The 136931-nt window shown below is 40.4% G+C and overlaps 3 protein-coding genes and 2 long non-coding RNA genes across 7 annotated transcripts; 2 read left to right on the forward strand and 3 right to left on the reverse strand.

The window, feature by feature from the left end:
* Positions 1 to 1036: 1036 nt before the first annotated feature.
* Positions 1037 to 49040, reverse strand: cpne4b (copine IVb). The gene is made up of 16 exons (XM_047382958.1): positions 48633 to 49040; positions 41047 to 41237; positions 33042 to 33221; positions 29314 to 29385; positions 28993 to 29067; positions 28338 to 28421; positions 27483 to 27572; positions 22444 to 22545; positions 22173 to 22259; positions 18250 to 18309; positions 18007 to 18140; positions 16101 to 16155; positions 15811 to 15862; positions 15091 to 15224; positions 14473 to 14709; positions 1037 to 2604 (listed from the first exon to the last, which is right to left on the reverse strand). The coding sequence occupies exons 2-16, from the start codon at positions 41215 to 41217 to the stop codon at positions 2473 to 2475; spliced, it is 1665 nt and encodes a 554-aa protein (XP_047238914.1). The 5' UTR covers positions 41218 to 41237; positions 48633 to 49040; the 3' UTR covers positions 1037 to 2472.
* Positions 49041 to 56295: 7255 nt separating this feature from the next.
* dync1li1 (dynein, cytoplasmic 1, light intermediate chain 1) lies at positions 56296 to 69821 on the forward strand. The gene is made up of 13 exons (XM_047384483.1): positions 56296 to 56451; positions 56694 to 56767; positions 58359 to 58475; positions 58595 to 58825; positions 58982 to 59136; positions 60277 to 60370; positions 62437 to 62572; positions 62652 to 62763; positions 64434 to 64493; positions 64623 to 64667; positions 64785 to 64872; positions 64962 to 65081; positions 68511 to 69821. Exons 1-13 carry the CDS (start codon positions 56348 to 56350, stop codon positions 68621 to 68623), a joined length of 1449 nt encoding a protein of 482 aa, XP_047240439.1. The 5' UTR covers positions 56296 to 56347; the 3' UTR covers positions 68624 to 69821.
* On the reverse strand, positions 69791 to 72091 carry LOC124879758. Its single transcript, XR_007041113.1, has 3 exons — positions 71553 to 72091; positions 71370 to 71450; positions 69791 to 70257 (listed from the first exon to the last, which is right to left on the reverse strand). It is a non-coding gene; the product is annotated as an uncharacterized LOC124879758 (long non-coding RNA).
* Positions 72092 to 72940: 849 nt separating this feature from the next.
* Positions 72941 to 87633, forward strand: LOC124879475 (catenin beta-1-like). 3 transcript variants are annotated; one of them, XM_047384073.1, is made up of 17 exons: positions 72941 to 73098; positions 74061 to 74110; positions 75837 to 76061; positions 76208 to 76458; positions 76574 to 76812; positions 78541 to 78742; positions 78869 to 79013; positions 79143 to 79246; positions 81991 to 82125; positions 82228 to 82431; positions 82511 to 82669; positions 84341 to 84460; positions 84578 to 84728; positions 84810 to 84931; positions 86008 to 86068; positions 86390 to 86585; positions 86687 to 87633. In XM_047384073.1, the coding sequence occupies exons 2-16, from the start codon at positions 74098 to 74100 to the stop codon at positions 86578 to 86580; spliced, it is 2322 nt and encodes a 773-aa protein (XP_047240029.1). In that variant the 5' UTR covers positions 72941 to 73098; positions 74061 to 74097; the 3' UTR covers positions 86581 to 86585; positions 86687 to 87633. The 3 variants fall into 3 exon arrangements, with proteins under 3 accessions (XP_047240029.1, XP_047240032.1, XP_047240031.1); XM_047384076.1 differs by having other exon boundaries at positions 75837 to 76046; XM_047384075.1 differs by lacking the exon at positions 72941 to 73098 and adding an exon at positions 73729 to 73980.
* Positions 87634 to 132809: 45176 nt separating this feature from the next.
* On the reverse strand, positions 132810 to 136112 carry LOC124879708. The gene is made up of 2 exons (XR_007041095.1): positions 136024 to 136112; positions 132810 to 133311 (listed from the first exon to the last, which is right to left on the reverse strand). It is a non-coding gene; the product is annotated as an uncharacterized LOC124879708 (long non-coding RNA).
* Positions 136113 to 136931: the final 819 nt, after the last annotated feature.

Genomic DNA, 136931 nt, shown 5'->3' on the forward strand with positions numbered 1-136931 from the left:
GGAAGCACGTCTCTGACTCCCTGACCATCAGCACTGGTTCCCCCCAAGGCTGTGTTCTCTCTCCTCTGCTCTTCTCCCTGTACACCAACAGCTGCACCTCCAGTCACCAGTCTGTCAAGCTTCTGAAGTTTGTGGACGACACCACCCTGATCGGACTCATCTCTGATGGTGACGAGTCCGCGTACAGATGGGAGGTGGACCATCTGTTGGACTGGTGCAGCCAGAACAACCTTGAGCTCAACGCTCTAAAGACAGTAGAGATGGTTGTGGACTTCAGGCAGAACCCAGCCCCACCTGCCCCCATCACCCTCTGTGACTCCATAATTGACACTGTGGAATCTTTCCGCTTCCTGGGAACCATCATCTCCAGGATCTCAAGTGGGAGCCAAACATCAGCTCCCTCATCAAGAAAGCCCAGCTGAGGATGTTCTTCCTGCGGCAGCTGAAGAAATTCAACCTGCCAAAGACTATGATGGTGCACTTCTACACAGCCATCATTGAGTCCATCCTCACCTCCTCCATCACCATCTGGTACGCCGCTGCTACAGCCAAGGATAAAGGCAGGCTGCAGCGTGTCATTCGGTCTGCTGAGAAGGTGATTGGCTGCAGTCTACTGTCGCTCCAGGAACTGTACACCTCCAGGACCCTGAAGCGGGCAGGGAAGATTCTGGCTGATCCCTCCCACCCCGGTCACAGACTCTTTGAAACTCTCCCCTCTGGCAGGAGGCTGCGGTCCATCCGGACCAAAACCTCACGCCACAAGAACAATTTTTTCCCATCTGCCACCAGCCTGGTTAACAAAGCCCGGAAACCACCTTGACATTCTCCCTTTCCCCCACACCCCCCTTTTTTGCTGACAGGACACTTGTAACTTGTAACTCTATGCGTTACATTAACGCTCAGCTTGGACTCCTGCTTTACTTGCACTGCCATACTTGCACAATGATCACCTGCACTGTTGTATTGCTCTTGCATCTTATACTGCTCTATATTTACTCTCACTCACTTAAAACTGTGCACATATATTTATATTATATTGTAGATATGTTTATACTGTTTAATTTGTACTGTATTGCACCGACTACGCCAAAACAAATTCCTTGTATGTCCAAAAACGTACTTGGCAATAAAGCATTTCTGATTCTGATTCTGAATTACAAAATCTACTAATATAAATACTCCGTGGTTTAGTTTCTCCAAGTCAAGCCAGGGTTGCAAAGTGCTGTCTAGTTGGTGTCAGTATGGGACATTTATCTGGTCGAGTAAATATAAGCCATTATCATGAGCCCTGTATATGGCCCAGAGTGCTTAAAAGTTTAAGCAAGAAAGGAGGTAGTTTTTGATTTGAACTAATATGTTGACGAATAATAAAAATTGCCTGTCATGCTTGCCAGTGGCATTTTGTTACAAAAGCAGTGAAGGAGATTCTAATGCTTTTATATTACAGTGAGTACACTGCATTTGACTAAAGCTGGGGTCTGCTTCACAGGTTTCTACTGAAGTTAAATTTAATACCCCAGTCACACTATTGCTATTGCCTAGTGTTTCAATGGCACAGGAAGATGTCCAAGGTATACTCCAGCATTGTCTTCTTACACATGTAACTCTGTAGAATACATAATTTGATTACCAGCTAAGACAGGCTGCCACAAATCTTTTGGAGATATCAAAGATTCCACAGCATGAGTACCAAAGCTCTCACACGCTATGTATAGTGCACATGTGTGCCAGGTCTATAGCACTTACAAAGCTGGTACTTAAATATCGCAGCAAAAACTCAAGGTTAAATCTCATACAACACTACTTTTTGATTAATGTAGCTCATATTTATCTGGCCACCTGCGAGCAATTATAGAGCATTGAAATTTCATTCTACAGAGGGTCAGTTGATCTTTCACTATAAAAACACTCCGCAGATACACAGTCATGTAACGTCAAAAGCAGTGGACCACCTCCTATTGCAGATGACACTGTGAACACTCTTGATCCCAATACTTACACTCTATTCAAATCAGAAGTGCATCAAAAAGCAACACGCATACTTCAAAGGTGTAACAAGATTTTGTGTTCCATGAAATCTGCTTAATTTCCTCACCTTTAGACCTGCATATTTAATACCCCAACATACACAGCAAGATAGGAAACTGTGTTACAGCAGTTTAAGGACTATTTCAACATTTTTAAGGAAAACAGACTGGAGTTCAGCATCTCTAGTTAAAAATCTAAAATATTTGAGTATTCAAACCTAAATTGGATATTTCTACATTGAATGGAGATTCTTTAAAACATAAATTGGATTAATTAAACCTTTATTTAATTGTAAACGCACAAAGAGAAAGAATTTGAATTCTTTTTGTGTTTTTTTAACAACCATAATATTAGACAAGCCTATTAACCCCAGAATATGGACCGGTCAAATGTAAATGAGAGTGTTTGTTTAGAAATGCAGGCATGTGTGCATGTTGTACATTGTCAGGGGCTGAAGGTCCTCGGGGACTCGTAGTCCGATATACACTTAGGTTTGATTCCTTTTGCATTGTAGTAATCCACCACTTGGTTAGGGACTTCTGCCAGTACGCTCTTAGCCAAAGCAGCTGGAGAAGCCTAAAAAAACAGAGACAGAGAGGAGGTCAGAAACATCCACACACAGGCACACAAACACATACACGCACACACACACACACACACACACACACACACACACACACACACACACACACACACACACACATACACTTGCATCACTATTTATTCCTTAATCTTGGAGGGAAGAATGTAAGCATCCCTGTGTTTAGACTGCTGAGACTGATGTGATCTGACAAGATCGTCTGACAACCTCTAAAATATTCTTGCTTTCACTTTTTAGGTTTTTGGTGTCATCACTTGATTTTTGTGCACAACATGTGTGCAGCAAAATGACCCAGCAGAAAAAAAATATAATTGCATCATATTCTTTCAACTCCTGTCACGATTCTGCATAAAAGCACTGTCTTCACACAATATGAAAGTAAGGGATTGCACACTTTAAAACCAGGCTTCAGACTCTGCTGCAATATAAAGCATGTGGTTAATAATGCACAGTACTGAGATTATGTTTGTTCTTGTTTGCTCAGTGGAGATTATTGTTTGATCTGTAGTTTGAGTAGGCTGACACAGGTCAGTTCTCCAAGAAGATCATTTGGAAACTGCGTGTTCTTTACAAAAAACAAGTTGGTACTATGACCTTAATAATGTCAGTTTTTCCCTGGGATGAACAATGTGGAATGAAACAAATTATCTCAGCAATGCTACTTTATTATTTCATATGTTATGATTCATTAAGATATGTGAACTACTTAACTCAAAGTTTTTGTGTTTAGGGGAAGCAATAGACTTGTAACCAAAAAACAACCTCTCACTGAGTGACATGTTGGCCTGCTGAATTCATGAAAAGGCAGGCATATAGAATATTAACAAACTACGTTCTTAACTTTATTTGATGTAGAGTGGTTTGTTTATTAAAACTTAGTGAGTAATTCAAAATAAAATTTCTTTGTTTGCTGTACCTGTCATGCTTATAATTCAGTCAATTCAATGTCATGATACTCTAATTGGAGTTTTCAATGTTATTTTGTATTTTATAATTTATACTGTGTTAGCATTGCTTCTCTTTGTCTATCTACATACTTCTGTGAACGCAAGCTGCTTAGCTCTTACTGGCAACCACCGGCCTACATTCACACTACTTTTGATTCAGAGAGTTTTCATTTATTTTCAAATGAAATAACAGTTATGTGGTGGATGACAGTGGATCAGGAACATGTATGGTGACTTCAAATGCTGTGTTTTATTTATGTTTGAACTCTAAACCCAGATCTGGGAATGACATCAAACAAAATTTAAACATATTCTATTTCTAAGTTCAAAAACCAGTTGGATTAGATATGCTCCATGACCATGCTAAGAGTGGTGACTTGTTAATAGGGGGTACCAGGGCACCGCCACCATCAAAACTGCAGAAACAAAAAGTAATTATCACATGTATTCACTCATAAAATGTGTCCCATTCCATTTTGGGTTTATTTGCGGTTATTTTTGTGTAAGTGTTAAATGGCAAAGGGCGCAGGCCAAATAAGTGTGTATGTATGTTCTTAAACGTTTTAGCTTTCGTGTGACTTCATGCTGGTCTCTAATTGGTTACTTAAAGATTTTACCCCTGTGGCAAATCACTGTAATTTTTTTGTTTCATTTTTCGACCAATCTGATTAATTCAAGATACCTGTCAATCACAGTCACATCTCTGGCAGTTTAAACGCGCAGGTGAGAATGTTTCTCACACATATGGATGCCAACAGAAAAGTCAGACAAGAACAATGACCAGACAGGAGACAATGGCAGCAGCGAAAGGAAATTCTGTGATTTGTTTACAAAGTAACAATTTCACAAGGCTTGCCGCTGAAGGAAAAGAAACGGACAAGGAATGTATACCGGACTGACCAGACTTAAAAATACCGCAGCAGGAGCATGACAGTGGACTGATTTATGTTCATGTTAAGTTTATTGTTTTGTTGTTATCCCCAAAATTGGTATTCTTATTGGTTTATTTGTCATGTTCAGGTTAACACAGTCAACAATGCAATGAAATGCTTGGGATAAGAAGAACCGTTCAACTCACTATAAAAAACTCACTATAAAAAGTACTAATGGCAGAGGAATGTGAAGCTGCTCATCTGCTCCACCTCAGCATTATTAATATAGATGGGGTAATACCGGCCTTCAAGCTGTCTCCTAAAGTCCACTATCCTCTTCGTAGCTGATGTTCAAGGAGAGGTTATTTTCTTGACACCAACTGGTCAGTGATTTCACCTCATTCCTGTAGGCACTCTTGTTGTTGTCTGTAATGAGGCCCAAAATGGTGACATCGTCAGCAAACTTGAGGATAACGTTTGAGCTATGCCTGGCAGTACAGTCATATGTGATGAGTGAGAAGAGGACTGGACTGAGATCAGCCCTGAGGTGCACCGTGCGCTGAGGAGTAGTGTGGAGGAGAGGTTTCTGCCGATTCTCGCTGTTTGTGGTCTGTTGGTTATGAAAGTCCAATAGCCAGCAGCAGATGGACTTTTCTAGTCCCTGGGCAGTGAGCTTGGTGACCAGCTGGGAGAGGATTATGGTATGGAATGCTGAGCTGTGGTCAATAAAGAGCATTCTAACATAGGTGTTCCCCCTCTCCAGGTGGTTGAGGGAAGTGTGGACTGCTAGAGCATTGGTGTTGTCTGTGGACCTGTATGCTCTATATGCGAACTGTAGAGGTCCAGGGTGTCAGGAAGGGAGGCACGGATGTGGTTCTTGATGATTCGCTCAAAGAACTTTATGATGACAAATGTAAGTGCTATAGGTCGAACGTCATCAGGACGGGTAGCTACAGTGGAGGACTTGAGGGTGATGGGCACTATAGACTGGCTCAGACAAAGGGTAAAGAGGTTAGTAAACACCTCAGTGAGTTGGTCAGTGCACACTCTCAGCACCCATCCTGGGATGCCATCAGGCCCTGGTGACTTACAAGGGTTAACTTTCTTGAACGCCCATCTAACTGTAGCCATGTCTATGTTGAGTGTAGCGTCCTCACTATCCACAAGTGGTCTGGTGATGGGTGTGGTGTTGTCCGCATCAAACAGAGCGTAGAAGATCTTAAGCTCATTGGGAAAAGACGCACTGCACAGTTCCACAGACCTGTTCCTCCCACTGTAATCTGTGATGCATTGCAGTCCATGCCACATGCGCCTTGGGTTGTTGCTCTGTTGGGCAGACTCGACACTCTCCTTCTACTCCCTCTGCAAAGTCTTAACAGTATTTCTGAGGTTGTACTTGGCTGCTATGTAGGCGTCAGGATCTCTAGATTTAAATGAAGCCGTGTGTGCTTTAAGTTTAGCACGTACTTCAGGCCTGACCAATGGATTCTGGTTGGGGTAAGTGCAGATGGAGACTTTTGGCACAACATCCTCAGTGCACTTTCCCATATAGCCTAAGACAGAATCTGTGTACTCATTAATGTTGCCATCCGCTGAGTCTGCAAACATTTGCCAATCTATTGTTCCAAAGCAGTCCTGCAGAATATTATCAGCTGCATTGTCCCACTTGAAAATGTCCCTTGGAACCGTTTTTTTCTGTTTGAGCCTTTGTTTGAGCCCTCATCAAGATGTTCACTAAAGGAGGTTACACTATAATGTGTGTGAAAGAGCTAAAATACACAGTTTGTCAGAAGATAATATAAACTGTTTTTAGCAAAGCTATCAGTTTTAAAAGCAAGGCAGCCATGTTGGATGTTGAGGTTAGGGTTGTGCTTGTTATTTATAAAACATTTAAGAACCACTGTTCTAGGTCAACTTGTGGCTTCAAAGCCACGGCCCTTAGGTTTCATTAAACATTGTAAAGAAATGAGCAACATTTTTAAATGTAAAGACTGCACACTTTTGCGGTTCTTCCAGCTGATTTTTTAGCAATACCTGCATAGAATTTCTACAGCAGAACTGAACTTTATTTCTTAATGTGGGGTATCTATTTTTCCAAATTTTTATTGTATGTTTATAAAAGGACTTTACCTTGGTCTAGTCAAGAAAGACAACTTCCCTCAATGATAAAACAAATTCCATCTGGTTTATGATAAATCGAAATGTTACCTATTTCCAAAGGGTCAAGTAGGTTTTCAGGTTCTAGACAAATTTTCTTTGGAAGGGATGAGGGCAGAAATGGCTCTTTGAACTGAAGAGATTGCCAACCTTTGCTCTAGATAATACACAAAGAAACTGCTAATTATATTTAGTAATGTAATCTAATAGAATTCAATTGAATTCAATTAAAAAATACTTTATTAATCCCAAAAGGGAAATTAAATGTTGTTATAGCTCATATTATGAAGGTCTCCTCAAAGAGCCGTTGTAGATGCTGATGGCTGTGGGCAGGAAGGATCTCCTGTAGCGCTCCGTCTTACAGCAGATCTGAAGAAGCCTCTGACTGAAGACACTCTGTTGTTGTAGGACAGTCTCATGAAGAGGATGCTCAGGGTTCTCCATAATGTTCTTCATTTTATGAAGAATCCTTCTTTCCACAATGATCTCCAGAGGTTCCAGAGAAGTCCCCAGAACAGAGCCAGCCTTATTTATCAGCTTGTTGAGCTTTTTTAAGTCCCTGGCTCTGATGCTGCTTCCCCAGCAGATGATGGTAGAAGAGATCACACTTTCCACAACAGACTTATAGAAGATATGCAGCATCTTGCTGCAAACACCAAAGGACCTAAGCTTCCTCAAGAAGTACAGTCTGCTCTGTCCCTTCTTGTAGATGTCTTCACAGTTGCATCTCCACTCTAGTCTGTTGTCCAGATGAACACCGAGGTATTTATACTCCTCCACCACCTCCACTTCTTCTCCCATGATAGAAATAGTTTTTGACTTATTCCTGTTTCTCTTAAAATCTACAATCATCTCCTTTGTTTTAGTCACGTTCAAAATGAGATGATTGTTTCCACACCATGTCACAAAGCGGTCCACCACGTTCCTGTACTCAACTTCTTGTCCATCTCTGATCCACCCCATGACTGCAGAATCATCCGAGTATTTCTGCAGATGACAAGAGTCTGTCTTGTACTGGAAGTCTGAGGTGTACAGAGTGAAAAGGAATGGTGAGAGTACAGTCCCCTGTGGTGCTCCTGTGCTGCTGACTACCTGGTTAGACTCACAACCCTTCAGTCTCACAAACTGTGGTCTGTTTGTCAGGTAGTCTTTGATCCAGGAGATTGTTGAGGCCTCCACCTGAGTCTTCTGGAGTTTCTGACAAAGCAAATCAGGTTGGATTGTATTAAATGCACTGGAGAAATCAAAGAACATGATCCTCACAGTGCTGCTGGCTTTGTCCAGATGACAATGGGTTTGTTGAAGCAGGTGTATGATGGCATCTTCAACTCCAACTCCACAGCGATAAGCAAACTGAAGGGGGTCCTGATGGTTTACTGTTTGCTTACTCAGCTGGGCCAACAAGAGTCTCTCTAGGACCTTCATGATGTGAGATGTCAGGGCAACAGGTCTATAGTCATTGAGGACTGATGGGTGAGTTTTCTTTGGTACCGGAACAAGACAGGAGGTCTTCCACAACACCGGAACCTTCTTCTGGGCCAGGCGTAGGTTGAAGAGGTGCTGCAGAATCCCACAGAGCTGCTCTGCACAGGCCTTCAGGACTCTAGGGCTGACATGATCTGGACCTGCAGCCTTATTCCTATTCAGTCTCTCCAGTTGTCTCTTCACCTGACTTCTTGAGAGACACAGGTGGAGGGGGGAAGCAAAGGAAGCATCAGCATCTTCTGATATGGTTGAAGGCAAACATGTAGAAGCAGAAAGGTCTAGGGCTGAGGTGGAAGATAAAAAATGTGAGGTGTTACTGGACAGCTGTGTGTCCTGTGGGTCAAAGGAAGATGGAATGTCTGTTTGGCTGTGAGCAGGAGAGGAGGATGCAAAGCTGGTTTCTGAACTGAACCTATTGAAGAATGTGTTCAGTTCATTGGCTCTGTCCAGACCTCCATCGGTCTGATCATCCTTCTGCTTGAAGCCTGTGATCTTCTTCATCCCTGTCCACACATCTCTGATATTGTTTTGCTGGAGCTTGCTCTCCAGCTTCTTCTTGTACACCTCCTTGCTGTCTCTTATCTTGACTTTAAGTTGCTTCTGTATAATCCTCAATAATTCTCTGTCTCCCTCTCTGAAGGCTCTTTTTTTTCTTGTTAAGCAGGTCCTTCAGGTCACTGGTGATCCAAGGTTTGTTATTGGGGAAGCATCTCACGGTTCTGGTGGGGATGATGTTATCCACACAGAAGTTTATATAGTCGGTTACACACTCAGTAACGGCATTGATGTCCTCTCCATGTGGCTGGCACAGTGCGTCCCAGTCTGTAGCCTCAAAGCAACCTTGCAGAGCTTCTTCAGCTTCCTGTGACCATTTTCTCACAGTCCTCTTTATTACAGGTTGTCTCTGAACAAGGGGCTTATATTTCGAGCAGAGAAAAACAAGATTGTGATCTGATTTGCCTAGAGGAGGTCTTGCTGTAGAGATGTATGAGTCCTTGACATTTGCATAAAACAAATCCAATGTTTTGTTTTCTCTGGTAGAGCAGCTGACAAATTGTTGAAACGTTGGAAGTGTAGCAGAGAGTGAAGCATGGTTAAAATCACCAGAAATTGCCACAAAAGCATTGGGGTTTTGTGTCTGTAGCTTAGCAACAACTGAGCTTATGGCATCACATGCAGTGTCAGCAACAGCGGAAGGTGGAACGTAAACTGTTGCCAAAATAACACTGGTGAACTCTCTGGGTAAATAATATGGACGAAAACTTACTGCCAACAGTTCAATATCTGGACTGCAGAGATGACACTTCACAGTAACATGTCCTGGATTACACCATCTGTTGTTCACAAGTACTGCCAGTCCACCTCCTTTACATTTGCCACTCCTCTTTAAATCTCTGTCTGCTCGTATGGTTAAAAAGCCCGGCAGAGAGACGCTGGAGTCGGGGATATGATCCTGCAGCCATGTCTCAGTAAAACACATGATACTGCATGCCCTGTACTCTGGCTGGGTCCTTTGTAGGGCTTGGAGTTCATCCAACTTGTTTCCCAACGATCTCACATTGCCCATCAAAATTGACGGAAGAGATAGTTTGAACTTCCTCCTTCTCTCTCTTCTCTTAGCTCCTGCTCTCCTTTTCAACTCATCAGGGATTTGGGGTTGTAGCTGAAGTATTATTTGAGCTTTTGAGATATTAATCAACTGCTCCCGGTTGTAAGAAACAACCCCGTTGCCATGGCAATGCATCATAACAAATGTCCAAAAATAGAAAGTATTAAGAATAATCCTCCAAGCTGCACAGCATCCGACACTGGAGTGGACAGTCATCCAAAAAAAAATCAACTGTATCCACCACAAGAGGAATAGTTCCCAAAAAAGAATAAATCTGAATCAAAAGTAACAGAGCTACTCCAACCTGCTGCCACCTTGAGCGGCGCAATTCTAGAAAGATGCTAAAGACATGCTAAAATGTCAGATTCAAATCACAGAGAAGTAAAAGACATCTAGCCAAAAGGCCTAAGAAGTCAAACCGCCAAAAGCTGTGTTAAAGACTAATAGTCCAGTTTTGTCTTTGTCTTAAAAAAGCAAAACCATATTTTACATGGCATTGATTCTATTGTATTAATTGATTTCTTATGCTTTCTGAAGACCTTTTAAAGATTTCTTTGGACCTTTGCTACCTATTTTTCTCTGACCTATAAATTCACGTTTAAATGTCTATGAAAAATGGGACAGATAACACAAGGTAGTAGAACTTGGCAGAAAATTTGTTAAAAGTTGCAAAAGGCTAACAAAAAACTAATCAAAGACTTTCAGAAAGTATGAATAATAATAATCAAATCCATGTTAAAACATTACAAGAAAGACTGGTTCCTTACAGGTACTGTATAAAGAAATTAGGCATGCTTTAAAACCTGTCCAAATAACTGTAAATTTAAAATACAAGCAAATGTAATTAATTAAAGTTGAAGTCATAAACCTTTAAAGATATGACAAAAAACACTGGAAATAGCTGTTACATTGAGAATTCAAGTCATTGCCCCTTTATTCAGTTCTTTCAAAAACACACACACCAGCCACAGCACTTAAACAGACAGACACATGACTTCTGAAACCTCAAAGTCAGAGACTGTCGTACTGTCTCATATAATTCCATGAGACAATGCATCATCAAAGTGCCTCCACCCCAGCCTCTTCACCCTCCTCCTCCTCCTCCTTTCTTCTCGTGCCTACCTGTTATCCCCCACTCTGCCTGTCACCCAGAAGCTCCGTCCTCCTAATCTCTTCTGAAAAGAGACGACAGAGCAGAAAATCACCTCTCCACCTCTGTCACACACTTTCTCGCTCTCTTTTGTCTTTAGCTCTGGTCTCCCGCTGACCCCCTCCAATGCCATCTCCAGTGAGCTGTCTCTCCTCCTCAGCTCCCTTCCTAATATTCATCACCTCTCCTCTCTGACCAATTCTCCATCCTCAAACACTCGGTAGATGTTCCCTCTCCTTAACTTAGATATTCGATGGGATATAATTGCTTAATTTCCAAGCTTGTCACAGGCCAAACTCACCATAACGGATCCTGCCAAATCCATCTGGTCAGAGCCAAGTAAAATTAATGCCAGCGGAGAGGAAAAGACATAAACACAAATGAACATGAACACGCAAACCCTTTTAGGAGCAGAGACCTGATGTGTTTTGATGAGCACAGCAAGGATATTATTCCCACTTGGGGAAAATTTCTCAGTGTAAGCACAACAAAAATCCTCACTTCAAAATCTGAGTCTCACAAATATCACTAGTTAAAATAATGTGTATAGTTTTGAATAAATATACTCAAGACCACTTTTGAGTGGACCGTCATTCAAATTAAGAAGATAAATGGATTTGCTTTCTAAATCTAACTATGGACAGATTCCTTAAGGTTTCAGTCGCTCTGGCTCCTACAGTGCCTAAAAATTCACTTTGTAAGAATATCCAATAACTTTTTTGCACTGTAAAATCTAGCCTATTGTTTCAACCTATATAATTACGACATCTGTCATAATTTTCAAAACATGATGTTACACTATAGTGCATCTGCCTTATGTAAAAGAACTATAGGTGTGAAAACACCCACAATTGCCAAACCCAGACTACTCCTTTGCATTGCCAGATGGAGAGGCATGATTTATCACTCCAGTGTACATTTGGCAATACATTGTATGTTTGTAGAAGTAGTCTGCATTCGTAGATTCTGGATTCTGGCCATGAAGTCATCAGAACACCTGAGGTCAGTGATTTGTGATTCTGTGAACAAATTCTTTTGGATCTTCAGTGTATGCGATTTGATCTATGTTTAAGCACAGCAGCCACAAATTATTTTGACAAAAGAAATATATGGAATGAACGTTGAAACTCACAGATGCCATATACAGTATATCACACATATGCACCACTACTAATAAACTTACGCAAGTACTTCCCAAATATCACAGCAATGATCTGATATTAACATTACTTAATCTCATGCTGCGTTATGCAGCCGCTCTGTCCGCACTGATGAAGATTCACACACCTCAGCAATCCCAATAACTGAAGTTGCTTCCGCTCACGACAGCACAACCTGCTGTTTAATTCAGCTAATAATTCCTCGACCACAGGGGGTGCTTATTGTCTGTGAATATAACATTTAACTTTCACCCCTAAATGGTCAGACACCTCCTCCAGCTCCGCCGGGGGGAGCCCAAGGCGTTCCCAGGCCACCCGAGTGACATAGTCCCTCCAGTATGTCATGGGCCATCCCCTTGGGGGAGACTTCCAGGAGTCCTCCGAAACAGATGCCCGAGCACCTTAACTAACTCCCCTCAATGTGGAGGAGCTGCTTCCTAATATATACATGCAAATACAAAATGGGAGTGCAATAATGACACACTTATGTGACAGGACTTGATATTTTACAAAATTACCATCATCTGTTTATGTTTATAAAACATGTTTTTAGATATGGCAATATTGGTGGCAAAATAAGAGACATTCTGGCACCAGTTTTAGTTAAGCAAAATCTGACATACCACCACTGAATTATGCTATGATGACTAAAAATAACAAGTAATCTGAGTGAGTGTGATTGTTTTGGATACAATAACTGGACTCTGTTTGGTTTAAACACTGTAAATCTATTTTAGATTGGCTATTATTGAAATCTGCCTCGTTACAGATAAAGAAAAAAACTGTGTGGTTATTAAGGTGAATACGTTATTTTAGTATATTTGCATATTTCTCAACAGCCATAGAAAGTCAAATATAGGTTAGATTCAATCATTTTCCTTTTATTGTGTGATAAAAACCTTATTATATCAGATAAAATCCAGCAAAGACAAGTTAATGAAAAACAAAGACAGATAAATCTTTTTAGGACTTGCTAGAGTAGCCGAAGTTCTCTGATTACAGAAGTTGCAAAAGGACATTTCTTTCACATGCGTCCACTTGTTTTCTGCCAGCAAAGATGCCAAGGAGGACTAAATAACCTGCCCAACCTCCCTCACCTGATCTTTATCCTTCTGACTAATTCTCTTTTCAAACAAGAGACACACAGAGGAGAAAGACGATTTATCTCTTAACCATTTTTGGAAATTTCTTTCAGTTTGATAAATAAAGGTGGATTGTGATCAGATCACTAAACTCTGGATTCCATTAAAGAGGAGGATGGCTCATTTAATTAGCTCAACAACAAGATTAATTCAGTGGAAATAGTTTAATAGAACAACTGTGCCTGTTTCTGTATTAGATAAATTACACAAAAAGTCATTATTGTTCAAGTAACCATTTACCTGATTTTCTTTTAACAGCCTAAAGCATTCAGAACTAATTTTAACTCTTTAGCACAATGTCTATGTTTGGTCCATTTTTTACTGCATTTTGTGAATTGTTGTGTTTTATCCCGTGTTGCTGTTGTTTATTTCCTAGCCAGCACCAATCTTGTAGCATGTAGCTCGACTTGTACCATTAATACAATAAACACACAGCACCTGCCAAAGTAGTATACCCCATGAACGTTCTTATGTTTTGTCACATTACAACTACAACGTTCAATGCATTTTATTGGGATTTTATGAGATAGAAACCAAGTTATGCAAAATTGTGAAGTGGAAAGGAGTGATAGATGTTTTTCAAAATTATATATACAAAAATATAAAACTCACAAATCAAGCACAGAGATTATCTATCTAAGAAGGAAGGAAGCCATAAAAAGTCCCATTTGCAGCTGTTATGATATGTTAAAAGATGGGTTTCATCCAATCTCACTAAGCTAGAACTACTGTCCAAAGAAGAATTGACAAAAAAGTTTTGTAAATGAGCAAAGCCGGTACAGACATACGCAAAAAAGACTGGCAAGGAAAGATGGCTTTACAAAGAACTAACTCTGAGGGGACTGAATACAAATATCCGCAATATTTTTCAGATTTTTACTTGTCAAAACGTTTGAAAACTATATATTATTTTCATTCCATGTAACACAACTTAGTTTTGACCTATCACATAAAATTGCCAATAGAAGAGATTCGAGTTTGTAGTTGTAACAAAACAAAATGTGAAAAAGTTCAAAGGGTATGGATACTATTTTTATGACATTTCTGGGACTGAATCTGTACGGAGAAGTTTCCAGGATATAAGATAAATGATAATGAATTTTTCTTGCCTCTATAAAAAATAGAATACTACTACTTCACCAACATGCTAGTAAAGATTTTCTTTAAAATCATCCAGTGAATTACTGCAGCTTTCACTCGTTGAGTAACATATATCACATAACAATGGCACTTTTATGTGTCACACCAGAGCTGTTTGATAAAAAAACAGTATTTGATGTGCTTGGCAGGAATGCATCATGTTTTTGCAATGTACACCTACGTGTTTGAAGTCCTTGAAGGGGACAAACTGGACAATGTCCCGGAGAACTGGCTCCCCTTTGGGGGAACGCAGGATCCCATCGTCGCCGTCGAGGATCTGCATGTCGGTGAAGTCAGCGTTACCCACGCCAACGATGATAACGGACATGGGCAGGTGGGAGGCGTGGACGATGGCCTCCCGCGTGTCCGCCATGTCAGTGATGACTCCGTCTGTCAGGATTAGCAGGATGAAGTATTCCTGGTGTGACAGGTTAAAAAGTGAGGAATAGATGTTGAATGAAACTGATGTTTTATGTGTGGCTTCCTGAGAGGAACTGATTTAAATAAAACTGATTCTAATCCACTGGAGAGGCAGCGAGAAGTAGAGATGCAGAGAAAAGTCATGCTCTAAAACCTATGACTGGAATTAAATTAATATCAAAAATCTTCAAATGCACACACATCTCCCTTTTCATTTTATTACATTTAACTCATCTTATCCCCCTCTGATTTTTCACGTTTTGTCTTTTTCCTTATTTTTTCCTTCCATCTCTCCTTGTCTCTCAGCAGTAAACAGTCACAGCAATAAGAAGAAACAATTTTTTTTATATATTTCATCTTTTTTCATTCTCTCTCTCACCATGGCCTCTTTGGTGTGCATCTCCTCGGAGGCAGAGGAGGCCACTTTCTGGATAATTGGGGCAATGTTGGTAGGCCCGTACAGCTGGATTTTAGGAAGGCAATTTTGGTAGGCCTCTACCACGCCTTGAATCCCTGCAACACAAACAAACGTGGGTTCTCACTACTTGTTTATTTGTTCTCAACCTTCAACCAGAGTATGCGCTGTACATAGCTGGCCTCTTGGAGTCGAAGTTCACGTACTTGCAAACGTATTTGCTAGAATAAATCAGGCTCTCTGTGTGCGATTGTGCTGCAAGGTGACTGAGCATTTTTCAAAAAGTGTTCCCTTATGGTCCGCACAAACACACGGGGATACAAACATGCACACCTTCGGGGCAGGGACTGCAACTACATGGGGAGAGGAGCACAGAAGCCTATTTCACACATACAGATTAGTGTTGTTTCTCTCTGTGTCGTGGAGCCTGAAATACATCCTGCAGCATTGTGACAAATTTCCCAGCTGCATTTGTCTGTGTGTGTGTGTGTGTGTGTGTGTGTGTGTGTGTGTGTGTGTGTGTGTGTGCTAATGCGTCCACGTGTAGCCATATGTATGTGTGTGTGAGGGAGAAAGATGGGAATGACAATGAGAGGATAGGCTTGTAGTGCTCTCTCTGTAGGTCTGTTTTAGTGCATCTAAAAGTAAGCTAGAGTTATGGGCATTTGAGGTGTGTTAGCTCACCGGCACATTCTGGATTTTCCTCATCGAAGTTCACAGCAAAGTCATGTGAAACCTGCAGGCAGGACAGACAGAAGAGAGAAGAGAGGGGGGAAGAGGGGGTATTTAACATCTGAGACAAACTGATCGCTCAGCACGTGTCAAGTCCAGTTTACAGTTATGATGCCACTTTTCTGCTTTCATGCTGGTCAAAAGCAAGCGGCACCTCCAAAAGAAGCTTAAATTTTAATCTGAACCATCCAGAGCTCCCCTTGCTTCACCGAGCACACATGGGCCCAACTCAGGTTTCTTACCTTGAAGTCTGGTGGTATCAGAGCACCAAAACCAAACGCAGGGAACATTTTATCACTGTAGAAAAGAAGAGAGACATGAGTCACTGAAAAATACAGACTAGAGAAATGCATGCATAATGTAAAATCTTTTATATACAGCACCTTCTGAAAGAATTCATTCTTTTTGAACGCTTTCACATTAGCATTAACATGCTACAGACACAAACTCTAGTGTATGTCATTAGGTTTTATGTGGTAGACCAACACAAAGTAGCATATTTGGTTTTAAAAATTGATTACTAATAAAAGTTTAAAAAGGAAGAGTGCATTTTTATTCCTCCGCCTGCAATCGGATATCCCAAAATAAAACCACTTGCCTTCAGAGGTCAAGTAATTAGTAAATACAGAGGTTTTAAGAAAACATTAGTGAACAAAGTTCATCAAGAAGAACAAGGAACACAACATACAGGTCAGAGGTAATATAGTTGTGAAGAAGTTAAAAGTATGGATAGGTATTATAACAACATTCCAAGCTATGAAAATCACCCAGAGCACAGTTCAATCCATCATCCAAAAAAGTATGACACACCTGCAGACCTACCACAAAATGGCCATCCACTTAAACTGACAAGCTGGGTAAGGAGAACCTCAATCAGAGAAGCTGCCAAAAGGTCCTTAGTAACTTTGTCAGAGCTTCAAAGATTCACAGCACACATGGGAGAATGTGCTAACAGGACCAATAATAGTTAGGCAGTCCACAAATCTGGCTTCTATGGGAAAGTGGAAAGTACAAAGTAGAACAAATCCAATTTGCAGTTTGCTACAAGCCATATAAGGGACACTTCATAGGAAGAGATCAATAGTGAGGCTTTTTTTTTTGCCTACATTTAAACTGCTATATGCAGTGAAATTAAAAATGGACATCACCCAAAACACAAGCTCTACCAGAGGTGGTTATGGTGACAATAGTACCCTGGGTGAGCTCCTACCTATGTCACCCCCCAACTATTTGAAATGCAAGAAATTATAACATTCTGGGGAGCGAAAAAATTTAGTTGAATCCATCTCAAAGCATGTAAGCAAGTCTCCCTATTTATAGCAGCAAGCAGGGGACGCCTACTCAACATATGGCGGCACCTACTCCCCATTGACTAAACGAAGCAAAGAAAACTGGTATATCACACAACTGACAGATAGATTATAGATGGGGTTTTGAGTGCCCTCCTTTCTAATGCCACCCTGGATAAGAGCCCATATAGCCTCTATCAAAAACTACAACCTACAGTGAAACATTGTCATTGCAGCATCATGGTGACTTGAACATGTATGGGGATACTTTTCTTTAGAAAGGACAGAGAAGATGTTCAGAGGTTATTGAATTGAAATGTAGGTGCAACTAAATACAGGGCAATCGTGAAAGAAAATCTGTTGGAGGATAAAGAGCGGGGCACAAGTTTACCTTCCAGCAAAACCATCAACTCTAAACATACAGCCACTGCGGTAATGAGTTGTTTTATATCAAAGCATATGCATGCGTTAGAAAGGCTTAGTCAAGGTGTAGAACCAAATCCAACTGAAAATCTGTGGCAGTCCTTTAAAATTGATGTTTAAATTTGACCGAGCTAGAGCTAATTTACAGAAAAGAGTGGACAGTCTCTAGTTGTTATAGGTTGTTGGAACCCTCCTCAAAAGACTGGCTGCTATCACTGCAGTAAAAGGTGGTCCTATAAATTATTGATACAATATGCCACACCTTTTTAATTTTTATTTGTAAAGGAAAAATTAAAAAGCATCATTATTCTACTTCTTCATAGTTTTACTTCATAGGTTGTGTTGGTGTATCACAGGTACTGTATAGCACAAGATACAAACTCCGTGTGAGAAGTTTTAGGGATAAAGCAAACAACTACCTATGGAGTTACTCTACCTGTCATAGTCCTGGCAGATCTCCCCTACTGCCACCAGTGCTTTGAGGTACTCATTGGGTTGGTAGGGATGGATGTAATGGAGAGAGCAACTATTTCTTGGATCCCCGTTGGATGCTGTGAAGTCTATGGCCACCTGAAACAAAAACCCACGCCCCGTCACATAGCACTAGTGGACACAAACCAGTGACGACACACATGTGCAAATATCAATGACTTTGTTCTGTCTGTGGCAGCGATCTTACCGTGAACTGAATCTGGCAGCCTCCCATGATGTAATCCAGGAAGGAGTACATTTTGATGATCTGTCAGGAGAGATCACTTTAATTAAGGCAGGGGTCATGAATTGTTCATTCGTTATGAAAAGATGGATAGATAGTAGTCGCTGTCTCGGCCGGTGCTTCCATAACTGACTCAAACTGGCTTTCTGCTTGAATCGTGATAATGAAATATGCACAGTACAATGAACACATGGTCACTTACAAAAGTGTACATCAGTGCCATTATATTCATTATTAGGAGCAGCAGGTTCAAACAACAAAATTGTGTTTTATCAAAATTGACAATTAAACAGACGTAGTATCTGCTCACTGGAAGAAGATGGAGCTATGTCTGGAAGAGGGGAATCAGTTCCTGTCACAGTGCCAGCCACGATTATTGGCAAAGATGTGTAAACAGCCTTTAAACAAATTCATCTTGTATTGCAGTAACACAACTGCCCTGCAAAATCTTTAAAAATCTAAACTTTACAGTTATTCAACTGGGAAAAATACCATGTTAAGAAATTGCTTTTGACAAAATCTCCAGGGCAAAATTTATTGGAGCCCTAACTTTTAATATTTTTTGCCAATAGGACAACACTTTGTCTTAAATAACATTTCGCATAGAAAGAGAGGGATCTCTAGGAATTCCTCTGTGCACAATATCTCTAGATATTCTCTAAAGCTTTCTTCTTTTCAGCTTACCCCACAGGCTTTCTAAGCATTTAGATCTGGGGACTGACATGGAGGAAGGTTAAATTTGTTTCTGATAAACCACTTGTGTGTTGATATGATTATAGGTTCTGGACACAGGTCCTACTGAATTACCCAATGTTGACCCTATTTGAAATTCCTGGCTGAGGCCTTCTGGCAATAATTCACTTCAAAAAGGTTCCCAGGAAGATTGAAAGAGAAACAGGCCCACAGCATCACAGATCTTCCAACATACATAACAGTAGGCCTGAGATGCTTTGCTATATGTTTGTGTTATGTTTGATGCCAAACCTACCCATAGCTAATTATTTACATTTGCAATGGTAGGACAGAAAAATATCTTTCTGAAGGATCAATCCCAAATAACCAATTGACATATCATGGTTGTTGATAATAGCAAGAAGCACCTTTTAGCTGCTGCTCTCTAACTGTCTACTTTGGAGATTTGTTATAATCTCCTATTCTCCTCACCATGAGTGTGCACAGGATAAAGAAATCTCCATGCCTCAGAGCCTGTGTCTTTCTGCATTGCTTGGTGCCAGTTTTTACTACTCAGGTTTTGGATTTGCATTTTTGCCTTGGACTCGGTTTTAAATAAGTATGGACTTTGTTGTATTGAACCGTAGCTTTAATTGAACATGCCTTCCTCCACTTCTGCAATTTGCATTATACTTAATATCTAAAAAAAAGTGCCAGGGTCAGATTATGCTTCAGCAATAAAAGAAAAAAAAACCTTTTGCACATCTTTATCAAGGGTTCTAAAATTGTTGTGAGCACTGTATGTATGTGATGGCTTTCTCATACAGGCAAGGTCTAGTATGTACGACATAAATAAGGCCTTAAGTCCCCCAAAGGTCCTGTACAGACCTCTGTTTGAAGTGAACATGTACATACTATTTGTTTTTATTGATTCCAAACCATTGCACATGAAGAGAATGCACCTAGCTAGCACACTTAAAGTTGATGTTTTGAATAGATACATCTTGGTTTTCCATGCATAAATCTCTGCACATGTCAACAGCTAAATAGAATCAGGCCCTAAAGTAACCGTTGTAGCGGTTCTACGAGAAGGGCCCTAGCAGGCCGCTCCTGCAGAACATTTGTAGATTTGCTGACATGCCCTCAGGCCCCAAAGAGCCACTTTTGCTCCTGCTTCTACAAAATAAAAATTTAAAAAAGATTAATTTTATTTTGAAAACTGAGGAAATAAAATTTTACTAATTGCTATTATCAGATCTTAGATCAAAATTAATTACTTAATTTTTCCAAAGACAAATAAATATTTATTTTGTAGAATGAGGCCAGCTGGATAAGCCCTTTCAATAAAGATGGACAATTAAGAACGATATGTAGCCCACTTAAAATCTAAATTGCATAGTCTGAAGCTAAAGAAACATTAAATTACTTTTAAAAGCCTTGTACTATTGGTGCCCTTACTCTGTAGATATTATATGCAGATATTGCATAAAAACATGCAAAAGAACTACTAAAACCACTCTTTCGTATTGCCTTTATATTTAAAACATTTGTTATTTGGTTATTTAAGAGCCACATTGGATGAGCACCCTGGACTAAGGAGTCCAGATCGGACCTGAAGCAGGATGGCTGCTTTCAAGAACACAGGTAGAACAGTCAAGGGTTTCAAAGGTACATGCTGGGTTTATGGCTGTGGCATGAAATGTGCTGGGGTGTTTTTCTATTTAGCCTCCTTACGTTATATTACATAACACTGTCACATAAATTGTTATCTCTAACAAAATTTAATCTAAATGTACAGAATAACAAATATGTTCTACACACAATGTTAGAAATTGACTGGAAATTCAGAAGAAAAGAAGAAACATCCAAACTCAAAATATAAAACCAACTGAGACCCCTTTGAGTGTCATGTAGATTATCTCAACATCCCAGAGCACGTTTGGCTCTGGTCACTCTCTTTAAATGAGCCAAAAATGCAGGAAAATCTGCTTGTTTGCCTAATCTGGACTGCTCTCTACTGACACTGGTGTATTAATATGCATCAGTGCCCATGAAATTCTTTTTAACATAAGTTGCAAAAAGGACATGATCCTCCCAAAGCAGCATAAGATTAGCCAGTATAATGTGCCAAAAGTAAGGATGTTTGAAGTAAATACTGTATATTGGGCCTTGGACAAGTATTCACACCCGTTGAACTTTCTCACATTTTACCACATTACAAACACACATTTCAGTATGTTTTATCAGGGTTTTGTATGTAAGACCAACACAACGTAGCTCAGAATTGTAGAGTGGAAGAAAAAGCATAAATGGCTTTCAAAATTCTTTACAAATAAAAACCTAAAAATGTGTGCTGTTTGGATTCAGCCTCCCTCTGTCCCCTGAAGTACCACCTGTCAATTCAAGTCTTTTGGTGTATACCTCCACCGGCCTTAGACATGTATTCACTTTTTGCTCATGCAGAATGAATAAAGAGCACCTGTAAACGGCTGTTCTAGAGGATTGCCAGACGATTCAGTGCTGAATTGCAATTACATCTGGACTTCCTAAAAACTCTGACCAGCTTCCATGTCCCTGTTAACGATCAGTGTCTCCATAGCCTGATGCTGCCACCACATTTCCCAGTGCACAGGGTGATTGTTAGTGTAACTTTTCTATCATACAAAGCATTGTGCATGTAAGCCTAAATTAATTCTGTCTGCTGTGTTCCTGGTCTTCATGTTGCTGTTTATTTTCTAATGTTCTCTAAAAAACCTCAGAGGCCAGAACAGCTGTGTTCATACTGAGATTAAATTATACATATGTGGGCTCTCTTTACTAATTATATATAAGGCAGTTGTACTGGGATTTATGTAAGGGTTTATGTAGAGTAAAAGGGCCTACACTGAAATGAAAGGCCACACTTTTCAGATTTTTTAGTGTTAAAAATTTTTTTAAACCACACAATAGTTTTCCTTCCACTTAGTTTTATTTTGTGTTGGTCTATTACAAAAATTCCAATAACATATATTAAAGTTTGTAGTTGTAATGAGAGACAATGCAAAAAATATATTTGGTAAATGTTGGTATACCTAAAGCTCTGAGTTATAACAAATAATCAGCAAAACAAAAGAAAATCTGTTAAGATTTGTTGTCATCGTTTGTTTAAATTATGATCGAAGGGAACACACAAACATCAAAACACTGCAAATCAGGATGATGCTGTGTAACATTACCTTGCAGTGGTTGAGTATGACAGTTCCAGAGTTTCTGTAATTCTTCTTCTTCATCTGATATTTGGGGTTGATGCATTCCCACTGGATCTGAGAAAAGACAAGAAGTGGGTGGGTGCTGGCACTCGAGGGTGTTTTAAGCCACTTTCTGAATATTGTTACACAAGAAATTATTTAAATGTGGTGTACAGGGAGCACAGAGGAAGCTGCGTGCCTAATTACATGCAGAGCACATACAAGCCAAGGCTTTGATTTTGAGTGTGCATTTTATTACCTGCTTGCCCTCCTGTTCTGCCCTCATCGTCTCCTTAAACGTGGTCTGAAACTCTCCAATAAAGTCGTGTTTGCCATTGGAGTCCCAGTCCCAAACAGTACACTAGGGCAAAAATAGAAACACACATAGAGACACATGGAAAGGTAAGATGAAGGCACACACATGCACCCACAGGCCCGCAAAGAAATGCCATGCTGAATGATTGATAGAGTGGTGTTGGTGGGGGGGCCACTGAGCAGTAAAATATTAATCTGAGGATGCTGAGAGGCTTAAGAGACAGCTTTATGAGTGTCAGAGTTTAGACATAATAGTTTTTCTCTCTCAGAGGAGCTATTTCACAATAAAATGACTACAATCAAAAAGGGGTCAAAGTACAAAGCTTAAATGCCTTACAAAGAAGCAATCTGGTCATTTCAAAATATGACAAAGGCGTTTATACAAGCATACACGCACAGGCCACTGTATTAGGGACAGATTTTTTACAGTTGCAGCGAACTGTGGCGCGGTGCTAAGAGTTGTTGTCATGCAATTCAAAAGCAGTGGGTCCCATTGCAGCTTCCAGCTACCATACGCCTATATGTTCCCCTTCGCAAGGCACTTAACCCCAAGTTGTCTAGCAGTGTGCATATGTGAATGTTCGGCATTAGTGAGTGCAACTGGGTGAATTAGGCTCTATTGTAAAGGGCTTTGAGTGGTCTGTATGACCAGAAAAGCGCTATAGAAATCCAGTCTGTTTACCATTTTCATGTTGAATTGCTTGTTACCAGAAATAGTGAATCACCTAATCACATGGCAGACACTTAGTGCATTTAGTCATCTAAATGTGGGGAAGAGAACTTGCTAAAGGTTAAATTTAGCATCAAAATGTAAAACAAAGGGGATATATGTAACTCTAAATGTGGCATGGTTGTTGGTCAGTGATGGACTGGTGACCTGTCCAGTATGTTCTCTGCCTCATGCCAAAAACTTGCAGGAGATAGGCACGAGCCCCCACCAGCCCCCTCTGAAAGCTATGTGGGTAAGCAGCAATAAATAGATAATTATTCATCTGAGTATGTCAGATACTGACGATCTGATCAGATTTTCACTCAAAACTATCTCTAGATTGTACATAAAAGAAACGGACTACTGAGCCACATTTGTCTGGACAAAAATATCTTATTAATGTTAAGAGCCGGGGTAAAATGAGCAAACTAGTTTGAGATAATAGAAAGCTGACTCTGGTATCCACCTACTACAACTAAGGTTTTCAGAATACCTTTTCTCTAAACGCAAAGGTTTAACCTTGAAGCAGAAAGGCTACAGCAACTGAAAACCATGTTGGGCACCACTCCTATCAGATAAAAACTGGAAACTAAGACTACAGTTTCCACAGACTCACCAAAATTCGACAACAGGTTGGAAAAATGCTACTTGGTGCGACGAGCCTCGATTTAAGCTGCGACATTTATATTGTAGGGTCAGACTTTGGTGTAAACAAAATGAAAGCACAGATGGATCCTCCCTTTATCAACAGTTTAGACTGCTGGTGGTGGAGTAATGGTGTGGAGAATATTTTCTTGGCACACTTTCGGTTTCTCAACTGAATTTTGTTTAAACACTACAGCCAAACACAATATTGTTGCTAACCATGTCCATACCTCTATGAGCACAAGAATGGACCAGTTTCTTCTGATGGCTACTTCAATTGGAATAATGCATCATGGTGTAAAGCTCAAATCTTCTCAAACTGGTTTCTTCAACATGACAATGAGTTCACTGTACTCCAGTGGCCTCCACAGTCAAGAGATCTCAATCCAATAGTGCACCTTCAGGATGTGGCAAAACTGGAGCTCTAATTTGCAGCAACCATATGATCACCAAACTATCCCACAAATAAGCAGGCCAGTGTAAATATGGGCTTTTCCGCTGCGATACTGTGTTCAATAACATCCTAGAGAGTAGGTTTATGAGGTAATACTTATATCCAGATGAATCATATGTCTGTTCCGCTGTAGAGGGCTAATTTACTGTAAATCCTGTGACCCTCTTCCCTTTAGGTCATACCAGCAACCAGCAATTTGAACCAGTCCAACAATGGTGATTAAAACCAAAGACCAGCAATAATCCTCTTATTTCCTGTCTCCCACTTAAGCTGCTGAGAGCCCACACCTGAAGTGTGTGTGCCCTTTTTTTGTCTTTGAGTGTGTCTCATAATTTGTGCTTTTTTTTGTAATTTCTGTGTAGAAGGGAAGGGAGTGCTTGCTTTTGCAGCCCCACTCCCACTTCAAGAGGCTGAGAGGCTGTGCAAAGGACTAATGAAAAAAATGAAGAAGCTCTGTTCCATTCACTGAATACTAACTGGTGGTGAAAGCGAGAGACCAATGAAAGAGGGAGAGAGAAGGAAGAGTAGGGAGGTGAAGAAACGAGTAAGGGGAAGTACAATAGAAAAGGCAGCCAGACTCTGCTGAGGAGGGTTATGCATTTATGCATCGGTCAGTTAAAGACCCCAGTGAAAGGAAAGTCCTGTACTGAATAGAAATCTCTGCCCTGCCATTTCTAACTATCGCTCTGATGCTTCAAACAGGTAGCCCTGGAAACCATGGCCGATGGCATCCATGTGCGTTTCTGAGTGCACAAGCCCTTTCTCCTGCTGTCAAGAGCCACGTAGAGTTAAGAAGCCTTTGAATAATTAATGAACAAGTTCATGTTTATTCATGAGGAGAATAAATGTTCACAGCTGATGTACAGCTTTGCATACACACTGAAGCGCAGGCAGGGAAAGGTGAGAGTTTAAGATGACCACTGAGCCCTTTAAATAACACAGTCGCCTCATGAGGCACTTGACCCAAACTAAATCTCTGGATAGAAAGTGGAAAGAGCTGATTTATGACCTACTAACATCATAATATTCAGTTTCATTCTTGGAAAGACTTCTATGGCAAGTATGAGCGCTTGTAAACACCTTATAAAGTCACATAAGCTTCTTTTGGTTTTTGCTTGGATGAGTTTCTTCCTGTAAACGGCTTCTAGTTCTTCCAGAATAAAATTCTTCTTTTAAGATAAGTCTACAAATTAGTAGTAAATATAGTTGAGGGAGAGGGTGGACTGTGCCCTTGAGGGCTAGTCTTTGCCTCAAGGGAAGGAGATTGGGTATCTTAGTGTCTTGTATCTTAAGGATGGTAAGATAGAACAGGAGATGGTTAAGGCTGGAGCAATATGAGTTTTGGTCCTGTCAGAGTGAAGGAAAAGCTGAACTGAAAAGCTCTCGATTTTCTGATCCATCAACGTCCAACCCTCAGATACTCTCATGAGATATGGATCATGGCAGGAAGAATAAGATTCACACTGCAGAATGGCTGGGCTCACCCTTAGACATAGAGTGAAGAGCTACATCTTCCAGGGAGGCTTGGAGTATAACCTCTGCTCCTTTGTATTGAAAGGAGCCAGATGAGAGGGTTTCGGCATCTGATCAGGATGCCTTCCCTTTTTGAGGTTTTCATGCTATGTCCCACTGTTAAGAGACCTCGGGAGAGACCCAGAACTCACTGGAGGGACTGTTTATCAGGCCAGATCAAAACATTTTGACTGCATATTGAGCAAGTATAAACCTGTGTTAATGGTCCTGACCCTTTTCTGGAAGGTTCTTTTATTTTATTTTTAGATGTTTTCTGATGTATTCTATGACTGAATGCATTTTTCATGTAATTTTTACTGTACCTCAGGCTGCCAAACACAGCCCAAACCATGATCAATCCAGCCTAGTGCTTAACACTTTTATTTGCCCTTTTTGGAAGATCAAAAACATTGGTTTATTTTAGCAAGAATATTTTGGTTACTGCCTCCCGGGGACATTTTTCGAAATCATACCATGTTTCTTTAGATACAGCCTTACTTAGAGTGTCACAGTTTTCGGCTCTTGAAGCAGATATTGTGCTGACAGTGCAAAAAAGGTTTTCGTCTGCCTACTCTGTGAATGTCATATTTGTGGTGCAGTGGTTGTAAAACAGTGGATACATACTTTAAGAGTATAGTGAATCTTCTTGAAAAATGTTTTGCAATGAAAACTAGGACTCAAATTGCCAATCAATACAATCAACTATTTGTTATTTCCAAAACAGCCCTGTATAGACACATGGTGCAAAGAAAGTGTCATGATATTCGTGATGGCTTGCCATTGATGACACGACAAACAAGTTTATCACCTTTGAAACACAGATATTTTAGTTTTAATTACTTAGTAACATTTTTGATACTGTTGTGATGAAACTCCATGAAGTCTGAATTTGAGAAGGACCAGAAGCTATCCAATAATAAATGTTTTGAGTAAACTTTAGCTACTTTATGCAGAAAACTGTTACAAAATTTTCCCTTCAAAGGCAACAGGTTACTTCTGCGTATATGCTTGCTGGCATGGTTCATGCTCTTACAAAGAAACTCGCATGTCTCTCTCTTTAGTGTTAAAAGTTATCTTGTTCTACATTTTGTGAATTTGAACTCTATTTTTGTTAACTGGACTTTCTTGATTATATTACGTAATCAAAAAAACAACAGCCTAAAATAGTCTTTCTCACATTTATTTGCAATCAACTTGCATAGTTTCCTGATTTCAGAGAGAATAAATAACTTAGGCACTGCTGATTGTCGGCAAAGGCTATTAGGAATTAGTGTATTTATTAAGCTTCGAGTTTTGCCTTACTTGAACAAGCCATGGCTAAAAATATCTCATTACAGTCTGAACTCTTTATATGTGAGGCTCTTTTGTATGCACAGGCCTGTGCATGTCACTTTATGTGATAGTTTTCTTAACCATTACAAAAAATCCTTTTTATCTAGTAAGGAAAGAGAATCATTATGAAAAGAAACTTCAGTAGGCATTCAGATACTGTTTGGATTTGCTCCTCTAAACACATTTTGTTTCTCACTAAGGCACTTTACATTATGAAAGAAGCTGTGCCCAAGGTTTTCCACACAGAGCTTGGCAGATTGTAGATAAGATTAAATAAAAGTTTGCTCCTATTATTTTCCGTTTGCTCAAGCAGTGGGACTTTGAAACTCACCTTTAGTTCCCTATCATGGTCTCCACTGCAGAGAGTGTTCAAGGAAACTTTAAATGATTTCCAAACTGGGCTCAGGTTGTTCATCACTGTCTGTAAAAGGAAATAAAAATATATTTTAAAAACAGATCTACAACAGTTGACCACAAAATTGCAAAAACTAGACTTTTTCACATTCTGCCATGTTTTGATCTAACCCCTTCCATTGTAGCTCTGGCTCTATGTTGAGGGCCAATGTCCTGCTGAAAGGTTAATCACCACTCCAGTCTCAAGTATTTTGAAGATTTTAAAATGTGTTTTCGCTGCATTCCCCTGCATTTAGCCCATAGTGAAGAAAAGCATCCCTGCCTGATACTGTCACCACTATGTTTCACTGTAGAGATGGTGTTTTTAAGGGTCGTCTGTGGTGTCAGTTTTCCACCACTCATAGCATTTTGCAGGTAGGCCAAACAGCTCAGTTTTAGGCTTCTACATGTTTTCTGTGTTCCCTGCATGGCTTGCAGTGGTTTTCTTGAGCGCAGTGGGCTCTTGTGGTTTTCTTTTAACAAAAGCTTTCTTCTTACCACTCTCTTGTGAAGGCCAAATTTCAACAGCTTATCTCACCTGAGCTGTGGATCTCAGCAGCTCCTGCAGAGTTAACATGCACCTCTTGACTGCATATCTGATTAATGCTCCCCTTGAATGGCTTAACAGTTTAGGTGGACAGCCATGTTTTGGTAGATTTCTCTAAAGAAGCATTGATGCCTTCACAGAACAGCTGGATTTATACTGAGATCATATTACAAAAAACTCTGTTTACTAATTGAGGGACTTCTGTGTGTGTGTGTGTGTGTGTGTGAGTGAATATGCTCCAATCACCTCAGTTCGGTGTACAAGCGACTCAGACCCATCGTCATTTACTCTGAAAATCTCCAGAAAAGGGTCTGACTTACTGAAGAAATCCTTTACAGAGAAAAAGGAAGAAAACATTCACTTTGATCATAAGCATAAATCATTCATATACTATCATAGCCATCTTTTCACCTCCTATCGCTCACTTTCTTTTTGTTCCAACCAGCCATCCTCTCCTGTCCTCTCCAATTTATCCACCCCTCCCTCGCTTGTACTCTATCAATCCTCTTGGGCACAACTTGTTTGGATTAGTCATCTGTGGCTGTGGGTGAGGGCATGTGTGTGTGTGTGTGTGTGTGTGTGTGTGTGTGTGTGTGTGTGTGTGTGTGTGTGTGTATGTGTGTGTGTGTGTGTGTGTGTGTGTGTGTGTGTGTGTGAAGGGAAGCCAAAAATTAATCTAGTTCTGTGTGTGTGCGTGGTTGGGTTCTTGAGATAAAGGAGGGTTATTGTAGCAGGGAGGTGCCACCAATCTCACCAGGTCTTCTTTTATGAGCCCAGATTGTACCTCTCTGTATTGAATAGGTTGCTTCTTAATGAGATCTCACTGGTCTCCGTATACAAACTCACGTCATGCACATAAAACTCACATTCCCAAACATCAAAAACAAATAACTGCACAAACCTTGTCATCCAGCTTCCGAGCGCTGAAACCGAGTTCAACGTAATCGTCATTCCCCGACAACTCCTCTGCTGTCACCTATACAGATGAAGTGGGGTGGCGGGGTGGTATTAGGGTGGTGGAGTGGGAGACGGACACAGAGGCGTGTAAGAATGAGGTTAGGGGAAAATGAGATGGAAATAAGGAACAGTGCAGTGCAAGGGGGGAAACATCATCAAATTAATTATCTTCAGAGCCTCTGGGTGTGCGACGTGGTGCATGTGATTTGTGCGCGTGTAGGTGCATTGAACTGAGGTGGGGCTTGCTTTAGAAGTGATGTTGTACCATTATGGAAGACTTTCCAGCAGTGTTTCCCTGTTTGAGCAGAGCCTTGGTCAGTTTCCTCTGTGAGACAATCTGAAACGAACAATAACAGGAACTCAAGTTGCAGCACCAGCCCATATGAACCACCGTGATCTCAAACAGATAAAATGAAAGGATCAACAAAAGCACATCAATGCAATGATAAAATTGTTTATTTTTAAAAGAATCTGTAGCATATATACTCCATCTCTTGTCTTATGATTCTAGAATCTAGATTCAAAAAGCAAAAACTCAGCCATCTTTTTATATTTGTACATCTGATTGTTGAATTTATTTTAGACATCTTACAATCATTCTCATTCATATTTAACACAAAAAATTATATAACTGCAAAACAAAAAGTAAAAATTTTTTTTATTAGTTATTAACTTGGCTCTGTAGTGTCATATTTTGCAATGCCTTCTAAAAATTTTCAAAATCTTTTTACTTTTATTTTTGCATTGTTACAACAACAAACTTTAATGTATTTTTTCTGTGTGATAGAAAAGCTCAAAGCATTGCATAATGGTATAAAGATTAGATTTAAATAAAGATTAGATTTGTGGGGTGCACAACTAGTATCAACAAACACTCCCACCTGACCTGTGGATCTCAGTAGCTCCTCCAGAGTTACCCGTGGACCTCTTAGCTGTTTCTCTGATTAACCATTCTCTGATTACTCTGTTTACTTCTAAAGGCAGTTGGTTCCACAGGATTTTATTTAGGGGTAGCAGAGTAAACGGTGACCGAATTCAAATTCGTTCAACTACATAATTAAGTACTACTTTGTGTCGGCCTGTCACATATTATCCAAATAAAATGTACAGAGGTTTTTGCTTTTAACGGGACAAAAAGATTTAAGGGATATGGACACTTTTGCAGGACAGTGATGAAAAAGTGTTGCTGGCATACCACTGAATGGTTTTCTACTTCAACTACTTCCACATCCAACACATTTTTATTAGCAACCACAAACTGTGCTCACTGATAATGGTTTTTAGAGCTGAGTTTATTCAGCAATTTCCACTACAAAACTGCGTCTCTCTTTAATGCAGCACCAAATGCTGCCCTGATAATTGCAGCTTTTATGTATTCAACATGATAAATTACAGCATTAAACCCTTACATAGTCTTAGCAAAAACTTTCTGGTGTCTCTCTTATTTTATGAACAGATCAGCTACTTCCTACTTACTAATATGCCACTGCACACGTATTTACTGATTCACATGAAACAGAAACAATGCTGTCATATTCCTAACAAAACCCTGGATAAACAGCGGGATATTCCACATAAAATATTGGTATGGTGTTATCCCATCAAGCTGCACCTCTTTGGCATTATAAAACCTCCTCCTGCTCCCCTGAGGTTTTCATCTTATGTCTACCAATGATTGCAAATCCACCAGCTTTATGTTTCTGATAACATCTCTGACCGTAAAAGGAAAAGCAAATACATTCCTCTCCTCTGCACTGCCAACTGGATCTGTGAGATGCTGTTCTTGCTCTTTCCTTATATTCAATGTGACACCAGGGGCCTATTCCCTGAAAAAAATCAACTACCTCACCGTCTTAATGAGCATCGAAGCAATAAACGTTTTCTCTTTAAATGGCCACGGATGCTGAGTGATTGGAGTAAATGAAGAGAATCTTTAAATATTGATTGCAGCTATCAGCGGGTGAGGCTGCACAGATTAGCATATGCACATATAAATGCGCAGAAAACAGTCTGGAAGATCTTTTTAAAGCTTTATGTTAATAGAAAACCAAGGACACTGAACGTGCGTAAAGGCCAGCTAAATATAGTGCATGTTATCTTTTGCAATGTTCTAACCTGCAGAGACATTTACAATTAATTCTTCAACAGAGTGTGTAATTTTAACTTAAAACATTTTGTTTAAAAGCATCTCGGGTACAAATTGTCTACACTCCCAACAAATGTACCGTTTCTACCCAAATTTACCAGCTTACAAACACATTTAAAAAAAATCAGTTTATCAGGTTAGCTCACTTAAAAATGCGTTCACATGTGTTCACATTTTAAAACGCCCCAATTCTCTTATGGGGCAACCTACCTAACACTGTATTCTACATTCAAGTTGCACAATGTGATGGAGATAGATCGTAAATAGCATGGCCATGCTTATAAATCATGTATAAGATGGAGTAACTGTGGACGGAGCTCAGCAGATCCCATCAAGTTTACAAGAGTGAATTTGGCCCAAACAGGAATCTTAATCAGAAACAGGGATCCTAAGAAATGATATACAACTCAATTAAATTATACAGCGCAGCAGAAAGTATTCAGACCCTTTAATTTTTTTTACCATTTTGCTACGTTACAGACATAGTCTAAAACCAAATAACTATAGTATTCTTTTTTATTTTTTTAAGAAATATACACTAAACAAACTATTGACAAAAAATGCAGGCCTATTTTCATGCATTTTTTTGTAAAAAAAAGTTAAACATTTAAACAAAATAGCTGCAGAAGTTATTACACTTATGACTCAATATCAGAGTCTCCGGTCTTCTTTTTTATTTCTCCATAAGCCTAGGGCACTTTATTTTAGGCATTTTCTACCATTGTTCTGGGTAGATCATCTCAAGCTTATTAATATTGGATGGGCAGCATAGATAGAAAGTCATTTTCAGGTCTTTCAGAGATGTTTAGATACATTCAGATTGGCGTTCCAGCTGGGCAACTTGAGGACATCCAAAACTGTTCCTGAAGCTATCCCCTTGTTATCCTGGCTATACGAAAAAATGCATCCATGCTTTAGTCTGAGGTGAAGAGCACGGGAAGCAGCATTTCTAGAAGATTTTTTTCTAAATTTGGCTGCCACCATCTCACCTGCTAACGACTAGATGATCAGTTCCTATTCTAGAAAAACACCCCTAGATCATGATGTTGCTACCGTCATGCTTGACAGTAGGGATGGTTTTAGCCACGTAATGACAAGATGTTTAGAGTACAGGCCGAAATTTTAATTTTAATTTCATCAGATCAGAGAACTTTGCCTTGGCTGTTCTAAAGATCTCTAAACATCTGGCTTTTCAGATGAGTTGGATCTGTCATTTTAATGGATTCCATTAGGAATGTCTGATCTTGTGGATGGTTTTTCTAACTCCACATAAAAACACTATAGCTCCCCCTTATTAAGAAATTGGTTCTTGGTCAGCTCTCTGACCATGACCCTTCTTCCTATGATTACTCCACTTGGTCGAGCAGCCATATCTGAGGAGGGTCCAGATGTTCCAAATTTCAATAACCAAATAATGGAGACCGCAGTGCATTTGGGGGCGTTAATGCTGCCAGTATTTTTTCTTAATTGCTTGGTTTTTCTTATGATATGCACTGTCAACTGCCCAACCTTAAACTGATGAGTGTGTTCAATGCTATGTCTGAAAACATGTTTGTACTTTGTCATTACAGGTTGTTTCGTGTATTTTATTTTATTTTTTTGGTTATTTGTTTTAAAGAGAACTGTATTCAAATTGGTTTTAGAATGGGAAGAAAAACTGAAGGTGTGTAAATACCTTCTGGTGTCCCGTTAAGTGAGATCTAAGCATTTTCTGATTATTTATTGCCGTAATATTACAAATTCTTTAATTACAAATAAAAATAAAATGATAGGCAGAAATTAAGCACATTTATTTTAGTTGTTTTTACAAGCTTCCCATTTACTGTCCCATCAGAGGGCAGGCTGACCTGTCCCAAGGTACACTCCATGGCTCCCAGGAAGTCTGCGTCACGGAGGCCATTGTTGCCAGAGCTGATGTCGTGCAGCTCGAAACGAAGCCTCTGGACCTCCTCAAAGTAGTAATCTACCAGGAAGATCTTAGAGAAGACAGGACCGCTGCTGCTGCGGATCACTTCTGTACGGTCCACCTGCAAACATACATGTATATACACATGACACTCTGCAATAAATCTGGGTTAATTTACACCTCTGCAGTGCTTAAAAGACAAAACAGATGACAGATGGACTGTAAACAAAACTGTTATTTTATGTGGATTGCTTGGGAAATCAAGTGAAATATTTTCCTATGAGCATAAAAACTTAAAAAAAATTACTAAGGTATATATGTTGGGTGAGATTTTTAATTAGACATACAGGGGTTGGACAATGAAACTGAAACACCTGGTTTTAGACCACAATAATTTATTAGTATGGTGTAGGGCCTCCATTTGCGGCCAATACAGCATCAATTCGTCTTGGGAATGACATATACAAGTCCTGCACAGTGGTCAGAGGGATTTTAAGCCATTCTTCTTGCAGGATAGTGGCCAGGTCACTACGTAATACTGGTGGAGGTAAAAGTTTCCTGACTCGCTCCTCCAAAACACCCCAAAGTGGCTCAATAATATTTAGATCTGGTGACTGTGCAGGCCATGGGAGATGTTCAACTTCACTTTCATGTTTATCAAACCAATCTTTCACCAGTCTTGCTGTGTGTATTGGTGCGTTGTCATCCTGATACACGCCACCGCCTTCAGGATACAATGTTTGAACCATTGGATGCACATGGTCCTCAAGAATGGTTCGGTAGTCCTTGGCAGTGACGTGCCCATCTAGCACAAGTATTGGGCCAAGGGAATGCCATGATATTGCAGCCCAAACCATCACTGATCCACCCCCATGCTTCACTCTGGGCATGCAACAGTCTGGGTGGTACGCTTCTTTGGGGCTTCTCCACACCGTAACTCTCCCGGATGTGGGGAAAACAGTAAAGGTGGACTCATCAGAGAACAATACATGTTTCACATTGTCCACAGACCAAGATTTGCGCTCCTTGCACCATTGAAACCAACATTTGGCATTGGCATGAGTGACCAAAGGTTTGGCTATAGCAGCCCGGCCGTGTATATTGACCCTGTGGAGCTCCGGACGGACAGTTCTGGTGGAAACAGGAGAGTTGAGGTGCACATTTAATTCTGCCGTGATTTGGACAGCCGTGGTTTTATGTTTTTTGGATACAATCCAGTTTAGCACCTGAACATCCCTTTCAGATAGCTTCCTCTTGCGTCCACAGTTAATCCTGTTGGATGTGGTTCATCCTTCTTGGTGGTATGCTGACATTACCCTGGATACCGTGGCTCTTGATACATCACAAAGACTTCCTGTCTTGGTCACAGATGCACCAGCAAGACGTGCACCAACAATTTGTCCTCTTTTGAACTCTGGTATGTCATCCATAATGTTGTGTGCATTTCAATATTTTGAAATTGTGATAAAGTTAATTATTTTCCATAATGTCATGATGAAAATTTAACATTCATATATTTTAGATTCATTGCACACTAACTGAAATATTTCAGGTCTTTTATTGTCTTAATACGGATGATTTTGGCATACAGCTCATGAAAACCCAAAATTCCTATCTCACAAAATTAGCATATTTCATCCGACCAATAAAAGAAAAGTGTTTTTAATACAAAAAACGTCAACCTTCAAATAATCATGTACAGTTATGCACTCAATACTTGGTCGGGAATCCTTTTGCAGAAATGACTGCTTCAATGCGGCGTGGCATGGAGGCAATCAGCCTGTGGCACTGCTGAGGTCTTATGGAGGCCCAGGATGCTTCGATAGCGGCCTTTAGCTCATCCAGAGTGTTGGGTCTTGAGTCTCTCAACGTTCTCTTCACAATATCCCACAGACTCTCTTTGGGGTTCAGGTCAGGAGGGTTGGCAGGCCAATTGAGCACAGTGATACCATGGTCAGTAAACCATTTACCATTGGTTTTGGCACTGTGAGCAGGTGCCAGGTCGTGCTGAAAAATGAAATCTTCATCTCCATAAAGCTTTTCAGCAGATGGAAGCATGAAGTGCTCCAAAATCTCCTGATAGCTAGCTGCATTGACCCTGCCCTTGATAAAATACAGTGGACCAACACCAGCAGCTGACACGGCGCCCCAGACCATCACTGACTGTGGGTACTTGACACTGGACTTCTGGCATTTTGGCATTTCCTTCTCCCCAGTCTTCCTCCAGACTCTGGCACCTTGATTTCCGAATGACATGCAGAATTTGCTTTCATCCAAAAAAAGTACTTTGGACCAGTGAGCAACAGTCCAGTGCTGCTTCTCTGTAGCCCAGGTCAGGCGCTTCTGCCGCTGTTTCTGGTTCAAAAGTGGCTTGACCTGGGGAATGCGGCACCTGTAGCCCATTTCCTGCACACGCCTGTGCACGGTGGCTCTGGTTGTTTCTACTCCAGACTCAGTCCACTGCTTCCGCAGGTCCCCCAAGGTCTGGAATCGGCCCTTCTCCACAATCTTCCTCAGGGTCCGGTCACCTCTTCTCGTTGTGCAGCGTTTTCTGCCACACTTTTTCCTTCCCACAGACTTCCCACTGAAGTGCCTTGATACAGCACTCTGGGAACAGCCTATTCGTTCAGAAATTTCTTTCTGTGTCTTACCCTCTTGCTTGAGGGTGTCAATAGTGGTCTTCTGGACAGCAGTCAGGTCGGCAGTCTTACCCATGATTGGGGTTTTGAGTGATGAACCAGGCTGGGAGTTTTAAAGGCCTCAGGAATCTTTTGCAGGTGTTTAAAGTTAACTCGTTGATTCAGATGATTAGGTTCATAGCTCGTTTAGAGACCCTTTTAATGATATGCTAATTTTGTGAGACAGGAATTTTGGGTTTTCATGAGCTGTATGCCAAAATCATCCGTATTAAGACAATAAAAGATCTGAAATATTTCAGTTAGTGTGCAATGAATCTAAAATATATGAATGTTAAATTTTCATCATGACATTATGGAAAATAATGAACTTTATCACAATATGCTAATATTTTGAGAAGGACCTGTACAGCCAGATTTGGAATGGAATAATTTAGATCAAAGCATGTTCATCAATTTGACTGGCCCAGTCAAAATCCAGATCTAAATCCAACTGAGATGTTTAAGTAAATTATAAATTATCATTTCTCCTTCAAAATTATGTAAATAGTAAGGTAGTAAACGTTATTTATATAGCACCTTTCACAGGTCAAAAACAAGTGCTATACAATAAATACAAGGTTAAAAATATGTTTATGTTTCATTAATAAAAACAAAGTTATGTTACTTGTGCCTTCAGTGTTGTGTATTATTGGCAGTCGCTTAAAATAGAGTTCTTTATATTCATGTCAAAGTGTGTTGAAGTATGAAACTCTCACTAAACATCTAGCACACTGCATCGATTGTGAACTTTGCAAGACTTTTCACCACTGCAGCAATTACCACAAATAGCCTTTACCACATTGTTTACACTTATCAACTTGAGGACTGCAAACATTGATTTCTCTTGATGCCTTAAAAAAATCCCACTAGCTGTTTGACTACACAGAAATCTGACTGGAGCTGTAGCATTGATCTCAGATTTTCTTCTCTCTGACTGCCTGACACAGAAAGGATCAGAGTGCCAAATTAAAGTCTGTCACAGTGTTGACAGAAAAAGCTTGTCAACACTGGCAGAAATGAACGCCTGCTTCTTTTTTTTTTATTGTTGATAACCCCGTGGCTCATACACAACCACAACAAGAAAAAGTGGAATACAACAGAACATACACCAGATGTTTGCCGTTTTTTTTACTCTCACCTCAATGGGCTGGCAACTCATTAAAGCAAAAAGACTCGTTAACACATTAAACACGCACAAACACACCCAGCTGCTTCCCAACAATGATCCAATTAAGGAAGGAGGTCTGATCGGCAGTGATTGTCCATTCTCACATGTACTCACAGTTTCTTTCCATATAAATAAACACATCCAGACACTACTATGCTGCATGAGGTAGCTTTTTGTAGACGCTACTGAGGTACAGTTGCCTAACACTGCACTACTTTCTGAGCACTTGATCTTGAGCCCCTGTGGAAAAATAACTGCTTTTTGTGAGTCTGTGTGAGTAGGAGGGAGGAAGTCTCTGACTTTTTGTATCACGCTTGCGTTTGTGTGTTTGCAAGCCTGGTAGATCGGCCAGAACAAAATTTGGACAAGTAAATGCAATAGATATTTGCAAGATGCAGATTGCAAATACATCTCCACAATTAGAGCATCCCTGGAAAATTACGTTCATCTCACAAGAGGACTGTGTAACACTGAGCAACAGCCCAGTCCTTTAGCTCTGGTAAAACGCATATTATGTTGCGTCTCGTTTAGAAGTGGCTTAAACACAAGTAATGCAACAGCTGTAGTTCAAGTCCCTGAGACGTCTGAGTGTGGTTGCTCCTTAAGCACTGACTTCAGCTGTATTGAACACCTTGTGAATCTTCCTCAGTCGACCCCAATTCTTGTTGCCTGTGCACCTTTTTCTACCAGTTCATCCTTCCACTCAACCTTCCATTAATATGCTTGGATACAGCATTCAATGGCTTTTGAAGTGTGTGTGGTGTTTGGCAAGGCAGCAGTTTTCCCCAGGATTGTGTAGGCCATAACATATAATTTCTATAATAGATATCTTGATATGTAATAATAAAGAATATGCAGAAAGAAATCCTTGAAAGTGTCACTCTGTCTGTAATGAACCTATAAAGTATCACTTGTTCAACTGAATCATTGAAAGTCAGTCAGTCATTTTCTACTGCTTATTCCATAGTGGGTCACGGGGGAGCTGGTGCCTATCTCCAGCAGTCTATGGGCGAGAGGCAGGGTACACCCTGGACAGGTCGCCAATCATTGAAAGTTATACATTTTATTTTAATATACTTGCATGTATACTCCATATTGTTAGCCTCATAGCATAATTGCCTAAGTCATATTTTATGACCTAGGCAATTATGCTATGAGGCTAACGATACATTGAAAATAAAAATAATGTGTCTCATTCTATAGTTTTAATCAGAAAGAAAAAAGCATGAAAATTTGCTTATTCTAAAAATTCATTAGGGTTTATCTTTCTCCTAATGTTGGACTTTAATTATGCTCAGATAGTCTTTTGTCTAGTCCATTACAAAGGCCTGGGAAACCATGTGTGCCTCACTGATAATTGCAGCTGAAGTGGAACACTTTAATGCAACACCAGTTATCCATTTCCACTGCCAAAACCAACCTACACAGTGGAGATGTTTTCTCCATTTATTTGGTACCTCTTTAGCTTAGAATGAGTCCAATAAAACAGAAAATGTGGGATGAGGGTCTGATTGTTTTCATTACCGAAAAAAGCACACTTTGCATTTGATAAAAGCCATTTGATAGATAAACACAATTAAGACCATGTTTGCAGCTTAGGTTTGGTTTTCAGTTGAGATGCATGATAATTAGGATCTATAACTCATATAAGCCAAATGTAAAAACAACATTCACAGCGTCGCATGATAGCTTGAATTTGATTAAGTGCCATCATTTAGTCAAACATGAATTCAGCTTGGATAATCTTAGACTGTTTAAGTACCCTTTTGTGGTACACTAAGGAAATTTTGGTATCAATTATTTAAGAGATAAATATGAAAAAAGTAGCCGGGTCCATAAAAATATGCTTAAGAACACTTATATGTGTTTAATCAAAACTTCTCTGCAGTGGAGGAAACTTCAGAAACTCCCAGTATGAACTGAAGCGGGGATCAGTGAACCAGGAACAAACCTTGGTGGTTAAGAATGCTGCGCTTTCTTTACCTCTTAAGTCAGAACCTTGCTCTGGGAATGGCATCAAACCCAACTTAACTGTGTTACAGTTCCCTGCTTGAAAACCACTGGGATTTGCTTACAAACAGGCTCAGATCATGCTAACTCCTATTAGCCAAACAAGCTTAGCCACACGACAATGAAAATACTTGACAGTGACATGTTTACAAACACGGGTCGCATAGTATCATGTTTGTGAAAGATTTGATGAGACTCGATTTGTGTATGGATGGGTGGATGACTGAATGAAGTGTGAAGCGCTTTGGGGTCTCTGGCAGACTTGATAAAGTGCTATCCAGTCAGTCAGTCATTTTCTACCGCTTATTCCATAGTGGGTCGCGGGGGAGCTGGTGCCTATCTCCAGCAATCTATGGACAGGAAAGTGCTATCCAAGTACAGGCAATTTACCATTTACCAATTAAAAGCAAAACAACAGTTTTCACTGCAGCTAACACTATGTCTTATACAGGGGTTGGACAATGAAACTGAAACACCTGTCATTTTAGTGTGGGAGGTTTCATGGCTAAATTGGACCAGCCTGGTAGCCAGTCTTCATTGATTGCACATTGCACCAGTAAGAGCAGAGTGTGAAGGTTCAATTAACAGGGTAAGAGCACAGTTTTGCTCAAAATACTGAAATGCACACAACATTATGGATGACATACCAGAGTTCAAAAGAGGATAAATTGTTGGTGCATGTCTTGCTGGTGCATCTGTGACCAAGACAGCAAGTCTTTGTGATGTATCAAGAGCCATGTATCCAGGGTAATGTCAGCATACCACCAAGAAGGACGAACCACATCCAGCAGGATTAATTGTGGACACAAGAGGAAGCTGTCTGAAAGGGATGTTCAGGTGCTAACCCGGATTGTACCCAAATCACGGCAGAATTAAATGTGCACCTCAACTCTCCTGTTTCCACCAGAACTGTCCGTCAGGAGCTCCACAGGGTCAATATACATGGCCGGGCTGCTATAGCCAAACCTTTGGTCACTCATGCCAATGCCAAACGTCGGTTTCAATGGTGCAAGGAGCGCAAATCTTGGGCTGTGGACAATGTGAAACATGTATTGTTCTCTGATAAGTCCACCTTTACTGTTTTCCCCACATCTGGGAGAGTTACGATGTGGAGAAGCCCCAAAGAAGCGTACCACCCAGACTGTTGCATGCCCAGAGTGAAGCATGGGGGTGGATCAGTGATGGTTTGGGCTGCCATATCATGGCATTCCCTTGGCCCAATACTTGTGCTAGATGGGCGCGTCACTGCCAAGGACTACCGAACCATTCTTGAGGACCATGTGCATCCAATGGTTCAGTCACCAGATCTATATATTTTTGAGCCACTTTGGGGTGTTTTGGAGGAGCGAGTCAGGAAACGTTTTCCTCCACCAGTATCATGTAGTGACCTGGCCACTATCCTGCAAGAAGAATGGCTTAAAATCCCTCTGACCACTGTTCAGAACTTGTATATGTCATTCCCAAGACGAATTGACGTTGTATTGGCCGCAAAAGGAGGCCCTACACCATACTAATAAATTATTGTGGTCTAAAACCAGGTGTTTCAGTTTTATTGTCCAACCCCTGTATGTGACGTGGCCATATTAATTTCAGATCCCCTTTAAAAGAGTTATTGGAAATACTGCCTCAAAGTGACAGAGTTTGAACTGTTTCTCAAGTGTGAGCTAAATATTACTAGCTCTCTAATAATTTAGGACCACAATTCCTTTTATCCACAACTGCTATTTTTTACTTAAATGAGCTAAAACCTTATAGTATTATTAAAAGCCAATATTGTCACAAAAAGGTGCCAAAATAAACATTAAATTCAACTTCCTCCATAGCAGAGCAACATTAGAAACCACTTTGACAAGCCAGATTGCACCTTTAAACTTTCAGAGTCACGCCACTTTAGTTAATATTCAGAATGCTTCATAACGGCTGAATAAGTGGCATATAAAAGGACACTTAAGAATGACAAACTCCTGATTCACTGGCCTGGTCTGACCATTAAACCTTCATTTTCTGAATATGAAATGGCCTTTCACAACTGGAGACTCATTTTCAAGGAGCAGCATCTCTTTTATTACCTCTCCCCATTTTCACCGTACCTCGAACCACTGGCCATGCGACTGCATCTTCAGCACCACGCATGGGTCGGGTTTGGAGAGGGCGTCGCGGTCTGAGATCCCCCGGCAGGCCACTCTCAACTCCACTTTTGTCAGGCACGGGGAGCTGATGAAGCCCAGCGTGGCCTCTGCAGACTCATAGATGTTACTCATGCTGAACGCGCAATCACACACTGAAAGGAAAGAGAGGAAAAAGTGGAGCTCATTTATACAACATGACACAGACAGACAGACAGACAGACAGACAGACAGACAGACAGACAGATGTTTCCATTTATTGGAATTTAATGTGACTGACCAACACAAATTAGTGCATTGCTGTAAATAAAAGGAAAGGAAGAGTACATCTTGCACATCTTGAGACTGAAATTTTTGCCCATTTCTCTTTAGGCAAACGAAGCTCCACCACAATATTATGTTGTCACCTGTGTTGGACATTTACAAAGTGGGACAATACCGGTAGAAAATGTTGGTGAAAAATGGTAGCCATAAATGTTTTGCCAGTTTGAACTGATTTTGTTATTATCCATTTGAGACCCAACTTAGACCTACATAGGAGGCCCAACTGGTTTTGCCGATAAAATGTATGTATTTATTCTCCCCAACTGGGTCACATTCAAGTCTGGGATGACTGGAATGTTTTACTGTCAGGAAGGTGAATTCAGGGCTGTATGCATCAGTAGTTTTTAAACAGATATAGCATTTTTATAATGACGGATGGATGAACGGACGGACGGACGAAGGGCTGGATGGATGAAGGGCTGGATGGATGGATGGATGGATGGATGGATGGATGGATGGATGGATGGATGGATGGATGGATGCTGCAGCACATCCGAACTGTTGTCTGTCTGGAAAAGAACAGTTGCAGAGTACCTGACTAAGCAAATAGTGCTGAAACTGTCAGGACAAGGTCAGGGGTGTGAAGCTACTCAATTTCAGGCACAGTGCTCAAATGCACACAAAAACACATGTAACATAGGCGATAAACCCACATGCACTTCCACATCTTAAATGCACACTCACTTTTAAGTCTATTAGAATGCTGATGATTGCAAATACGCACTAACACACACACATAAGCATAAAATGAGCTGTGCTGAGGCTCCGGGACAAATCTCTCATGTTCCTCCTCAGGTTTCCACAGACTGCATAAGGTTTCCTTATCCCTAAATAGAAAATTCTAAAGAATCTAATCAAAGCATCACAGACATTTTTCCATGATAATGTAGATTGAATTTTTAATAATTAGTCACATTTTACAGTAAATCGTAGCTTGAATGTAGCTAATTATGATAAAACCTGTCAGAAGCTTATATTTGGATCTTGTTACAGTGTTGCTTGTGATAAGGTTGACAGTATATATATATATATATATATATATATATATATATATATATATATATATATATACACTGCTCAAAAAAATAAAGGGAACACTCAAACAACACAACCTAGATCTGAATGAATGAAATATTCTCATTGAATACTTTGTTCTGTACAAAGTTGAATGTGCTGACAACAAAATCACACAAAAATCATCAATGGAAATCAAATTTATTAACCAATGGAGGCCTGGATTTGGAGTCACACACAAAATTAAAGTGGAAAAACACACTACAGGCTGATCCAACTTTGATGTAATGTCCTTAAAACAAGTCAAAATGAGGCTCAGTATTGTGTTTGGCCTCCACGTGCCTGTATGACCTCCCTACAACGCCTGGGCATGCTCCTGATGAGACGGCGGATGGTCTTCTGAGGGATCTCCTCCAGACCTGGACTAAAGCATCCACCAACTCCTGGACAGTGTGATGCAACGTGATGTTGGTGGATGGAGCGAGACATGATGTCTCAGATGTGCTCAATCGGATTCAGGTCTATGGAACAGGCGGGCCAGTCCATAGCTTTAATGTCTTCATCTTGCAGGAACTGCTGACACACTCCAGCCCCATGAGGTCTAGCATTGTCCTGCATTAGGAGGAACCCAGGGTAAACTGCACCAGCATATGGTCTCACAAGGAATCTGAGGATCTCATCTCGGTACTTAATGGCAGTCAGGCTACCTCTGGCGAGCACATGGAGGGCTGTACGGCCCTCCACAGAAATGCCACCCCACACCATTACTGACCCACTGCCAAACCGGTCATGTTGAAGGATGTTGCAGGCAGCAGATCGCTCTCCACGGTGTCTCCAGACTCTTTCACGTCTGTCACATGTGCTCAGTGTGAACCTGCTTTCATCTGTGAAGAGCACAGGGCACCAGTCGCAAATTTGCCAATCCTGGTGCTTTCTGGCAAATGCCAAGCGTCCTTCACGGTGTTGGGCTGTGAGCACAACCCCCATTTGTGGATGTCGGCCCCTCATACCATCCTCATGGAGTCGGTTTCTAACCGTTTGTGCAGACGCATTGACATTTGTGGCCTGCTGGAGGTCATTTTGCAGGGCAGTGGCAGTGCTCCTCCTGTTCCTCCTTGCACAAAGGTCGAGGTAGCGGTCCTGCTGCTGGGTTGTTGCCCTCCTACGGCTTCCTCCATGTCTCCTGGTGTACTGGTCTGTCTCCTGGTATCGCCTCCAGGCTCTGGACACTACGCTGACAGACACAGCAAACCTTCTTGCCACAGCTCACATTGATGTGCCATCCTGGATGAGCTGCACTACCTGAGCCACTTGTGTGGGTTGTAGAGTCCGTCTCATGCTACCACGAGTGTGAAAGCACCACCAACATTCAAAAGTGACCAAAACATCAGTCAGAAAGCATAGGTACTGAGAAGTGGTCTGTGGCTCCCACCTGCAGAACCACTCCTTTATTGAGTGTCTTGCTAATCGCCAAAGATTTCCCCCTGTTGTCTATTTCATTTGAACAACAGCTGTGAAATTGATTGACAATCAGTATTGCTTCCTAAGTGGACAGTTTGATTTCACAGAAGTTTGATTTACTTGGAGTTATATTGTGTTGTTTAAGTGTTCCCTTTATTTTTTTGAGCAGTGTATATATATATATATACACACACACACATACACTGTGTTTATATATGAAGACAAATGTCTAATAGGTTAACAGGGATCACATCTACCAGTCGCCTACACAGCTGATTTCAAACATTCTGCTTAATAAGACCTTCTCTTAGGACTGTGTGGGTGTGTGCATATTCAGCTCCACATTTTTCTGTAGAGTTGCTGCACCTGTTTCAGTGTTTATGCCTGTACAAAAGTACACTGGTAATTCCCAGCATATCCTAAAGCCCCGTCTGCAGCCTTCAAAAGAAGGTGCGCATGAGCTTTGAGGGATTAGTTCAGCATGTTGGTGCGATGTTTGGAGCACCTGCTTTGAATGTTAGCAGCCCACTTCACAGCCTATTATCAGAGTAAGGCATAAAAACAGACACAAAAGGAAAATTATGTATTAGTACTAATGTTTTGAAATGTTTCATTTGTATCTGAGTGTGAGATTTCTTGAATATGATTGATTCGGCTGCAGTTGGGGTACAACTGGTGTCCCAGTAAGCATGATAAATTGAGATTTCTAACACTAATGCCAGAAGTATCTATTTTAATGTAGGTCACAACTTCTTTTTCTAAACCTATCCTAGAAATTGTTAACACCTCATATCAACCAAACAGCAAGCAAAGGAGAAAAAAAGCATTAAGAAATTCCTGGGTTGGACTGGAAGTGCACTAGAGTCTACTGGGTTACAGCCACAACAAGTAAAATTGACTTTTTCCACCATATAAAACACTCCATTTAGGACAGTTTTAAAACTCCAATAAGGCATATTCCTGAATCAGCCTTGTGTTTATGTGTTCACATGTAGACAAACCTTACAGCATTAAGAGTGGCATAATGTTTCCTCAAAAACATCAGAAATTATGTCATGCTGTTCGGAGGAAAAAACATGTTTTTTGAACTTTGTTTGAGACTTTTTACTGATCCAAATGCATTTGGATCAAGCCCCCTTAGTCAGTACTTTCATTCTAAGTATAACAGCTAGTGTTTTGGTGCTGCACTAGATTTCCATTTTTGCTCATTCTTCTTTGCAAAGTAGCTCAATATCAGGATTGTTTTTTGCACATTTACCTGTAATACAAAATCCAACCTCCCATCCACTCTGACCAGCTTCCCTGTCCCTGCAGAAGAAAAGTATCCCCGCAACTTGATGCTGCCACCACCTCGCTTCACTGTTGGAATGGTGTGTTCAGGTTTGGTTTGCTGTGTCAGTTTTCCACTATTTATAGTGTTTTGCACAAAGAGCAGAAGGTTCACAGTACCAAAGCACCATCTTCCACATGGTCACTGTTTTCACTCCATTGTATTTAGCAAGCTTTTACTAATAATTTTGGCTTTTATTTAAACAAGGGATTTCTTTTTTCCACTTTGTTACAAAGGCCACAGCGATTGACTATAGTGGTCCTGTCGACTGATTCTCCTCCAGAGTTACCATGGGCCTCGGTTAAGGTGGACGGCCATGTTTGCAGTTGTGTTATAATCGTTCTATTTTCAGATGATGGATTGAACAGGGCTCTGTGAGATGTTCACAGAGTGGGAAAAGGTTCCTTCACCTTTGAACTGATGCACTACTCTGTGCAGATCTATCACATAAGATCCCAGTGAAACATATTTAAATTTGTTGGTGTAATGTAATAAACTGTGAAAAAGTACAAGGGGTGTGAATACTTCAGCATTTTTGCTTCAGCCCTGTGTTTGTTTTGGTAAAAGTTAATTTTTCAGTCTTTAAGTGAACCTTTTGCAACATTTACAAGTGCAGGTTTTTGTACAACCACAACCTGCACGTTATGGCTCACAAGTTTGGCAAACATGAGCCATATTTATAAGAACAAGCACAAATAGCCAGTATTTAAATGGCTGAAAGCTATTAAGTTGGTTGTAAAGAACTACAAGCAGAAGCTGTTTTAACCGGGCATAAAGAGTGGAGCTGGAAACAAACAACTCGATTCAGTTCTGGCTCACTGCAATGAAAAAACAAAATTAGCAAACCAGATATTCTCAAACTCACAAATTAACAAGTTGTGTTAAATAAATGAATGTGCCACATAATCGGGTGCAAAAATGACACTGTGTTAATCAGTGGCCCGAAGAGGTGTTGATAGGCCTGTTTTTAACATCTTGACTGAGATGTTTCCAGGCAAACTGTCCCCTCATTGAAGCTTCACAATTAACAATTGTGAAGCTAACAAAGGCTTTATTCTGCGTGGAGAAGTGATTTCTAAAATGTTTGATCGTTTTCTATTTGAGCCACATAAATAGGGGTTACACTTTTCAGCCTATAATGTAAATGTCCAAACCCTTCTCTGATCGTGGGTCAGGTTAACCCAAGCTAGAGTAAGAACACAGATCTGGTGTTCCAGATGATACCAGCTAAATTATAATGCCGCGGTCTAGTAGTATCATCCTAAGGGATTGAAGCTCTTAGAACTGGGTCTGACTCTGACCTGAATGTCTCTCCCTCTCTCTCTACGTCTTCCATAATTCATGTTCTATGTGTGGGTGATTATTTTTAGCTAAGCACAGTGAACCGGCTGTGTACAGACAAACAGACATGGACAGAGCCACATGGCAGGTGTGTGACATATAGCCGACCTGTGAAGGAGAGAAGCTTCACTAGTTGTGGTTCCACTAGTTCAGCCTCAGTGTGGAAGTGTGTTTGTGCGGGGGAAGAAGCAGATGCCTGTCTGTTCTGGTTGACAGAAGATGACACTGATAGTGAAGGGAGATGTGGAAGATTTCCACATTCATCTTCTGAGTGCAGAGTCTGTCCTTGCAGCCCAGCAAAGCATCAGCTGTCACATGCGTTGCACACTACCAGAGGTGACAATTAATTTTCACATCGCACTTCTTCATAGGACCTCACACTACCGTCAGTGCCGTGCCAACCTCGTCAACTGCTTGTTTGACATTTGCGTGCCGTAATACTCATTTATGGTGCAAAGACAAAACACGATTGGATAGTGTGCAATGACAGAAATGAGAAGTTTGAGAAAACTTAACAATCAGGTGGAAAACCCTGAATCATTAGAGAAAATTATGAAACATCAGGACAAGCAAGCTGACCATAAAAGGGAACAGCACAAGATTTTAAGGAAATTTAATTTTGTTGAAAAAGTTCCTAAAATTGTACAAAATGTGAGTTTATGTGTCCTTCTAATCCTGAAACAGGACGCAAAGGCAGATTTGCTTACAGAATAGCCCTGCCAAGCAACTACCACTCTCTGCACTGATGCTGCTTGCACATATTTAAAGGAGGCGTAATGCATGCTTTTAGGGTAAAGCCAGCCAAATATTTATGTATATTTATGGAAATTACAGCAAGTGTCAAAAGCATTGCATAATGAAAGACAAGAGCTGTTTGTGTCATGCAGATTGCGGTATGAAAATACCGCCTGCTGAAAGAAGGAACGTGAAAGTTTTGTTGCAAAGAATAAAAAAATTAAAAAGCAATGTTTTATGTTGCTAGCTTTAAAATTCTGATTTTTTTGTAGTACACCTAAAACGAAGGGTTAGTGATTGTAATATACATACATATTTTTGAAGGCAGTTTTCACTGGTAATGACTTTTAGCATCAGAAATAGTGGAAATATTATTTTTCTGTTCAATAAACTTCACCAACACAAAAACCCACAGCATGTTTAGTTCGATGAATGCTAATATATTTTGTTTGTTATCTCCAGTTCTTCTCAACGAGCCAAATCAAGGAAAAAAACACAAACAAATCTGTCTAGTTCTATAAATTCTAGTGATAAAAGTGTATAAGGTATATGAAATGTTAATATTTTAGTATATTTTCAGTCAGAATAATCATCAGTACACTTCAAGTATGATTAAAAATTGTGACCGCTCACATTCAGATACAAGCGGAACAGCGACTGTGACAGATTTTGGCATCAACACTTCAGTCAAAGGAAGGTGCGTGACACCATCTATAATTGCTTGGCCACATATTGATTATCAGACAGATAGAAGGTTGAATTCCCAAGTACCTTGTCCTAAAGGAGGCGTTTAGCTTTTGCCGAAGAGCTGACATTTAAATATTTGACTTGGATAGAGAAAAGCAGGTAGAACATGCAAAGGGAACTTTGTGGTAAAGTTTCAGTGGTACTGGAGCTGACATATGGGGATGTCAGCTCCAGAGAGTTTGGGATAAAGAAGGGGGATTAGTGAGACTAAGTCAGAGAGAACAGAAGAAAACAGGCAAATGGGAAAGGAAGAAGCAGAGCAGGCAGAAGTGAAGAGAAGGAAAAGAAGAGAAGGAAAAAGGATAGATAATGAGGTGGATCTTTATGGAGCACATCTTTTCTTGTGAAAAGATTATTTTAACTAATATTTTTGCTTTGTGGTTAAATGTTTTTTATTTATATTGAAATTTATACATTTACAAGTCACTCAATATCTTAAACAACAAAAAACAATTATTTCTTCCTTTTTTTTTTTCTCTCTTGATGCATATGCGTATTTACATCATATGCGGTGTGTTTTCTACAGGAAGATACAGTTGAATTATCCAAAGCAAATAACAGTCTATTGTCTCAGATCTCCTACAGAGGGGAAACTCACCTCGGGGTCCTGCAGGAAAGATCCGAGCGGAGCAGAAGAACTTCACCGCCTTTACTCAACAATCACGAATACCAGACCGCCTCCGGACCCATCTCACTCATGTTGTGTAGATATGTCCCCCTCCCCCCTGCACCCCCCTATACTCACATACGCACACACTCCCACCTCAACCCCCTCCTGCACTGCAGAGCTCGAGCAGTTTTTGGGGCGCTGACTGGCGAAGCGGGGCTGAACTGCCGCTGCTTCCAGGACGGCGTAGATTCGCTCCGAACGCCTGACTCTGCTCTGGGCACAGGATGTGGAGGAGGACGGACGGTGCGCTACTTAACTGGAGTTTGTTACCCGCTGGCTCCATCACGGGCCGCAGAGAGCGCACCGTATTCTCAGGGACCAGCGGCCAAAGATCGCGGTGTTTTTACGCCATCTAGCGGTTGTTTGGAGAGATGCTTCTTTTTGGAACAAACTCATTCTCTGCTGCTCAGCTTTGATTGGCTGCGACGCGCTTCAGTGGTTTCATAATAAGCGCTGACCAGACACCTGAGGCCGCTTGGCAGCTAAAGTTCACGCTGTTCCCGCAGATTCCTCCCGTAGATAAATGTAATGTGTTCAGAAGCCATGTACAAGTAGATTTAGCTGCATATAAATCAAAATGGAAAAACAGCGGAAAAATCAACCCTTTTATTCCCTTATTGGGCTAAAAAATGTGCATGTGCACAGAAAAAACATACTGCTAGAATTAAACCAATAAAATAGATGCAACAATTTCAATATATTTTATTTATATAGATTTTAATCAATAGTTCTGATTAGAAATTATTAAAATATATTTCAATAAATTAGGTAACTTCCATCCAATTTTTTAAATCGACTTGCACAGCAAAGTTAGTTATTTTTTTAGCCAATTTTTAAGATAATTTTACATTAGTTTAGCAATTTATGAAATTGCTCATAGAAATGAGTTATTTTCTAACTATTCATTTGTTAGTGACTTAAACATTAGGGTGACCATTTGTCAAATGATGTTTTATAAGTTCGTTCGTCGTCTTCCGCTTATCCAGGACCGGGTCGCGGGGGCAGCAGACTCAGCAGAGACGCCCAGACGTCCCTCTCTCCAGACACCTCCTCCAGTTCCTCCAGGGGGAGCCCAAGGCGTTCCCAGGCCAGCCGAGAGACATAGTCCCTCCAGCGTGTCCTGGGCCGTCCCCTGGGCCTCCTCCCGGTGGGACGTGCCTGGAACACCTCCCGAGGAAGGCGTCCAGGAGGCATCCGGTATAGATGCCCGAGCCACCTCAACTGGCTCCTCTCAATGTGGAGGAGCAGCGGCTCTACTCCGAGCTCCTCCCGGATGGCCGAGCTCCTCACCCTATCTCTAAGGGAGTGCCCGGCCACCCTACGGAGGAAGCTCATTTCAGCCGCTTGTATCCGTGATCTCGTTCTTTCGGTCATGACCCAAAGTTCATGGCCATAGGTGAGGGTAGGAACGTAGACCGACCAGTAAATTGAGAGCTTTGCTTTTCGGCTCAGCTCTCTCTTCACCACAATGGACCGGCACAGCGCCCCCATTACTGTGGCAGCTGCACCGATCCGTCTGTCGATCTCCCGCTCCATTCTTCCCTCACTCGTGAACAAGACCCCGAGATACTTAAACTCCTCCACTTGAGGCAGGAACTCCCCTCCAACCTGAAGAGGACAAGCCACCATTTTCCGGTCGAGTACCATGGCCTCGGACTTGGAGGAGCTGATCCTCATCCCAGCCGCTTCACACTCGGCTGCGAACCGCCACAGCGCATGCTGTAGGTCTTGGCTAGAGGGGGCCAGCAGGACCACGTCATCCGCAAAAAGAAGAGACGAAATCCACTGGTCCCCAAACCAGACCCCCTCCGGCCCTTGGCTGCGTCTAGAAATCCTGTCCATAAAATTTATGAACAGGACCGGCGACAAAGGGCGGCCCTCCGGTCCCCCTTCTTATGAAGGGGGACCACCACCCCAGTCTGCCAGTCCAGAGGCACTGTCCCCGACCGCCACGCAATGTTGAAGAGGCGTGTCAACCATGACAGCCCTACAACATCCAGACACTTGAGGTACTCAGGGCGGATCTCATCCACCCCCGAAGCCTTGCCACCACGGAGCTTTTTAACCACCTCGGTGACTTCAGCCTGGGTGATGAAAGAGTCCAACCCCGAGTCCCCAGCCTCTGTTTCCACCACGGAATGCGTGATGGCAGGATTGAGGAGATCCTCGAAGTACTCCTTCCACCGCCCGATAATGTCCTCAGTCGAGGTCAGCAGTCTCCCGCCCCCACTATAAACAGTGTTGGCAAAGCACTGCTTCCCCCTCCTGAGGCGCCGGACGGTTTGCCAGAATCGCTTCGAGGCCAACCGGTAGTCCTTCTCCATGGCCTCACCGAACTCTTCCCAGGCCCGAGTTTTTGCCTCTGCCACAGCCCGGGCCGCAGCACGCTTGGCCTCACGGTACCCGGGTTAACCCTAACCCTAACCCTAACCCGGTCAGCCGCCTCAGGAGTCCCACAAGCCAACCACAGCCGATAGGACTCCTTCTTCAGCTTAACTGCATCCCTTACTGCCGGTGTCCACCACCGGGTTCTGGGATTGCCGCCACGACAGGCACCGCAGACCTTACGGCCGCAGCAATGGGCAGCAGCATCGACAATAGATGCAGAGAACATGGTCCACTCGGACTCTATGTCTCCAACATCCCCCGGGATCTGGTCGAAGCTCTCCCTGAGGTGGGAGTTGAATACATCCCTGGCCGAGGGCTCCGCCAGGCGTTCCCAGCAGACCCTTACTATGCGCTTGGGCCTGCCGAGTCTGTCCGGCTTTCTCCTCCTCCAGCGGATCCAACTCACCACCAGGTGATGATCAGTGGACAGCTCAGCCCCTCTCTTCACCCGAGTATCCAAAACATGCGGCCGAAGGTCTGATGATACGACAACAAAGTCGATCATCGACCTCCTGCCTAGGGTGTCCTGGTGCCAAGTGCACTGATGGACACCCTTATGTTTGAACATGGTGTTCGTTATGGACAATCCGTGACTAGCACAGAAGTCCAATAACAAAACACCACTCGGATTCAGATCGGGGAGGCCATTCCTCCCGATCACGCCTCTCCAGGTGTCACTGTCGTTCCCCACGTGGGCGTTGAAGTCCCCCAGCAGAATAATGGAGTCCCCGGGAGGGGCACTATCCAGCACCCCCGACAGGAACGCCAAGAAGGCAGGGTACTCTGCACTACCACTCGGCCCGTAGGCTGAAATGATAGTCAGAGACCTCTCCCCAACCCGAAGGCGCAGGGATACAACCCTCTCATCCACTGGGGTAAACCCCAACACGAGACGGCTGAGCTGGGGGGCAACAAGCAAACCCACACCAGCCCGCCGCCTCTCCCTGTGGGCCACTCCAGAGTAGAAGAGAGTCCAACCCCTCTCAAGGAGATGGGTTCCAGAGCCCACGCTGTGCGTGGAGGCGAGCCCGACTATTTCTAGTCGATATCTCTCGACCTCCCGCACAAGCTCAGACTCCTTCCCCCCCCAGCGAGGTGACATTCCACGTCCCTAGAGCCAGCCTAAGCATCCGGGGATCGGGCCGTTGAGGTCTCCACCTTCGTCCGCCACCCAATCCTCTTTGCACCGGTCCCTCACGGTTCCCCCTGCAGGTGGTGGGCCCACTGGGGGATGGCCTCGCGTCTCTCGTTCGGGCTTGGCCCGGCCGGGTCCCGCGAGGAGCAACCCGGCCACCAGGCGCTCTCCGACGAGTCCCGACCCCAGGCCTGGCTCCAGGGTGGGACCCCGGCTCCGCCGTACCGGGCGACGTCGCGTGCCTCGATATTGTGTTTTTCATAAGGGGTTCTTGAACCATTCTTTGTCTGACCCATCACCTAGAACCTGTTTGCCATGGGAGACCCTACCAGGGGCATTTAGGCCCCAGACAACATAGCCTCTAGGATCATTTGAGCACTCAAACCCCTCCACCACGTTAAGGTGACGGTTCAAGGAGGGGTGTTTTATAAGTGCATCTGAATATTATAGCATTTTATTCAAAAGTTAATATATATTCTTGTAAATCAATTCCAAAGGGCTGGCGCAATTGGTAGTACTGTTGCCTTGCAGCAAGAAGGTCCCGGGTCCGACCAGAGGTCTTTCTGCATGCATTGGTTCTCACTGGGTACACCGGCTCCCATAGTCCAAAAACACGAGTGTTAGGTTAACTGGTCTCTCTAAATTGCCCTTAAGTGTGAATGAGTGTGTGTGAATGAGTGTAATTGTCCTGTATGTTTCTGTGTTGCCCTGTAATGGATTGGCGACCTGTCCAGAGTGTACCCTGCCTCCTGCCTGCTGACCAGCTCCATGGAGGCATGGAGGTGATCAACCTGTGGCCCTGCTGAGATGTAAAGGAAACCGAAGTTATTTGAACAGCAGCCTTTATCTGCGTTTTTGCCTCTGGTGTCTCTCATCTTCCTCTTGACAATCTTCTATAGCTTCTCTATAACGTTTAGATAAGGCAAGTTTGGGGGCTACCATGGTCCTTAAAGCATGTATTGGTACTTCTGGCAGTGAGGGAATGATGAAAATTAAAACAGCATCTCCAGCTTAGAAGCAGAGGAAACTTGAAGTGCCCTCTGACTCTGGCCTTGATAAAATACAGCAGACCAACACCAGCAGATTACATGGCTTTTCAAATAATCAATGACTGTGGAATATTGACACAGGACCTCAAACAGCTTGGATTCTGTGCCTCTGCACTCTTCCTCTAGACCATGGGATCTTGAAATCCAAATGAAATGCAAAGTGTAGTTTCATCTAAATACAGGACTTTGTATCACTAAGCAACAATGCAGTCCGTGTACTTTTTAGCCCAGGTAAGAATCTTCTGATGCTGCCTCTGGGTCAGCAGCTGCTTAACACATTAAAATGCAACAGCTGGTGCACAATCCTCTCAAGGTTGGGGTTAGACCCAATTGTTTGTGCATGTTTTTCCAACACTCTTTTTCCTGTCCTCTCTACCTTCCATTTATTTGCCTGGATAAATGCTCCGTAAACAGCCAGCCACTGGAGCAATCACCTTTGTGGCTTGCCATCTATGTGGAGCTTGTCAGTGATGTCGGTTGGAGTCTTTCCAATGATTTTGTAGGCCTTTGCATAATGTTTCTGTGAATAAAGCCTTTTTTATTACTTTTATGCATGAGAAAGTGAATTTTAGTTTTTTATGAACAGTAACCACAATTATCTTACTTGACAGAAATAAATACTTAAAATGTACAATGTGACTCTGTATAAGGACTCTTTATTATAATTTCTTCAGATGCACCTGTATTAATCAAATTGAAGTGTAAAACATTAGCACATTCAACCATTTACAATCAACATTGGATCCACATGTAATTACATTGCTTGAATCCACAATAATCTTTTATCATATACAAGCTCTGATCGATCAATAGTTTCATAGTTGCAGGTGATAGTGTGCCCATCAGTTATAGTTTTATATAGTGCTCACAGGCTGCCCTTTCTAATGCCGTCCTGGTCAATTGCCCTTGAGGTCTATATATCAAGAACCGCCACAGGTTATGTGATAGCGTGCGCACATTACAAATGAGGATAATGGTTGACTGGACCCACATTTTCAGTGAAATTATTAACAAAAGGTTTTATCTAGGATTGGTTACCAAATTTAATATTGAACATAAAATGTGCAGCCTAATGTGCTGAATTAAAAGTTAAAGAAATTAAATGGCTTATATTCATTACCTTCCTTTTAAAATAGTGGTTTACAAAGAAATACAGGCTGTGGCCAACAATCTCTGTCTGAAGTGCTTCCAAATCCTACATGGAATTATCGCTTTATCTCCTTACAAGCTTAGGCCCGGTGCCATTTCATTCACAAATCAGTGGCAGTGATTTAGAAGGCAGCATATTTAGGGGGGTAATTCGTCTAAGATGGATTTGTGTTAAAAAGGCATTTAACTTGATCATTTTCAAGCGTAAATAGGCCAAGCGTTCAACAACATATTTTGTTATAGTCCTTTATATTGTGCAGACTATTATTGTGCAGATTTGATATTTATTTCTCTCAAAGGGAGAGTTTGACTGTGTATTACATGGATATTTAATTAAATGTATACTTGAAATTCTTACTGTTTGATACATTTTGTAGCCTACCACAGATGATTTGAAATATTGGGATTTTGTGTGATAGGCTAACACAAAGTTGTGCATACTTGGTGGAATAAAGTAGAATTAAAAGGATAAATACTTTCAATTTTTTTTTTTTTAAGTCCTAAAAACCGGGTGTGAATTTCTGTTCAGCCTACTTTGGTTTGATAACCCTAAATAAAATCTAGTGCATCTAATGCTATTAGAAGTCAACTGATTGGTGAAGAACATGCCAGAACCAAGACCGACAAACACATATACATGTATATTCATTCTGTCTAAAGTTAAATGAGACCACAATTTTGCTTTTTGGACAATGACCCTAAACATTCAGAGACCTCCAGTGTAATATGAACATGGAATGGAACATAATATTCATGTATTAGAATAGTCCAGTCAAAGTCCAGAAATCAAATTGCGAATATATGGCAACTATTGAAAATTGCTGTTCATGAATGTGTCCATCCAGTGTGACTAAGCTTAAGGGATTTTGCAAAGAAGTATGGGGGAAAAAGTTTGTCTCTAGAAGTGCAAAACTGTTACAGACATATTCAGAAAAAGACTTGCACCTGTGACAGCAGAATATAGTGGATCTACAAAGTAATATCTCCAGGGGCTGAAGACAAATGCATGCCACACTTTTCAGATTCTATTTGTAAAACTAAACAAGTAGGTAAATAAATAAATAGAATCCTTTAAATTTACAATTATGCACTACTTTGTGATGGTCTATCATATAAAACCCCAAGAAAATACGATTGAATTTGTAGTTTTACCTTGACAAAATGTTAAAAAAAGTTAAAGGAAAATGAAAACCGTTTGAAGGCACTTTGAGTATAGACACATAATAAACTGACAATATAAATGAATTATACAGCTATTTTCTAAATCAAACGTACAAATGAATATTTCAATAAAAAAGCATGTTCTTTCAGATCTAATAACATTATAGTTGGAGCAGATTTTGTGATAATTGACAGATTGAGAAAGACCCAGTTTTTAACCTCTATATCTACGTTCTGTGAGGACGTTCGGTCCAGATGTGACATCATTGTCTCATGTCTGAAGCGGAGCTGGAGCTTTGTGCGGGCGGACCACGCCCCGGCCACGGCGTGCGGTGTTGTTCAACGAGCTGGGTTAGCTCACTGCTCCTTACTTCAAGGTGTTGTGCCGGAAAAAGTACCCCTGCAATCAAAAGCACATCCACCTGGAGAGCCCATAGAACAGTCATTTTAATGAATAGTAGTTTTTATTGAAACATAAATGATTGTTTATTGAAAAATACATTTAAATGTTATTTTTTGGTCTATGCATGCTGTTGATTTAGAATATACAACGGTTTATTTTTCTAAGGAAAAAAATATTTAAAGTCACTGACATTATTTATCAAAACCATTCACCTGCACCATAACCAATATGTTCTTTTGACTTGAGAAGTGGAAAAAAAAAAAAAAAACTGGCTTCAAACCATAGCCCTTATAATGACTGGGGGAGCATTTTTTGGCACAACACCGCGCGTCCCGTTAGGTTTACAAGCCCTGCGAAGATGGCGACTACAGGGAGGAGTGCATTATTATCCTCCACATCATCTGGACCTAAGAGCACACTGGAGAGCTCCAACCCAGAGGAGGAGGATGGACAGAACCTATGGTGGGCGATACGAAATTAAAGCTGTTTTAGTGTGCACAGGTTTTGTGGTCTGAGCGGAGAGTCACAGTGTTGGGATAAGGATGGTTTGACAGCTAGCCTGCTAGCGATGCTAACTAGCATCAGCACCAGACTCAGTGGTGACACAACGGCACTAGCTCGCTGCTGCCAGTCATTGTTTATGTATAAGAGAACAAACAAGCCTCGGTTGGCTGCGTTTTTTAACGGGCCTCCTCTGTCTGCAGGTCCACCATCCTGAGTGAAGTGTCTACCCATTCAAGATCAAAGCTACCGTCTGGGAAAAATGTCCTGGTCATGGGTGGGTATCTGTCTGCGGTCTCCTGGCTAGCCAATGGGCATCGTTAGCTCGGATAGCCCAGTGGGTGCTGTTCTCTAGACTTATATCTGCTTTGTAGTTAAGCTAGCTAGGTCTTAACGGAAGATGATGGGGCGTTTGTCTTCAAGCTTTGTGGCTGGAGAGATGGAGACAGGTGTATTTTCCTGACACACCCGCTCCTCATCATGTTGAAAGCGAAACCCTGCAAGTCATTCTACCTTCCAGTGATGCTAGTCGCTGCTAGGCAACGATAATTCTAGGAAATGGATGAATAAAAGAATGACATGAAACTCACACATAAGGCAGTTTGTGTGTGTGTATTTATTTATTTTTGTTTAAGTGAAGCAGATAGGGTGTCTCCCAGACTTCGCTAATGTCCGCACCCATTAACAACACACAGCCTATACATCCGCCTGAGATAATCCGCTGCCTGCTATCCATTTCAGCTAATCAACCACTTGGTTGCCTATGTATGGAGTGCTGTGTGTGAGGCCATTTGCTTGTTATGCTGTCCATGACAACATCAGGAAGCTCAGCTGTAATGCACCGAATCCCCCTGTCGGTTCAAGCTAATATGGCACAGAGCAAGAATGGATGGAGAGCTGACCTTATAAACACTTAGTAGAAGAACAATGTCGTGCATGGTGTTTTGATCTATGCAGAGGTTCACAGCAATGTTTCAGCTGTTGATTTTTCATTTAAACAACTCTCTCAGCCTAATCAAATAGTCAATCATTGTTTGATTATGAAGTGCAAATACAAAAAACGAGATTTATCTCAAATAATTATGGTTACTCTTTGTTACAGTTACTAGTTCATTAATAAAGGTTTTGTGATATAAATTTTAATAGATATACAGAGTGGTACAAACATTAAGCAAAATAATAATAAAAAAAAAAGTGGTAGTTTAAAAGCAGCTTGTAAATATGCGTATTTCGCCGACTCTTATCCTTTTTAGCTATTCTGCTCTTCATAAAGTAACACTGGGAGTAAAACAAGCTTATATTAGCTGGTTAATTAGTCAGGCTATCAGCTCAGGTATAGCCTGTAGTCAGCCGTTTTATGGACATGCTGCTGTCAGCTTGCCAAGTGTGCTCATTAACAGGACCTTAAACCATAGGAGCAGCATAACGGATCATTTGTTTGAAACTGAAACTTTTCGGGGTGCCGTGTGGCGTAGAGGTAAAGCGAGCGCCCCATATATGGCTATTAGTCCTTGATGAATCCGTCTGGGTTTCAATCCCTGACCTTGGGACTTTTGCTGCATGTCTTCCCCCCTTTTCTCTCTGCCCATTTCCTGTCTGATTACAGCAAATAAAGGACAGTTTTGCCACATAATTCTTAAAAAAGATACTGGAACTTTTCAAAATCTTGATACCATCAACCAGGCCAGACAGGGTTGAGTGTAAATGAGAATGTATTTAAAATAATTAGCATGGTTTTGGCTAGTTTAAATAATGCTAAGGTTTTAAATGTCACATTTTCATAGGTTAAAACTTTAAAGTGTAGCATTGAATTACATGGTGTGATTGGTGTATTTCATCCATGTTATTCACCTGTTCTCTGTATTTAGGTGAGGTGGGCTCAGGAAAGACCACCTTGGTTGCAAAGCTACAAGGTATTGAGGAGTACATGAAAGGACGTGGCCTGGAATACTTGTACTTCAGCGTTCATGATGATGACATTGACGGTAACCAGGACCTGGCAGGAGATCCTCATAGAAAACTTTTTAGCCCCATCTGCTTTTAAATACCAAGTATCAGGACAGGTTTCCATAAATCTTGAATTGGTTTGTGTGTATTTGTTTAGATTACACTCGATGCAATGCGTGGGTCTTGGACGGAGACCTCTACCATAAAGGTCTGCAGGGAGTAGCTGTTCCAGTGAGCTCAATTGAAGACACCTTGCTGCTGATAACAGTTGACATGTCACGGCCATGGAACGCCCTGGACTCTCTTCAGAAGTGGGCTGCCGTTGCTAGGGAACACATCGACAAACTTCGAGTCGCTCCAGAAAAGCTGCGGGAGCTGGAGCACAAAAGTGAGTCAAATGGGAGGCAGTCGGGTGGGATGTTGGGGGAGCAGTATTTACTGGAGCATATCTTTTTTTTTTTTTTTTTTTAAGTTTTATCTTCAGAACATTTCAGAATGTAATCCATGTTTCAACTGTTGGCCTTACGTTTTTTATGGTCTGTAGTTGTAAAACAGTTTCAGGAGTACACAGAGCCGGGCAGCGGGGAGGACGGCACGCCACAGAGGAGGAGTGACGACGAGGAGGGCGTGTTGCTGCCATTAGGGGACAACACACTGACACACAACCTAGGAATACCAGTGGTGGTGGTCTGCACAAAGGTACAAACTTTCCAAAGTTTTTTAAGATGGAGTCATATAACGTATACGTTTGATAGGTTTTAAAAAGAAGAAACAGGTGCAGGAATTTATCATGGATTTTCTCTACTCTAATCAAATGCAAACCCATAGGTAGAGTTCATATAATGTGGTTGGCTTTCTGGTGAGGATGTGGGTTTTAATTAACAATCTAGCTATTGCTTTGAGGTGAAGTTGAAGAATTTGGTGGTAGATCTTCTGCATTACCCTAGTAAAACTGCCAGCTAAACAGCTCCCACAGCATGATGCTACCACCATCGTTGGTACAATGTTCTTTGATTTCAGATCCACAGCTTGACTCACAAATAGTTCAGTCGTTGTCTCTCCTTACGATAAAACGTTTCTCTAGAAGGCGTTTGTGGGAGCACCGGCTTCTATCTTGGTCAGTAACCTCTTAGTCAATCTTGATGCTAAACTGACTTTCCTGTGAACAGTGACACCGATTTTTCAGCAGCTTCCAGTGCATGATGGGCTTCAATCCTAATGGTTCCTGGCTTGTTCCTGAGCAAACTAAACACTTCTTTCCTTTAATCTGAAGGTTTCAGTTTGGGTCAGATAGTTGGACACAGTTGTGTGTTGCAAGAGGACAATGATCCCAAACACCTATCAAAGCCAGTTTTGCAATAGACAAGGCAGGTTACCATGAAACTTCTGGAATGGCTCCAACTGTGGTCAACAGCCGAGTCCGTGCCAGAAAACCAACACATTTAAATAAACCTAGTTCTGATAAGAGTGTTCAAATGTTTAGCCATTCAGCCAGAGGTTAAATGCGTTGTTATGGCCCTCTGTGGATTAGAGTAAATCCACAATAAATTCAAAACTTGAGCACCCAATCTTTTTTTTTTTTTTTACAAAATTCAGTAAAGTTGTTTGTTGTGTGGTCAATCCTCCCTGAAAAAAACAACAGCTCAGATGCACCATTCAAAACCGAAAATGAATATGATGTTCAAGACGTTTTGGATTCAAGATGGGTGTATGGTAATCTTATCTGCAAAACTACTATGTATTAAACTTTTGCTTTAATGTATATTATGCATAATCGATGTGTTGCATCTCCTGGCAAAACATCAAACTGATTTCTGTTACCTGCTTATCTGTCCTCAGTGTGATGCTATCAGCACACTGGAGAAGGAGCATGACTACAGAGACGAACACTTGGACTTCATCCAGACCCACATCAGACATTTCTGTCTGCAGTGTATCCTTGAACTAACACAATGCTGCACTCTTGATGCTGCAGCTGCAGCGCAGAATATACAGGTCCTTCTCAAAATATTAGCATATTGTGATAAAGTTCATTATTTTCCATAATGTCATGATGAAAATTTAACATTCATATATTTTAGATTCATTGCACACTAACTGAAGTATTTCAGGTCTTTTATTGTCTTAATACGGATGATTTTGGCATACAGCTCATGAAAACCCAAAATTCCTATCTCACAAAATTAGCATATTTCATCCGACCAATAAAAGAAAAGTGTTTTTAATACAAAAAACGTCAACCTTCAAATAATCATGTACAGTTATGCACTCAATACTTGGTCGGAAATCCTTTTGCAGAAATGACTGCTTCAATGCGGCGTGGCATGGAGGCAATCAGCCTGTGGCACTGCTGAGGTCTTATGGAGGCCCAGGATGCTTCGATAGCAGCCTTTAGCTCATCCAGAGTGTTGGGTCTTGAGTCTCTCAACGTTCTCTTCACAATATCCCACAGATTCTCTATGTGGTTCAGGTCAAGAGAGTTGGCAGGCCAATTGAGCACAGTGATACCATGGTCAGTAAACCATTTACCAGTGGTTTTGGCACTGTGAGCAGGTGCCAGGTCGTGCTGAAAAATGAAATCTTCATCTCCATAAAGCTTTTCAGCAGATGGAAGCATGAAGTGCTCCAAAATCTCCTGATAGCTAGCTGCATTGACCCTGCCCTTGATAAAACACAGTGGACCAACACCAGCAGCTGACACGGCACCCCAGACCATCACTGACTGTGGGTACTTGACACTGGACTTCTGGCATTTTGGCATTTCCTTCTCCCCAGTCTTCCTCCAGACTCTGGCACCTTGATTTCCGAATGACATGCAGAATTTGCTTTCATCCGAAAAAAGTACTTTGGACCACTGAGCAACAGTCCAGTGCTGCTTCTCTGTAGCCCAGGTCTGGGGAATGCGGCACCTGTAGCCCATTTCCTGCACACGCCTGTGCACGGTGGCTCTGGATGTTTCTACTCCAGACTCAGTCCACTGCTTCCGCAGGTCCCCCAAGGTCTGGAATCGGCCCTTCTCCACAATCTTCCTCAAGGTCCGGTCACCTCTTCTCGTTGTGCAGCGTTTTCTGCCACACTTTTTCCTTCCCACAGACTTCCCACTGAGGTGCCTTGATACAGCACTCTGGGAACAGCCTATTCGTTCAGAAATTTCTTTCTGTGTCTTACCCTCTTGCTTGAGGGTGTCAATAGTGGCCTTCTGGACAGCAGTCAGGTCGGCAGTCTTACCCATGATTGGGGTTTTGAGTGATGAACCAGGCTGGGAGTTTTAAAGGCCTCAGGAATCTTTTGCAGGTGTTTAGAGTTAACTCGTTGATTCAGATGATTAGGTTCATAGCTCGTTTAGAGACCCTTTTAATAATATGCTAATTTTGTGAGATAGGAATTTTGGGTTTTCATGAGCTGTATGCCAAAATCATCCGTATTAAGACAATGAAAGACCTGAAATATTTCAGTTAGTGTGCAATGAATCTAAAATATATGAATGTTAAATTTTCATCATGACATTATGGAAAATAATGAACTTTATCACAATATGCTAATATTTTGAGAAGGACCTGTACAGCACTTTATGCAGAATTTTAAGAGGCTGCTACATTTTTACATGTACTCTCTGATCATTCAGCAGTTTACCATTGAAGTAAAATGTTTTTTTTTCTTTTCAGGGATATTGTAGTAAAAGGTTCCACCCTTCTATGTGTTGTGTTGCAGGGTTTTGGCCTGTCTAACTGTTGCAAAGTAGGTTAATTAAACAGGTCAACCCCAACTAATTCAGATTATTTGTTTTTTATCTTTGCTTTATCTTGTCAAGGCTTATAGAAAACACGTTTTCTAGTGAAAAATGTGCTGAGATTCAGATACTTTCTGAGCTGATTTCAATGAGTCCAATCAGTTCATCTGAAAATCTGCTGTCTTTTCATGAAGATGTTTGTCACCATGGTGTCGGGCCTCTGTTAGCTGAAATTGCTTTGTTTTGAATAGCCTTGACAGTCCTTTCAGACGGCGCCTCTTTGCTTTACACGTCGGTAAAGGAGATGAAGAACCTCGATGTCCTTTACAAATATCTTGTTCACAGACTGTACGGCTTTCCCTTCCACTGCCCTGCTCAGGTGGTGGAGAGAGACGCTGTCTTCATGTAAGCTTGTACACTTCATCTCCCAGGGGACGGTAGGATCGTCTGTGGTGGATTTGTAACCCTCTCTGTCCTCTGCCAGTCCGTCAGGTTGGGATAATGAGAAAAAGATCGCTATACTTCATGAGAACTTCCAGGCGCTGAAAGCAGATGACAGCTACGAGGACGTAGTAGTCAAACCACCAGTTAGAAAGGTGCACGATCTTGGAAAAAGAGTTTATAAGCTTCTTTTATACATCATTTCCACAGCTAATATATGATGCCTTGCAAAAGTATTAATACCTGTTGAACAAATTTTGCATTTTATAATCATAAAACTCATCGTGATTTAATGTGACATAACAACACAAAGTAGCAGATAATTGTGAAGTGGAAGGAAAATTATCCATGGTTTTCAACATTTTTACAAATGAAGATCTGAGAAGTGTGTATTTACATGTAGCTCTGCTGAGTCAATACTTTGTAGAGCCGCTGTTCGCTTTAATCACAGCTGCAAGTCTTTTGCAGCATGTCTCTACCGGCCTTACACTTCTAAAGGCTGAAAGATTTACCAGTTCTTAGCAAAGTTCCTCAGGATTAAATGAGAACATCTATAAACATCAAGTGTTGCCATGGATTCTTGAGAATGCAGCCATTGGATTGGATTTAGGACTAGATTTGACTGGGCCATTCTATCATAAAAATAGACTGAACTGCAGCTTCTGAGAGGTTTTCTTCAGGGATTAACCCTGTAAAATGTCAAGCAAGACTTCTTGGGGCTTTCTTTTACCAGTGCCTTCCTTCTTTTGCGAATTGCACAACTAATGTGTTCTTGTCAACAGACCTTCCTACCTGAGCTTTAGATCTCTGCTGTTTTTCTGACTAATGTTCTTCTTGCACAGTCATGTAGAACACCATGACCTAGGCTTGCAGACATACCATACTATTGTTATTTTTGGATGGTGAGATGTCTAAGCTTGGAACTTGTTTTAAAACCTGGCTTCTCCACTGCTTTAAACTTTCTCCCGGACCTGTCTGCTGTGTTCCTTGGTCTCCATGATGCTCTTTGTTCGGTAATCTTCTCTAACAAACCTCTGAGGCCTTCACAGAACAGCTTTAATTATGTTGACATTATTTTGTACACGAGCTGCACGGCGGCGTAGTTGGTAGCACTGTTACCTTGCAGAAGGTCCTGGGTTCAACTCCCGGCCGGGGGTCTTTCTGCATGGAGTTTGCATGTTCTCCCCGTGCATGCGTGGGTTCTCTCTGGGTACTCCAGCTTCCTCCCACTGTCCAAAGACATGACTGTTAGGTTAATTGGTGTCTCTACATTGCCCTTAGGTGTGAATGAGTGTGTGCATGGTTGTTTGTCCTGTATGTTTGTGTGTTGCCCTGCGATGGACTGGCGACCTGTCCAGGGTGTACCCCGCCTCTCGCCCATAGACTGCTGGAGATAGGCACCAGCTTCCCTGGACCCACTATGGAAGAAGCGGTATAGAAAATGACTGACTTGATGACCGACTGTTTTGCACACTGTTGGACTTTGATTACCTAGTAGGTGACTCAAGGAAATTAGTTGCACTAGATTTTATTTAAAAGTATCACAGTAAAGGGGGTTGATACAAATGCACCCTATTCTTTTGGATTTTTATTGGAGTACAATATAATTTTCCTTTCACTTCATATTAATAGGAATACTTTGTGTTTGACTGTCATATAAACTTGTTAAAAAAATACACTAAAGTTTGTAGTTGTTGACAAAATGTGAAAAAAGTCAATGGATTGAGCCTGTGCAAATTGTCCGGTGCACCCAGATCTACTAGCCGCAGAATAAAATAGTGTAGCAAACTGCAGTTTAAAATGTTCTCCCTTTTCTTTTCTTTAGATTGTCCATGAAAAGGAGATTCAGGCGGAAGATGACCAAGTGTTTCTTGTAAAGCTGCAGGTCAGGAAACATTTCCTCTCATGCTGCTCCACTCTTTATGGGTGCACAAATTAAATCTGTCTTAAGGGTCTTGATATGTTAATTAGGTATTAATTGGAGTGAGTGCACATATTGTCCTCTAATTTGCAGTCGCTGCTTGCCAAACAGCCCGCTGTGACAGCAGGTCGACCAGTGGTGAGCGGTTTTTATTTATTTTTACCCAAAACTTTTGGCTCAGATGAAGGAATCCTCCTTCTTAGTGTTCATATGTGGGATTTTATTATTTTTAATTTTTTTTACTTTGATCTATAGGACACCACTAGCAGGGCACCCACAGGTTCCCCAAGAACAAGCAATCGCTCCGCAGCGGCTAACGTAGCGAACTCAATGCCACAGTCGGGTATGAACTCAGCTGTCTCTGTTTATTGTTCTCTCTTTGCATTGCCATTTCAGGCACTTCATGAATGTTGTCACCAATTTTCACCGCAGGTCAGACAAGCGAGGGTGTTTTGGCTAATTTCTTCAACAGTCTACTGACAAAGAAAGCCGGGACGGGGGGGCCCGGGACACCAGGTGGTAACAATACTCCGGGAACTGTACGGAAGTCAGGTGAGAACACAAAGTCTTTTACTTTCACTCATTTTTATAGAGTGACAGAGATAATTGTGTTAGATAATTGTGCTTGAGGAAAACATTTCCATCCTTAGTCACGCCTCATTACTTCAGCTCCCATTTGCTGTGTGTTCTCTATACTTTCCAACTTGTTCTCCACTCCGCTCATAATGTGTGTATGCACTAGTCAGAGGATGCTGGCCACGTTAAGGTGTGTGTGAGCAAGATATTTCTCATTTATTGCTATTTGAATTTGACCTTTTTTGTTTTGGACCAAACCCTCCTCCCTCTTCTGGATCTCCATCTCCAGCATCCTAAGAGGAACGTTTATATTATCAAGTCATAGACATATTTTGTCCATATTTCGTAAAACATTATTAGATTACAACTGATTATTTTTTATTATTCAATTTATATTCGGCAATTGGATTTTACGACAGAACAGATGCAGTAATTCCAAATTTGATTATAAGCAGAAAGGGATGAATGATAGCTATTGCATGTTCCCCTTTCCGGTCTGCTCCTGTCCCAGTAGCGAAATATTTTTCCCACTTATTTTTGTTTTGCTTTTCTGCATGTTGCAATGCATTTCTAATCATCAACATCTGCACCAGTCAATGCACATGATTCTAACTAAGGCTGGGCGGTGCAACATATGAAGAGCAGCCTAATATTTACTAATGAATAGATGGTCTGCTCTGCCCAATTTTCCTGGATCTAGTGGGGCTTTAGTTGTATTGACATACTGTAGATACAGTGAAGGAGAAACGAGCAGAATGAAATGGGTGAAAGCGCAAGTGCAGACATGTTTGGCTCTATACTGCTGTTTGTTGGATACAGAAATTGATCAAAAGCAGATGGCCTCTTCCTCCATCCACTGATCAGAGAGCATCAGACTTATTTAACTATTCATCAGGGTAAAAGCCTTCTCCTCGTTTTCACTTCTTTCTGAACATTCTCTTGGTCTACCAGGCTTCAGCTTGACCTTGTGTGTTCTCAAAAATCTCCTGCTTATGTGGCGCCATGTATTTATGACCTCAGTGTTGGACAACTGCTTCGAGGAGTTTGTAGTTACACTGATTGTCAAGACAGCTGATAGTAGTTATACTTAAGAAAACTATGAAATTCACGTTATGTTTCTACTCTAACAAGCTGTTTTGACTTGTGTCCAGTGCCCAATTCCTTAAATACTGTCGGGTTAGGGGTAATTGTTCTCATCAAACAAGAAAACACTGCTATCCTCTAAATGTTTAAAGCAAAGTAAAGGCTACCACATTTTTTTAGATGTTTAAAGAAGCAGAAATTTTATCCATGGAGGCCTAAAGTTTGGCAAGCTCCTGGAAATCAAAAATACAATCCCTTTCCTTTTGAAATAAGAATAAAGGATTAAATGTGTTGTCGTTGTGCAAATATGAAATATATCATCAAGGACAGTACCTTTCAAAAGTACTCACACCCCTTGAATGTTTTTATTTACATACATACTTACATTATAACCAAAAACTTGTATGTATTTTTGGAAGGGTTTTATACAGTAGAGTCTATCGAATAGATTAACTTGAAGTGGTGCATAACTGTGAAGCGGAAGGAAAATGATACCTATTTTTTAAAATCAAGCAAAAATCAAAGTGAAAAAATGGGGTGTGCATGTGTATTAACCCTACAAAATCCAGTGCAACCAATTTCCTTCTGAAGATACCTAATAGTCCCGCTGTGCGTAGCCTAATCTCACTATAAAAGCAGCTGTTCTGTGAAGAACATTAGTGAACAAACAGCATCATGAAGACCAAGGAACACAGCAGACGGGTCAGAGAGGAATGTGTGAAAATGTTTGGGTACAAAACAATATCCTGAGCTTTTCAACACTGTCCAGTCCATCATTCAAAAACGGAAAGACTATGGCACAAGTGCAAAGCTACCAAAACAAAGCCGTACATCTTAACTGTGTTGATGGAAAGAGAAATGACTGCTCTTCATTAACAAAATGAAAATTGGTGGTCTTCAATCAAAACAGCATTCATTGAATGATTCTTACAAGAATGACAATAGTTTACAGATTAAGACATGTCCATGCAGAAGGGTTCATGAGCGACTCCTCAGCTCATGAAGCTGCACCTGAAGCACCTCAGCTTCAGAGATGCAGAAAGAGCCAACCAAGAACTAGGCGATCCGCCGTACAAGACGGAGTGTATGTTTTTATCAGGTTAAAACCATGAATTAGGCCATCTACCATACAGGATGGCGTGAACATACTAGATTTAAAATCTAAATCAACAACTGACAGGCTGGACAAGGAGAGAATTAGCAGCCGAGAGGCCCATGGTAACTCTGGAAGAGCAGCAGAGATCCAAGGTTCAGGTAGGAGAATCTGTTGACATGACATCTGTTAGTTGTTCACTCCACAAATGTGGTCTTTATTGGAAGAGTTTCAAGAAGAAAATCATGTAGGGGGCACTGCAAACATGTGGAAGAAGATGCTTTGATCAGATGAGACCAAAATTTTACATTTTGGCCCATATCCAACACCCTGTATGTGGTAAAAACCTAACACTGCATATGAACACAGCCTCCACACAGTGAAACATGATGGCAGCATCATGCCGTGGAGATCCTTTTCTTTATTAGTGAAAGGGAGTTTGCAATAGACTGGTTTTAGAATAGTGCTCGTATTCATGTGTTAGAATGTCCTAGTCAAAGTCCAGACCTAAATCCAATTGATAATCTGTGGCAAGACTTGAAATCACTGTTCACAGAAACTCTCTATCCAATTGGATTGAGTTTAAGCCATTTTCCAAAAAATAAGGTTTAAAATTTTCAGGAGATTTTCAGATGTGCAAAGATAGAAACATAACTCATAAGTCTTGCAATTGTATTGACTCGAGGCCGTCTGAATACAAAAGTGGGATAAAATCTGGAAAGGCTAAAGGGTTGTAAATACTCTACCTGCTTGGCGCTATATGTCAGATAAATCAGCCTAGAATTGATCATGCCCAGCTTCTTTGTAACACTTTGTGGCTTTTTATTGATTTTCTGTAACCGTGCTGGGATTATTCTTGTCAGTGTTGGCTGCTGTTATTCTTCACTGCAGCACCACAACAGCGGCTGCTCTTGCTTTCTGCTAATGAGTTTAGACACAATGAGAACACTGGAAGCGTAGCAGCCTTCGGAGATGTTGGCATTCATTTGTTAAAACAGCCTAGTTATCTTAGCTAAGACTGTGGTAGTGCTCATACTCATCCATCCTAAATGATAATCAGGGTTAGGGAGTTAAACTAGGCTCGGCTAACCCTACCGTAGTGTGACCCAGTTCTTATTCTAATCATGTGCATTTGAAACATGGCTTATTCCATTTTCGGTACAAATAGCACCAATGTTCACTCCTCTGCAGTGTAACTCTTAAGTTACATTTTTCTTTTCTTCCTGCAGGTTCAAAGCTGGGACTGAGCGACGTCCAGGCGGAGCTGGACCGCATATCCAACCGGGAAACTGACTCGGACTTGTCCAATGCCAACGACTCCACCGACGGCCAGGACACATGAAGAGCAACGCACTTCACCCCTGCTCTCCTTTTATTCTCTCCTCTGCACCTCCATCCACCTCCCTTCTTCCCTCCATCTTTACCCTGCACTTCATCAAAAAAAACGTGGTGGTGGGGGGGTCGGATGGGCGGACAGATACTGTCGTTCTTATCACTTTCTTCTCGAGGAGAAGAACTCGCCATCTCTTCCCCCTTACGTCTTCCCTCCCCCACACCTCGTTCCCGCCCCTGCCCTCTTTATTTTTATTTTTTTGTCTTCTCGGCTATCACACCAAGGACAAGTTTGTGTCACTGTTACATGCAAGTACATGTCTCTGGAGAAAGGGGGGACCAGTCGGGGCGAGAGGGAACGGTTGAAAAAGGATTGACTGCAAGAATGAAAGTGGGGGGGTTTTATCCATCCATTTATTGTGATGGTACAGTCAGTGTTTTTACAGTATAAATGCTAAGGGCGCATGTTGACTGTACTTAGGTAAAATAGGAGTGATTGTGTGGTTATTGTACAAGAGGCAACAGATGGAGGACAAAAAAAATGAAACAAAAATGCAAATTGTCTTTTTTTTTTTTTTTAAGGCAAAGGGAAAAACATACCAGTATTTGTATGTGTGTGTTTGTAAGGATATGTGTGTGATTGTGTGAGTAAATGTATAAAAAGGTGGTAGATGGAGGATAAATGGGAATGTTTCAACCAGAACCCGTTTCGTAGAGAGATTTTTGGGCTGTTCACAACCAAATGGGAAACGTCATTACCATGTTCATACACTGCAATTACACCAGCTGCATCAGTTACACTACCAACCTAATTAAAACTTACAAAGAAAATTATCGGTGGTACTCAAACACTAAGGTTCCTTGTTCTATATTTGGACAAACGACCCATTGAGGTGCTGCTAGCAAACTCCTACAGCAAGAGGTGGTGCAGCAAACTAGAAGGGTGTTAGACGGTGGGTGGGGGGCAGGTGGGGTAGCTGAGCTTTACCTGGACAGAAAATAAAAACACTTGCAAGTTTAATAGTTGCTTCTGACAGGGTGGGTGGTGGTTAGGTTTTGAGGGGAGGGGACATTAGAACAAGGGAGGGTCACATCCAGAATGTACAGTCATTGTCTCGCTAATTGGTCCTGTTATTTCAGAGCTCCGTGTTGGCATTTGTATAATGAGACATGTCAGTCAATCAAATAAAAAGGTGTATTTATTCGGATTTACCTTTCTTCTCCTTTGTTTTTTCCTTTCATTCAGAATTTCTACACAGTCCGTGAAAGTATGGAAGAGCATGGAATATAATTTAGAGGAGTGAGAGCGTGATCCGGTGTCTACAAGTTCCATCCATCCATTCATCTGTTTATCCTTTCGTTTGTCAATCCAGCATCTATCCCTTGTTCCACCCTTCTTTGTCTATGCTCGCTGCATTTATTCAATTCAATTCAAAAATACTTTATTAATCCCAAAGGGAAATTAAATGTTGTTATAGCTCATATTATGAAGGTTTCTTCAAAGAGCCGTTGTAGATGCTGATGGCTGTGGGCAGGAAGGATCTCCTGTTGTGGTCTGTCTTACAGCAGATCTGAAGAAGCCCCTGACTTCTTCAGATTTATCCATCCATCCTCTTGGCCATCTATCCTTGCAATCTGTGGGTTCTGCAAGACATGATGTATTTATACCATGACCTCAATATAAATATCTGCATTAAATTGATTTAACCTTTTTATTTGTACTTTCCAAAAATGTCCAAAAAATAGTATGAGAGGTCTGCTCATCTGAGTCTGGAGAAATACAGAATTTGGACTTAATAAATGAGTAGGAGCCCTGTGAAATGTTCACATCATTTACACCTGATTAAATTATACGAATCATTTAGTAATGAAACACTGATCAGATGAACTCTTTCAAATGTTCTCACAAAGAGTACCTAAGGCAGATCTGTGCTGCTGGATCCAATAGAATTTTTTTACATGGGGGTGGCATGGTACTAAGATGGTGGATGGGAGGAAGAAAAGTCAAATAACCTGTAATTGCAGACTGAAAAAATGATTAAAAAATGTATGGTTTCCTGATTACCTCAATCAAATCCAATGCCACATCAGTGGTTTTTGCCGGAGAAAAAAAAATATCCATGAATGCTCTGTTTCACAGCTTACAGGACTACAGGAATCCACAATTAGCAGCTTGAATTCAAATAGCAAACCACTGGCAGACTAGAGGAATACATGCCTTGATGAGACAACTGTTTTAGCTGCACAATCTCACATCAGGTGGATAGTGATGTTATGGCTAATTGGTATGTTATACTATCATATGTGTCCGTTTGCATGAACAATAACAAGCTATTTAAACCCTCGAGTTCGCATTTACAGCAGTCCTTAGTAAATGAAATGAGCAAACTTGCAGGTGAGGCTGTTAATAAAATTATTTTAAACAGTTGAACTTAGTGTGAAGGTAAACTGGGCAGCTGGAGACCATTTAGTTTTATTTCAGAGGGTTGATCTTACCTGCTTGACAGACAAAATACAAATGCATCCACTAAATTAGAATATAATTAAATAGTTCATTTATTTCAGTAACTCAATTTACTAAGTGAAGCATATATTATAGATTAATTACACACAGGCTGATGTCTTCAAGTCTTTCTGTTAATTATGATGATTTTCCTCTTATAGCTAATGAAAACATTACATTTAGGATTAGAATATCACATCAGACCAATATTGTAATACATAAATGTGGGCTAAATAAAAAGTATGATTAATACCTGCTTAAAGGTGGGTTTTTTTATCTCACAATCGATCCTCGTCGTAACACATATTCTGTTTTATTGAATATGACGGTAAACCTGAAAAGAAACAAAAAAGCAAGTAAAGGAAATGTCTCCACTATACGTGAGACCATATTTGCAATGTGTAAAAAAATGTTTTGTTTCTTTAATGTTACACACCCTTAGTAGACACATTGGATACTGCTACATTGTCCCTTGTGCATTTCCTGCTGCTAGAACAATGTGTTTCTCAATAACCCTTTTTGGACTTTGACCTTTTGAGGTGTGAGGCATGCATCATACACATGTCTATGCACTACTATATGCATGGCACATGCTTTTTGCTTGTTTTCTTTCATTCATAGCTGCCTGTCATGCCTTTTTTGTGGTTATAAAGGTTGTTGATACAACTGAAGTTTCCAGTAATATTCTTAATCGTGCGTTTAAAGTAAAAAATGCTCAAGCAGAGGCAAGACTGCATTAATGATAGTGACACACAACCGTGTGAAACCCAGCGGTTACGGACACTTCACAAAGCAAAAATTTCTCTCAATGAAGAACAAAACAACGAAAAGATTTTTACACTAAATAAACAAAGCCAGTCTAAGGCTGTTTGTGGCCCCTAAGCAAAAACTGATTTGGACCCCTTTAAGCTTCTATTGTTAACCACACATCCACCTATCCTGTTGATGTCACTCATGATGTCTAACATAAGCAATAATATCGATCGGAAGTTTAGGCGATTGCACCATATAGAAAGGTGGAGTATAAACTAAACCGCTTGCCTACTAGTAAAATGTTAACCTATTCAAAAACAAAGTATTTCACTTATAAGAAAACAACTTTAGAGACTGACAACACTGATTTACATATACCACTTGTAAATATCAAGGCTCACACATTTTTCTTTTCACAAACATCATTGATTTATCACTGTACAAAAACAAAAATCACATTTGTAAACCTGACTTGTGTGATAATTTTTGTTGTTGTGAGTTTGACTGTATACAACTATTACTCCACAGCAAACAGATTTTATCGGTGAGGATAGAAAAAGTGCCTCTATTGGGATGATAAAGGATACTTTCAGTGGTGAAATTCGTGTAGACTAACAATCTATTATAAGATTTAACTGAAAACAAAGTTTTTAAAAAAACAAATGGAGGAACACATTTCTAGTATTGATGGCATGTTTATAAGAAACCTTTTGGAAAGGACAATACAAAGACTGACGTTGAAAAATATTTTTATGTGGACAAGGCCTATAAACCTTGAAGTTTGTATATACCTATTAATCTATTGTATACAAGAAAAACAGGAAGGGTAGGGTACGAAAACTAACTAGCCTGGGGGCCCACGGCCCTCACAGCAACTCGTAAATCTCTAAACTGAAAAAGAAGCAAATGCTTAATAAAAGCATAGCTTAAAATGGACATCTTAGTATTGAAAGGAAAAATATGTAGTTATTTATTACTGAAAAAATGCAAAAAACGTATTCTGACGAGACGCTCTACTTTTTGAAGCGCGGAAGAATACTGTGATTTCGCCTTCTTCGCCATCTTGATGTTCGACTCCATTGGCGGAAGCAACATCTTCGACTGAGCAGCAAGCGGGTGCGGTTTGGACTAGGACGTGTGGTTCACCTAGCAGTCCTTTTACTATTTTCAGCCAAGAGAAAGGAAACAATTCGGCCCGAGAGAAACAACGGAGGAGCCGCTCCACTCTGGTAAAGACCGCATGTTTAGCGCAGACGTCGCACGGCGTGTCAGTTGCATGCTTTAGTCAAGAAAATCATCTTCGGTCGACCATGGAGGGGGGCTCCGGTGGGGTTTTCTGACTCGGCTGGCAGCAGCACAGCAGGTTTCCTACGGTGGCGCCTGGATCTACTTTTCGCACGTCTCGGCTGGCTAAGCTAATCAAATCTGAATTAAATATTTCGAGGTTTTCCCCCCAGTGTCACGGTTCCTGTATTTAAAAACAAGATTCTTCAGGAAAGCTAGCCACTGGTCACACTGACTGCGCCTCAGAGAAGAAGCTTGTTGCTAGGTGTCTCAGTCACTCAGCTTTGATTGTTTATGTTAGCTAGCTAGCGGGCTAACTAACGGTGAGGATAGCTACGCACGTTAGGTGGCTAATTCTTAAAAGCGTTCCCGTTTTTCGGCACGCTGACTAAAACTCACTATTGATTTAACAGTCGTGGTTAGGGGGTTTATCACTCGGTGTCGGTTAGTCTGCTTGTTATTCTCTCAGTTTGAGACTTCATGAGACAGGAGGAGTCGTATAAGTGATTGCGGGCAGAGGGGGGTTGTGTCTCATTGGAAACCCAAGCTTCGAGGTCGGAACTTGGCCGTGGTAGGGGGGGGGGGAGAAATATGCCTTTGATGTCGAATGCCGCTGAATGGTGAATTGTGTTCGTGCTGGCCTGGAAATACCCACCGCTTCGCTCTCTCGGTTTGAGGTGGAGACTCGGCATTTACCCCCCACCTTTCTCATCTACGTTAACTAGTCAAACAAGCTGTGGAAGACCTGGTGAAGGTAGCGCAGCAAAAAAAAAAAAAAAAAAAAAAACCAGCAGACGGCGGTTTACTTACCCAAACACCACGAACTGGTTAGGTTTTGACAAATATGACCTTAAGTTGATACTGTGTTTTCTTACTTTTACGTGTTCTACTTTTCTCCTTTTTTCAGACATATTTGCTGTTCGGGCTGAGGGCAGGCAAGAACAATGGCTACCCAGTGTGAGTATTCTTAGTGTTTTTTTTTTTTTTTTCATATCCAGTGTTGTTGTGGCTCGATTTGTACTTTCATTAGTTACTGTAACGTTTGATGCATTGTGGAATTTTGGGTTGATCCCAACATATATTAAAACACGTTTTTCTTTATGATTACTTTATGGTACAAGGCACATAGCAAAGAAAAACATGCTGTTAGTGCTTTAAAATATTTTATTCCGTATTATTAATTTTTACCAGTTGCATTCTTTAATCCTTCTAAATCTTGATCTTTGGTTAGATTATTGCAGAGCACATGCAGTAATGGGACTTGTTCAGACCTGGCATTATCATGTGCTGACTCAGTTCAAAGTTTACAGAGTAAAGCCTGACCATTCTCACCTGGTATTAGCACCAGTCTTGAGCGATCAGATAACTGGTACCCACTTTATTTGCAAATGAACATGGAGGTCACATTTTTCCATTTCTCTTCCATGTTTTACAAGTCAACCTATTCTTAATGCCTAAAAACATACTTAAACAGATCTGGCTTTATCAAATTTTTATCAAATTCTTCCAAAGGACCCTCACAGGCATCTTTAAACATTCCTAGTTAAAAATGCACCCTGACTCTGCTCATTATCTTTGTATATTGGAGAAGTGATAATAGTCATTATTTAACTTTTTAACCATTTTTTTCTGGTGGTTCCAGTTAATTGTGTGCAGACAAACCAAACAGTTTATAAACTAGGTGTCCCAATATTTAATCACTAGTGTTATAGCAGCATGCTCCACTGTTTTGTTGTCTGCCATACATTGAGCATGTCACATCAAACAGCTGCAGTGACCAATAGGGTTGGACTTTCACTGTGAACTGGTCTTAAAGGGGAAAGCTTTACGATTGTTGGGGAAAACCCCAAAGTTGTTTGGCCAAGTTCACAAATTTTATGATGAATACAGTGGACCCCATTTTAATTGTGAAATTCTAGTCACATTTGTGTTGTTTATTCAGGCTTAAAAACTCTTGATGATTTCATGTTTATCTATGTAGCCCAATAGGCTACAATGTGCCAGTAGTAGCTGAGAATAAATGTATAAATTTACAGAACTCAGTGTTATCACACAGATGCTAAAGATTTCAACCCGTAAAAGCTTTTAAAAAGCAAACTTGTAAATGGGTTCATAAAGATAAGGTCCATATACTATCATTGCAACTCATAGATGTCCCTTCTACATACAAATATGTTTCTAGTAGAGCATTAGTTGGTTTTCCTGGCTTGTATTCCACAGTGTTCAGTTTTCTTAGGTGTGATTTAAACGATGTCCTCTGTGTGATTAGAAGTTATTCATTGGGACAAATTCCATAAGAGATCCTAATGTTGGGCCAGAAAAACATGAACCACCTTCCTCAAGGTTGAGGAGTGTGCTCGTAGTTAGATGAGAAAACCAGAATTGCAGCCTCCGCAGTAATTTATCTCAAAGGTGTTCAAGAAGGTTCAGGTCAGGACTCTGTGCAGGCCGGTGAAATTTCTCCATGCCAAACTGTATTCACCTGCAGCCATGGAAGTGATTGGAATACCAGAGTTCATTGATTTGGTGGCGTGACCCAATACGTCTGGCAATATCGCGTGTTTTTTTGCACAAACAAACCATGTTAACATAACGAAATTATCAAGCCAGTCAGGCGATGTTTAAAATTAGTGGTTAGAATTTGTGCCACTTATGTCTTATTTTCTTTCTTCTGCCCATGTAGCTGATCTGATGGAGTTGGACATGGCTATGGGTGACAGCAAGGTTGCTGTGAGTCAGTGGCAGCAGCAGTCCTATCTAGATTCAGGAATCCAGTCTGGCGTCACCACCACAGCACCATCTCTGAGTGGCAAAGGGAACCCCGAAGCTGAAGAAGATGATCCAACTCTGTATGACTGGGAGTTTAACCAGCCCTTCACTCCTGAGGGTACAGGTATGAGATACAAAGGTAGCTGAGCTCGAACAATTTGGTGAACATGTAGATATGTTGAACTTAGGAAAATAATGATTCATGAAAGTAAAGATTTCTTGACCACACACCAAAAATCTTAGTGTTTTCTTCTCATATTTATAACTTTCTACTATTTTTTCCAGACATAGAAGGTTATGCCATGACCCGAGCCCAGCGTGTGCGCGCTGCTATGTTCCCTGAGACTTTAGAAGAGGGCATTCAGATCCTGCCCACCCAGCTGGATTCCACCCATCCAACAGCAGTCCAGCGTCTGGCAGAGCCCTCTCAGATGCTAAAGCATGCTGTGGTTAACCTGATTAACTATCAAGATGATGCTGAACTGGCCACTCGGGCCATACCGGAGCTCACCAAACTGCTCAATGATGAGGACCAGGTCTGTAAACAAACAATTATTACTGAACCCCTGATTACCTGAGTAACTTATTAAAAAGTTCTTTTTAATTTATATATCCAGTGTTTCACCATTCTTAATAAAACTCTTGTTTTAGGTTGTTGTAAACAAAGCTGCTGTAATGGTGCATCAGTTGTCAAAGAAAGAGGCATCACGTCACGCCCTCATGCGTTCGCCACAAATGGTTTCAGCAGTTGTTCGTGCCATGCAAAACACCAATGATGTGGAGACGGCTCGCTGCTCTGCTGGCACCCTGCACAACCTTTCCCATCATCGTGAGGGGCTCCTTGCAATATTCAAATCCGGAGGCATTCCTGCTCTGGTCAAGATGCTGGGGTAAGAGATGTGAAGGGTTGAGCTGCTTTTTTTTATGCTGTTGCTGATTTCTATTTTATTAGAAACGTTGACCTGCGGTTACAGATTTCTATCTGTTTTTGCTTTAGGAAATATAATAACAGGAAAAATGTGTGTGGTTTTATTTTGTGAGCTTTAGTTAATTGAGATGGACTCATTAGAGGGAGAGCAGTAGCTCTAAAACAGGGTTTTATACAATCTGCACCCTGATTGAATCAGACGCCTCATGTTGTGACAAAATGGTTTCCTTTTGAAATAGCGCTATTATATCTGTGTCTTCTCCGACTTCATTTCTAACACCTCGCCGAAACGAAAGAGTTAACTTGCCTATTCTAGTAGCAGTGACCACACTGAAGAGTGTTGTTTTTGTTATTATGACTTGTTAGAGCTCAGGTGTGGTGTGCTCACTAATTTGAAAACACAGTCTCGCGTTTCTGACAGGGGGTGCAGTGGTCAAGATTTATGGAGATAAAAAATTAGCAGATTCCAGTTAGCGATTTTTAGCTGAATCTCTAGTTTTAAAACGGAAAGTGGGCCCAGCCCAGTATCAATGTCTGACCAGATACTGAGGCCATTCCTGGATTTGATATTGGGAAGAGTCCAGATATCCAGGCTCCATGCTCTTTTGGTCATGTTTTGCTGGATTATTCACTAATCTAAATTATGTATTTATTAGATTTGCCAGATTACTGAAACTTTAGATATACAGTCAGGCTTGCCACAGTAGGCTGCCAGTGGACAACCTCGATGCTCCATGCTTATTTTATTGTTTAGCGTGAATAAACAAAACATGACAACTACGTTTGTGTTGCAAACACTTGAGAGGTCAAATATTTGTCGGATTGTTGCAGTAAAATGACTGTAAGCATGGCAGCGGATATTCAGTGTACTGGTAATAGTTGCTAGTTCCATCTTTTTTATTTCTGCTGACTGTATTGTTGCTGTCCTGCTTCTTGCTTTTGTGAATTGATTCACACATCTGCTGTTCCCAGTTTGAAAAATGAGCCTTTTTCAGATCTACTCTTTGTATTGTGTTCTGTTGTGTGTGCATTGTAGAGCAATTTCCAAAGTCCCCCTCCCCAACCTATTCTGTAGTGTAAAGTATAGGTGAGCAGGGTATGTGGAAAAATGGTGACGTAAAAGTTTCACACAGACTGCTGAACATCTCAGGTGTTTGTTTAAAAGAAGCTATAAAAGGCCTAAACTTGCAGCCAAAACACCTGGCTACATGACAAGTTAAGACCTGTTGGACGGAGCACCTGTGTTTGTCTTCTCTCCTGTGTCACGCTACTGTGTCTGGAGTGCAAGTTGGAATTCTGAGATCAGAGGGATTACCACATTTATGTGATAATAAAGTGTTGCTCTGACGTTGCTCTGATTGTTTTTCTGCCTTTTTCATGCTGCTCTGACTGGGTGGATAGACATATCTACTGCACTTATAAGCAACATGTTGGTACTGCAGTAATGGTTTTAAGTTAAATAGTCAAAGTATCTGATTTGACTAAATTATGTAATTGCTGCAGGCTAAACAAAGAGTTTCATGCAGAACACGAGTGTCTGAATGTGTAAGGCAGTGTTTTGCAGCATAAATTACAATTAGCATTTAAAAATGCATTTTCTTAATACGTGATGCTTCTTGTGATGACAACATGAAATGTTTTCCGCTCCCAATCCAAACCCAGTTTACCTTTTTTTTTTTTTGTCTTTCAGCTCACCAGTGGACAGTGTTTTGTTCTATGCCATCACTACACTCCACAACCTGTTACTGCACCAGGAAGGGGCCAAAATGGCGGTGCGCCTAGCTGGAGGACTGCAAAAGATGGTAGCCCTGTTGTCCAACACAAACGTCAAGTTCTTGGCAATCACTACTGACTGTCTGCAGATCCTGGCATATGGCAATCAGGAAAGCAAGGTACATGAAGATCTGTTTGTTTATATGCAGATTTTTAATTGAATAGGAAAAAAGTACCTTTTGTATTTGCTTACAGCCTCTTGCTTGTAACAATATGTAATACTCTTAAAACCATCTTTGTTTTAGCTGATTATTCTGGCCAGCGGTGGACCTCAAGCTCTGGTCAACATCATGAGGACTTTCACATATGAGAAACTGCTGTGGACCACAAGCAGAGTGCTAAAAGTGCTCTCTGTCTGCTCAAGCAACAAACCTGCCATTGTAGAAGCTGGTATTTACGACCGAAATTAAACGGAAAGATTATCACAAAACCAGTGCATAGGTTTAGGCAGTGTACATTGTGGATTGAAGGTATGATTTTGATTAATTATGTGATCTTGTCATTTGTTCAACTCTCTAGGTGGGATGCAAGCTTTGGGTCTTCATCTCACAGACCCCAGCCAGCGTCTGGTTCAGAACTGCCTCTGGACTCTGAGGAATCTTTCAGATGCTGCCACTAAACAGGTACTGACCTTTGTACGTTATTCAGTAGATGCACCAAAAACGGCTGCTGATTTGAGTAGGTCGATTTTACATTTGACGTGTCCTGGCTAGTGACCAGTCGGGTAAAACAAAAAATCTGATCTTTTTCTGATCCGTGATCTTACCAAATATAAGCCCTACGTGGTCGAACTGACAACAGTGCTGTCGGTATGGAGGTTGCTCACTAAGGGAAGAAGCCTCGGCTATTTTGTAATGTTTAAGACGACGTCCGAGGAATGAAAAAAGGTGTAAGAAGCTTCTCGAAAGAAGGTTTATGGAGACTTTTTGACTTTACTTTCAGTCACAACAAGTAGTTGGAAATCGGCAAAAGTTCTGGTCTTTGTTTTTTATCCTTTCCTAAAAAGTGCAGTTTTGTCCATCATGAAGCAATTTCCTTGAAACATGAAATTCTTCCTATAAATATAATATTTACAGCAGGTTATGGTTTTCTAGATCTGTTCTCTACGACATAAAACCCTTTAAACCAATACTTGCAGTAGGTTGTGTATACATGTTAGTGCAGTGCAAAGTACTTCCAGTGACAATATCTTTACTTTATGTTCAATTGACCTCCAAATAGCCCAGCAGGCTCAACAGACGGAAAAGGAGAACATTAGAACAATTAAGCTTGTTTACAAATGTGTCTATCTGATGCATTGTTGATTAAAACGCGTTCGTCATTCAGTAAAGTTATTTGAGGTGGGTAGAGTTGCCAGACATTGTACTTTAGTAAGAGTAGCATTACTTAAAAATATTACTCAAATTGAAGTAAAAAGTACCATCTAGAAAAACTGTTTCTAAAAGTACATTATTTCCAAAAACTAACTCAAGTAAATGTAACTAGTCACTACCCCCCTCTGGACATGAAAAATTAAGAGCACAGTTACAGAACGGAATCTGCATAAATAATAATACATATGCTTTTTTTGATGAGCACGAGACAAAATATAAATTGGAAAAAAATAAGCATGCACTGGGGCGGTTCACAGCCGAGTGTGAAGCGGCTGGGATGAAGATCAGCTCCTCCAAGTCCGAGGCCATGGTTCTCAACAGGAAAAGGGTGGCTTGTCCTCTTCAGGTTGGAGGAGAGTTCCTGCCTCAAGTGGAGGAGTTTAAGTATCTCGGGGTCTTGTTCACGAGTGAGGGAAGAATGGAGCGGGAGATCGACAGACGGATCGGTGCGGCTGCCGCAGTAATGGGGTTGCTGTGCCAGTCCGTTGTGGTGAAGAGAGAGCTGAGCCGAAAAGCGAAGCTCTCGATTTACCGGTCGGTCTACATTCCTACCCTCACCTATGGCCATGAACTTTGGGTCATGACCGAAAGAACAAGATCCTGGATACAAGCGGCTGAAATGAGCTTCCTCTGTAGGGTGGCCGGGCACTCCCTTAGAGATAGGGTGAGGAGCTCGGCCATCTGGGAGGGGCTCAGAGTAGAGCCGCTGCTCCTCCACATCGAGAGGAGCCAGTTGAGGTGGCTCGGGCATCTATACCGGATGCCTCCTGGACGCCTTCCTCGGGAGGTGTTCCAGGCACGTCCCACCGGGAGGAGGCCCAGGGGACGGCCCAGGACACGCTGGAGGGACTATGTCTCTCAACTGGCCTGGGAACGCCTTGGGCTCCCCCTGGAGGAACTGGAGGAGACGTCTAGGGAGAGGGATGTCTGGGTGTCTCTGCTGAGTCTGCCGTGACCCGGTCCTGGATAAAGCGGAAGACGACGAGTACAAATTTGGTTACTACAGGAAATACGCACAGATACTATAACTATTGTAATCACTGATCTACAGTCATATTCAGTAAATTGGAACATTATTGAAAGGTTTATTTCAGCAACTCAATTCACTGAGACTTGTGTAGATTAATTACACCCAGACTGATGTTTTCAGGCCTTTATTTCTGCTGATTATGATGGGACGGCTAATGAAAACATGACATTCGAGATTAGAATATTACATCAGAGTAAAAGGTACTTTTAATGTGACAAATAAGCCTTATCGAAACACATATTCCAATTTACTGAATATGACTGTTTTTGATATAAACATAATAATTATATTTTCATTTGGTCCAAAAAAGGAAAAAGTTAATGTGCTGTAATCTGTGTTGTAAAGGAGTAGAGGGAATGTTTTTGTGCTAAATGTTTTTGGATCAGATACCTCTGTCCTAGAAGCTCATTTTCATTCAGCTTTTCATCCTTTCAATGATGCAGACAGAAGCAGCTTTGTGACGTTTTTGCGACATTTATTTCACTATGATGCATTTTTAACGGCTGTTTTAAATATATGCAGAAAATCTAAAGAACTAGTTTATTTAGAGTTCTTAAAAAAAATAAAAAATCTGAGCACGGCGTGCCGGTAGAGCATGCAATCCATGTACGGAGGCCTCGGTCCTCGAAGCAGCCATCCCGGGTTCGACTTCCGACCCCGGAGAACAAAGCTGCATGTCTTCCCCGTCTCTCCACCTCATTTACTGTCTGCCAACTTTGGAAAAATTACCAAAAATAAAGGCCACTAGTGCCAGAAAAGAATGTGGTAAAATATCAGCAGGTCTGAGTTGGTGCAGAATTGTTGTTCAGAAATCACCCATTAAAATCTCTGACGCAACTCTAATATTTAGTTTAGCATAAATCTGTGATTTAAAAAAATCACTAGTAGAGTTTGAGCTCAGTTTGTAATAAGAAAATATTAACTTGTAAGAAGAAAAGTTACATTCATTTATTCTTGTCTGTAGGAAGGGATGGAGGGTCTCCTGGGTACCTTGGTCCAGCTGTTGGGCAGTGATGACATCAATGTGGTGACATGTGCTGCTGGTATCCTCTCTAACCTGACCTGCAACAATTACAGTAACAAACTCATGGTTTGCCAGGTATGTACTGTGTAACCACGTAGGTCATGCGCCTTTAAGTCTTACTGGGATGCCAACTTGTTTTGTTGATCTGTGACATTAACGTGGGGGTGGTCTTTTTAGGTTGGTGGCATTGAGGCTTTGGTGCGAACTGTGCTCCGAGCCGGCGACAGAGAGGACATCACAGAGCCGGCTGTGTGTGCCCTGCGTCACCTGACCTCTCGCCACCAGGATGCAGAGATGGCCCAGAATGCAGTGCGCCTCCACTACGGCCTGCCTGTGGTTGTTAAGCTGCTGCACCCACCATCCCACTGGCCACTAATCAAGGTAATTTTCTTTGACACTTTCATCAATCACTCAAACTACATTCATTCATTTTAAAAAGTACAATTCATCTTTTGTTTAGGCAACAGTTGGTCTTATTCGCAACCTGGCCCTGTGCCCGGCTAACCACAGCGCTCTGCGGGAGCAGGGTGCTATCCCCCGACTCGTCCAACTACTCGTCCGTGCACATCAGGACACCCAGAGGCGCACAAGCATGGGGGGGAACCAGCAGCAATTTGTGGTATGGAGCTTGATGTATTTTTCTAATATTTAGACTTCTTTCTTTTCCTGTTTGTTGGTCTACAGGTCCTTCTCAAAATATTAGCATATTGTGATAAAGTTCATTATTTTCCATAATGTCATGATGAAAATTTAACATTCATATATTTTAGATTCATTGCACACTAACTGAAATATTTCAGGTCTTTTATTGTCTTAATACGGATGATTTTGGCATACAGCTCATGAAAACCCAAAATTCCTATCTCACAAAATTAGCATATCATTAAAAGGGTCTCTAAACGAGCTATGAACCTAATCATCTGAATCAACGAGTTAACTCTAAACACCTGCAAAAGATTCCTGAGGCCTTTAAAACTCCCAGCCTGGTTCATCACTCAAAACCCCAATCATGGGTAAGACTGCCGACCTGACTGCTGTCCAGAAGGCCACTATTGACACCATCAAGCAAGAGGGTAAGACACAGAAAGAAATTTCTGAACGAATAGGCTGTTCCCAGAGTGCTGTATCAAGGCACCTCAGTGGGAAGTCTGTGGGAAGGAAAAAGTGTGGCAGAAAACGCTGCACAACGAGAAGAGGTGACCGGACCCTGAGGAAGATAGTGGAGAAGGGCCGATTCCAGACCTTGGGGGACCTGCGGAAGCAGTGGACTGAGTCTGGAGTAGAAACATCCAGAGCCACGGTGCACAGGCGTGTGCAGGAAATGGGCTACAGGTGCCGCATTCCCCAGACCTGGGCTACAGAGAAGCAGCACTGGACTGTTGCTCAGTGGTCCAAAGTACTTTTTGCGGATGAAAGCAAATTCTGCATGTCATTCGGAAATCAAGGTGCCAGAGTCTGGAGGAAGACTGGGGAGAAGGAAATGCCAAAATGCCAGAAGTCCAGTGTCAAGTTCCCACAGTCAGTGATGGTCTGGGGTGCCGTGTCAGCTGCTGGTGTTGGTCCACTGTGTTTTATCAAGGGCAGGGTCAATGCAGCTAGCTATCAGGAGATTTTGGAGCACTTCATGCTTCCATCTGCTGAAAAGCTTTATGGAGATGAAGATTTCATTTTTCAGCACGACCTGGCACCTGCTCACAGTGCCAAAACCACTGGTAAATGGTTTACTGACCATGGTATCACTGTGCTCAATTGGCCTGCCAACTCTCCTGACCTGAACCCCATAGAGAATCTGTGGGATATTGTGAAGAGAACGTTGAGAGACTCAAGACCCAACACTCTGGATGAGCTAAAGGCCGCTATCGAAGCATCCTGGGCCTCCATAAGACCTCAGCAGTGCCACAGGCTGATTGCCTCCATGCCACGCCTCATTGAAGCAGTCATTTCTGCAAAAGGATTCCCGACCAAGTATTGAGTGCATAACTGTACATGATTATTTGAAGGTTGACGTTTTTTGTATTAAAAACACTTTTCTTTTATTGGTCGGATGAAATATGCTAATTTTGTGAGATAGGAATTTTGGGTTTTCATGAGCTGTATGCCAAAATCATCCATATTAAGACAATAAAAGACCTGAAATATTTCAGTTAGTGTGCAATGTATCTAAAATATATGAATGTTAAATTTTCATCATTACATTATAGAAAATAATGAACTTTATCACAATATGCTAATATTTTGAGAAGGACCTGTATGTATTTGACTCTCTTTTCCAACCCTTGAACACATCCAGGAGGGTGTGCGTATGGAGGAAATAGTTGAAGGATGCACAGGAGCTCTGCACATTCTAGCCCGGGATGTCCACAACAGGATTGTGATCAGAGGGCTCAACACCATTCCACTATTTGTCCAGGTAGAACCACAGAACATCTGTGACATATGTGAAGAACTAAATCTGGGGATTATCATGATTTGTTTTTCACTTTCAGAATAGTGAGTAGCTCTTATTTTCTCTTGCTCTTGTATCCAGTTGTTGTATTCTCCAGTGGAAAATATCCAGCGTGTTGCAGCAGGTGTGCTGTGTGAACTGGCGCAGGACAAGGAAGCCGCCGAGGCTATTGAAGCTGAGGGGGCCACTGCACCTCTCACCGAGCTGCTGCATTCTCGTAACGAGGGCGTTGGTGAGTACACAAAGAGATGCAGCTTACCCTCTTGTTCTGTTTTTTTAGTCGCTTGATTTGTTTTCTTCCTTTCTCCTTTAGCAACCTATGCTGCAGCTGTCCTGTTCCGCATGTCTGAAGATAAACCCCAGGACTACAAGAAACGTCTCTCGGTGGAGCTGACCAGCTCTCTGTTCAGAACTGAGCCCATGGCCTGGAATGATGTATGTCCACATACTGACTAATTAATAATCAAAAAGAAACTACATACTCTGATGAATCTGAGCAGACTACACAAAGTTAATGGAACAAGCAGAAGGAAGCTTACTGGAACTGTGTTACATTCTTCTGAGCCATTAAATGGCTAGAAGGAAGAAGAAGGCTTAGGATTCACATCATTTCTTACATTATATATAAAAGTGAAAGTTAAATTTTTCTCCTCAAAGTAGCTCTTTTTTATTTATTTATTTATTTCAGTAATGACTTCACGTAGTTATCGTTTGCACTACTTCTAAAATGCAGTGCAACAAGGAGGCGGGGATAGTTCAAAATCTTTGTATTGAGGTTGTTTTAAAAATTTCTAAGCAGTTAATATCTTATTTGCTGTAGGTTACTCTCTTGGCGGCTTCATTTATTTTAAGTTTAGATTAGTTGGTCATGAAGGATGAAGCAACAGCCAGACCTCCACCAGTGTAAAGTGGACGTCCACCATCTGAAACTTCAGTCTCATAAATGTCACAGTAGAAGGAAAACAGAGGCAGTGCACCACCAGCGATCTTCCTGTGAAACACGTACTAAGAACGGAAAGTGTGAACTGTTTCCGGTCAGAGAAACTGGTGAACAAATAAAGTGGCGCTAAAATTTGAAAAACAGCACTTTAACATTTTTTGGGGGTTTTACACCATTTTTAGGGGTTTTAACTTGTACATCAGTTTCTCTAACAGAAAGTGAGTTATATGATCCATTCTCGGTGTACGTTTCAGCTTCTGGTGAAGGTTTAAAGGTACATGCTATAGCTTTTACATAAAGTGACGTTTTTTTCAGGTTGAAGTTGGTTGATTTAAGATGGTAGAAGTCCGTTTTAGTCTCAGGTCCTCTTAGAACCACAGGAACCTGCAGAACTAAGTAATCTAGATTTATACTAAAAGAAGATGGTTGCAGAATGAGCTACTGTAGGTAACATAGTTGCTTACATCCTTAAACTTCATAGATTCTGAACTATCCCTTTTATTGTATATTGTGGTTATTTAGAAATATTTGTCTAAATAACCAAATATCTAATCAGTGTTTGGTTCTTTAGACTGGAGACCTTGGGCTGGATATGACGGCACAGGGAGACCCGTTGGCTTTCAGGCAAGATGGTGAGTTTAAACCTTTTTATGAGCTTTGATCTTGTCTTTGTTCCGGATGTTGTCTGCATGCCTTAAAGCCATTTAAGATTTTTTTTTTTAATGCACTGAAAGTAACTGCGCTTTTGTTTCTGCACTGAGGCTTCTCTCTTTCAGCATTGAACTGCACAGGAAAAAATACCTGTGAGTTTATATATATCCAATAACTAAGAGGTTAAACCTACTGTGCATCCTTCCTGACAAATGAAAAAATTTAAGCATTAAAGTAGCAGAACCGTAACATAATTTAGTATCATTGTATTGAACATTTTGGATGTTATTTTTCTTTCTCAGACGGAGCATATCGGGCGTACCCAGCAGCCTATGGCCAGGACGCTCTGTTAGACCCCATGATGGAAGGTGCAGACTACCATACTGACGCCCTGCCCGACCTGGGTCACCATACTGATCCTTTGCCGGACCTCGGCCACACCCAGGAACTGATGGACAGCAACCAGCTGGCCTGGTTTGACACCGACCTGTAGGATTGGTGAGATAGACTACCGATCTTTTAGGTCATCCGTTTGGGTTTTAAGAATCATGTATGGGTAGCAGCCTATTAACTACATCTTGTCCTATGTTTTCTTGCAGTCATTTTCCAATAGAACCTGCATCGTGACTGTCCTGTATTGTCTGAAGCAGCATTACGATTGCCCTGTAGCTTGTTAAAGGTAAAGAGAAGAAAAAATGGGGTCTTTGGGAAGTGCCTGACACAAGAAAAAAAAACAAAGATGGTTGCCACAGGATTGTTTGAGCATGTTGAAGCGGGGGGGGGGGGGAGGAGAATATCCAAGTATCAAAGAAATCACACAATGGAGGTTTAAGAGCAGGTTATCTTATTTGGATGAATGCACATGTGGTTGATCTTAAAAGTGTGAAACACATGTTTTAGCCTTGCTTGTGTTAGATTTTTTGGTTTCTACTTTTCTTATTCTATTTTTTATTTCTTTTTGTAATACTCATGTTATGGTACTGACCCAGCTTGCCTTCGCACTATTGATTCTCATTTTCTCTTCAATGCTAATCATTTGTATTTTTTTTTTAAGAACGTATATTACACGTAGTGTTAAGTTATAGTGATATTATACAATGTTCCTTTGGTTATGGTCGAATGTGTAGAACACTAATAATCAGTTGAAATGTACTCTGACTTAAAGTGTAACATTGTGTAGTTTTTTTTTTTATATAATCTCAGAAATGGAGAATTATGCACTCTTAATATGTGCTTGTTTAAGCATAAACATATGTCAGTGTCAAATGTTCTAAATAGGGAAATGGGTGAAATTGAGGGTGGGATGGGGATAAATCTACAAACAAGTGTTTTATATACAGTATCACTGGTAGGTTAACAACTATTTTGTATGCCATCATTGGATGTCTGATAGGAAAAAAACAAACGCTATTGTTGGTGGTCTGACAAAACCCACATTTTATGTCCTATCAATGGTAGCTAGGTTGACAAACGGTTGTAGTCCTGCTGTGTTTATTTTGAAGACGAAGTTATAACACGGCTGAACAATAAAAAGCATTTTATTTCATCCAGTCTTTGTCCCGTGTCTTCTGTTTTAGCTTGACATAAGGTTCAGTCCCATGATTTTCATTTTAAACCAGATGTGAAAAATACTCTTTATGACTTAGTAATGATGATGCATTTAAACCTTCGTGACCATTTTCCTACATTAAAATTAATGTTTACATGATCTACAAATTTTATGATTTTCTGAACGTCTCAAAGCTAGTAGTTGGTTTTTGTTCTATAAGGTTTTAGGATCTTTGCCAGATTAATTTCAGCATTTCATTGAATTATGTTTTCAATTTAGTTTTTTTCTGAGGTGGAGACAAAAATTATTCCTACTGCTATGAATTATTTTTTTCAATTGTAGTCAAAACGCTTTTTTTTTTTTTTTTTTTTGAAAAGCGGAAGAATAATTCAATACAGGATTTCTAAACGTACTACGTTTTGCTGTAAAAAGCATAAAATGGGGTTCCTACTCAGATTTAAAGTATGAGATTAATTTTGTATTTTCCAGGTTTGAGTTGGTATAAAGAAAATAGGAAATTATGTTTTCCACAAATCGTTTTCTTTTTTTAAGGGATAAAAACATAATGCCGCTATAAAATTACATTTGATTTTACATAGCAGTGTCCCTAAAACATGTTTTTTATTTCTTTGATTTGCCAAACCACACCCAGATTTTAACATTTCTTCCATCAGTGTTATGTTTCTGACTTACACATTGAATACAGCCTGGTTCAAAAACCAAAACAGGGCCTCTATTATAATGTATGCTTTTTGGGATTCTAGACAATTTTAAATTCGGATTGAACTTAAACTGTATTTGGCTTAAATGCAAAACAAACCATTTTCTGTTTGCTTTTACAAACAGATTTTGTTAGTGCAGAATATCTAAAGCTTTAAGTGTTGGATACTCCAGCCTTTCTTTGATGAGTTCAAGTGTAATGATTGCGAAATAGTTCTTATTTATTTAATCTGGATGCCAAAAAGCTATGAAATCACTCCAAAAATCAGAAGGCAATTTCAGCATTCTGGTGTTTCAGGATTACTAGAACCTACAGACAAGCAATTAAAGGTTCATACACTTTATTGCCAAAAGTATTTCTTTTACTTTTGATCACATCCTATTCTTTATAAGGTTCAATTTGTTGATGGACCCACCATCGCCAGCAATAGCAACTTGAACTGTGAACATCTTCCACAAGCTTTAGAGGGGGGGGGGGAGGGGGGGGGGGGGGGTTCATAGTTAGATGATAAACCAGAATTACAGCCTCCGTTCTAATTTATGTCAAAGTTGTTAAAGAAGGTTGAGGTCAGGATTCTGTGCAGGCCAGCCAAGCTTCCCCACACCAAACTTTGTACACCTGTGGCCATGGACGGGATTGTAATTCACTGATTTGGTGGTGTGACCCAATAGTTTTGGCAATATAGTGTGTGTTTTACTACTATGTCCAGAGTGTTATAAATACTCCCGAAAAGAGTAGATAGCTGAAAAAAGTGTTCAGAAACCCTAATCTCTGAAAAATAAACAGATTTAATGAGAATTTCAGTAAGGGGTTGAAAAGTTATGTCAAACCCTGGAGTGAGAAGTATCAAGTAAATTCAACAAGCCATAAAGTACAGAACAAGCTTGGGTAGAGGTAGGAAGTAAACGATTTCAGACCCTGGAAAGGTGACTAGTGAAAAATATCTCTGAAGACCCCAAAACAACTGCCAGGCCACCAATGAATGACTTACCTAAGTCAGGGGGTGTAGTCTATAAGAAGATGGTAAATAATACTCTACATAGGAAAGAACTGTGAGGAGTCAGACCAAGATTTCACTTCTAATGAAGTGAAATCTTGAAACCCGACTGAAGTATGCTCATGAAACCCTGGAGAAAGATTATTGATACTGGAAGCATGTATTTTGGTTAGATAAGACAAAACTCTTTGACCATAGAGAACTTGCCCATATTTAGAGAAAATGCCCATAAACCAAAGAACACTTTTCCAACAGTAATGTGGGGTGATGGGAGTATTATACTGTGGGGAAGCCCCAGTGTGTCTTGTCAAGATGGAAAGAATCATGAAGAACGAAAACCTAAATCAGCCAAAAGCCAAACTACGAGTTAGTCATCACTTTGTGTTTCATCTTAATAATGACCCACAAGACTAGAGAGCACCCTGAGTAGACCTACTCCACCCTAACATACCCAGGGTTTTCAGTTTCAAAACACAGAGTAATATTTAGGTCACTCAACTCTGAGTCAAAGTCTCCCGGCCCGTTTCAGAAAGCAGGGTTAGTGAAAACTTTCTGGGGAATGTATGTGCATACCCTGGGTTTTCGGTTTCAGAAAGCCAGGTGTCGTTACCCTGAGTCAAGTTACCCCTGCAACTTACTCCGTGAACCAATCCTGCTCAGGGTTTATTGAACTAACCCTGGGTTTGTACCACTTTTTAGCTGAGATCCGGAACAAGGAAAGTTTCAGAAATGGTGTGATCTTATCTGGAGGAACCTGAAGATGTTGGAGTGAAAATACTCCTCAGACATCTCTGTCAGGAGAGGGTGATTTGACCGCAATTAGACGTCTTATTATTTTTTGCATAAACATCTTTTTGAGCGTTACCGTTTTTGTCATACTCATTAATTTGTTATGCCAACGGCAGCTTTTTACATAAAACATACAGTACACACCAAAAGTTTGGACACACCTTCTCATTCAAAGAGTTTTCTTTATTTTCATGACTATGAATATTGTAGCTTCACACTGAAGGCATCAAAACTATGAATTAACACATGTGGAATTATATACTGAACAGAAAAGTGTGAAACAACTGAAAATATGTCTTATATTCTAGGTTCTTCCAAGTAGCCACCTTTTGCTTTGATTACTGCTCCACACACTCTTGGCATTCTGTTGATGAGCTTCAAGAGGTAGTCACCTGAAATGGTTTTCACTTCACAGGTGTGCCCTGTCAGGTGTAATAAGTGGGATTTCAAGCCTTATAAATGGGGTTGGGACCATCAGTTATGTTGTGCAGGAGGTGGATACAGTACACAGCTGATAGTCCTACTGAATAGACTGTTAAAATTTGTATTATGGCAAGAAAAAAGCAGCTAGGTAAAGAAAAATGAGTGGCCATCATTACTTTAAGAAATGAAGGTCAGTCAGTCCGAACAATTGGGAAAACTTTGAAAGTGTCCCCAAGTGCAGTCGCAAAAACATCAAGCGCTACAAAGAAACTGGCTCACATGAGGACCGCCCCAGGAAAGGAAGACCAAGAGTCACCTCTGCTGCGGACGATAAGTTCATCCGAGTCACCAGCCTCAGAAATCGCAGGTTAACAGCAGCTCAGATTAGAGAACAGGTCAATGCCACACAGAGTTCTAGCAGCAGACACATCTCTAGAACAACTGTTAAGAGGAGACTGTGTGAATCAGGCCTTCATGGTAAAATAGCTGCTAGGAAACTACTGCTGAGGACAGGCAACAAGCAGAAGAGACTTGTTTGGGCTAAAGAACACAAGGAATGGACATTAGACCAGTGGAAATCTGTGCTTTGGTCTGATGAGTCCAAGTTTGAGATCTTTGGTTCCAACCACTGTGTCTTTGTGCGGCGCAGAAGAGGTGAACGGATGGACTCTACATGCCTGATTCCCACCGTGAAGCATGGAGGAGGAGGTGTGATGGTGTGGCGGTGCTTTGCTGGTGACACTGTTGGGGATTTATTCAAAATTGAAGGCATACTGAACCAGCATGGCTACCACAGCATCTTGCAGCGGCATGCTATTCCATCCGGTTTGCGTTTAGTTGGACCATCATTTATTTTTCAACAGGACAATGACCCCAAACACACCTCCAGGCTGTGTAAGGGCTATTTGATCAAGAAGGAGAGTGATGGGGTGCTGCGCCAGATGACCTGGCCTCCACAGTCACCGGACCTGAACCCAATTGAGATGGTTTGGGGTGAGCTGGACCGCAGAGTGAAGGCAAAAGGGCCAACAAGTGCTAAGCATCTCTGAGAACTCCTTCAAGACTGTTGGAAAACCATTTCAGGTGACTACCTCTTGAAGCTCATCAACAGAATGCCAAGAGTGTGTGGAGTAGTAATCAAAGCAAAAGATGGCTACTTTGAAGAACCTAGAATATAAGACATATTTTCACTTGTTTCACACTTTTTTGTTCAGTATATAATTCCACATGTGTTAATTCATAGTTTTGATGCCTTCAGTGTGAAGCTACAATATTCATAGTCATGACAATAAAGAAAACTCTTTGAATGAGAAGGTGTGTCCAAACTTTTGGTCTGTACTGTAGGTGACGCAGAAAATCCTTCAGAGCCAACTGTCGTGCTGTCAATAATGTTACTGTTGCACCTAAAATACCCATAATGTTGATCACAAACATTTACGAACATCAGATTGTTTTTATGTTATTAGCATCAGGTACAAATAGCTTAGGATTAAGTAAAATTAATTTTGAAACGGAGCTTTAAGACAGGGGCCTATGTCTCCCACCGTCGGACGAAAAATCTTTGTGACTTGGACATTTACAAGACGTTTCGCAGTCTGAAGAACTGTGGGCATCCCCACTGCACAGTTTTGTGGTATTAAATACACCAACCTTACACATCATTAATTGCATATGTTGAATATATTTACAGTGAGGAAAATAAGTATTTGAACATCCTGCAACTTTGCAAGTTCTCCCACTTAGAAATCGTGGAGTGGTCTAAAATTTCAATATCAATGATCCTAAGAAAGGTGAGGAATAAGCCCAGAACTACACAGGAGGAGCTGAAAAGAGCTGGCACCACTGTTTCCAAGGTTACAGTGGGTAATACACTAAGACGTTATAGTTTAAAGTTATGCATGGCACGAAAGTTCCCCTGCTTAAATCAGCACACGTCCAGGCCCATCTTAAGTTTGCCCATGACCATTTGGAAGATCCAGAGGAGTCATGGGAGAAAGTTCTGTGGTCAGATGATGCCAAAATAAAACTTTTTGGTCTTCATTCCACTCGTCGTGTTTGGAGGACAAAGAATGATGAGTACCATCCCAAAAACACCATCCCTAATGTGAAGCATGGCGGTGGAAGCATCATGCTTTGGGAGTGTTTTTCTGCACATGGGACAGGACGACTGCACTGTATTAAGGGGAGGATGACCAGGGCCGTGTATTGCCAGATTCAGTTGGAGCACTGAAAATGGGTCGTGGCTGGGTCTTCCAACATGACAATGACCCGAAGCACACAGCCAGAATAACCAAGGAAGGGGTGGTTCTGTAAGAAGAATATCAAGGTTCTGGAGTGGCCTAGCCAGTCTTCAGACCTAAACCTTATAAAAAATCTTTGGAGGGAGCTCAAACTGTTTCTCAGCGACAGCCCAGAAACCTGGCTGATCTGGAGAAGATCTGTGTGGAGGAATGGGCCACAATCCCTGCTGCAGATTGTGCAAACCTGGAGAAAAACTACAGGAAACATTTGAACTCTGTAATTGCAAACAAAGGTGTTGCCTCTCATGAGATCTGTTTTCCTAGACATAATCTTAACAGTGTGGCGTACATATTATCTCACACAGCTGCAAGCAGAAGGCTGAGAAACCATTACTCTAAGACTAAATAAGAGAAGAATGGAACAACACTGAGGGGTTCTAATACTTTTGTCAGTTCCTGTAGAGTATCAAGGAGCAAATCAAGCAAGTTACTAAAAATGTCCATAACAAAGGCTGAACCAAATATCAACATTGATTTTCACAGGTGTTCAAATACTTATTTTCAGCAGTAACACACAAATAAATTACTCAAAAAATCATACATTGTGATTTCCGTATTTGTTTTTTTAGATTATGTCTCTCACAGTGGAAATGCACCTAAGACGAAAATTTCAGACCCCTCCATAATTTTTAAGTGCGAGAACTATATATATATATATATATATATATATATATATATTATAATGTGGAGTAGGTCTACTCAGGGTATGTGCTTTCTACTCAGTACTTGTTAACCCCGCTTCCTGAAACGGGGCCCAGGACTTCAGCTGTTTCATGTCAAACAAAATCGATCAATATTACCTTCACTGAGTCAAAACAAAACTGTTCCATAGTTTAATTATGGTCAGTAAATTGCCGGTCTTGTAAAGTTTCACTGCATCTCTGAAATAAATGGTTTTACAGTATTCAATCAATTTCATTAAAAAGATATTTCACAAGTCATGAAAACCATTTCCCACAATTTCCAGATTATTTTCTGTCTGCAACATATGCTCCCATCCTTTGGAATAGTTTTTCATAAAAGGCCCTTATTTGAAAATTTTAATGTTGCTCTCTTATCAGTGTATATTGTCTGGTACTGCTTGTTAATATATGGTTCTAATGGTCTGCAAATTGCTTTATTCTACTGTTCATTCTCTCCACAGCATCATGTGCAAGAGAATTTAAGTGCACCCTTCCATCAAACATTTTGACAGGTGGGCGGGACTTCCGGTGAGGGCGGGACTTCCGGTGGGGGGCATATGGGCGCCATGTGGTTGCCATGTGGGCAGGGGGGGTGTGTCCAAGGGGCGTAACAGTGGATGTTGATTGGTTGTCGTCATTAGGGGCGATACCTTAAATGAGTCAATTAAAACACAGGGGTGTGTTTAAGGGTGTTACGGGGAAGGCCTTAAATGAGCCAATTAAAACACACAGGGGTGTGTTTAAGGGTGTTATTAATAATCTGTATGTTTTTTCAGGCGTTAATACATCTAAAAAACAAAACAATAAAAAAAGACATGCATCCTTTTATATTTTTAAAGGTATAATCAACTTAATGTTGACCTATCACGTGAAATCCTAATAAAGGAACTGTGTAACCTGACAGAATTGTAAGTTAATTTTGCTTTACAGCAGGACCTATTTGTTGAATATATGAGCCAGTCTAAATCCGTTCAAAATAGAAAAGACCTAAAAAAAAGTAAATAAAAAAAAAATTGTGCTTCACTACATCGATGGAACGAGAAAAACCTTCAGCTTCTGCGTCAACATACTGGAAAAGCAGCTGAAAATAGGTAAGACGAATATCAGATTAACAGAAAAAAAAAGAACATCAGTATACTGTTTCCAAGTTACAAATTGACTAGCAATGATGTGTTTGTTTTTGAATCATGAGAGACTCCATTTTAGGAAAAAAAAAAAAAAAAAAGGAATGATAATTTAAGTTACCTGTAGCTTTTCTAAAAAACATTTTTACTTTTTCATCTTAGAGTTACAGGGGGTTACAACTGTTAGGCGCGATGTCAGGAAAGGGGCAGTTACGTCTGTTTCTTAGATAACATATCACCTTTGAACTCAAGAAGGGTTTTGGTCTTAAAAACATAGGCAGCTGAAATAGGTAAGACGAATATCAGATTAACAGAAAAAAAAAGAACATCAGTATACTGTTTCCAAGTTACAAATTGACTAGCAATGATGTGTTTGTTTTTTGAATCATGAGAGACTCCATTTTTAGGAAAAAGGAATGATAATTTTAGTTACCTGTAGCTTTTCTAAAACATTTTACTTTTTCATCTTAGAGTTACAGGGTTACAGTTATACCATATCCAACTGTTAGGGCGATGTCAGGAAGGGGCAGTTACGTCTGTTTCTTAGATAACATATCACCTTTGAACTCAAGAAGGGTTTTGGTCTTAAAAACATAGTCTTTGCAGTTGAGATAACACTGTCATGTTCTGGTATAAATACTGTGTGTAAATGTTGGGGGCTCTGTTTCATTGGTTAACCTCAGTGTCAGGGTCTTCAAATGCTGAATGTCATTGAACCATAACACTTGTTACATTGAAAAATACCAGTACTGACAAGAAAAAATGTCGGTAAATATTTCAGGAAACCCGGAAATTGTGGCTTCTTCTTCTGATAATTCACAAAAGCACAATGACATCTTAAAACGTAAGTAAGTAAGTAAGTATCATTAAATGCATGTGAATGTTCTCAAATTTTGTTTATATATATTGTTTATATATATATATATATATATATATATATATATATTTGTTTCTTTGTCATAGAACCCACCGCTGATGACCTTGATGATTTCATCTTGACACAATCAGATTATGGTAAGTAAATGTTAAATGCAATAAAATATATATATATATATATATATATATATATTATAGTTAACCCTTGACAATGTTTCAATTTATAGATTTGATGAGAGAGGTAAACCCGAATGATCAAGTTGGAGGGTTCAGCGGCTGGAATCCATACTCTAAATTGAGAAGGCGAATTATTTCCAAACAAGAAAAACTCCCAACTACATCTGAACTTTCTTCTAACACAGAAATTAAAATTGATTCTTTGAATACTCCTCCGCCAATTATCATCATTTCCCCTGAAGACACACCGGATAAGTTACCGGCACCTCCAGAAAGTAAATCCTAAGAACTAACTGTTTTTCTTTGAGAGTGAATGTATTTTATTTATGTGTTATTAGAGACTTTTGTTTTAAACCTCAGATAAAACTTTTTACAGATTCGACTGAGAGCTCTGTGGAAGACATAGTTGTCGAGCAGGAGCAAGGTAAGGAAATAAAAATTAAATAAAAACAATATATATATATATATATGTATTTTAAGCATAGTTCAATAAAAATGTCATATAAACCTGTTTACAGATACATCCAAAGATGCTACATTAAATCCGCCCACCAGAAGGTCGCTTTTCAAAGATCAAGACAGCTTTCAGCAGAACGGCACAGTTTCAGTCCAACAAGAAGTGAAATCTGGAGGTTTTACCGCAAAGAATCGGAGTAAGATTAAAAAAAAAACTTGTGTATTTTAAAAACTATTTTCGTTTTATTTATGAACGCTGTGCTGCGCAGCGTAAGATAACTTTTTATTGTCTTCTGTTTTTACAGAATATTTAACCCCGGCCAAAAGACAGCGACTCTTTGCGCTACAAACCCGAGCAACGCTAGTGAGTGGTTTAATGAACGGTACGTTTTAATTCATACATACATACTGAATTAATTTTAATTCCCCTTTTTTTTTTTTTTTTTTTTCAGCTTTAATGTGATTATTTCAATATATATATATATATATATATATATATTTATTATCTTTTTATTTATTTTTTTTTCTTTATCTTTCCAGAGGCAACGTTGATGGTGGAGCAGATTTCATCGAGACCTGGACAGCGCAGGAAGACAGTCTCTACAGCCTCACGGAATCTTCGTAATAAGACCTCATCGTTAACGCTTCTGGCTGCATGTCAGATTCTGTTAAAGAAGCATTTTGGTGACATCAAGGTGATTTTAAACTGAACTGATCACTGTGTTTTTTTTTTTTTTTTTTTTTGTTTTTTTTCTGTAGGTTAGTTTTTTTTTTTTTTTCGTTTCTTATGTTCATAGAAAATGGATAACCGAATCAGACTTGCCCTGGATGAAATAAGAAATTTAGTTAATGAACTTAGCGAAATTCCCGTTAATGCAGAAGAAAATAGCACACCGTCTCCACACAGCATTGAGCAAAATGATCCACCTGACACTCATCATAACCCCTCTACGACACACTCCGCAGATCATCACGGGGGTCATTTCAATACGGGAGTAGCGGTTAGTTCTGATCAAGTAATCAGACTTGCCCTGGATGAAATAAGAAATTTAGTTAATGAACTTAACGAAATCCCCGTTAATGCATCTCCTGCTAACAGTGAAAATTTAATAAATGAACATCAGCACGGTGACGTTTTAAACGTAATCAATCAGGCTCTTTCTGATTTGAACAGCGAACTGTCTCCACACAGCAGCATTGAGGAAAATGATTCACCTGCACACGCCGCAGATCGGCACGGTGACGTTTTAAACGTAATCAATCAGGCTCTTTCCGATTTGAACAGCGAACCGTCTCCACACAGCAGCAGCATTGAGGAAAATGATCCACCTGACACTCATCATAACCCCTCTACGACACACTCCGCAGATCATCACGGGGGTCATTTCAATACGGGAGTAGCGGTTAGTTCTGATCAAGTAATCAGACTTGCCCTGGATGAAATAAGAAATTTAGTTAATGAACTTAACGAAATCCCCGTTAATGCATCTCCTGCTAACAGTGAAAATTTAATAAATGAACATCAGCACGGTGACGTTTTAAACGTAATCAATCAGGCTCTTTCCGATTTGAACAGCGAACTGTCTCCACACAGCAGCATTGAGGAAAATGATTCACCTGCACACGCCGCAGATCGGCACGGTGACGTTTTAAACGTAATCAATCAGGCTCTTTCCGATTTGAACAGCGAACCGTCTCCACACAGCAGCAGCATTGAGGAAAATGATCCACCTGACACTCATCATAACCCCTCTACGTCACACTCCGCAGATCATCACGGGGGTAATTTCAATACGGGAGTAGCGGTTAGTTCTGATCAAATAGAGCGAGATCCTCCAGCTGTGGTTGAACGTGAACATTTTAATAACCATGAAATAAGGAGACCTTTTACCATACCGCCGCCCTGTCCAAGTGACGTTCCAGATTTAGCAGCATTCTATACAGACATCATGCGTATTATAATTGAATTAGCCGACGCTGCGAGATCGTTAACCAGACGTAACGACGTTGTGCAGCTGGAATTAGTGGGTGAAAATCTCAATCGTCACATCACATTTACTGTTACAGATGATGGAAATATGATCCTGCCTGCTTTCGAAAACTTCCTCGACGATTTAGTACAATCGAATGCAAATATACCTGTAGATAATAACATGGAATTTGTTCTTCAGGTTGTTAATGACCCAGCAGGAGGTTCTAAGCGTAAAGCTGCAGGAACGTTAGACTGTGAACTGTTTAATAAGAAAATGCGTCATTTGTATATTATAAACAATACCGGTAATCAGTTATGTTTTGCAATCAGCCTCGCACACGTCTCTGATCCTGAGCTCACGGATCACCGTGCTGTAGAACTGGGGAGGAGATGGCACCATCAGGCAGGCCTTGACGAGCAAACAGCAGTTACTTTTAGTGATATTGGTAAATTTGAAACCATTCTGAAGAGAAAAATTGTAGTGTTTCACAGAACCACGGGCTCTACTGCTCTGTGTAAATTTGAGACCAGTTTCCCCGATCGTTCAAACCCTCTGTTTTTGCTGTTATTTCAAGGTCATTACTATGGGATAAAAAATCTCAAAGGTTTTATGGGGTGCAGATATATTTGTAATTACTGTTACGCCAGCTATCAGAATGCCAATACACACCATTGTGAAGGTTATTGTCCAGTGTGTCGAACATATAAATGTATGCAAGAGATTAGCAATCCTGTAAGCTGTGCAGGCTGTCAAAGAATCTGTCGTAATTCTTCATGTTTCAGCAGACACAGGGAACCGCGCATCAGAAATAGTGCTGAAAGGCCTATCAGTGACTGTGAGTTGGTAAAACTGTGTAAAGTATGCAAACGGATATACGTTATTCCAATCAGTAAACCGAATAAACCACACGTGTGTAATGTAAAATGCAGTATTTGCGGTGAAAATGTACCCCCCAGCCTAGACGTTACATGCGATGATCATAAATGTTACATTCTGCCTTGCAGTGCAATTAATCAGCTTGATGATAAACTGATTTTTTATGATTTCGAATGCCTCGTCAATGAGAGCGGCGTGCATACCCCCTTTCTGGTCTGTGCTAAAACGTTGAAAGGTGATGAATGGTACGCTTATGGACTGAATTGCACCCAAAAATTTATCCTGCATTTCAGGAGGCCAATGTACAAAGGTTACACCTTAATAGCGCACAATGCGCGGGGGTACGATGGTTACCTGATTCTCACAGCAATGCTGCAGTTAGGCATTAAACCACATATCGTCATGGTAGGGAGTAAAGTTCTCTGTTTAACCGACCCTGATTACAGGTTAAAATACATTGATAGCCTGTCCTTCATGTGCATGAAGCTTAGTGCCATGCCGAAAGCGTTAGGCTTTACCGATCAAAGCAAGGGTTTTTTCCCCCACCTATTTTCCTCTGAACAACATCTCCAGTATGTAGGGGCTTTTCCTCCTCCATCCTGCTACGCTGTAGAACGCATGAGTCTTCAAGAACAACAGGTGTTTAGCAGCTGGTACAGAGAAGCGAGCAAAGAGGTCTTTGACTTTAAGAAAGAAGCTATTTGTTATTGTAAAAATGACGTTGAAATTCTTTTTCAAGGATGCTTAAAATTCAGAGACGAGTTCTTTAAGGAGACAAGTGTGGATCCGTTTAAAAGTATCACAATAGCATCAGCCTGCATGAAGGTTTTTGTAACCAATTTCCTTCCTCCTCAAACCTTAGCCATTCCATCACCTCTGGACTACAGACGTAGCAGTAAAACGTTCTCCAGCGCGTCCATTCAATGGCTCGGCTGGATTGCAGACAGCAGAGCCATATTTATCGAGCATGCATTAAATAGGGGTGAAAAGAAAATCGGGCCATATTCAGTGGATGGGTATTGTTAGGGTTAATTAATGATTATATATGTTTTAACTTTAATAGAAGTGAAGCTTGCTGTTCAGAGTGATTATATCTTATATGTACAAGAGCTGCAAGATAGAGACAGGATGTTCTAGAACATTCTGTCAGTGCAGCTGTTTCTAATCATTATGAGTGTGCATCTCTCCCTTTTTTGTGCTTGGAACATTCTGTAACCAGGGCCTCTTCTCTTATGAATAAAAGGCAGAGAGAGCAGGGGCTGTTTCAGAGTGTTGGTGGAGGATTGTAACTGAGCAGCCTCTGAAAACACTCTCACCTGCAGGTTAAAATGAACTAACTTCTCTGTGTCTTTCTTTGTGCAGAATTGTGAAAGTGTTTGGTGTTTAAACCTAACATAAATGGTCCTTCGAGCCGGAGACCAAGACGCTTGACGATCCCAGTGGGTGAGTGAGATTCCAGACAAATCTGTGGCCACAGTACTAATACCCTTTCCGGGACTGGTCCCTCCCTGACAGGCTGGGGTCTGACGGCTGACGGTACTCCCGAGGACACAGAGAACCAGTGAGTAGGTCTTTCATTTAAAAGGAATGAGTGATGAAATGCAAATGACCTAAAATAGTACAGTATAGAGAAACCCTGACAATTCTAGACACTATCAGGTGAACTAAAATAGACAGTTAAATTCCGCAGGAGGGTAGACTCCCTTAGTTGAAATAGACTAATTAAACTCTACACAGGACGGCGGAGTCCTCTGTTGAACTAAAATAGACAGTTAAATTCCGCAGGAGGGTAGACTCCCTTAGTTGAAATAGACTAATTAAACTCTACACAGGACGGCGGAGTCCTCTGTTATGTTTTTGTGAAAGTAATTACAGTAAGAGTAAAACGCGTAAAAAAGTGTGACTGAAAAACGTGTGGAAGAGTGAATGGAATCGTAATGACCATTAGGTCCTTACTTTTCATATAAACTGAAAACAGATAGTAAATGGTGAGCCTTTGTGGATGCTTGTAGGCAAGAAAATCCCACCTGAACAGGGTTGAAGTGGATTTTACCACAACTGACTTCTTGATCACCATCCTGTTTTCAAATACATAAATCCAGTATTTAGAATACACCAGGTATTAAAAAACATACTGGATCTAAATTTAGTTCAAAATGGGAAAGGGGCAAAGTAAAGAGAAACAAAAGTTACTTGATAACCTTACATGCAAAGATTGGAAAGCGGTAGAAAAAGAAAATCAAGATGCAGTAGAACCCCTATGTTATTGGATAAAAACCTATAATTATAATGGAAAGCTGTCTACAAGTGCCCTAACAGAATTACAGAATAAAATAAAAATTAAATGCAAAAATAATGAAAAACAAATGAGAAAGGAAGGTTATGCACAGACTCAAGTCTGGGTTAAAATAGCAAAACAACGTGAGGAAGGAGAAAGACTGGCAAAACAGGAAAGAGAGGAAAGGAAGCGACAAAATAAAGAGAAAAAAAAAGCAAGTGAAGAAGAGCAAAAGAGAGAAAAAGAGGAAGCAAAATGGAAAGAAGCAGGACATGAGAACATAATGTTTCACAGAAGGGAAGATAATGAATATTCTGGTCCCTACTTAGCGTTGCAACAGCAGTTACTGCAGCAACAGGGAGGGGCAGTGGGGAGAAATGATATAGATGCACCCACTGCTCCACCACCACCATCACCACCTGGATATACACCACGAACACCAATTGCTACTCGAAGCACTGGTGCAGTGGGTAAACGGTCTGCAACATTGGGACATTTATTATCTCCATTACCTAGGGTTAGTCCCATGACCCTAGATGAAGGAGGGGATGTGCAAACTTTTCCCCTCATTGAACTCCCTAACCCACGAGCAGGCGCAGAAGGCCAATCAGACATAATTAGAGTTTATCGAACTTGGACCCAAGATGATGTTAAAAAGGCTGTAGAAGGAATCCCACACCCTAGAGAGGATGTGGATGAGAGTGTGAGGCAGATGGAGGATCTTAGAAAAGCCTACCATCTGAATGGAATGGAAGTCCAACAAGCATGGATGTGCAAACTAGGCCCTGACTGGTATCACGTGAAGGGAGGTTATAATCCATCAACTGCATTAGGAGCACCTCTTGCAGCTGGTAGCGGAGAGCTAACAACCCAGTTAGATCCTCTCCTGGATAGAGTAAAAGGAAAATATAAAAAGAGAGCAAATTACACTGAAATGACCAAAAAGGCATTGTTCTGGACAGTAACTGTCCAGGCTGGAGTGCACCTAGACCCAAAACAAAAATGACACATCTTTTTCACAAAAGAAGAAGAGGAACTACTTAAACAAGTTCCTGAGAGACTATGGTCACAAGGACCTACTGATGTTGGCCTGGTAAAAGGAGCACTTCCTGTTGTGATAAGACCAAAAACAGAGTACAGACCCAGAGTTAAACAATATCCTCTAAAACCAGATGCAATGGTGGGAATAGAACCTGTTATTGAAGATTTAAAGAAGGCTGGAGTATTAATTGAGTGTGCTGAATCACCCTGTAACACACCAATATTCCCTGTAAAAAAGGCACCCCCATCTGTGGGATGGAGGATGGTTCAAGATTTACAAGCGGTAAATAATGCAGTAATACAAAGATCTCCGTGTGTAGCAGATCCACACACGTTATTAAACTCTTTGAACCCAAAAGCAAAATACTTCACTGTGGTGGACATAAGTAATGCATTCTTTTCTGTACCACTACACAAAGACAGTCAATACTGGTTTGCTTTCACCTTTAAAGGGAAAAGATACACTTATACCAGATTACCACAAGGATATTGTGAAAGCCCCACCATCTACTCCCAAGTTCTTACATCCAGCTTGGCCACTTTTGACCCACCACAACAGAGCCAATTGCTCACGTATGTGGATGACATACTAGTTGCATCTGAAACCGAAGAAAAATGCAAAAAAGACTCCATAGCACTCCTGAAACATTTGGCTAAAGAAGGCCACAAAGTCAGCAAAAACAAATTACAGTTTTGTAAGGAAAGTGTGAAATATCTGGGCCATCAGCTCAGTTCAGGGGGAAAAACAATAATGGAGGAAAGGAAAACTGCAATTCTGCAAGCACCAAAACCATTGACAAAGAAACAAATGATGTCTTTTTTAGGACTCACTAATTACTGTAGAAGTTGGGTGCCAAATTATGCAGAGCTAACAGCACCCTTGCAAAGCCTGATGTACAAAGAGGAACTTAAAATGTCTGACTACCTAAAATGGAGTTCTGAAGCAGAAGATGCACTCTGTAAATTGAAACAAACTATGGTGGGAAGTTGTGTGTTAGCATTACCAGATTACAACAAAGACTTTGTACAAATGGTAGACTGCAAAGGAAATTTCATGACCTCCGTGTTGACACAGCTACATGGAAGTAAATATAAACCAGTAGCCTACTATTCAACCAAAATGGATGCAGTGGCGTGTGCCCTTCCACATTGCGTTAGAGCAGTGGTGGCTGCTTCCCTAGCAGTCACGTCTAGCGCAGATGTTGTACTATTCCATCCACTCACTTTGAAAGTACCTCATGCAGTTTCAGCACTGCTTTTGCAAACTAAAATGAGTTTTCTGTCACCTGCAAGACATCTTTCCTGTATGTCTATCCTGCTGTCACAACCACATCTCAAAATAGAACGGTGTACAGCACTAAACCCAGCAACATTAATCCCCACAGAGGAGGATGGAGAAACTCATGATTGTGAAACATTATCTGAGGAAATAGCAAAAAGCAGAAAAGACTTAAAAGATACTCCTTTGACAGAAGGAGAAATATTATTTGTAGACGGGTCTTCCAAAAAGGATGAGAAAGGTAAAACAAAAACCGGATATGCTGTAGTGACTCTTAATAAAGTACTAAAAGCAGAAGCACTCCCTTCACACTACTCAGCGCAAGCTGCTGAGTTAGTAGCCTTAACTGAAGCATGCAAATTAATGACAGGAAAAAGTGCAACAATATACACTGATAGCCAGTATGCATATGCAACAACGCATACTTTTGCACAACATTGGAAAAATAGGGGTATGATTACCTCCACTGGAAAACCTGTAACACATGCAGCACTATTAACAGAGCTATTGCAAGCAGTCCAACTGCCAAAAAAGCTTGCAATATGCAAATGTGCGGCACACACCACAGGAACAGACACTGTGCAGAAAATAAACCTATCCTACCAAAAAACCTATACAAATGGGCAGCAATTTCGAGTCATGGAGTTTCTCATGTCTCGAGAGGAGGAATGGTAGGATTAGTGAACAAAATATACACAACATATGGATTTAACTCTTATTCAAAAAATTTTTGTAGAACATGTTTGATCTGTGCTAAACACAATGCACAAGGGAACTTCAGACCAAAAAGGGGACTAAAATAAGTTTCTTAATAGCAGTGTTTATTCTAACCATCATAATTTGTGTTGTGGTTATAGCATTGTGGTATCTGTTGTAGCATTGTAGCTCTTCATCTGACCTTCAGAGAAAGTCCGGCTACAAAGGGAGCTGCAATCATAGTTTGCAGCTGTCTCAAACCGGTGAAGATTGTCCACAGCTCTGTTACAGGTTTTTAGGAAGGGCGCCAATCTACAGAAAGATGTTCACGCCAACACACAAAAAGATATTGATAATAGGGGGCGTCATCTCGATCATAATTGTAGGTGCCCTGCTAATATGGGAAAGAAATCATAGAACACTGCATAAAAGATCCCGGTCATCTGACCTTGACGAATCTGACGACAATAACAGGTGTGGAACAAAAAGAGCTTACCAATTTGGATTAATGGTGTGTGTGCAGTCAAATACCACCACAAGTCTTGTCATTCCACTTACCAGTCTGAGCCATTCGAGCACAAAAGGCCAAGATTATAAAAACTACAAATGGTACTTGACTAATGATCAAAAACAAACACAATGGGCCACAATAGTAGCTGATGCAAATAATGAGTGGACCCCAACGTGGGGCACTACTGCATATGCAAAGCACCAGAAAAAACTATTCAAACTTAACGCAACAAGTACAGCTATATATCTAACTGTGAATCTTACAAAAACCTCCCTAAAACCCCCTGGGAGCAACTTACAGGGAGATTGTTGGCTTTTCCTACTAAGGGCCTATTCATCAGGGGCGGATCCCAGTTTCCAACTGTTTATTTGTGAACATAAGAATACAACGACTCTCTCTCAAAAAACAGTAGAGAAAGGAGTTAGAATTGATCCTGAGAACCTGACCACAGACGACTGGTTTAAAATAACTACAGGAATATCTAAAATAGATAACAACTGGCTCTTAATGGCAGAACAGGCTGCCCAGGCAGTAAAAACAGATTGTGTAGTATGTATGGGAGCCAGACCACTGTTACAGGTGGTCCCCTCAACGTTGACAGAAAAATGCTTAGTAGAAGTAATGAACAGCACAAGACTCTCAACAAACTGTACTATGTGGGATAAGATTTATCCCTTGACTACAGCTGAAAAACAAAAACCGATGTTTTCAAATAAGGTTGCTCCAGGAAATTTTTCTTGCATAAACCGAACAGGTGTGGGGTCAAACATAAGCAGACTTAATGAAGATCAATGTACCTCCACCATAACAGTAGGTGTCAGCTTTAAACCTAAAGCACGCAGCGACATCTGGTGGTGGTGTGGAGACGATAAACTGTATGACAGGTTGCCATACAACACAACTGGTTTGTGTGCATCAGTGTCATTAATATTTCCCGTGTCTGTCATTCCACTCTCAGTGGCAGAGTTGTTGGGAACAGTAGCCAGTATATTTCCACATACCTGGAAAAGTAGAGTAAAAAGATCAGGATGGAGTAAAGACGACCCTACTTATATAGATAGCATAGGAATACCAAGAGGAGTTCCTGATGAATATAAATTAGCAGATCAAGTAGCAGCAGGTTTTGAATCCACCATATGCTGGTGGTGCACAATAAATAAAAATGTTGACAGAATAAATTACATCCATTACAATGTGCAACGACTAGGAAATAAGACTGAAGAAGGATTCTCAGCCATCCATGAACAATTGTCAGCTACCTCTTTAATGGCTTTCCAAAATAGAATTGCTGTCGATATGCTCTTAGCTGAAAAAGGTGGAGTATGTTCAATATTTGGGCATCAATGTTGTACATTTATTCCAAATAACACCGCAGCTGATGGGAGCCTCACCAAGGCCCTGGAGGGCCTTAGGTCACTTAACAGCAAAATGAAAGATCATTCTGGAGTTGACACCACAATGTGGGATGGGTTTGGAGAAATGTTTGGTAAATATAAACAATTAGTGTTGTCTATCCTTATGTCAATAGCAGTCTTTGCAGCTATTCTCACATTGTGTGGATGTTGCTGTATTCCGTGTATAAGAGCTTTGTGCACTCGCATAATAACCTCTGCTATTCAGCCAGTCAAAACAGAAATGTCAGAGATGTATGCCCTCCTGAGACCTGAGGAGACAGAAGGAGCCAGTGATGATGATGATGATGACCAGGAAGAAGAAGAGACTTCTCTGCATTTCCCTGATCTTTATCCTGACCCTAACGACAATTAGTTGTATACAGTAAACTTAAAGACCTCCTGCTACTTTTTTAATGACATGTACAGATAAAACACACCATGATGTCTTAACTGAAAATCTGAGAAGAAAAGGTTAATGATTGATGTATCAAGTGTTTAAAACATTTATAAAGAGGAGGAAAATGTTAGGGTTAATTAATGATTATATATGTTTTAACTTTAATAGAAGTGAAGCTTGCTGTTCAGAGTGATTATATCTTATATGTACAAGAGCTGCAAGATAGAGACAGGATGTTCTAGAACATTCTGTCAGTGCAGCTGTTTCTAATCATTATGAGTGTGCATCTCTCCCTTTTTTGTGCTTGGAACATTCTGTAACCAGGGCCTCTTCTCTTATGAATAAAAGGCAGAGAGAGCAGGGGCTGTTTCAGAGTGTTGGTGGAGGATTGTAACTGAGCAGCCTCTGAAAACACTCTCACCTGCAGGTTAAAATGAACTAACTTCTCTGTGTCTTTCTTTGTGCAGAATTGTGAAAGTGTTTGGTGTTTAAACCTAACAGGTATGCAGAGATTAACGGTGTCAAAGTTGCGTTTGAATTTTATGGCTGTTTTTTCCACGGCTGTAAAAAGTGTTACATGCCTCATGACAAGTGTCCGTTGAGAGGGGTCGCATTTGAACAGTTTTACGCAGCCACTGTTGAGAGAAGCAAGGTGTTACAAACTGTGTACGGCCTTCGTCTCGAAGTCATATGGGAGCATGAGTGGATTGAAATGAAAAAATCAGACCCAGGGGTGATCAGCTTTCTTGAGAAAGTTAATGCACCCGAACCGCTATCCCCCCGGGATGCGCTGTATGGTGGACGCACCTGTCCTATGAAGTTGAGGTACACAGCGGAACCGGATGAAACTGTACACTATGTGGATTACACATCTCTGTACCCTTATGTAAACGCCAACTGCGTTTTTCCCCTCGGACACCCCACCATCATTTACAAAGATTTTGATGACCCCAGCAGCTACTTCGGTATAATCAAAGCTGTGGTCTACCCACCACGTAACCTGTTGTTCCCTGTTTTACCTTACAGAACATCCCAAGGTAAACTTGTGTTCACTCTCTGCCGCTCATGCGCTGAATTAAATTACCAGTCAGGTCCCTGCATGCATAATGATGAAGACAGAGCTCTGACGGGTGTGTGGGTGACTGTAGAGTTTTGTAAAGCTTTGGAGTGTGGTTATCGTCTTGCTAAAATCACAGAGGTGTGGCATTTTGAAAAGAGAAGTGATACAATCTTTAAAGGTTACATTCATTGCTTTTTAAAGGGTAAGCAGGAGGCTTCAGGCTATCCATCTGAAGCAGTGGATCAGGAGAGTAAGTCAAAGTATATAAGCGACTACAAACTGCATCAGGGCATCCAATTAGACCCTGAGAAAATCGAGATGAATCCTGCCAAAAGGCAGGTTGCAAAATTGTGTTTAAACAGTTTTTGGGGGAAATTTGCGCAAAGAAGTGATCTGTCTCAGACCACAGTCATCACTAACCCTGAAGACTTTTTCAGCTTCATGTTCTCGAGTAAATACAGGGTTAACTATTTTCATTTTTTCAACCCTGAAATGTGTGTAGTGCAGTGGAACTACAGCAAACGTGTCATATATCCACCAAGTAAGACAAATAATGTGTTTATAGCAGCATTCACCACCGCTTATGCACGTTTAAAACTTCTCAGCAGCATGGAGAAGTTACAGGACAGATTGATTTATATTGACACGGACAGTTTGATTTATGTGACAAAAAGTGGTGAAACTCCTCTGGAATTGGGGAATTATCTGGGTGATCTTACTGACGAGTTAGATGGTGACAGCATTTCGGAGTTTGCATCGACAGGACCCAAGAGTTATGCATACCAGACCAAAAACCGTAAAAATGTAATGATACGTGCTAAAGGCATCACTCAGACGCATGAATGCAGCGAGAGGGTCAATTTTGACAGCATCAAAGGGCTGGTCGAGGGCTACTTACAGGGGTCAAGTGAGGGTGTCATTGAAATCCCTCAGCACACGATCAGGAGGGATAAAAAGAGATTCCGTTTGACAAACGCGACATTTCTTAAAAAGTTTCGACTGGTGTATGATAAGAGACGTCTTTTTTCTGACGGGACAACTCTGCCTTTCGGTTATTAGAGTTGAAGAAGAAATAAAATAAAAAGTCACATGGATTTACAGGAGATTGATTTTGATCCTAGATTTAGAGTCCCTTTCTCATGTATGATAGTTGGACCCAGCGGCTGCGGGAAAACTTTCTTTGTAAAAAGTATTTTACAAAACTGTAATCATGTCATGGATATTGTTCCAGAAAATATTGTATGGATTTACACATCTTTTCAACCCATGTATGCTGAATTGCAGAAGATGAATAAAAATATTACCTTTGTGGAAGGATTGCCTCATTCTTTTGAAGATGAAAACCTGTTTCCTCCTGATCAGAATCATTTGATCATTCTAGACGATGTTATTGCTCAAGCCTCAGATGATGAAAACGTGATGAAAGTCTTTACCCAGTTTCGTCACCATCGTAATATGAGTGTTATGATGTTGACTCAGAATGTATTTCATCAGGGAAAGTTCAGTCGCACTATTAGTTTGAACTGTAATTATATGGTGTTGTTTAAGAACCCGAGAGATAAACTCCAGCTGAATATACTGGCCCGCCAAATGTTTCCATCTCAAAAGGGTCTCTTCTTGGAGAGTTTTGAAGACGCAACGAGAGAAGCTCATGGATATTTAATCATCGATTTTACGCCTACCTGCCCAGAACATTTCAGACTGAGAACGGGGATACTTCCTCAGCAGTGGCCTGCTGTGTACGTACCCAGAACAAAGTAAGTCATCATGTCAGCGCGTATAAAAAGGAATTTACCATTATTCAGAGCTTTGTACCAGGCCTGTCCACAGAAACGTAAAGATATTCTCGCACACTGCTCTCCCGACTTTATTCAGGCTCTGTGCGAGATTGCACTGAATATCCTAAAAGGTAACATTAAACTATCACCCTCTCAACACCGACAATTGAAGAAACAAATAAATATCATCAGATTGTTGGGTGATAAAAGAACCGGGATAAAAACTAAACAGTTGGCTCTCAAAAAGCAACGAGGTGGTTTTATTCTGCCCATCTTAACGGCTCTTGCACCCTTGATCGGTGATCTAGTGGGTGGAATCATCAGGAGATAATGTCTCTCAGAACATCGCAGAAGATGTTTCTCATTTCCCCTCATCAATTCAAGCGTCTGACCCAGTCAGACACGTCCATCAGACAGACGGCGGAGGAGAATTTGGATGCTGAAATGAGAGCGATATTAAACGAGCCGGGTTTGACTTCTTATGAAAAAATCAAGAGATACGATGCTCTTCTCCAGAGGTATCTGACTTTACTTAAGCAAGGTGTCAAAGAAGAAAAACAGCGGGTCAGTTTAACGCTGCAGCGTGACACAGAGGTTCCTGAACATGAGCGGTCCCAAGAAAAACAAGGCCCAGGGCAGGACGAGGCCCCTAAGGATCAGGTTCTTACGGAAGTACTGAAAAGCCTTCCTAAACACAATCGTAAAAATGCCGAGTACATTTTGAAGAAATTATCCGAAAGAAGTGAGAGTTGGACTTCGCGAGGTGAATTTGTATTTAAAGGGAATGTTATAAAAGGGTCCCACATGATTGATTTGTTGAAAAATCTCATGCTTCCGTTTAAAAAATCTGGAGCATCACAAACCCGAGGATGGTCTGATTTTCTACACTCCATGTCAGAAGTAAACATCCCTATATCTTCAGTCATTAACCCTTATGCTCGTGAAGAATATAGACGTTTCAAAACAGAGGGTACATCGATTGAAAATGGGGGTACACCCACCAGCGTTAAGCAGAGTAGAAAAAGAAGAAGAAGGCAGATAACTCATTCTCCCTACTGGTCGAGATCTGAGCTGGAAGATCCAAAAAATGCTGATGGGAGATCAAAAAGGTCTCTTCGTAAGACGACACTACCACCCCGATGGATTACATTTTCACCATAAACCGTTATAAGAAAATGAAACATGTAGCCTATTTCTTTTATTCAATAAAATATTTATTGATTATATTTTTCAAGTCTAACTTCGTTCTCTACTTCACACACTAACATATGATATCATTACACAAATATTAAATCATAAGAAGAAAAAAAAAAAAACAATGAAAAAAAAATAAGACATTTTAAATTCCATAACAATCCAGAAACATCTCCAAAGAGCATGTTCCGTGAGTATAAAATGTACAACTTTGATTAATGACACATTTCTGATATTTTTTCACAAAGTTAGATACCATTAAATCATTCTTAATCACATCTCCGGTGTATTTCGACAACACTTGCTGCATTGATAATCCGCACGCTCTATGACATAGATAAAAAATGCAATGGTGACCGCACACAGTGGACAGAGTGTTTTGAAGCTGATTATTATGATACAATATTTTTGAGGATCTGTCTTCTAAAAATGTTACGATGCTTGACGGGTAGAACTCGAAATCCGGAGAGAATCCATAAGAGTCAAAAAAGCTGGATTGACCATTCTCATACAATGTCAGAGCTAGCCAGTGTTCCCCCGGCATGTGTGAAGGATGTGTATTCACGATAAAGTAGGCCGGCCCTGGGAATTTGTCAGCTAGCAGCGGCAGCTGGTCGCACGGCCACACACCGCAAAACAAATCTCCCAGCAGATGACGCATCAGGCTCTCAATTTCATGATTATTCATGCCTGATTAGATTAATAATAATCCACCAGCACACGCCTCTTTGAATCAATCTCTAAAATAGAGTCATAACAAGCGTAGATGATCAGCGTGGTGGTATATGGCAACGGGTTTCTGAAGCGCATTTCCAATCTTAAATTCCCACTGGAAACTGGAGATAGAGCATCTGTGTCCTCACCCGGGTTAAGATTAAATGTGAATAGAGAGTATCCTTGATTAAATTCCTGACGTGATATACTCAGTGGAAGATCTTTTAGATGTCGTCCTGTAGCCGTAAACAAGTTGTAATACTCTCTCACTGAATGACCTTGGTTAAAATTTGGCTGGAAGGCTTTAGCAGGAATTTGTCTGCCATCCTTACACAAAGCTAAATATTCCATATCAAAATGATTAAAGTCAAACGGATTGAGATTGCGTGTTCCTGTAAAAGCGTCATGATCCAGTAACGCAATCACCACATACTTGGGAAAGATGCCTAAGAAAAGATTCTCTTGGTTGCATACCCTTGAATTTTCAGGGATGGAATATGTTTTTACATTCACACGTGAAAGTGGATACAGAGCATTTGCTTTCATTAAAGCTGAAGCGTGCCCCAGTCGTACAGCTGGAGAGACAGTAACTTTTTTGATAAAAAGAGATGCTCCTAATATCCTGAGTTTGTAAGTGGAGTCTCTTGTGGCCATGAGACAAAAGGCATCGTTGGCTCTTGTAAGTTTAATTTTAAGGTCAACAGAGTTTAAAAGAAGTCTCTCGCAGAAAAATATGTCGGCATGCAGGGGGCCTAGGAGATGTACCTCCCTGGAATTTGCCGTAAAGCCTGCTCTGCTGTTAAGACCTTGGTTAGGGCCGTTAGTTGTAACAATAGAGTTCAGAGCACCTGCAGTGTCTTTATAAAAAAGACCAGAGCTAAACTGGGTTTTTAAAGAATCCTCAGAAAAGTTTAACAATGTCTCAATCATGGCTCTATATGGATGTGTAGCGCTGGATTGTGAAATCAATCGATCTACCAGAGTGACGTCACACTGACTGAAGATGGTGTTTAACGGGTAGTTGATGAGCCCTACAGGTGCATCATCTGGCAGGTTTGTTCCATTCTCGTTAGTAATTTTCACTCTGAGATGCAACAGCGTATCGTTGAGATCCAGATACTTTTCTCCGTCTCCCGGAATGAAAAACTCGATCGGCCCTCCATCAGTGATTGCTGATAAAGGCTGGATCTCGGTGTAAATTTTATCTTCAATCGATAGCTGCGTCATCGGGGCAGAAAATAAGTCCAACTCTGCCAGCGTGCACTCTGATGATTTGTTATGTAAAAGAGCCATTATTTAAATATATCAAAACATGCGGATGACTTCCTTCCTCTTCGTTTGTCAGCTGCGACTGATCTCCTTTTTCGCGTTTGTCGTTGTTTTTTAACCGTCCTTAAACGATCACCAGGGGGTCTTGTTCTGGGTCTTTTGGATAAAACCATAATTCCTGAACCTTCTTGACCGTCGATGTGTGCAGAACCACTCATTTTACTCACGGCTCTACCGATGACATCCGAAGCGATATTTGATGCAGCCGTTTTAAGATGGGGTTTTGCAATTGCAAATCCTTTTTTAACCAGAGGGGATACGAAGCGGAATAATTTTGAAAATAATGATCCAATTCCGCGTCCGTACATGACCGGGGCCCCATAAAACCCTGGCAGATTACCGCCTGATTGACTTACATAGTAATTTACAAAGCGATTTGGATCACGTCTCAGACTTAGATGTGCCATGTTCTCTCTTGCCTGCTTGATGCAGTGTTGAATGACCAGCGTAATATGAATGATAACCAATCAATCTTAGAGGTTATATACATATCTCTGGAATAGTTTATACAAATAAAATTTATCTCAGGCTACGTTGTGATATCACCGGTCTGAAGTGTAGTCTTATGACGGTCTTTCCATAGACGAAATTTACAGGAACGTTTTGGTCCGATTTAATTTCTATATTGATATTTTCAATATGTCTTCTGGAGACTGGAAGGTAGTGGGCGGGGTTAAACGTCTGAGTAATCATATCACTGAATGTGCCTTGTACTTTGACGGTCCGCAGTAAAGGTGCAAAAGTGTCGCCTACTATTTGTGGGCTGACCACGTCGCTGTAACAGTATAGGTGATAGAAACCAGCCTTTATATCCGCCGGAAAAGGAGCCAGTTTTGGTTCAGAAACATGAATCCATTCCCCTGGTTTCACGCCAATCATATAAGCTAGAGTGCTGAAGAAGCGTATTTCATACGGACTATTTGCTTGAAATGCAAATCTCTTTTGAACTTTGCTGAATTTAATGCGTAAACCCGATTTCAATTTTTTGAAAAACATTTCCATCTCTGTCTCGAGTTGAACAACGCTGTTATAGTAGCCACTTCTGATCCTTTGCGTATTGATCTCCACATCACCAACCTTCCTCCATTCAAAGTAGGCATCATAATCCGGTAAATTATGCCATGTATGAGGGTATGAAATCTCGGCTAATGCAACCATCCATTGGCCTTCTAAATCAATATGTTGAGCTAAATTTACACGGAAACTTGAACTGGTATTATTTTTAAACACTTCCATGCTAGCATTAGATGGAAGAGTAACGTAAAAGCCATCATCCTCTACCTGACGGTTCATGATGCTGTGTCAACTGTGAGGTTTAGTGCAAACCTTTTTTATACGTTTCGAAGTTCATCAAACTTGATCCAACTGTTGAATTTCTCAGGCCAGTTTTTCCAGCTTACAAAAACCTGTTTGACTCCCTTGACCGTACGTCGTTTTAATATTTTTTCCACTTGATACATCTTGTCGTTAAATATTTTTACTTTTTGAAGTTCCTCGTAAAAGTTCCTCGTAAAAGGAACCCTCGATAGGTTCTCCATCCAAATCTTTGAGTTTGTATACAGGAGGAGAACGGGGTATCCGGTCATAGACTGTAAACACTTCATCCGTAAAACTCTGTTCGTATTTTTTGTCAAACACTCCACGGACCTTGGATATTCTGACAAGATCCCCTTGTTTAAACGTTGTCACTGAGTCCTTGCAATATCTGTTGGACTTGACATCATACAGATTCTGAAACACTTGAAAGGCATTTTCTGGGGTCACTTCCATAGGGCTCATTTTAATGCTGGAGTGGTAGGAATGGTTGTAGCTTCTAGCTAGGTTTTGCAGTACATCAACGTACCGCCGGGTATTGTTAGCTGTAAAATATCTCCACATCCTTGTTTTTAATGTGCGGTTAAATCTCTCGACCACTGAAGCTTTTGCTTCACTCGCTGTGGCAAAATGTTCAATACCGTGTTTCTCCATTAAAACTTTAAATTTCTTGTTAAAAAATTCTTTACCGGCATCAGTCTGAAGTTTTTTGGGGATCTGACTTTCTGTAAAAACTGATTCAAATGCCTTTACCACCTCAGCGGCTGTTTTCCTCTTCAAAACTCGTACATACGCCCTTTTTGAAAAGATGTCAATGACTGTTAATAAATAATTATAACCATCATTTTCCATGGCCAGAGCTTGCATGTCACAGAGATCAGCCTGGAACTGCCTCAATGGTCTGGTGACAAAAACTCTGTTTCTCGGGAACTTTATTCTTGCAGGTTTATGTAGAGTATAGGTATCTTCTCCTGATAAAAAATCTTTAACTTTTTCAACCGCAACCTTCTTTCCCGTTTCATCTTGCATAACCCTCCTCAGCCTATCTACACCCCCAAAACTTCCCGGATTTGAAGGGCTATAATATACTTTCTTCATCAGCCGTCTTCCTGCCATCTCTGCCGATTACTTGTTAAATAATGAGAAAAAACACACAGGAGGGTAGCTTTATCCTTATTTTTTTTTAATTTATTTTTTTATTTATTTAATATAAACAAAAAACAACCAGAAAACAAAATCAGATAAAATGCAGATGAATTCAAACACTACTAGCTTTTTAAACAACACTTTTTGGGAAAGGTTCCTACTTTAATTGTATTTAATAGTAAAAAAGAAAAAAGAAGAAAAATCATATAATGCAGATTAACTAAAGTACTGGAATACTAAAAAAAAAAAATGATACAACAACAAGTCATCAAACATGTGAGATCAGTTTGTCAGTCCATAGCACTCTGAAACAGAGTTAAGTTGTTTGAGATGTTTCTCATCGACCATGCGATCATAAACGTGCGCTATTGCACTGTGGATGCCTTGTACCGATTTCAGTTCATATAAAACCGTCTTGGCAATCGTCTTCACTCTGAAGTCATCCGCTTGTATGCTTCGAAGTACCAGAAGATTCTGAATAGCAGGAATGAGTTTGGGGGTTACGAGTCGTCGTACGATGCGTTGAAAGTTGACTTGGTAATAATCCTCCCCCAGTACCTCCAGGCAATGGTGTTGACGCTGGCTTGGGTGGTTCGTTATACATCCATAGCAGGTTTCTCTGAGATAGTTCAAAGAGGTTATGTTGAATAAATGAAGTATCGCTGTTTTCACCGTATTGATGAGGGTGGTTGAGAACCAACCGTCAATTTCGTCCTCCTGGTTACTCTCATCCTCTGCTGAAGGCTGAGGGTCCTCCATCGGTTCCAGGGTTTGTGTAGGGGCTTCGGTAGAGGGTGAGTAGCCGGTGGCTACCTCCTCCTCCACGACCACCTTCATGTCTTCAGGCAGGACATTCGCGTCTACAGACTCAGCCATGAATAGCGGTGATGGTGAGCAGAGGTCTGGAGAAAGCGGTAGATATTTCATGTTGTATCCTGTAGGTGATGCAGGACTGTAGTGGTTTTCTGAGAATGAGGATGTTGAGGTGGATGGTGAGAAGAGGTCAGGGGAAGGCGGATGATATGGTCCAATGTTGAAGCTTTCATCGTGCTCAGGAGAGAAGTGGATCTCTGCTCGGTGGTTGTAGAGATCCCTGTATGGTGTCGGTCCACTCATTCTCATGATACGATTCTCAGTGTCTGTGAGCTTGCAGTTATCCCCCCGTATATATATCATAGGAAGGGGCGTGTCCTCAGAAGAGGGTTCGTTCTAAACGTAAAACAGGAAACGTCAGCGTTTTTTTCACTGACATGACATCGATCCAACTTCGTGACTTTTGGAAAAGGTCGGAAAGACGATGTCCAATTTCACTCATCTTCTCTGCCCAAGCTTCAAACGGCAGAGCCAGCATTGTCTTGAATACGCCGCAGTCCTGATTGAAAGCCTCCAACACAAACAGATCTGAGGGACTCGTCCGGTTGTTCCTGCGTCTGCTTGCCCGAAAAGACCAGCGGCCATTTGCTGTGGTTTTTGACCCCCACACTGCGCTAAAGAGAGGTTCTCTCTCAGCTATTTCAACATCGGATGGTATATGAAACATTCTCGCCCGTTTTACAGGTCGAGGAGACAGTTCATTTTCTTCTTCTTCTTCTTCTTCTTTCTCCCTCTCCTGCCTTGAGACTGTTTCAGGGCTATCATTAAGGTGCGGGATTGCAAGCTTTAACACAGCCCAGTCGCTGTGGGTGAGTGTACACAGAGCCAGTGATCCATTAAATACCTCGTCTTGATCCAATTGATACAGGCAAAGCTCTCCTATTTCATACATGAAAATATAACCCCAGCTGCCAACCAGGCCATATGGCTCCAAAGACCATTCTTCCTGCAGAGTCTTGAACGGGGGTCTTTGTACCCTGCAGATGTAGTATGTTGATTTCTTAGGAGCATTCAATTCACGGGATGAATACTGGTAGACGGTCACTGGGGTTTCGCACAGAACTGACATACCTCTTGGCCGAACCGAGGTCTGATTTTCAACCATGGTTGTTGAAGTTGATTTTGGATCCTCATCATCGGTAGAGTATGTCACGACGGGAATTCCGATAGGTATCTCCGTTGAGGAAGTATATGATGCAGTTGCTTGTTCATCATCATCATCTTGGCACGCGTTGCGTTTCTCCTCCGCTTGACGATAAACTCTCTTAACTCTAGCCATTGTTGAACGGGTGTCCTTTTTTTTCCAACGAATGCTGCATGTAAAGTGCAGAGTTTTATCTCTGTATTTAAAGTAAACACTAAGGCACGCCCTATTGTTTTCATTGGGTTATTCAAGGTTTAACGATGCTTACAAACACACCCCCTCTATTTTTAATTGGTGCTGATGCCAAACAGTTTCCGATAATACCATATTTGTCTTGTTCTATTTATAACAAACACACCCCTGTGTTTTAATTGACTCATTTAAGGTATTGCCCCTAATGACGACAACCAATCAGCATCCACTGTTACGCCCCCCTTGGACACACCACCTGCTTGACCACGTGACCTCCTGCCCACGTGGCAACCACATGGCGCCCATATGCCCCCCACCGGAAATCCCGCCCTCACCGGAAGTCCCACCCACCTGTCAAAAAGTTTGATGAAAGGGTGTACTTAAATTCTCTTGTGCATAAAAAGGAAGGGCCATTGAAATTGTGTACTGGATGGCAATGAGGATGATTTGATGTAAAATAAGTCTGATAGCTTGGGTGGGGTTTGTCATACATGACAAAGATTCTTGTTCAATAGCTTGAATGGTTGTTTTTGTAGCGGAACAACTTGTGTGGGTTAACAGCTCAATGCAGTAGCAATAAATGACTCATGAGTCTAAATATCATGCATCTATGTGAAAAACATAACTCAATAAATATTCAAATTTTTACCAAGAAATACTCAGGTATTGATATCTAATCTGTTTTTTATTTTTATTTAGCGGACCAGGTCCTGCTGCAACAAAGCATTCCCAAACCATGATACCTCCAGCTCCATGTTACACTATGTTTGAGGTTAATTCCTGGAATGATGTATTTGGTTCATGCCAAACAAGCCCTCTGTTCTGTTCTTCAAATAATAAAATTTTATTCCAGAAGTTCTGATCTTAGTCAGAGTTCTCCCTGGCAACTTTTAGTCAGGCCTTCATGTTTTTTGTAAAGCACATCTTCCATGAAACTTTCTGCTTGTGCGTGCTTGCACTGTGACATTAACATTTGCAATAGCCTACTGTAGGTCCCATGGTGACATTTTAAGCTTCTTTGGAGACCTTTTCTAGCATCTTGAGGGCTGCTTTCAGGGTGAACCTGCTTAGATGGTCAGTACTGGACCCTTTTTCAGGTGTTCTGAATGTCCTCCACTTTTAGACAATTTTCCACACAGTGGAATAGCTGATTTAAAATTGTTCTGAGACCTCTTTAGATCCCTTATCAGATTCATCAGCTGCCACAATCTTCTTCCTGAAGGCCTCAGGCAGCTCCTTCGATCTTACCATGGTGTCCACTTTCACTTCCAGGAGCCAGGAGCACACCAAGATAAATTCCTGAAGTTAAAACAGGACAAATCTCCTTTAAAATTCATAGTAAGGATGTTCAAGTCAAGTCATGTTTATTTATATAACGCTTTTCAGCAACAAGGCACTCAAACACCTGCATCACATCACCTGCATCGGATGTGATAGTCAGAATTCGTGGTGTCTGCCTGCAGCTAACCATTTTACCGCCAGGTGCCGTTGCCTGGAGGTGCTGGAGAAGGGACAGGTGCAGCTCATCAGGCTTATCAACTAGACACTATATGAAGAGGCCGCGCCTGCACTTCGTTGCCTGAGCGTTTTGCCCTTGCGGTACAGCTATTGGCCTCCCCTGAAATCTACTCTGGTAGTTTGAAAATTATTTCTGAAATTTTCTTTAAACTTGCACTGATTTTGCCTGTCCTGACACTTCCAGGTGCCTTACCTCTGGATCCGATGGAGTTGACCAGAGATTTAAAGAATCGGTCTGAACCGAGTCCTGAATTGAACCTTCAGGCTGACTCTTCTGTGAGCCACCAGCCAAGCGAATCCTGTCCGCCCTCCCAGCACCGTCTGTCGGCCCCGTCTCAACGAACACGGCGGTCAAGGCGAGCCACTCTCTCTTACACCACTGGATCTATGACCATTCCCCCCCGGCTGGTTTCCCTGCGAGTACCTGTAAGCTGCACAATCAGTTCTGGTGCGTTTTCTGAGGTCCAGTTTGTAACTCTGCTCTTCTCCTGCAGCCAGACGGTTCCAGTCTTGTTTCCCGTTCCCAGGATCATTTGTTTAAATAAACATTCACTAATCTCATCTGTCTCTGGTTGCCTCTTTATATTATTTTTTTTGCTGACAGGACACTTGTAACTTGTAACTCTATGTGTTACATTAACGCTCAGCTTGGACTCCTGCTTTACTTGCACTGCTTTACTTGCACAATGATCACCTGCACTGTTGTATTGCTCTTGCATCTTATACTGCTCTATATTTACTCTCACTCACTTAAAACTGTGCACATATATTTATATTATATTGTAGATATGTTTATACTGTTTAATTTGTACTGTATTGCACCGACTACGCCAAAACAAATTCCTTGTATGTCCAAAAACGTACTTGGCAATAAAGCTTTTCTGATTCTGATTCTGATTCTATATACAGGTCCTTCTCAAAATATTAGCATATTGTGATAAAGTTCATTATTTTCCATAATGTCATGATGAAAATTTAACATTCATATATTTTAGATTCATTGCACACTAACTGAAATATTTCAGGTCTTTTATTGTCTTAATACGGATGATTTTGGCATACAGCTCATGAAAACCCAAGATTCCTATCTCACAAAACTAGCATATCATTAAAGGGGTCTCTAAACGAGCTATGAACCTAATCATCTGAATCAACGAGTTAACTCTAAACACCTGCAAAAGATTCCTGAGGCCTTTAAAACTCCCAGCCTGGTTCATCACTCAAAACCCCAATCATGGGTAAGACTGCCGACCTGACTGCTGTCCAGAAGGCCACTATTGACACCCTCAAGCAAGAGGGTAAGACACAGAAAGAAATTTCTGAACGAATAGGCTGTTCCCAGAGTGCTGTATCAAGGCACCTCAGTGGGAAGTCTGTGGGAAGGAAAAAGTGTGGCAGAAAACGCTGCACAACGAGAAGAGGTGACCGGACCCTGAGGAAGATTGTGGAGAAGGGCCGATTCCAGACCTTGGGGGACCTGCGGAAGCAGTGGACTGAGTCTGGAGTAGAAACATCCAGAGCCACCGTGCACAGGCGTGTGCAGGAAATGGGCTACAGGTGCCGCAATCCCCAGGTCAAGCCACTTTTGAACCAGAAACAGCGGCAGAAGCGCCTGACCCGGGCTACAGAGAAGCAGCACTGGACTGTTGCTCAGTGGTCCAAAGTACTTTTTGTGGATGAAAGCAAATTCTGCATGTCATTCGGAAATCAAGGTGCCAGAGTCTGGAGGAAGACTGGGGAGAAGGAAATGCCAAAATGCCAGAAGTCCAGTGTCAAGTACCCACAGTCAGTGATGGTCTGGGGTGCCGTGTCAGCTGCTGGTGTTGGTCCACTGTGTTTTATCAAGGGCAGGGTCAATGCAGCTAGCTATCAGGAGATTTTGGAGCACTTCATGCTTCCATCTGCTGAAAAGCTTTATGGAGATGAAGATTTCATTTTTCAGCATGACCTGGCACCTGCTCACAGTGCCAAAACCACTGGTAAATGGTTTACTGACCATGGTATCACTGTGCTCAATTGGCCTGCCAACTCTCCTGACCTGAACCCCATAGAGAATCTGTGGGATATTGTGAAGAGAACGTTGAGAGACTCAAGACCCAACACTCTGGATGAGCTAAAGGCCGCTATCGAAGCATCCTGGGCCTCCATAAGACCTCAGCAGTGCCACAGGCTGATTGCCTCCATGCCACGCCGCATTGAAGCAGTCATTTCTGCAAAAGGATTCCCGACCAAGTATTGAGTACATAACTGTACATGATTATTTGAAGGTTGACGTTTTTTGTATTAAAAACACTTTTCTTTTATTGGTCGGATGAAATATGCTAATTTTGTGAGATAGGAATTTTGGGTTTTCATGAGCTGTATGCCAAAATCAATAAAAGACCTGAAATATTTCAGTTAGTGTGCAATGAATCTAAAATATATGAATGTTAAATTTTCATCATTACATTATGGAAAATAATGAACTTTATCACAATATGCTAATATTTTGAGAAGGACCTGTATATATATTTTTGGTAAAGTTTTAGTAATGTTAAATTATATTAAATACCAGTAAATCCAAATATGTAAAACCCATTCTGTCTTAGAGTGTGCTATTTTCCTCAGATGACTAGATGGGAAAGTAATTTTCTCCTTTTTCAAGTAATTTGTTTTTTTTCATAGTATTGTTTTTAGAACTCGTCAGTTTTGTTTGTTCTGCTGTTTTCCTAAAAAATTAAATACTTCTTGAAAAAACAAGGATTCTAATATCTGCAAGAAGTAGCACTTGAAATCAGTCCTTTACACACAATTGAATTGGTAACAAAAACTATGAGTACAATCAAAACCCTATCTTTAAAAAGGGGAGACAGAACTTGCAGCAGAATCAACTTTAATGGCCAAGTTTGTGGGTACAAACAATGAATCTGACTTTGGTAAATGTTGTTTGAATAATTAGATTTTCTACTAATGTTTTTGACCCTTGGCTGTCCACAATAAATAAGCAAATAAATATATGCTGAACTCATTTCTCAGAAGAAAAGCTGATTGAAGGACTTTACCATGTTCCATTACAACTTATATCCAGAGTTAATGTTACATATCAACAGAAAAACTGCACTATGAGAAATAATTCCTCATAATTCTCAAAACTTGGTGAGTTGTTGATGGAAATAACAGATTCTAAAAATTGGATTTAAAAAGGTTTTAATCAAAGATCTCTACATTTGAAATGATTTGGAATGCCAGCACCAGGGTGGAAAGTTAATAAACTAATTTCTTTGAATCAGGTTCAGTCATGTTTCAATAACAACATGATGGACATAGGTCCTGGACTCCAAACTCTGGGAAGAAAGAATTAAAATACAGCACAAACAGATTATTGCAATTTAACTGAAATTTTGTAATTATCAAATAAACATTTTTAGGTGGGCTGCACTGTGGCGCAGTTGGTAGGCCATAAGAATATCATTTGTGACTTTCAGCAGAGCTGTTTCAGTGCTATGATGAGCTCTGAAGCCTGACTGAAACTCTTCAAACAGGTCATTGCTGTGTAAATGCTCACACATTTGATTAACAACTATTTTCTCAAGAATTTTAGATAAGAATGGAAGATTGGATATAAGTCTGTAATTTTTCATCTCGATCAAGCGAAGGTTTCTTAAGTAAAGGTTTAATCACAGCTAACTTAAAAGCTTGTGGTACATATCCATTTACTAAGGATAGATTAATCATATCTAAAATGGGGCTGGTAATCAGAAGGAACACTTCCTTAAATAATTTGGTTGGGATTGGGTCTAACATACAAGTTGAAGGTTTAGATGAAGCTAATATTTCTGATAACTCAGGAAGCTTCACAGGATCAAAACAGTCCAAACACAGATCATGTTCTGCAGTTATTTCCAATGTTGTCTCACTTGCTGAGGATGAAGTAATCATCTTCGGGAGTATGTCAAAGATTTTCTTTTTAATAGAATCAATTTTATTTAAGAAGAATCCCATAAAGTCATGACTGCTGAGAGCTAAGGGAATGGATGGCTCAACAGTAGAAAATGACTGACTGACAGTTTTTTGTAGAAATAATCAAAGCTGATGCAAAAAGAGGATTTAAAGCATAAATACCCTAAGGCTGTTAAAGTATATTTCCAGAAACTCATATTGTTAAGGAGGTTTTCTGTGATTTTAAAATACCATGGTCATTCTTATTTAAATAAAAAGCTTCTTTTATATGTAAAGGTTGGGTTAAAGATATTTTTAGCACAAAAAAATATTCTCATTGAATCTAAAACGTCTACATAAAAATAAGCAAGACTCAGTTCGCTTTATATGTGTGGAAAATTCCATTGGGTTTTTGTTTTATTTGTTCCTGAAGGAAATGGATTGGAGAAACAGCAGCTGGGATAAATGCAATGGCAAACACGCTAATGTGGGTGATTTAACAAGAACGGTGTTGTTAATGAGATATTTCAAATGTAAATGTAATGGCTACATTCCAGTACTTTTCACCTCGTTTAATATCAGCACAGTAAGACCCAGTGGAATGACAGGAGAGGACTTTTTATTCAGAGTTTTCTAAAGTCCTGAACTACTTGTAAATATGGGCAGCACAAAGCCATTTGGAGGGCATCTGACCTTCAGTTAATGAAGTATTTACCAGGCATTCATGACACCCTCCCAACTTGACTTTCCTGGTAAAGATGTATGAAAAGCTTTAAAATAAATACATATTTAAATGACTATACATTACCTCTCATTGAAACATTTCTACCTTCAATATATATCAACAGCTGGGAGGTGTTATGGAAAAGCCACCAGTGTCACACTTACTGACATTACATTAATTTCACTTTTTATCAAATAGGTGTTACATAAGGATTATACAAATGTATATTTAACTTTTCTAACTTTATCTGTCTGTGATCTTTTAAGAAGTAATAAGTTAGGTCAAAGATCTGCTGATTTTTATGTCAGGAAATGGCAACAAGACAGCTACTGGCCTAAACATGTTCAAATCTACTGCCGAAGAAATCCGAAAAATAGAGATGCAAAATCAGAAACATGCCTTAGATTTTAAAGTTATTAAACACAAAGTTAAAATTATAACTGAATTTTGAATGTAAAAAAGTCATATCTAAAATTACAAAGTTATAATTAGGACATGCCACATCCATAATTATTTCTCCAAAATTGTATTTTATGAGATGATAAATTAAAATGTATGACTTTGGGAAATCAAACCTTATGACTTAGAAATTCAAAATTCTAAGATGCAAAGTTAAAAGTCTGAATTTGAAACTGATAATTTTGGCTTCCGGTGTCTTAAATATGAGGTTCAAAGTCATAATTATTAGACTTTTAATTATTATTAATTACTTTTAGTTATTGTTAAAAAATCTTTGAAAGAAACCCTATTAAACAATCACAAGAGTTAAAATGTGTAAAATTGTTTTTCATTTCGAATGCAGTAAAAACATTGCAACAGTTTACACCAAATCAGAGCTTCAAACCAACTGAAATGTTTCACTTACAAAGCTAATGGAGAAAACTGTATTTTCATCTTGTACATTTCTAGATTTATTTAAAACATTTTAAAAGGTGGGACTTTTATCAGAATAAATGTAGAAATTGCATTGTTTGATTCCTATAACTGCTTGTATGTCATTTGCTGACAGAAAGGGCTAAGCTACAATATATTCTTTTTTATAATTAACCCATCATTCTTAAAGAGAACTTCACATTTATTGATAGCAAAGCATACGTTTATGTATTTTAGGCAAAAAACTAAATCATATACAGGAACAGTGAACAAAAGGAGTGCTACTTTCTAATGAAAGATGCTAAAAATGTGGTGAATCAGATCACAGATTTCCTTTATTGCTTCCTATATTGTTTAATATTATAAGAGCAATTGTTCCTAAAAATCACAACAAGTTAATGGTCATTAAAGCATTAAGATAAATTACTCTTAAATAAATCTGCAGATTGCTAATTAAAATCAAGCTAACAGCAGTTTCGGTTTGTCTGGAAAGATTTCCACTATAACCGAACATTATCATTCAGTGTTTACCACTGGTGCATTGCCTACAATATTTGGTTTTTTTTTTACTTTATTTTTTCCTCACAAGCAAATACAAAAAGCTGGTAATTTGTTTTTCTTGATGCATTTGCTTCTCCTGCCTAAAATGTGCTCCAATCATTATCATTGACATACTGATTTTAAAAGAAAACCAGACATCCATTTCACATTTAATTTCAAATGTCATATCTTAAGGTCTGAAAGTGTTCATTAGTATACTAACCCTAGCCCATGTTTTGCTGTATTATCTCCCAGCAGACTGAGAAGCAGCTGAATAGTGCACCTACCAAATCACAGACAAGGGAAATCAGTTGCTATGGTAAACTAGTGCACCATCAAAGTTGTACAGCTTGTTTTCATCCAAAGCTTTGCATATAGGTAACATGTTAATGAATTTGAATGGGGATCACCGAGGTAAATAAGTACTGTCGTTAACAGGGACTGAGGGCAGGGGAATTAACTGTAAAGGTCAGAAATGAGACGTGAATTGGATTGGTCTCTGAAATGTCGCAATCAATTCACAATGTAGCTAAACTACAGAGAGGAAATACCTATGTATTTTTCTCTCTCGAAAATGCCCTATAAAAAGTTATAATGAAAACATGGTATGATGAAACAAATCTCTGCATGTTTTTTTTTTTTTTTTTTACAGAGAATATGTTAAAGCAGAAATAATACAACTGTAGTTGGGTTTTGGCCAAAAGTTTAAGATGTCACTCAGCTAAACATTATCTTGAGCTTCTTAAAGTACATCTGAAACCACATAACTACTATTAATGATAGATCAAACAGCACCACACCCCCACCTATATGATTTAAGTTTAGCTGTTAGAATTAAATACTTTAGTGTATTTTTGTAGGCTCAATGTTTTGCTTTTTTAATTGTAGTAGTTAGCAGAAAATGTTTACTCAAGAACCTGGAAAAAGAAGGTATAATTTTCACTGAACAGCTCAAATTCTGAAGAATAATGTGTCATTTAGTGTAAAATTTCACTGTCATGTTATAATGTTTACAACCTTCCTTTCACTGATTTGATTAAGAGATTCTGACCTGAACCCAAAACTTCAGCAAATTTCAAATGTATGCTTAAGGATTATATAAAATGTATACATCTTTTTGTTTTTAAATTTGGAAGTATTAAAAACTATTTCTTCTGTAATACATTGCCATGTTGAACTAAGTTCAGCTTGGACATGTGTTGCAATCCACTGGAACAGTTCATTAAATTTATAAGAAGGTCCATAAAAGATTACACTTTATTGTATGACACACCCACAAATAAAGCATAGTTTGAGAATTTCAGGAGTAAATAGTCTTATATTAGAAAAATCCTGCATGCTCGAATGCCTTATTTAAGTTATGTTTGACCTCTTCCTTGCACACTTTACATATGTAGATGTTGTTTTTGAAGTTGTCCATCACCGTAGGGTCATGCTGCCCCCCTCTTACAGTAATGGCCCATCATTTCATGAAAAGAGACCCATCACCCTGCAGTACACACCCACTAATGTCCTGTAACAAGATTTATAACCAGAGCTTCAGATGCATGGCAGATCTTTCATGACTCTTACTTGTGTGAAACTTACCACATACTTGGCAAATATTGCCCTTGTTCTCCAGGATGCTCCAGGGAAGATGCTTACCTTCACACAGGTAAGAATGATTTCAAAGACATTTACTGTTTCATCTTTAACATTGGACAAACAATTTATTTAACTTAAAATGTTCTCATTCTGATGTTTTCTAGTTGATGGACAAGCTGGCACCTCTTATTTCAAAAGACGGAAGATCTGTAAAGAACAACATCAGAGTCTGTTTATCAGTCTACAGATGTTTTGTTAAGGTATTTATATTTTACTTGTTTATTTTAAGATGAATTTGAATTTATTTGGCTGCCTCATATTAACTAATTGGCACTAACCTTTTCAGATTCCAGTGAACCCAGATTCTAATACATTGCCATGTTGAACTAAGTTCAGCTTGGAAATGTGTTGCAATCCAATGGAACAGTTCATTAAATTTATAAGAAGGATATTAACTCATTGTTCCATAAAAGATTACACTTTATTGTATGACACACCCACAAATAAAGCATAGTTTGAGAATTTCAGGAGTAAATAGTCTTACATTAGAAAAATCCTGCATGCTCGAATGCCTTATTTAAGTTATGTTAAACCTCTTCCTTGCACACTTTACATATGTAGATGTTGTTTTTGAAGTTGTCCATCACCGTAGGGTCATGCTGCCCCCCTCTTACAGTAATGGCCCATCATTTCATGAAAAGAGACCCATCACCCTGCAGTACACACCCACTAATGTCCTGTAACAAGATTTATAACCAGAGCTTCAGATGCATGGCAGATCTTTCATGACTCTTACTTGTGTGAAACTTACCACATACTTGGCAAATATTGCCCTTGTTCTCCAGGATGCTCCAGGGAAGATGCTTACCTTCACACAGGTAAGAATGATTTCAAAGACATTTACTGTTTCATCTTTAACATTGGACAAACAATTTATTTAACTTAAAATGTTCTCATTCTGATGTTTTCTAGTTGATGGACAAGCTGGCACCTCTTATTTCAAAAGACGGAAGATCTGTAAAGAACAACATCAGAGTCTGTTTATCAGTCTACAGATGTTTTGTTAAGGTATTTATATTTTACTTGTTTATTTTAAGATGAATTTGAATTTATTTGGCTGCCTCATATTAACTAATTGGCACTAACCTTTTCAGATTCCAGTGAACCCAGATTCTAATACATTGCCATGTTGAACTAAGTTCAGCTTGGAAATGTGTTGCAATCCAATGGAACAGTTCATTAAATTTATAAGAAGGATATTAACTCATTGTTCCATAAAAGATTACACTTTATTGTATGACACACCCACAAATAAAGCATAGTTTGAGAATTTCAGGAGTAAATAGTCTTACATTAGAAAAATCCTGCATGCTCGAATGCCTTATTTAAGTTATGTTAAACCTCTTCCTTGCACACTTTACATATGTAGATGTTGTTTTTGAAGTTGTCCATCACCATAGGGTCATGCTCCCCCTCTTACAGTAATGGCCCATCATTTCATGAAAAGAGACCCATTACCCTGCAGTACACGCCCACTAATGTCCTGTTACTTCAACAGGATTTATAACCAGAGCTTCAGATGCATGGCAGATCTTTCAAGACTCTTACTTGTGTGAAACTTGATTCTTCAACAAGGAAGATGGAGAAAAGGACACAGAAGTTTGGGACTCAACTGTCTCACTCTGATAAACCAGCTGCTCAGAGAAAATTCTTAAAAAGAGGCACCACATACTTGGCAAATATTGCCCTTGTTCTCCAGGATGCTCCAGGGAAGATGCTTACCTTCACACAGGTAAGAATGATTTCAAAGACATTTACTGTTTCATCTTTAACATTGGACAAACAATTTATTTAACTTAAAATGTTCTCATTCTGATGTTTTCTAGTTGATGGACAAGCTGGCACCTCTTATTTCAAAAGACGGAAGATCTGTAAAGAACAACATCAGAGTCTGTTTATCAGTCTACAGATGTTTTGTTAAGGTATTTATATTTTACTTGTTTATTTTAAGATGAATTTGAATTTATTTGGCTGCCCCATATTAACTAATTGGCATTAACCTTTTCAGATTCCAGTGAACCCAGATTCAAAGGTCTGCAAGAAGAACTACTGGAAGCTGGATTGCAGTCAGATCACAGCAAAGATGGTACGTCGTCACTTTACAAAACACCTGAAGATCTTTCCTGAGTTGGCCTCCAAGATCAAGGCAGGCTGCCTGACCAGACCATCAGAGCAGATCTCAGCTCTCCCCTCTCCTGAACCTGCAGCCTGCAGCGCCGTTCAGGTCAGACGTGAGGTGAAGTTCACTGGTCCTTTCTCGATTGAATCCTTGCTGAACAGAAACAGCCCGTCTGTTCAGGTCTCCAGAGGTTCTCCTCTGTCCAGCGTGCAGTTCGGGGCCGATCAGCAGCAGCAGCAACCTTGGCCCAAAGATACAATGAGGATCTCCGGCTGCTACTCTGAGAATGATCTGTTTCTTAATACTTCATCTGGATGCTCCCTTATCTGCTCAGCAGGGGGCAGCACATATCGTGGAACCGTTGAGCCCAATAGATGGATCACTGAGCCCTCATCCTCCATCTACACAAGCGCCAGAGCTCCTTCCTATTTCACCAGCTCAGCTACAGTTACATCATGCATTCTGCACCAATATTTATACCAAAAAATACCCGCTTTTGAGTGCATGTTTTGTTTTTACTCTAACAAAAATTTGCAGTTTTAAATATGTGTTTTAAAGGAGTGAATACACTCCAAAATATTTAAACACGGATACAATTTATAGCCAGAAAAAGCTTGTGATTGGTTTTGTCTTTTTTTTTTGATTTTTTTTTTTTGTCTAGTACTCCTTGCTTGTTTTGGTTGAGTTGGAGTCCAAACAAAATGTTTTCTCCTGAGGCAATGCTCAGAGAGACACAAGATTTATTTTGCATGGAATGCATTATTCTGTTTTTATGTCCACACTTGTTTGTTGACTAAGTTTTTTTTTTTAAATTGTCACATTTTAAGGTCAATGTGTTCTGATCACAAGATGGCTGTAGAGTGTCAGAGATGCTCATGAATTGACAAAATTCTCTTATAAATACACGTTATATAAAATCTGCTCTGTTTGACGTTTGTTCATTTTGTGTATTGATTGAACATTTTACAAAACCTTTACACACTTCACAATTATGCCCTTTATGGCAGAGTAGTAGGAAGATGGGCAGAGCAATGTTGGGAGAAAACCTGTTGGTGGCTACAAAAGACTTAAGACAGGGGCAGAGGTTAATCAGCAGGACATAAAAATGGAATGAATTAGAACAAAGTATGTTAATATGTTGGAATGGTCTAAAGTTCAGACCAAAAGCCAATTACGAATGAGTGGCAAGTCTTGAAAATTGATATTCACAGAGGGTCTCCATCCAATCTGACAGAGCTTAAATTATTTTGCCAAAGTGAAATGGGAAAAGAAATCAGGTCTGAGACATGAAAAACTAGAAAAGAAGGGTAGTTCTACAAAGTATTGACTGACGCGGACTGAATATCAAAGTATGCATTACTTTTTACATTCTGTAGAGAAAATGTAAAACCAGATGTCACTTTCCTTCCAATTCACAAATATACACTACTTTTTGTTGGTCTACCACTTGAAAAACCCCAAAACAAATAAAAGTTTGTTATAATGTTGCAAAAGGTTCAAGGAGTGTGAATAATTTAGCAAGGCTGTCTATGTACGCTGCAGTTGCAGGTCAGTTCTACAATGTTCTAAATATTCATCGATTTGTAACTAAAGAAAGCAATTTGGGCTATTAGCACAGCACTGAATAATGTGTCATAACAAAAATGTTTTTTTTATTTGAAAAGCAAATAATTTAGTATAAATGATTTAGTATAAAAATAAAGGAGTTATGCATTTTAAGGCCTGGTGAGGTAGAGTAAGATAAACTGATTTTTAGTATTGCTGAAGAGAGCAGGCTTAGGAAAGGTATTACTGGAGGATTAGAAAGAGGCCTTTGGTCATTGTTATCTTCAAAGAGGTCAGAGGCAGGATGGGAACTGAACATGCACAGGAATAAGGGAATTACAGACAACGCTAAAAAGATGTTTATTTTATTTCTAGAACACCAAGGGTCCTTTTTAATGATAGAAATCTATTATAAAAAGGAAGAAATTGTTCCTTTCATGTAAAAGTTGACAAAATACAAGTGAATTAAAGGTCTTATATTAAAAGTTGTTCAAAAATAAATTATATACCAATTTGTTGAAAACTGTGTAGATGCAGAAACCTGCAAATCCATCTTCCATGTTGATACAGTTTCATCCAGAGTTCATTCTGAAGCTTTGTCAAATGTTTTGTCACTTGTAGTCATTTTTATTTCAGTCAACAAAATCTTGCTATAATTTAGTCGTTTGTATTTACTGTTCAAACAGTTGACTAAAATCTGATGCCCTAAAGAAAGACAGTTTTTTTGCATAGGCCAAAGGGATTCAAGCCGCAGTCCATGAGGACCTCAACCAAAACCATCTGAAATACAACTAATCCACCTCCTACTGCTCAAGAATCATTGGCTATTTTTCTAACTATGTTTATCAATGACTAAAATTCGATCTGACTGGATTCTACCTACCAAAATCTTGCCCTGCGACGTACTGGCGACCTGTCCAGGGTGTACCCCGCCTCCTGCCCATAGACTGCTGGAGATAGACACCAGCTTCTCCGCAACCCACTATGGAAGAAGCGGTATAGAAGATGACTGATTGACTGACTGACAAAACATTTCAGTTAAAGTTCTGGTCATACTGCATACATTTTTATTTCGTTTTTACCCTGAAGAAAAGGTAGTTGACCAAAACTTTGACAAAAAATTGAACTAAATTCTTACTGGTTCTGTTTTAAAATTGTACCAGTGTGTGCAGAATCAAAAAGGGCAGCATGAAAAAGGTAGAGAAGAACCAAATGAAAGAAACAGTAGGCCATAAAAGAAAAGTATTTTGTAAAATTGGCCTTTAAACTGTATCACTTGGATCAAACATTTTGGATTTTTTCCATAAGCTTTTAAGTATCTTGGCCACTTCAGAACATTGTCTTTGTTGTTCTTCAGTCACTTTGCATGGGGTCATTGTGCATTTGGAAGACACATTTATGCCCAAACATTAACTTTGTGACTAATGTCTTAAGATGTTGTTTCCATATTTTTGCATAATGTTCTTTCCTTATGATATCTAGTTTAGGAAGTGCACCAATAACTTCTGCAGCTAAATTTTCAAAAACCATGATGTTGCCACTCATTTACAATTGGGATGGTGTTCTCAGATTTGCTAGCTTTCCCCTTTGTCCTCTGATATAACTCCAAATAAATTAAGTCTTTGTCCCCAAGTGTATTTGTAAACTGTAGTCTGGCTTTTTTATATGTTACATTCTGAGTAATGGCTTCTTTCTTACTGAGTGGCCTTTGACTCCATGTCAGTATGGGACAAACTGAATAATGACACACTCTTGTCAGCTTTAGCATAGCATCTTCACAAGTTTTTTGGGTTTGTTCTATGTCTGATACATACATTTCACACCAAAACATGTTCATCTCTGGGACACAGATCCTGCCTCTTTCCTAAAGAATATGATTTCTGAACCTCCCTTTCTTTCTTTACCTGCATATTATTGTTTGAACAGATGAGTGTGGCACTTGCAGATATTTAGGAAAATGAACCAGACTTGTGAAGTTCCACAATTCCCTTCCTGATCTCTTGGCTGATTTATTTTACAAGATTTTTCACAAGGAAGCCATGTGTATGAGGTATTGTGTTAAAATAGATCCACAATAAATCTGGACTTTTCCAAATTGTTTCCGAAAGTATGGAAATATTGTAATTTGAAGACACTAAGAAAAAAAATATCAATTTCTCATGATTCTGACAATTAACAAAGAGAAATAATTTTGGGAATCCTAATTAATCTAGAAGAGAAAAGGTTAGGTTTTATTTAATCTCAACCAGTGAGAAGAAAATGGTAAGTGTGTTTTTAGACAGTCTCTGTAAATATGTGGGTTCAAATGTATATACAGAGACAAACAGCTGTGTTTTATTAGTTTTCCTCTGCCAAATCCAAGATCACCCATACAATTTAGCAAAACAAAAGAATGTTTGGAGTCCGAAGTAGAAGGAGTATCTCCCAAACTAGGAGCTGGTTTTACGTAATCAGAGCCCAATAGCTAACCTTTTGGAAACTCTACAAACCACACATTAGCCAACAATTTAAAAGTGGTGGAATATGTCTGGAATATAAATGATACAACAGAACTTGGTTTTCAAGACTATTATAAATTTAAATTTCTTATTTAGATTTTTACAACAGTAGGAAGTCAGTGGGAAAATATGATTTTTTTCAGCATTTTCCCATCAAATTAGGTAATCCCAAAAACTTTTGTTTAAAAAGACAATTATGATGTGCAATTTAGATTGAAGAGAATACAACCTAAGACAGACTATGCCAGAGCCCATACACACCATCATATCTCCTGATGAATGTGGCCTGTTTAAACCCCTCCTGGACTGCAGACAATATCCTGCAATAATTAGGTGAGCATGACTTTCAGCACAGTTACATCCAACAATTGTGCACGAATTGCACTGTAGCCTCTTGTACTTTGCTCTTTAACGTTTCCACATGGTGCAAACATTTAACAGGACATGAATCATGCATCAGGGGCCCTGTTATGAGGCCAAAGAAGACACGGGTCCCCTGAAGTCTCCATCACCGTGTCCTGCTGAGAAGTCACCGGGGAGTCAGGAACACATCCAGGACAGCTTGCAGTTAATGACGCGGCAAGCCAACACCAGACATGTGAAATAAAGAAGCATTATAAATGGTGAATAAGGGCAGTAAATCATGTAAACATTTCTTTCTGAAATGCTTTCTACAACAAACAAAACATGGTACAAATAAAAGCAAATTGTTATTTCTGCTGGTCATTTGTTAATGTCGAGAAAAAATCACAATGCAACATTTGTGAAAGTGTCAACATTTAATGGTTCTGCCTTTTGTTATCTTTTGGCACACCCTTCTGTAGCAATAACCGTGGCTAAATGTTCTCAGTAACTATTGATCAGTTGTGCACAGCAAGTTGGTGGAATTCTAGCACTTTATACTGAACCCATGGATCCTGCTAGATTTCCTCACTTGAACTCGTTGCCTTCTGGCCCTTTCACAACCTTTCTTTTGTATTATGATCAGAACTTTGACTCGGCCCCTTTAAAACATTAACTTTGTGCTTTTTTACCTATTATGTTGGCAGAATGACGTGTGGTTAGGGTAATTTTCCTGCTGCATTACTAACTATCTCCTCAGGTCAAGGGCAGATGTTCCCAGGTTATTCATCCATTTCTACATCAATCAAAAACCCAAATAACTAGTAATTTCAAGTAATTTAAAACAGTGAATTTTTGCATACAGAAGGAAATATTTCCAGCAGTTATTCCTGTTAAATGTCAATGTTATGACTTACATCTAACGAGAACCCAAAAATCAATTTCTGGGACAATAAGAATATTAAGTGAGACCAGCTGAAAACATTTTTAAAACAGGAAATGCCATGTTATAGCCTACGCAATCACTGCAAAGACTGCTGATTTGACAATTGAAAATATTTTGAAAATAGATATAGTGCTCTTTGACCTCCCATCACGTGTAGTAAGTGTGAGCACTGTTGCCTTGCAGCAAGAATCACAGCCTACGATCTTTTCTGTATGTAATTTGCTTGTTCTCCCCAAATCTGCATGTCTTCTGTAAGGATGCTAATACTAAAGTCTGATAAAAAATTATGTATATCAAAAATAATTATATTATTGCATGCAAGGCTGTGCAAAGCTGTTTGTCCCGTGTGTCTCTTTGTTGCCCTGTGATTGTCTGATCCCATCAGGCCCAATTGTTTCTGCAGATATGCACTAGCCCCCCACAACCCTGCACAGATAAGCAAGTAAAGAAAATGTATGGAAGTAATACATACATTACTTGTTCTTACAACAACAAACAAATGTTCTTTGCAAACATCTTACTCTCTAAATCTCTTACCTAGCTATTAAGGATTTTTGTTGTATATTTAAAAAATACATTTTACAAAAATTTTGAGCAATTAAAATAGGCTTTGTTTCAATAATATGTTAGATAAATCAGTTTTAAATAATGATTTGGAAATATGTTATCCATACTTGAAAGGCTTAATAAAGCTGGGAATTTCCAACAGATATCATCAGATCATGTGAGCTGATAGCAAACAGGAAAGTTCATAAACAAGAATTTATTGAACAGAAGGAAAAAAAAAGAGTAGGCTGAGCTCAACATTTGGCACTCTGAGTACTTCCATCCCAAGGGGATTAGTGGCAGACGACCTAGATTGTGCCACTGGCCTCCTGTCCTCCCATCTTTTTTTTCGCATTCTGTCCTCCCTCCCTTCCTTTTCAGACTGATCAACAGAGATTGCACACAGAGAGTTGTGAGCCTGGCACTCAGACAGAACCACAGAGCATGTGACTTAGTGACACACTGAGGAATAGATGGGAAACAAAACAGTTTTTCTCTGTCTTTTTTCAGAGCTTCTCATTATCTTCACAGATTTTTTCTTTCCCTTTACGCTGTGTCATGGACACATGTTTGTTAAAGGTCTATCCCAGATAAGGCATTAAATATCTTGTTTTGAGTATTTAAATTTTTTTTAAGATTGTCAAAAAAGGTTCTTGTAAGATCAATTAAAATTTAAGTCTGTCTGTATATTGTTTATAATTAACTCACTGGTTTGTATTAGGTCAGCTGATTCAGAGATTATTAATCCTTGTTTACTGTATTTCACATATAATCCTCACTGTGGTCAAAGCTGTTCAGGCTGCCTTTAAATATTGGTTCCTGACATCATAATGCATACAAAAGCACAAATAAACACAAGCATAGTAAAATTTAACATTTCTAAGTCTTTTATTGAGTATTGTTTTTTAAGTCATCAAAAAGCCTTATTTTGCATAAGCATTTGTCTGATTAGATATGTCCTCTGCAACATTTTGCTTTCACGCTTGCTCAGTTTTCATGTTTAGGACTAATCTCTTGACTATTGTTCTGCTTCTTTATTTTATGCCTTAGCCATTGAAGGCTGGTGTAGTGACAATAAATGAGCTAATATTAACACTTAAGTTTCTGGTGTATTCAGGCCATTTAGCAATACAGTAATACTTTATTGATTTTTTAAATAGTTTTTTTATTATTAGAATAAATAAACCTAGATACCAGAATGTTACAAGATTTACATAAATGTTCTGCACATGTGCTGTCACTGTCTATCTGGAGGCAATAAATGCATCCTGGTCCTACAGGTGGGCTTATGATGTAATGTTTTTCTTAAAGGCACAGAGCAGCATTATAGTTAGTCCTGAAACTGTACTATTTAATACACTAAATACTGTATTTGCAGTATTAACTAGAGGTTTCTTAAAGGCGTGCCACTCTGACGTCAGAAGAATAAACACACGCACCACGTAGTGAACTTCAGTGGAAGCAGTCACGTCTTCCACGTCTTCCTCGTCTTCCTCGTCTGGCTTCCCGCTCTATCCTGCACCGCCACAAAGGGTCGAAACTATTGTGTCATCATTATAACTCAGGCCAGGGTGTGCTGCGTTCAAGCGCTGAATGAAAAAAAAACAAAAAACTAAAACTTTGTATGTGGCTTTAGGAGTTCAATTGATAATCTTGTATCCTCGTTTCAGCTTCAAGTCTATATATATATATATATATATATATATATATATATATATATATATATATATATATATATATATATATATATATATATATATATATATACTGCTCCAAAAAATAAAGGGAACACTCAAATAACACATCCTAGATCTGAATGAATGAAATATTCTCATTGAATACTTTGTTCTGTACAAAGTTGGATGTGCTGACAACAAAATCACACAAACATCATCAGTGGAAATCAAATTTATTAACCAATGGAGGCCTGGATTTGGAGTCACACACAAAATTAAAGTGGAAAAAAACACTACAGGCTGATCCAACTTTGATGTAATGTCCTTAAAACAAGTCAAAATGAGGCTCAGTATTGTGTGTGGCCTCCACGTGCCTGTATGACCTCCTTACAACGCCTGGACATGCTCCTGATGAGACGGTGGATGGTCTCCTGAGGGAACTCCTCCCAGACCTGGACTAAAGCATCCGCCAACTCCTGGACAGTCTGTGATGCAACGTGATGTTGGTGGATGGAGCGAGACATGATGTCTCAGATGTGCTCAATCGGATTCAGGTCTATGGAACAGGCGGGCCAGTCCATAGCTTCAATGTCTTCATCTTGCAGGAACTGCTGACACACTCTAGCCACATGAGGTCTAGCATTGTCCTGCATTAGGAGGAACCCAGGGCC

The sequence above is a fragment of the Girardinichthys multiradiatus genome, chromosome 13, assembly GCF_021462225.1.
Source record: "Girardinichthys multiradiatus isolate DD_20200921_A chromosome 13, DD_fGirMul_XY1, whole genome shotgun sequence".
Lineage (NCBI taxonomy): Eukaryota > Metazoa > Chordata > Actinopteri > Cyprinodontiformes > Goodeidae > Girardinichthys > Girardinichthys multiradiatus.

What these genes read in the sequence shown, in the direction of transcription:
- cpne4b (XM_047382958.1), bottom strand. Translation starts at nt 41,217, where the DNA reads ATGAGTAACATCTATGAGTCTGCAGAGGCCACGCTGGGCTTCATCAGC. An exon ending in ACCATGATAGGGAACTAAAG is followed by an intron (nt 22,546 to 27,482) that starts GTGAGTTTCAAA and finishes TTTTTGCCCTAG; the next exon opens with TGTACTGTTTGGGACTGGGA. An exon ending in GGAAAATCCAGAATGTGCCG is followed by an intron (nt 15,225 to 15,810) that starts GTGAGCTAACAC and finishes TTTGTGTTGCAG; the next exon opens with GGATTCAAGGCGTGGTAGAG.
- LOC124879475 (XM_047384073.1), top strand. An exon ending in TGCTCAATGATGAGGACCAG is followed by an intron (nt 76,459 to 76,573) that starts GTCTGTAAACAA and finishes CTCTTGTTTTAG; the next exon opens with GTTGTTGTAAACAAAGCTGC. An exon ending in GCTCTGGTCAAGATGCTGGG is followed by an intron (nt 76,813 to 78,540) that starts GTAAGAGATGTG and finishes TTTGTCTTTCAG; the next exon opens with CTCACCAGTGGACAGTGTTT.
- dync1li1 (XM_047384483.1), top strand. Translation starts at nt 56,348, where the DNA reads ATGGCGACTACAGGGAGGAGTGCATTATTATCCTCCACATCATCTGGA. An exon ending in TCATGATGATGACATTGACG is followed by an intron (nt 58,476 to 58,594) that starts GTAACCAGGACC and finishes GTATTTGTTTAG; the next exon opens with ATTACACTCGATGCAATGCG. An exon ending in TGACAGCAGGTCGACCAGTG is followed by an intron (nt 64,668 to 64,784) that starts GTGAGCGGTTTT and finishes TTTGATCTATAG; the next exon opens with GACACCACTAGCAGGGCACC.